Consider the following 144,179-nt stretch of genomic DNA (forward strand, 5'->3'; position numbering starts at 1 on the left):
AAGCTAGACTGGAGAAACAAAAAATTAAACATAGCTGGAGAAAAGTTAAACCATTTAAAATTTGTAGACGACATTGTCCTGGTCCTAGAAACAGCAGAGACATTGCAAGAAATGTTAAATGACCTGAACAGAGGAGGTCTCAAAGTAGGGCTAAAGATGGACCGGAGTAAAACTTAACGAATGGTTAATCCAAAATACTCCAAAGAGCGTCATCCGGATATGTGAAGAAATTCTTGAAGTTTAGGGGTACTATTACTTGGGGCACGTGCAAAAATTAACGAAAGACTATGATAGCGAAATAAAAAGATTCATCACAATTGGATGGAAGGCTTTCGTAAACATAGAGACATCAGGAAAAGTAGCTTGCTATATGTATGAAACGAAAAGTATATAACGAATGTATAATTCTATCTGTGACGCACGGTTATAAAACCAAACTGACAAAATCGATGGAAAATCAACTAATCCGTTCTCAAAGGGCACTCGAAAGGTCTATGTTGGAGATATCTTTAAGAGACCGGAAAAGATCAACTTGGGTGAGAAAGCAAACTAAAGTCAAAGACGTTGGAGAAGAAATAAAAGAACAGAAATGGAGGTGAGCAGGTCATGCAGCAAGAATAAGGGATAACCGATGGAGCAAGAGGCTGACTGACTGGACTCCAAGGGATAGTAAGAGTAACAGAAAAAGGCCAGGCAGAAGGTGGAAAAATGAGATTGAAGTGTTTGCAGGGAAATCATGACAGAGATTGGCTCAGTCAAGGAATTCGTGGACAAGGATGGGGGAGGCCTTTGTTCAGCAGTGGACTTGCAGTGGCTAATGATGATAGTGATGATATAAAAATATTAAGTGAAATTAATTCTTACCAAGAACATCTCCCCTAATGCACTTCCCATCCCTCTCCAACCATCCCATCCTTCTTGTACCCCGCCCTAATATAAAAATATTAACAGAAATCAATTCTCTCACCCATGTCCCTTACCACATAAAAGCAGCCTTCACAAGGTGCAATCGTCCTGCCCTTCTTCATCACCCGCCACCTGTTAACACATCCCACTTACTCCTGTTCAAGCTCATCCATTTCTTCCTCCCTCATCACTGACGTGAACATTGCAGGCCAGCTTACAATACTCGTCTCCACAACATATATTTTTCAAGTCATGTCGCACTGCTTACTCTCAATTCGGACCATCCTGACCTCTCCTCTGCACCCATGCCACCCATTTGTCATAAAAACTAAAGCAGCTGCTACACGCCGACCTGCTTGGCCCAGTTGTCACAGGTTATACATTACCCATTGTAGCCTCCAAACCACCACCATCCCTGCCCAGCACACCACCATCCCTGCCCAGTACACCACCATCACTGCCCAGTATACCACCATCACTGCCCAGTGCACCCAGTCGTCTTCACTCACCTCACATAGGACTGCACCCAGACTCTTGAGATGTTATACTGACCGTATCTCATACACAAAGTCCTCAGTTTTTATTTTTTTTCTGACGCTTTCATGCCCATGAATTACGTCAATCTTGACTGATTAGAGGGGATTCTGATTTACCTTGTGTGATCAGAAAACTGAGAGAGAGAGAGAGAGAGAGAGAGAGAGAGAGAGAGAGAGAGAGAGAGAGAGAGAGAGAGAGAGAGACAGACAGACAGAGAGACAGACAGAGAGAGAGAGAGAGAGAGAGAGAGAGAGAGAGAGAGTAATGCAAGAAAACAGAAACAGAAGGGACTAGTAAGAGGAAACGTTACTGAATGGTATGAATGAACATCTTCACTTAGAGGATGTGTCATGTTTAGTTTGTTCTTGGTACTTCCTAACGTTCATACAAAGGTTAGAAGATGTGCCCTGACCTAAACCGGTAGAGAAAGGTTATATCTAGCTCGTACAATTTGGAAAGTTTGCCAAGAGGTGAAAAAAACTGTTTACAAGACGTCCTCGAGTATTCACAGTGTCCAGTCTCCGATAGGATGTTGGAGTTGCCATCAGGGGCATAGGCAGGTCATATACCCGTAATATCCTGAGCTGTTGGTAGCCTGGACTAAACACTGCATATTTAAGCGGACAACGTGGAACAGGTTGTTACATTTCAGTTTATTTACTTATACTTTACAAAGAAAAATGAAGAGGTAAAAGAACAAGACGATGCCGGTGGGAGAAAGTTGAAACAGCACGATGTATAAGTAACTCTATAATGGATACCTATAAACCTGAGACATATAATACTCCCTCGTAGACATCGAACATGCTACTGCCAGATTTTTTTCTGATTATTATTTTTATACCAGCCACCGCGGAGCAAGAGAAGGTATTGTGTTCTCATCGGTGCATGTGCATGTGTGTGTGTGTGTTCTTACCTTACCTAATTGTTCTTACCTAATTGTATCTTTACAGGAATGAGTCAAGCTCGAACTGTCCCGTGTCTTAAACCATATTTATCGTACATATCCTTAAATTTGTGAATTGTTTTGGCACACACTATTACATTCGGTAATGCATTCCATTGATCAATTGCTCTGTTTGGGAAACTGAATTTCCTTACGTCTTTATCACCTCTCTTCTTATGCAGTTTTTTGCAGTGTCCTCTTGCTGATGCTTCTCCATATGTTAAGTAATCATTTATGTCTATTTTCTCGTTTCCTGATATGCACTTATATAGCATTATCATGTCACCTCTTTTCCTTCTCTCCTGTAGTGTTGGTAGATTCAGTTTATTTAGTCTTTCTTCGTAGCTTAGGTCCCTTAAGCTTGGTATCCATCTTGTAGCGGCCCTTTGAACTTTTTCAATCTTGTCTATATGTTTTTTGAGATGAGGACTCCAGACTACTGATGCATATTCCAGGGTTGGTCTAATGAATGATGTTATAATCCTTCTTAGCATGTCTTCATTTATGTATGTGAATGCTATTCTCATATTTGCAAGCAGTGTATACATGTTCCGTACCTTCTCGCTGATGTGGTCAGCCAGAGATAGTCTGTTATTGATAATCACACCTAGGTCTTTCTCTCTTTCTGATGTGTATAGGGTTTTATTTCCTAACTTATAATCCCAATCAGGTCTTTTTCCACTTTTACCAAACTTGATTACAAGACACTTGTCCACATTGAATTCCATTTGCCATGTACTACTCCATTCATGAAGTTTAATTCTTCTTGTAGCTCCCTACAAGAGTCTGTGCTAGTAATTTTCCTTTGTATTTTTGCATCATCTGCAAACATATTCAGATAGCTCTCATTTCCAGTGTTACTGTTTATATCATTTATATACACTAAAAACATGATTGGTGCCAGCACCGAACCCTGTGGTACTCCACTAGTCACATCTTTCCATGATGAATAGTTTCCTCTTAGTACTGTCCTCATTTCTCTGTTTATGAGAAAGTCTTGCATCCAACATAACAGTTTGCCTCGAATTCCTCCTTGATGGTACAGTTTCCATAAAAGTCTTTGGTGTGGTACTGTGTCAAAAGCTTTCTTGAAATCTAAATAGATACTGTCCACACATCCTTCCCTTTCCTGTATTGTGTTTGTTACTCTGTCATAGTACCTCAAGAGATTAGTAACACATGATTTTCCTTTTTCTGAAACCAAACTGTCTTTCTGTTATCATACTGTGTTCTTCTAGATGATTTACCCAAGCTTTTCATATAAGTTTTTCAAATACCTTGCTTACAACACTGGTCAGTGATACTGGTCGGTAGTTGAGAGGATCTTGTCTATTTCCTTTCTTGAATAAGAGGACTATATTTGCTTTTTTCCAAATATCAGGTAGTTTTCCTTGACTCAAGGATTTCCTGAAAATTAAAAATAATGGTTTACTTAACTCCTTTGCACATTCTCGTAATACCCAACATGAAATTTCATCAGGACCACTTGCTTTTCCTCTGTCTAATCTATTTAACTCCTCCTGTATTACTTTTTCTGCTATTTGTATATCTGGTAGTATGTGTGGACATGTGTGTGTGTGTGTGTGTGTGTGTGTGTGTGTGTGTGTGTGTGTGTGTGTGTGTGTTTGTGTGTGTGTGTGTGTGTGTGTGTGTGTGTGTGTGTGTGTGTGTGTGTGTGAGAGAGAGAGAGAGAGAGAGAGAGGAAAGTAACTCGTACAGTTACTTCCCCCCAAATTTTAACCAAACTTGGTGAAAGGAGTGAGGGCCAGCCACAGAGAGTTCCTGTTGTTTTTAGAATTATAGATCAGAGGTCAAGGTGATAGAGCTAGGTCAAAATTTGTCAATGTAATATGAACTTTATCGATTTTTATCTGATTTAATTAAACTGGGTGGAAAGCTGCAAAATGAGGCAAAAGCAAAATGACTCGATTATGAGAAAAGTCAGCAGGGGTAAATGTAAAATGGTGAAACCAAACTTAGTCCTGTGTTAGTCAGGATTATCTGGTATTCTGGTTGCCTGTCCTACCAGTTGACTGAGATTAACCGATTCTGCAAACAGCTCGCATTACAGACCAGTATCGTTAGCCCTTGCAGACTGCAATAGTCATTCAACATTATGGAAGTAAAAATCACCCAACACAGTAATTTCAGTGGTACAGGTGAGGTTAAGGTTCGTCTATGCTGATATGAAGTCAACTGCATTGGATTCTGCTGAGCCATTGGGGAAGGTATTAATTATAAAGATATATTGATTATATTAAGGTAATTTAGTTCTTACAATGAGTAATCAAAACTGATAGAAGTGAAGGTCATGACAGCGTCAACTACATATTTAGATTTAGCAGAGCACTCAAAAAACTGTGACACCAAGATGCAACCTCTTTTCCAGCTGTTGTACATAAATGACCAGTGTTTGCGCACAGGTTAATAATCGCCTCGCATGTAAAAATGAAAAAAAAAAAGAAAGAAAGCCCTTCAAGAAAGTTGTGAACTCAGACAAGTGTGACTCGTATGGGCCTAATACGGGAAACTGTGGCAATTTTTTAAATTTCCAGTTACAGCCTACTTTTGAGAAAAAAATAGTATAGGTAACAAAAGATTAAAACAACTGATATCTCAAATATGTAAAACAGTAAGCACCAATTACCCTATAAATTCTTCAAGACACTCAAACGGAAAGAATGTGCAAAGGAAAATTACTTGGATTTAACACAATAACATAAATAAAGAATAAGTATTTCTACAAAGGAAAGTACAATAAGAGGACACCGAGAAACAAGTAAAGAAATAAACAAACTTCGTAGAATGTACGACCAGGAAGCCGGAAAGGTAAAAGCAATATGCGTGAAATGCGAGACGGTGGAGAGGGAGACGAGAATATGGAGTCCAGGTAGGGAAGGAAACTTGGATAGCAGTGATAACTCGGGATGGGGGGGGGAGAGAGAGAGAGAGAGAGAGAGAGAGTAAAACTTATAGAATATTGGGACTCGAAGTGTATGGCACAGGCTAACAAATCAATCATTAAAAAAAAAAAAAAACTACGAGACCTTAGGGAGACACTTTCTATTCTGTAATTACCATCAGTTTCATATTAAGTGAACAAAAGTAACTGCCAAATTCTAAAATATTGAAATACATCCAGCATATATGCAGCTAAAGCCCAGTGATGCCCTTCATAATCTGAATAAAATAGTTCCGTACTAGTCATAACAGTACTGTACATACAAAACCTCTCCGGGCTGAATGGGTTCATGTGAAAATATCGTTCGTACACTATATACTGCCTTAGCACAACACAACCTCTCGACTCAACCTCATTACACCACAGTACAACATTCCATTCACTACCCAGCCATACGACTGTCACAAAGGACTTTGTAGTTACTTGTAGAGAAGGTTTGTTGTTTAGTTGTCACTCTCCATTTCTTGTAGTAGGAATTAAAGATGAATACAGTGAGTGGATCTTAATTTATTATCTTCAGAGAAATCTAAGTTGAGCAGGGTATGTCTCACAGAGACAATATAATAAGTAGTCTAGTTGAGCCCCTCTTTCTTGTTCACTCTCTCCACTACCTGTCGGTTCAATCACTAGCCTCCTTCTGAGCTCTCTTTCCTAAAGTCTGGTGAAACAGGGGTCGTGTCACGTGTGTTACACTGTGGTTGGAAAGTTCCAGAAACCTGTGTGTGAGTATGTGTGTATGTCACTAGGCTTTGTTCCCCTGCTATCTCGCTGACACACTACCTACATCATCTCCTGACATTGCTACTTCCTATCTGTTGTCGACATTTCCTCAGTTAACTTGCAAGATCATTTCCCTTTCCCAGGCTCGCATGGAGCTGTCTATCTATCTATTTATCTATCTACCTATTATGATTTGTAATTATAATATGGACTCATAACATTGCTTGGCCACGCCGCTGAAGGTCCTCCGACAGCAATCATCATTGACATATGCTAATTCATTAGTACATAATATTGATTATAATATTGGATACATATAATAGTCACAGTAAATTGCAATGATCCAGTAATATTACATTTTAAACAAGTTGTATACATATTTGAATAAATGCACTAAAAGTAAATTATTTAACTGTAATACAGTATGTACTTGGGTTATTGTAGTGAAATGCATACATGCAAGAAAAAAAAAAATAGTTTAAAATTAAGATTATGGTAACAGTTATTAATATTTCATTTAAAGATAATGATACTGGTATGCCATACCTCTATATCATGGGTCATTCTTCTTTGTATATATATATATATAAATATATATATATATATATTTATATATATGTATGTATATATAAATATATATATATATATATAGATAGATAGATAGATAGATAGATAGATATAGATAGATAGATAGATATAGAGAGATAGATAGATAGATAATTAATACTATATACAAAATATGTACACTTCATTAAGGGGGGTTAACTTGGATGTTAACTCTCCCCCCACTAAATACTGACTCCAAATTATCAATTCTTGCATGCATTCTGTGCATTGCGAACAGCAGTACTGCAAATACAATGCAGAAGATTATAAAGACAGTAGGTGCTGGGCTATACACATAATATGGGTTGAACATACTCAAACTCAAATCTTCCCAGGGCTTCATTGTTTCATTGATCAGCTGCATAGTTTCAAACGTAGGTGAAGTCAACTTAATACTTGTGCTCATGTTTAAGTCCATATCAGGCAGTGGGTGGAAATGTTTGTGTGTATGATTGAGGATGGCGTAGTGATTGATGGTGGATAAAGTAGAAATGGCTAGAGTAAATACCGCACAGTAGTCTGGTGCTATGTATAATCCTGAGGCTGAAGTATGAGATGGTGGTATATCTGGACAGACTATGTAAACTGATGTGTTATGAGTGAAATAAAAAACTGTGAGTGTCCGATGCGTTGATGGTGTACAAGTTTATCTGGAGCAAAAGTGAAGTTGCAGTGATTATGAATATTGTCATTTCTGATGATAGCCATTTCACAAGGGACTGTATCAGTAGGCTGAAACGTGAAAATGTACGCAGGACAAAGATGAACGCATGTAAGGATGTGCGGCACTTTCGTTCAATCGTTGATTCACTTGCGAAAGTGACAGTGTCCCGTCTCTTGGAGACCATGATGAGTTCAGTGTCTGTGTTGATGTTGATGATGACCAAAGTGTTGTTATTTTTATAGGGGAAGGGGTGTATTTGGTATACTGTGAACAGGTCTTCAGTTATGAATGGTACATGAACTACTACTGATGTTGGCGTTAGTGTTGCTTCTAAATATGGATAATATTGCATGAATTCCCTACTGCAGAACAAAGGCTTCAATTTATGTTTATGTATGCCTTGACTAATTATCTGACGTAGCTCATGAACTGGAAGTAAGTCAATTGTGATCTTCCCATCACCAGCATTCGAAATTCCTTGCATAAGTGCCCTGAAATGATCTCTAGTGTTGTCTAATTGTAGTAGAATCGTGTCAACATGTTCTGTGATGATGGAGAAGTGTTGGAAAAGTGTAATGTTTCCTTCCATTTCATTTATTTTATCTACACTTTCGAGAGCTATGTTTTCTGCCTTTTTCAGATTTTTCACAATTGTCTTCATTGCTGAGTTCTGTCCTGTGATGAATTTATCTTGGTATGTTAGTATCTGAGCTATTTTATTAAATTTGTTGTTTATTTCTTTAAGGTCATCCTCTGTAGCCAATCCAAAGATGTTCCCAAGAACTGCGCCACCCAGATCGAACAAACCGCGCTTTTGGCGAGTACGTGTGATGTTCCTGTCGCTCAGTACCTCCGTTCCATAAGATGGGAAATCTTGGATCATGATGAGCATAGTTGACTTTGCCTGTTCCAGTTTCCATTTTGCTAACGTTACCATTTCATTCACTTCCTCTGTGTTATGTGCTAGTGGAACATAGTTTCCTATCATGAAGTCCAGAGTTCGCATAGGCTTCGCAAGATTGTCTAGATAAGTAGGTAATTCATACAAGTAATCTAGACTTATTTCAGTACTCATGACGTCCTTAACGATTGTAGTCGTGGCCGTTGGAGCTATGAGGCATCCTTGTCGTACTATGTGTTGGGGATCTAAATGCGCATATCCTCTTGCTATGTAGAGGAGAATCCATAGCATAATTTCCTTCATCGTAACCTACCGAAAAAAAATCCATTAATTTCCTAATATGGTCATGCTGTGGTCGATGATATTGATGATGTTCGTTACGGTTGATTGTTATTTCATTTATAGAAGGAGTTTAAATCGATATTTAATTCTCGTAAATGATGTACTGTAGATTTTATTGGAACAGTTGCACCTATGTTCGATTCTTTGGTATACGACCTTAATTTCTTTTTATAATCATTGTTGTTTTCTTGCTTGGTTTCTTGAGGTAAGTTCGCCTGTTCGGTTGTATCCGATGCTGTATAATTAATGGATAATTCCATTGAAACTCGTTTTAAATGGTCAATATGAACTTGTTTCTCTTCGCCACTTGACAGTGACTTAATTAAAACTTTGTTTGCTTTTATGTTAATTACTCTGTATGGGCCCTCAAATTTTGGGGATAATTTATTGTCTCTCGTATGAATGATACCATAAACAATGTCTCCTAAGCTGATAGGTGAATCTCTTGCCTTCTTGTTAAATGCCTCCGTCATTTCTTCCTTGGACATCGTTAATTGTCTTTTGACTCTCTTGTGTATGTCCTGGAATTCACGTAAACGGAGTTTAGGGTAATCATCGTAATTGTATATGGGCAGACTGTCACCTTCTAGGAGCTCATATGGTAGTTTTTTATCTGTCCCATATATAATGAAATGTGGTGTGTCACCTATGGATTTATTTATAGATCCGTTAATTGAGGCTTCTACTCTGGGAATCCAATCATCCCAGCTTGCATAATTTTCACTGAGAATGTGTCGTAGCACATCTGATACTTTTTCATTTTGTCTCTCTACCAACCCATTCGATGCTGGGTGATATGCTAAAACGTTAACCTTTTTGATGTATTGTTTACATATTTCTTGTAAGATCTCAGAATTAAATTCTCCTCCATTATTACTTATTAGTACCTTTGGGGTAGTAAAGCGACATATTACATTATCTGTTATTGCCTTTGCTACTGTGTCTGCTGTCTTATCTTTAATTGGAGATAAAATAACATAACGGGAAAAATGATCCGTTGCTACGAATAGGTATAGGTTATTATTGTATGATAATGGCATCTTGAGTAAATCAACAGCGACAACGTCCCAAGGTTGATGTGGTACAGGGTAATTACCCATCGGTGCAGGTGTGATTGGGTATCCTTTGTGTTTCGCACATGATTCGCATCTGTCTATATGATTGTTTATATCTTTTCGTAATGAAGGCCAGTAATATAACAGCTGGGCTTGTTTGAATGTCTTATCCTTTCCAGGATGTCCTGCATGTGGGCTATCGTGTATCGTTCGTAATACTTGGGGTATCATGTCATTAGGTACTACAAACTGGTTAGTATTTCTTTGGCGTTTTGGTTGTTTAGAGTTAATCTTGTATAATGTATTATTGACCATTGTGAATTGTTCGCGTGGGACATGCAGTTTGGGTAATTGTATGTCATCTCCACTTTCTAACTTGTATATAACTTTAGACCATATTGGGTCAAGTCTTTGTGCCTTTGCGATATCATTGTGGTTTGGGATATTTCCTTTGAGATCTAATGCCGCGACCTGAATTGTGTTCGGGTTCCTAGATAATGCGTCAGCTACTATGTTCATTTTACCTTGTATATAATGAATTTGTACATTGTAGTTTTCAACTGTACATTTCCATCTTGCTCTCCTCCCAGAAAGGAGTTTTTCTTTAAACATACCTACTAGTGGTTTATGGTCGGTGAATAAGTGGATTTCGTAACCATATACCGAATCCGAAACTTTTTTAATGCAAAAACCACTGCAAGTGCCTCTAAGTCTGTAGTGCAATAATTTTTCTCTGCACCTCTTGTTTGTCTGCTGGCAAATGCAATTGGTTTATTTTTTCCTCTTTTATCTTCCTGCATCAGTACAGCCCCTAATCCTTTAACTGATGCGTCTGTACAAATAAGAAATGATTTTGTGTAATCTGCATATGCTAAACAAGGTGCATTTGTTAGTTTAATTTGTAGATTGTTAAATGCCCTTTTTTGTTCTTCTTCCCATTGGAATATAGCATCTTTTTTGAGTAGTTGGAATAGAGGAAAGGCTATATGGGAGAACTGTGGTACGAATGACCTATAGTACCCAGCCAGACCTAAATTTTGTTTAACTTCGTCAGTCGTAGTGGGATCAGGAAAATCTCTCACTGCCTGTATTTTGTTATCAATGGTATGAATATCATTAGAACTTAATTTGTGGCCTAAGAAATTTATTTCCTTAAAGCAAAATTTACATTTAGAAAGCTTAATTTTAAAACCAGCATCACTAAGCTTTTGTAAGAGTAAGTCTAATTTCCTGAGATGATCCTTAATGTTCTTCGTTGCGATTATAATATCATCAAGATAAACAAATATTCCTTGTCCTAAAATTCCGGACAATACGTAATTCATAAGACGCTGGAATATGCCTGGGGCTATGCCTGGGGCTGTCCTCAGTCCCATTGGCATTCTTGTATATTGGTAATGGCCACTGTTTGTGGAAAATGCAATGTATTTACGGGACTCCTCCGAAACCGGGATCTGATAATAGCCGTTTAGGAGATCGATGGTTGAGAATATGTTATTCTCAGGACCAATATTCTGTAGAACGTTGCTTAGCAATGGCATGGGAAATCTGTCTGGGATTGTGTGATTATTTAGTTTACAGTAATCTACCACCGCACGCATTTCTCCATTTCGTTTGGGCACGAAGAATAATGGGGCATTCCACGGGGAGACTGAAGGCTGAATAATTCCAAGTTTTAACATTTCATCGACATAATGATTTGCAAGTGTACGTTGGGAGTGTGGTATGCGGTAAGCTGGTAAGAAAATTGGTGGTGTATCTGGGTGCACAATCATGTGATTAATCAAGTTAGTACACCCTAATTGTTCTCCGGGTAATGCTACGGTGTCCCTGTGTGTTTCCAGCAGGGTTAACAAATAATTTTCTTCATCAAATTCACCTGAGTGAATTAAATTCTCTTTTATTCTTTCTCTATCCATAGATTTTATCTCACTTGTCACTAAAGCTATAACTATTTCCTTCACAGGGGCAGGACATTTTTCAATATTAATTATGCAAGTCCCCTTTTTCAACTGAACTTCCCCATTCATGTGATTAATTATGAATATCTGAGTTTGCCCTTCGTCGTTCATCTGACTTAATGCGTTTTCTACTGACAATCCCTTTACTTTACATAATTCTTCTAAGACAAGAACAGTACTATTCCGTAATTTGCTCTTTATGGTAACTTTCATGTAGGAATTAGGTGGTATAACTAAATCATTGGTGAAATGGGAGGGAAAAATTGATAAATCAGTACTGTTATCTGGGTCACTAATTCTGGAGGCTGGGGCTGGTGGTTGGAGTGGATCTATACACTCATCTGTTTGTGTATGTTTGTTTAAGCCTTTAATATTACCAATTCTTTTTTGTTCTCTTTTACTAATCGGTGAGGGCTCTGAAGGTATTTCCTCAATGAATTCATTGTCAAAGTCTATTCCATTAGATTGTGGGAGTATAGTTATGTTCTCTGCTCTCATGGATCTTAAGCCCAGTAACATATGAGCTTTAATTGCTAAGTTTTCAACGATATAGAACAATGCAGAGAATGGTCTTGTAGTCTCTGTGAAACTGATATTTAATCTTATCATACCTTTCACTGTAATTTGTTTTCCATCTACCGTGTATAAATCTAAATCAGCTTCATCCAGAAAAGTTACTTTCTTCTTATTTTTAAGAATTCTATTTATTTCTTCATGCGTTATTAAGTTCACTGGAGAGCCTGTATCTAAAAATAAGGAAACGTTTTGATTCTCACATACAGCTGGTATCAAGATACACTCATTTCCCAACATGCCTCCTATGTGAATTTTAGATTTGCTTTTCTTTACGTTTGTTCGTTTTTTGTCATGACTTGGTCTTCCCCCGATTTGAACATAGACACAATTTTTTCTACTGTTTTGCAGTCACTGGTCCAGTGCCCTTGGTATCTATGATGCCTACAGTAAGGACCAAATCCTCGTGTCTTTTGTCTATCCTCTTTTGCTTTGATAAAGTATTCATACCTTGTGTGTCCTGGTTTTGCACAATAATGACATAGAATGGACCTATCCCTTGACTGTGACCTACGAGGTGACTTCCCATAAGTAATGTTGTTTATGGCGCGAGACCTGCTCGGGCTGCGTGAAAACTTATGAAATTGCCTGTAGCCTGGTGTTTGTGATTGAGCCCTCGTCACGTTTGGTTGTCTGCTCTGCCTGTTTTCGGGTCGCGATCGATTTTGTTCTCTGTTTGGGGTCGGTGTAGATGTTTTCACAGCTGATACTGTCTCAGGTATTCTCATTCTACTAGAATGTGCGGGTGTGTCGACCATACCTGCTTTACTGCACTGCATCTCTACCTCGTTCATTAAGTCTAGTAAGCACATGCCTGGGGTGTACGTGGTCGTCTTGGCAATCTTAAGGGTCCTATCAGGTGATTTACACAAGGCAGCTACATAACCAATGATGTCCACGACGAGGTCTGGGGACATATTTCCATCATCTGTTATCCAATTTGAGTTTTCCAAAGTAACTAACAATGTCCTTTTCATTGTGGAGACATCAGCAGTTATTTCACTGAGCGCATGGTTTGTAGTGTGCTCCCTTACAGTATCTACAATCTTATGTAATTCTGGAATTATACCTGGCAAGAAGTTCATTCCTCCAGAAATTTTCTTCAAAAATTCAGTTTTAAATTCATCATATGTCCTAGCTTTAAGGAGCTTGTCCGATTGCAATAAATTGCTTGCTGGACATCTTTCCTGGCTTATGCAAGATGAAAAAATGGCAATTTTCTCTTGTTCATCTAGTATGTGGCGCTTGATGAACATTTGTTCGTACTGATTGACTAATGAAATTACATCAATGCGATCATTTACTGTGCCAGAGAATTCTGGGGCAGTTTTATCTTCATGGTACACGTACACATGGGGTGGGGTTGTTAGATTCACGGTATTTGTTTGGTGCTTCATTTTCACTGTTTGCTCTGTTAATTTAACTTACACTTGTTTATCGTTGTGTGAGGGAATGGTGGAATATATTCGGCCGGAACAGTGAACCCTGTTAAGTGTATTGGCATACGTGTGCAAGTCAGCGACAAAGTCCTCACTTGCTACGTCAGAGGGGGTTTCCCACTCATCATCTGGAACTGCCGTATTTGATTCTTGGTCTTTAATTTGTATTGAGGTTTGTACAAGGGGTGTGTTGCCTTGGTGCTCTCCTAATTGTGAGTCTGTTGTTGTGGCTAATTGTGTGTCATCTGGTATTAACGTGGGTGGTGGCGAAAATATTCCTGTCATTAAGATATGGTGTTATGAAATACGCCTTTTGTTTATTTATGTCCTAAAAAAATAGATGAGTAAATAAGTTGAAATAAATGATAGATAGTGAGTGTATAAGTATATATATGGAAATAAGTAAAGAAGTTGAATATAGCTAATTTTAGCACTGAGAAGAAATGAGTAAGTATAATTTTACCCACTTGATACAGATCGTAGAGGTGTGTTGATACAAAAGTCGATCTCGGAAGAAAAATGCAGGGTTGATTGAAGATCTCTTGATAATTCTAGTGCTGTGTTGATGGACGATATTACTCAGGAAATTCCATGGCCTGGTGCTTGCGGTGGTTAACAGCTGTCACAGGCAAACCTCAGCATAGAACGTCGAATTTCCAACTCAATACTGTGGAAATAAATGAGTATGAGTAGGAGCTATGTGAATAATGAGTAATGAGTAGTGGGTGAGAAGTGCCTGGTGTCAGTCACACTTTGCTTGGCGTGGCAAACTCGCGTTGTGAAGTCATCTCAGCACATGGTGATGTCGGCTTCCCACACTGGTAGCTGTGGTGAATACTGAGTAGCGATGAGTAAGCTGGGTGAAGAAAGGTGAGTAAGTCGCGTTATAAATGTGGCTCTGGTGTTTTGCTGCGTGTCTTGACCCCTGCGTCAGCGATGGAGGTAGGCGGGAGAGAGTGGTGGGGGTATGTTTGCTTGTTGCTTTGATGTTTCCTCTTCTTTACTTGCTTTGTTTTTTATTCTTCTTGCTGCTGCTTGAATTTACGTGAAGATTATAGAGTTGTTTTGTAGACTTGTCGGCTATTTGTATTGTAGGCTGTATTTTGTAGGAATTCACTGTTGATTCGTAGACGAGGTTCATATCCCACCGCTGCCACCAAATGTCACAAAGGACTTTGTAGTTACTTGTAGAGAAAGTTTGTTGTTTAGTTGTCACTCTCGATTTCTTGTAGTAGGAATTAAAGATGAATACAGTGAGTGGATCTTAATTTATTATCTTCAGAGAAATCTAAGTTGAGCAGGGTATGTCTTACAGAGACAATATAATAAGTAGTCTAGTTGAGCCCCTCTTTCTTGTTCACTCTCTCCACTACCTGTCGGTTCAGTCACTAACCTCCTTCTGAGCTCTCTTTCCTAAATTCTGGTGAAACAGGGGTTCGTGTCACGTGTGTTACACTGTGGTTGGAAAGTTCCAGAAACCTGTGTGTGAGTATGTGTGTATGTCACTAGGCTTTGTTCCCCTGCTATCTCGCTGACACACTACCTACATCATCTCCTGACATTGCTACTTCCTATCTGTTGTCGACATTTCCTCAGTTAACTTACAAGATCATTTCCCTTTCCCATGTTCGCATGGAGCTGTCTATCTATCTATTTATCTATCTACCTATTATGATTTGTAACTATAATATGGACTTATAACACTACCACACATCACACACTACCTCACCACACACTACATCGCAACACACCACCTCGCAACACATTACCTCGCTACACACCACCTTGCTACATAGTATCTCACAGCATTTATTATATGACAGAACTTACATTACTGTCTGGCCTGCGATTAGTGAATGCCCATGTATTTACTCATTTTGACAAGTAAATCACAGTTGACATGATGATGAAATGTGTTCGCTTGTATACCAGTATTTTGTGTGTACGCGCGCGCGCGCGCGCGCGCACGCACACACACACACACATACACACACACACACACACACACACACACACACACACACACACACACACAGTCTATATGTGTGTATATATATATATATATATATATATATATATATATGTGTATATATATATATATATATATATATATGTATATGTATAATATTTCTTCCCTTTCAGTGTTGTCTCTGTGACAAACATTCTTTCACATCTAGTTCTCATTCTTTTTTGGTCCTTTCACTTCAAATTCAGTCATCTTTCATCTTTTAAAATCATTTTCATATCATGTTATTCTACACTTCCCTTTACCCTCCTTTTTCCTTCACAAATTCCCCAGATTGCTACCTGCATTATGCAGCAACATATATCTTACTGCATTTCCTAAGAAAACCATATAAAAAGAAAAGGAAGAACAACACAACCTTAGATTTAATTCTTCTATGTTTATCTGATACCAAATTATGAAAGATTTTATATAGGCCTTTCGAAAGCTCCAGGATCAGACATTTTCCTGTGAACCCGGCCTGCATTGGCCGATATTACATCGAGGTCCTGACTGTACTGATGGGTATACAAAGACATGGGAAGAGGAGCGGAAACCAGTCTGCAATGTAAAGTCTAACCAGCGCGGGAGTGGAGCATGGGCTCTTGCAACTTAGAGTCTAGCGGGCCAGCCAATGAACTGCCATCTCCACCTGTCGTCTATATTCTAGCCACAGATGTACAACAGTACAAGGCTCTAGCTCTCCCCAAGTCTGCATGAACTATATATCTCTTATAATCTTTTGCAGTCTATATCCATTACATCCATCCATCCATCCATCACCCAATCCTACGTTGCCCCATGAGAGGCGTAGGATCCCGGGGCTAGGCAAGTTGGTCCTGACGTTTAAGATGAGTGTGACCAGCCTCACTCATCCCTGAGTGGCATTACGTGAGCAATAAACCCCAACAATCCCTTGGATATAAACCTTCACCGGCTCAATCCGATTGGAGCACCGTAATTACCCACTAAACCACCAGGCGCCAAAATTTGTTTGTATGGTTACCACCCAGCATAGTAAATGGTTTCCTGGTGTACAAGAAACCATTTGGCTTGTCACTCAGTGTAGAGTCACCCACAGGCAGAAGGAAGAGGAAAGAATGAAGGAACGAAAGACAGAAGAGGGAGTGTAGAATCACCCGTAGGCAGATGGACGAGGAAAGAATGCAGGAAAGAAAGACACAAGAGGATGGAAGGGAAGAAGGATGGAGGAGAGGAAAGGGAAGACACCCGAGAGCAGCACTACATCGAATGAGTGGATGGTGAGCACCCCCACCTATCCATTACATGCAGTTATAAAATGGGAGGATATTAAAGTATTAATGCTGTCATTTAATTCATCATCATCATCCAGACCTCCTTTCCCACCCTAGGGCAGGGTGAGAAGTAGCAATGGCCAGACAGCCCAAATTTTCACAATCCAATGGGCCACACTTCCATTCGCTCACCATTCAAGCCCCCGGAATCCTGGCTCTATCTGATACGCCAAAAACATTCACCACATTCCGTAGCTTCACACAAACTTATCCGATAGAGCCAATCCGGACTCTGTTGCGTTTGAAAACGATGTCAAATCCCTGATCATGCACTTCTCCTCACAATATTCATCCAGCCAGCTCGATCTCTTGTCAGTTCCTTAGCCTCACCGACATCCAAACCTCTCCTTCCTCTCACACTCATCCACCATATCCCTCCACCTTCTCCTTGGCCTACCTCACCTCCTCCCTTCTTTAAATTCGCTGATATACCTTCTTCACCACTCTATTGTTATCCATTCTCTCCACATGACCATACCAACTCAGTACACTCTTCGATTCTGGTGTCCACAGATTTTCTCGCTGCACATCTTTCACTAGTCACATTATTTCGTATCCTATCCACTCTCTGTACTCCACATCTATTCCCCAGCAATCACATCTCCACTGCTCTCACTCTTGACTTTTCATTTTCATGCCACACCGTAGTCTCACATTCATTTATTAAAGTTGGCTCTAACACTCCTTCATGTAAGCCTCGTGCAGCTTCAACACTTAAGCCTTTGTTTCTTAACAAGGCCTTCATTGCACCAGCTACTTTCCTTCCACGTGTCACTCTACTTTTCACCTCTTTTGCACATTTTCCTATCTTTTCTATCACTGTACCCAAGTATTTGAACCCTTTCACCAATTCCATTCACTGTAACCTCGCAGTCATTAATGGACACGAAAAAGCAAAAACACAATTTGTAGGTGGAATGATAGTGAATGACGAGGTGGAACGATCAGTTTATCTGGGAATGATACATGTAAATATGGGTACAGTCCATGAAACTGATCAGAGTTAGTGTGGGATCATTTAATTGCCCGAAACATCTGACTGTTAATGTCGAAAGACTGACGGACGGGCAGTAAAATACGAAACGTGAGCAAACGAGGACTGTCAGGTACAGAAACATTTCATTGGTGTCTAGAAGACAAACGTAGGCCTGATGCAATAAATAAGAGTTACAGTTCACATATAATATGATGTATTAGCTAAAGACTGAGAAACTGTTTTGTACTTTGCTCAGGCCTGTAAGCAGAAGAATTCTGAGAAAGCTGAACCCCTTTAAAATTATTAACAGAGACAAGCTGCAGTACATATAGTGATTGTTGCTAGTGAAGAGCAGCCTACTGTCAGGAAGCAGGAGGCAAGTGTATAACAGGGGTAACCAAGATATTAAAGTACTGAAGAGAAAACACACACACACACACACACACACACACACACACACACACACACACACACACCACATCAGTGAGAAATACGTAACAGGTGTACACTATTTGCTAATGTGAGAATAACACTGACATATAGAAATGAAGACATGCTGAGAGAGATAATAACATCATTCATCAGACCAACCTTGGAGTATGCATCAGTTGTTTGGAATCCTCATCTCAAAAACGTATAGATAAGATTGAAAAAGAACAAAGGGTAGCTACAAGGGTGTATCAAGCTTAAGGAATCTAAGTTAGGAAGAAAGACGAGAAAAACTGGATCTACTAACACTACAGGAGAGAAGGAAAAGGGGAGACATGATAATGCTATATAAATGTATCTCAGGGAAGGAGAAAATAGACATAAATGAATGTATGACCTATGGGGAAGCGTCAGCAAGGAGGATACTGCAAAGAACTACATAAAATGAGGGGCGATAAAAACGTAAGGGAATTCAGTTTCCCAAATAGGGCAATTGATCAACGGAATGCATTACCAAATGAAACAGTGTGTGCCAAAACTATTCATAAATTTAAGGATATGTATGACAGAAATGATTTAATACACGGGACAGTACAAGCTTGACTCATTCCTGTAAATATACAATTAAGTAAGAACAATTAGGTAAGAACACACACACACACACACACACACACACACACACACACACACACACAGTGAATGAAAGTATAAAGGAAGGGAATAATGTTGCAAATGACTCTCCTGTGTCAAATGTTTATGTTGAATGGTTTCAGAGTAAGACCAATGTACTAATTATAGTAACTACTGCCAAATTACGGAAAGTAAAGTGGAAAATCTTAGTAAAAAAATATGTGAACGTTGTCTAATGGAAAATTCTGTAAATCTAGAGAAAAATGTCAATCATTTTGACATTTTTGAAGGATACGTTTATGTGAAGCTATACTGTAGAACACGGTGAATGTTTTTGGCGTATCCGATAGAGCCAGGATTTCGGGGGCTTGAATGATGAGTGAATGGAAGCGTGGCCCATTGAACTGGGCAAATTTGGGCTGTCTGGACGTTGCTACTCCTCACCCTGCCCTAGGGTGGATAAGGAGGTCCGGACGATGATTTTTTGTTTTTTTGTTTTTTTTTAACGTGTCCGACTCTGGGCAAAGGCTTCAGGGCCTATCCCCAAGTCCCAGTAGTCCTCCTTGGGGCCCAGTAGTCCTCCTACATCTCCATGTGTCACCACTTCGGTGCTAACACCCACTATCCATACTGCATATATGCTAGGGCTGCCTCCTACAGGACTGGTCCACTGGTATTAGCAGGGGTGTTTTTATGACACGTCGGCAGGTCATCTGGTAGATCAGAAATATCTGCTTTCCATGAAATTCAAATCCTTAAACTGTTCCCTACCCCAACCGGGAATCCAACCTGGGTCCATTAGGACTGCACGCCGCCTCTCTACCGAGGAAGAAAATTAGAGGGCAAAAATACTGCTGAACCAGACAAAAATATCGTGTCCACACAGGAGAAAAATACAGAATCATGAACACCCTCCAAGTCTGTGAAATCCATAAGGCGCTGTGTAGTGAAAATAAATAAAACTTGTGGAGCAGGAAGTAAAACGTTCAGAAGTAATACATAACAGAATGAAGGACAAAAAATAGGAAAACAAGGAGCACGTAAAAAGGAACATCCGCTCCGACCAGCTGTTCTGTGGGCCGACAATTTGACTTTGTCCTGTGACCGTGACCTTCGACAAATTACTCTATAAAAACATTTCGTACTTTTGCTGAGCCTTTAAACCTTCAACCATCTTCGTTTTAAAACAGATCAGAATTATTCATGTTACCTTAACCTTTGACATTATCCTCTGACGTTGACCTTTTACTGCCTGTTCTCACAATCGAATCTTCTTATCCTTGTTTAACCTGAACCAAAGACGATAGGGTGATATTCAGCCACCAAATAAACCCAAATCAGATGAAGATAGTTTTAGTTATTTTCTATGCAGACAGACACACGGGTCAAACTATGACTTTGCCCTGTGACCTTGACCTTTCACTGTTTATTATCAAAAATGAATCTCTTCTTTCTTGACGGATCATTAATGCTTCCACTAAATATTTTTTCCTCTTAGTTCAAAACTATCCGAACTGATCGTGCTCAGTGACGTTGGCCCTTGACATTACTCTCTTACCTAGACTTTTGACAAATTACTTTCAAAGTTGAATCCTTCATTTTTTTTATTATCCACGATGCATCCGCAAAGTTTAGAGTTATTTGGATAAAATCTATAAATTACCTTGCCTTGTGGCCATGAACTTTGACCTGTTGTTTTAAAAGAGCTATATGTTTAATCCTTGACTAACACTCACCACTTTCACGAAATACATTAACACTGTATCAGCTGCCTGGTTTATTTTGTTGACATTCATACACATATTACAAACATTAACCTTTCTCTCCAGTCCTGACGTTTCACTAATTGTGCTCAAAACTGAGTGTGTTATTTTTACCTCACACTCAACCATTCCAACCAGTTTAGTCTAACTCGGAAAAAAAGAAAGAAAGAAAAAAAAACTATTTGCATTAATCTTGGCCTATAGCCTTGGCATTTCATTTATTGTTCAGAAAGACAATATTACTGTTTTTCCTTCCAGTATAGTGGGTTAAAAAAGAAAAAAAAAACATTGTTAACAAGCACTCACACGGGTCGAAATAATACCTTTCCTTGTGACTGAATGTTCGGAAAACTGAATCTCTTCATTCTTACCTTACCCTCAGCTCTTACCCAAAGGTGGGTCTAAACTAAATAACAGTTGTTTAAGTTGGCTTTGCTAAGGCAACATTTGACCTATGCCTGTGACCTTGATCTGGTGTTTAAATATATATATATATATATATATATATATATATATATATATATATATATATATATATATATATATATGTATATTTTATAAATAACAGAACGGAGGAAGGAAAAACAAACGATTAAAAAAAAAACAATCCATACACCAGATTACTGGCGTCCTCCGTTCATAAAATATCTGTAACAGTTAGGCTTGAACAGCTGTGGGTTGCGAATTCCAGAGAGATGCAGTTCGGGGAATGAAAGAATTCTGATAGGCAGAACTTCTGCAATATGGCTGAGTGACATTCCAGTCATGAGCGCTACCAGATGCCCCTGTAGAGCGAGGGAAGGCATGGAGAGGTGGCACCATGGACACAACCTCGTCTGAGCATTTGCCAAAAAAATATCTGTAAAATAATGCAAGGGAGGCAACATTCCTTCTTACATGCAGGGGAGGTAGTTTATATGTAATGGCAGGGTTGTTAATGATTCCAACAGCTTTGTTCTGAATTTTGTCTTGTCTTAATGCAACCTCTCAACAACCATTCCACAAGGGTGAACAATATTCAAGCAGAGAGCACACATGACTCTTATAAATTATAGCTAACTGCTCATCGGCGAAGAAGTTACGGACTCTGTACAATTATCCAAGTTTCTTTGAGGTGGTTTTAGCAAGTGATCTGACATGAGAGATCCAGCTGAGGGCACTGTTAAGTGAGACGGCAAGGATTTCAATACTTTTGGAGATGGGAATATCAGTAGCACTGAAGGCAATGTACGAATCTGGCAATATCTGTCTATTAGTAAACTGTATATATTTAGTTTTACTAGCATGAAAAGAGACAAGGTTCTTTTGTCCACATTCACTGATCGTAGATAGATCTTGATTTATGGAGATGGCTGTACTGAGTTGAGAGGTAGAGATATTAGACTTTGTAAATGGGTGTCTGAGTGTGAATGAACTATGTAGTGTTGAGTCATCTGCAAATGAGTGAATGGGATTGTGGGTGACAGATAAGAGATCATTAATATGAATCAGGAATAGGGTTGGCGCCAGAACTAATCCCTGCGGCACGCCGGCATTAATTGAGTGGAAATTGGAATATACATAATCTACTTTTACTCTTATTTTCTTGTCACTAAGATATGAAGAAATCAAAGGAACAAAAGACGTTAGTCCATAGCAAGGGAGTTTGGACAGCAGGGATTGGTGCCATACTCTGTCGAAAGCTTTAGAGATATCAAGAGCTAGTGCATGAGTTTCTCCAAAAACATCAATTGATTAATGGATGGTATGAGTTAAGAGATTGTTTATGTCAATGGTTGATCTTTCGTGGCGAGAACCATATTGTCTATCACTAATTAAGTTGTTGGATTCAAGATGTTTAACAATGTGCTTATTAATTAAAGTTTCAAATACCTTACCAAGAGAAGATGTGACAGCTATTGGTCTGTAATCAGAGGGGTCAGACGAATTTCCTTTCTTCGGAATTGGGTGGATATTCGCTTCTTTCCATGAATTTGGGAATAAAGAAATACGTTGCATAATCTGAATAATTTAGCTAGGACAGAGGCAAGTTCAGGGGAACACTTTTTCAAAACAATTGGCGGAATTCCATCTGGGCCTGGAGCTTTGTTGGTAGGTAAATTGTCTAGGATGGATTTTACGTATCTTGTCTGTATTTTAAGTGGGGCAATTTCGGGAGAATCAAGTTCCAGTACTGAGACATTCTAGCTGGTATAGTCTATGGTAGAGTTTCTGGCAAACGTAGGCTTGATGCAATAAATAAGAGTTACAGTTCACATATAATATGATGTATTAGCTAAAGACTGAGAAACTGTTTTGTACTTTGCTCAGGTCTGTAAGCAGAAGAATTCTGAGAAAGCTGAACCCCTTTAAAATTATTAACAGAGACAAGCTGCAGTACATATAGTGATTGTTGCTAGTGAAGAGCAGCCTACTGTCAGGAAGCAGGAGGCAAGTGTATAACAGGGGTAACCAAGATATTAAAGTACTGAGGAGAAAACACACACACACACACACACACACACACACACACACACACACACACACCACATCAGTGAGAAATACGTAACAGGTGTACACCATTTGCTAATGTGAGAATAGCACTGACATATAGAAATGAAGACATGCTGAGAAAGATAATAACATCATTCATCAGACCAACCTTGGAGTATGCATCAGTTGTTTGGAATCCTCATCTCAAAAACGTATAGATAAGATTGAAAAAGAACAAAGGGTAGCTACAAGGGTGTATCAAGCTTAAGGGATCTAAGTTAGGAAGAAAGACTAGAAAAACTGGATCTACTAACACTACAGGAGAGAAGGAAAAGGGGAGACATGATTATGCTATATAAATGCATCTCAGGGAAAGAGAAAATAGACATAAATGAATGTATGACCTATGGGGAAGCGTCAGCAAGGAGGACACTGCAAAGAACTACATAAAATGAGGGGCGATAAAAACGTAAGGGAATTCAGTTTCCCAAATAGGGCAATTGATCAACGGAATGCATTACCAAATGAAACAGTGTGTGCCAAAACTATTGATAAATTTAAGGATATGTATGACAGAAATGAATTAATACACGGGACAGTACAAGCTTGACTCATTCCTGTAAATATACAGTTAAGTAAGAACAATTAGGTAAGAACACACACACACACACACACACACACACACACACACACACACAGTGGATGAAAGTATAAAGGAAGGGAATAATGATGCAAGTGACTCTCCTGTGTCAAATGTTTATGATGAATGGTTTCAGAGTAAGACCAATGTACTAATTATAGTAACTACTGCCAAATTACGGAAAGTAATGTGGAAAATCTTAGTAAAAAAATATGTGAACGTTGTCTGATGGAAAATTCTGTAAATCTAGAGAAAAATGTCAATCATTTTGAGATTTTTGACGGATACGTTTATGTGAAGCTATAGAACATGGTGAATGTTTTTGGCGTATCCGATAGAGCCAGGATTCCGGGGGCTTGAATGATGAGTGAATGGAAGCGTGGCCCATTGGACTGGGCAATTTTGGGCTGTCTGGACGTTGCTACTCCTCACCCTGCCCTAGGGTGGATAAGGAGGTCCGGACGATGATTTTTTGTTTTTTTGTTTTTTTTTAACGTGTCCGACTCTGGGCAAAGGCTTCAGGGCCTATCCCCAAGTCCCAGTAGTCCTCCTTGGGGCCCAGTAGTCCTCCTACATCTCCATGTGTCACCACTTCGGTGCTAACACCCACTATCCATACTGCATATATGCTAGGGCTGCCTCATACAGGACTGGTCCACTGGTATTAGCAGGGGTGTTTTTATGACACGTCGGCAGGTCATCTGGTAGATCAGAAATATCTGCTTTCCATGAAATTCAAATCCTTAAACTGTTCCCTACCCCAACCGGGAATCCAACCTGGGTCCATTAGGACTGCACGCCGCCTCTCTACCGAGGAAGAAAATTAGAGGGCAAAAATACTGCTGAACCAGACAAAAATATCGTGTCCACACAGGAGAAAAATACAGAATCATGAACACCCTCCAAGTCTGTGAAATCCATAAGGCGCTGTGTAGTGAAAATAAATAAAACTTGTGGAGCAGGAAGTAAAACGTTCAGAAGTAATACATAACAGAATGAAGGACAAAAAATAGGAAAACAAGGAGCACGTAAAAAGGAACATCCGCTCCGACCAGCTGTTCTGTGGGCCGACAATTTGACTTTGTCCTGTGACCGTGACCTTCGACAAATTACTCTATAAAAACATTTCGTACTTTTGCTGAGCCTTTAAACCTTCAACCATCTTCGTTTTAAAACAGATCAGAATTATTCATGTTACCTTAACCTTTGACATTATCCTCTGACGTTGACCTTTTACTGCCTGTTCTCACAATCGAATCTTCTTTTCCTTCTTTAACCTGAACCAAAGACGATAGGGTGATATTCAGCCACCAAATAAACCCAAATCAGATGATGATAGTTTTAGTTATTTTCTATGCAGACAGACACACGGGTCAAACTATGACTTTGCCCTGTGACCTTGACCTTTCACTGTTTATTATAAAAAATGAATCTCTTCTTTCTTGATGGATCATTAATGCTTCCACTAAATATTTTTTCCTCTTAGTTCAAAACTATCCAAACTGATCGTGCTCAGTGACGTTGGCCCTTGACATTACTGTCTTACCTAGACTTTTGACAAATTACTTTCAAAGTTGAATCCTTCATTTTTTGTATTATCCACGATGCATCCGCAAGGTTTAGAGTTATTTGGATAAAATCTATAAATTATCTTCCCCTGTGGCCATGAACATTGACCTGTTGTTTTAAAAGAGCTATATGTTTACTCCTTGACTAACACTCACCACTTTCACGAATTACATTAACACTGTATCAGCTGCCTGGTTTATTTTGTTGACATTCATACACCTAAAACAAACATTAACCTTTCTCTGCAGTCCTGACGTTTCACTAATTGTGCTCAAAACTGAGTGTGTTATTTTTACCTCACACTCAACCATTCCAACCAGTTTAGTCTAATTCGGAAAAAAAGGAAAAAAAAAAATTGTTTGCATTAATCTTGCCCTATAGCCTTGGCATTTCACGTATTGTTCAGAAAGACAATATTATTGTTTTTCCTTCCAGTAATGTGGGTTAAAAAAGAAAAAAAAAAAACATTGCTAACAAGCACTCTCACGGGTCGATATCTTACCTTTCCTTGTGACTGAATGTTCGGAAAACTGAATCTCTTAATTCTAACCTTACCCTCAGCCCTAACCCAAAGGTGGCTCTAAACTAAATAACAGTTGTTTAAGTTGACTCTGCTAAGGCAACATTTGACCTATGCCTGTGACCTTGATCTGGTGTTTAAATATATATATATATATATATATATATATATATATATATATATATATATATATATATATATATATATATATATATATATATATATATATTTTTTTATAAAGAACAGAATGGAGGAAGGAAAAACAAATGAGTAAATAAAAAACAATCCATACACCAGATTACTGGCGTCCTCCGTTCATAAAATATCTGTAACAGTTAGACTTGAACAGATGTGGGTTGAAATTTGGAGGGAAACATCTCTGGGGAAGCGAATTCCAGAGAGATGCAGTTCGGGGAATGAGAGAATTCTGATAGGCAGAAGTTCTGCAATATGGCTGAGTGACATTCCAGTCACGAGCGCTACCAAATGCCCCTGTAGCACGAGGGAAGGAATGGAGAGGTGGCACCATGGACGCAACCTCGTCTGAGCATTTGCCAAAAAAAATATCTGTAAAATAATGCAAGGGAGACAACATTCCTTCTTACATGCAGGGGAGGTAGTTTATATGTAATGGCAGCATTGTTAATGATTCCAACAGCTTTGTTCTGAATTTTGTCTTGTCTTAATGCAACCTCTCCACAACCATTCCACAAGGGTGAGCAATATTCAAGCAGAGAGCGCACATGACTGATGAATTATAGCTAACTGCTCATCGGCGAAGAAGTTACGGACTCTGTACAATAATCCAAGTTTCTTTGAGGCAGTTTTAGCAAGTGATCTGACATGAGAGATCCAGCTGAGGGCACTGTTAAGTGAGACGGCAAGAAATTCAATACTTTTGGAGATGGGAATATTAGTAGCACTGAAGGCAATGTACGAATCTGGCAATATCTGTCTATTAGTAAACTGCATATATTTAGTTTTACTAGCATGAAAAGAGACAAGGTTGTTTTGTCCCCATTCACTGATCGTAGATAGATCTTGATTTATGGAGATGGTTGTACTGAGTTTAGAGGTAGAGATATCAGACTTTGTAAATGGGTGTCTGCGTGTGAATGAACTATGTAATGTTGAGTCATCTGCATATGAGTGAATGGGATTGTGGGTGACAGATAAGAGATCATTAATATGAACCAGAAATGGGGTTGGCGCCAGAACTAATCCCTGCGGCACGCCGGAGTTAACTGAGTGGAAATTGGAATATACATCATCTACTTTTACTCTTATTTTCCTGTCACTAAGATATGAAGAAATCAAAGGAACAAAAGACGTCAGTCCATAGCAAGGGAGTTTGGACAACAGGGAATGGTGCCATACTCTGTCGAAAGCTTTAGAGATATCAAGAGCTACTGCATGAGTTTCTCCAAAAAGATCAATTGATTGATGGATGGTATGAGTTAAGAGATTGAGTATGTCAATGGTGGATCTTTCGTAGCGAAAACCATATTGTCTATCACTAATTAAGTTGTTGGATTCAAGATGTTTAACAATGTGCTTATTAATTAAAGTTTCAAATACCTTACCAAGAGAAGATGTGACAGCTATTGGTCTGTAATCAGAGGGGTCAGGCGAACTTCCTTTCTTCGGAATTGGGTGGATATTCGCTTCTTTCCATGAATTTGGGAATAAAGAAGTACATATGCATAGTCTGAATAATTTAGCTAGGACAGAGGCAAGTTCAGGGGAACACTTTTTCAAAACAATTGGCGGAATTCCATCTGGGCCTGGAGCTTTGTTGGTAGGTAAATTGTCTAGGATGGATTTTACGTATCTTGTCTGTATATTAAGTGTGGCAGTTTCGGGAGAATCAAGTTCCAGTACTGGGACATTCTGGCTGGTATCGTGTATGGTAGAGTTTCTGGCAAAGGTACTGGCAAAGATATCTGCTTTCCCATGTGGGTCATTTGTAATGCTGCCATCTGAAGATATTAGTGGGGGAATGGAAGATGACTTGTTAAAGTTATTATTGAAAGAATTAAGAGTTGACCAGAATATTCTATTGTCATTAGGGTTGTTAAGTAGTTTTGATGCTTGCTTTTGAGGAGTGTTTGATTTAGATAGATTTAATACAGCTTTTGCATGATTTCTAGCAATTTTAAACTGGAAGAGTGATTCAGATGTTTTTTATTTTAAGTAAGAGTTATATGCTAATGACTTTTGGGCTGTTGCTCTGGCACAGTTGCCATCAAACCATTTTGGAGAGTTCGATCTTTTAGTGAACTGTTGACTTGGTATGAATAAATCCATAGCAGCTAGTATTAAGTCATATATATATATATATATATATATATATATATATATATATATATATATATATATATATATATATATATATATATATATATCAATGGATGTCCCATAACACCTCTACCAAGTTCAGCTAATCGAATAAAACATGAGTCATTTTCTTTAAACACAAGCACGCACACACACACACACGCACACACACACACACACACATACAGACACAAGGAATGTAAGTAGACTCTGTGCTCTTAGGACCACCTGATGTCCACCTACTTTAGTAGAGCAAGTATGGAGAAGAAAGGGGATAAAGGTAGAAAGCTGGATGATGATTTCTACCAAGAACTGGTTGAAATGGAGACGTATAACAAGCTGGTAGGACTGTTAAGCAGATTAGAGATGGCATTTCAGAATGAAATGGATGAAATTAAAAAACAGTTCCATATGCAGTTGGAGGAAGTAGAAAAATTAGGAAAAGACGTCAACAAGAAAGACACAACAATAGATGAGGTGACAGTAAAAGTGGGTTCACTTAGAAGGAAAATTAGTGTAATGGCAAGTACAGTAGTCAACCACGAGAGTATCATGAAAGAGTTCAAAAATGATACAGAGACAATTAGGCAAGTAAACAATTTGATAGATCAGAACAGTGATATTGAGAAGATAACACAAGTGAATGAAGCACTGCAAAGCTACAAAAATGATGTGGAAACCACTTATGTTGAAATGGTGAAAGTAAAGAAAGACTTAGAAACAAGAGTTGAAGAAAAAAGCATTGCAAAGGAGGTGAAAAGAATAATCCAAAACAATCCTAAACTGGTAAGAGATTCAGCAGATATCAATAAATCTATAATAATCACTGGTATAGAGGAGGAAGAAATAAAAAACAAGATCTCGAGAGACAAAATGGAGATGGCAAATGTAATGAGTGTACTGAAGGAAGTATCAGAGGAAATCTGTATTAAAGACATAGAGGAACACAAGAGGCTAGGGAAATATGAGAGAAATAGGTCCAGGTCCCTTAAGGTAACCTTCCAGAGTGTAAACACAGTGGAAGAGATACAAAAAAATGTAAAGAAACTCATGGAAAAAGAGGAATTCACTGATGTATGGATAAGAAGATGCCTAACTCAAGAAGAACTGGAATTACTAAAGTAGAAAAGGAAGGAAGGAAGGAAAAACAAAGAATGAGAGAAGATCAGAGGAGGAGAATACATTTTTTTACAAAGTGATTGGATTGCAAGTTCAAAAGTAGTACATAACCAGGAGGGTTAAAAAGGAGGAAGGTAGTAGATCAAGTCGTGACAAGTATGTAAACAAGACGATTAAGTTGATGTACTCAAATGTAGATGGAATGCTATCTAAATTATTAGAGATGAATGATTACATCAGAGAAAATTAACCACAAATAATATGCCTAACTGAAACAAAATTAACACCAAGGATATCAAACGACATCCTAAACTTAGAGGAATACAATATATGAAGAAGAGATAGGAATTTTAAAAAAGGAGGAGGAATTATAATATTATCAGAGAAAAATCTAAAAGTCAAAGAAATAGAATTAGATACACCCTTACAAGTAGAAATGATTGCAGTAGAGATAAGTACATCTGAAGGGAAAGTAATTGTAGAAAATTTATACATGCCTCCCAGATCAAATACATGGGAAAGAGGCGAATATGAGGATCTGACAGAGAGTACAATTCAGAGTTTAAGAGCATTACTACATGGCACTGAGTAGAAATCGGAAAGAATCATACTAACTGGAGATTTTATTATAAGTATAAATTGGAATACATTAGATATAATAAGCCAAGAAAGCTGTTGGGACCAAATCTCCTGGATCTCGTGCAGGAGTTTTTCTTAATGCAACATGTAAGGGAAAGCACCAGAAAAAGAGAACTTGATGTACCCTCAGTACTAGATCTTATATTCACTAGCAAGAAAACGATATTGACAGTTTAATGTATCACCCTCCATTCAGCAAAAGCCTCCATGCAGTACTAATTTGCAACTTTAGGATTGCATATGACATAGTTAACAGCAATGAAAGTTACAAAAAAGCCTGAATTATAAAAAATGAAACTACTATGACCTAAAGAAGTACTTCTTAGAAATAGATTGGGTAAAGGAGCTTAGAGGACAAGATTTAAATGTTATATATAAAAAATTCTGTGAACTTTAAGAAATAAGAGTCCAGAAGTATATCCCACAGCATAAAGAAACAGAAAAGGAAATAAAGAAATGATTTAATACAAAATGTAAAAAATCAAAAGAAAAGATAGATTTGTTGTGGAACAGATATAGAAGACACAACAGTGAGAGGGCATATAACAACTATAAACAAACAAGAAACGATTATACAAGAATAAGGAGGGAAGCCCAAAGACAGTTTGACAAGGATATCATAAATATAAGTAGTAATCAACCGAAGCTATTTTACAGCTACATCCGAAGCAAAACCAAAGTAAAAGATAAAATACAATTTTGGACGAGGAGATCACCTATACACAAGAGAAAGATATTTGTGAAGCACTAAATAAGAATTTCCAATCAGTTTTTACAGAAGAAAATAATTTTGAGAGGGATGATATGGAACATGCATAACCACACAATTACCAGATATACAAATATCAGAAAAATATTACAGGAGGAGTTAATTAAATTACACAAAGGAAAAGCAAATGGGCCTAATGAAATTTCATGTTGGGTGCTACATGAATGTGCAAAGGAGTTAAGTAAACCATTATCTTTAATATTAACCCCTTAACCGCGGGGCGTCACTTTCGTGATGCTCGGGCGAAATGGATCATACCGCGGGGCGTCACTTTTGTAATTCTGTGTTATTTTGAATTATCCCAGGGTTTCAAGTGGTGGCTTGTATCATCTATCAGTACTGCCAATGTCCAACACTAGTCAGCACTCCAAATCTCATCTGTACTCCCATCCATTGTTGACATTTTAGCCATTTTCCCCCGTTCCTGACTCCCCTCCCTACCTCCCCTCCATTACCCTGTCCTCTCACCTACCCAGCCGCGCTGTGCTAAGCAAATCTCCCCCGGATTATTCCACAGATTTCATCCATTGAAATAAGCCCTATGCCCTATACTTATAGAAAATAATATATACCAAAAAAAAAAATAAGGTAAGTGATAGTGGTATACACCAGGAATTGGCTAATTATCACCTGACAACACCTCACATGCATTCATTTGCTACATTCCCACGGTAATTTCCCCTTTGAATTATGCCTTGTAATCTATTTCTGTAAAAAAATATATATATCAGAAAGGAAGGGAGAAGCCTAAGTGACATTTACATTCACCTGGAACTACCTATTTCTTTATGTATTGCTGAGATTTTCTACCAATAATTTATTAGCATGTAAGTTAGCAGCTGTCAGCCCCATTGTCACTGTCAACCCTTGCCTTCTCAGATAAGCCGCACCATTTAGTTCCTTGTCCTCCTCTGTGGTCAAAGCATGTCACACTCACGCCGCGCCATTTCTGCCGCTTCTGTGCCCATTGCAAAGGGCCCCGTGACCTCTATGCCCAGAAAAACTCCTGGTGGAAGCAGGAAAGGACTAAGTGACTCTGCAGTGGAACGTGAACTAGCCGAATTATCAATGGTGATGATGGATAGTGACTTTGACCCTTCGGGGGATTCGTGTGATGAGCCGAGTGAAGAAATCGTGCCAGAAACTACTAGTACGAGTGCTTCAGTGTCCCAAGTTATCCCTAGCTAAAGGGAAAGGAGCCATTAGTGCAGCAAGAGAAGGAATTTGGGAAGGGAATGAAAAGGCGGCGGGTTAGCCCTGGAGCAATGGCCCCGCGTGACCCAGCCCGCCATGAGTCCCAAGTTGATTCACCTTCCCGTTCCCCAAGCCCCACTTCACTCATTTCTTCCTCTTCTTCTGCTGAATTTTCTCCAGAGTCATCATTGTCGGAGTCACCACCAGCATCAACAGTGAAGGCAGGCCGTAGAGGAAGAGGTAAATCCCTGACCCATAAAAGTAGAGTTGCTAGTAGAGTAAGGGCTGCTAGTGCTGTATGGCAACCCAGGGTCAGTGCGAGTGACCTTGAACCTGATAAATCTGCCTCACAGCTACCCTCCACCCTCACCCACCCTACACCGCCACGACAGGGAATCCTGGACGCCTTCGCGTGGACGGAAGGGTCCGATTTTGTCCCTGAACATCTCCATTTTGACGAGAGTTCCTCAGGAGTACAGCCTGCCTTCACTCTTGACGAGGATGCTGAGTGTGTGGACTTCCTTTTGGCCTTCCTAGATGACGAAGTCATGCAGCACAAATGTGATGAGACCAACAGGTATGAATCACAATGTGCTGCAAGTGGTACAGGTGCAGCCAAGATGCAACAGTAGTCCATGCTGGGAGTGCAGGAGCTGTATGTGTTCTTCGCCGTCATGGTTCTCATGCCACACTCAAAGAAGCATGAGTTGGAAGAATACTGGTCCATGGACCCCTTACTACCCTCACCCACCTTCAATAAGTACATGGCCAGAGATCGCTTCTGGAACATCATGGGAAATCTGCACTTTGCCGACAACGATGTACCTTCCCAAACCAACCCACTCTGGAAGATCCGGGAGATTCTGAGCAGAATGAAGGATAAGTTTATGATGTTCTTCCACCCCTTTCAGAAGGTTGTCATTGACGAATCATTGGTTTTGTTCAGAGGACATCTTAGGTTTGTTCAGTACATTCCAAGCAAATGCCATCGCTTTGGAATCAAGTTCTTTGTACTGTGCTACTGTAAGACGAGGTACATCCTTGACTTCGTCATTTATTCAGCCAGCACTGTTGATCTTGATAAAACACACTCCCTTGGCTTCTCAGGGTGTGTAGTGAAAGTGCTCCTTGAAAGGTATTTTGGTGGGAATCATGTGCTGTATACAGACAACTATTATACAGCACCGAAACTTGCCAAATACCTTTCAGAGCACGGCATCGGCTCCTGGGGCATTGTCAAGAGTAATCGTGCCCACTTCCCTAAATTCCCAGAGGCAGGAACCTCGCAGTGAGGAGACGTGCACCTATGCAAGTCTGAGAAGATGCTGGTAATACGGTGGCATGACAAGAGGGTCGTGCACATGCTCACCACCGTACACAAGGGGGAAATGAGAGACAGTGGGAAGGTCGACTGTAAGACAGGCGAACCTGTGAGGAAACCTGATGCTGTCTTAGACTACAATATCAACATGCGGCTGGTGGACAAGTCCGACATGATGATTAGAGAGATCGACTGCCCCATGAAGAATACTAGGTGGTACAGGAAAGTTTTTCTGCATCTCATAGACATGACGATGCTGAACGCCTTCATCCAGTACAAGATGAAGGTCAAGCCACCCAAGTCCTTCTCCCTGAGGTTGTTTGCCAGGACTTGTGTTCAGCAGCTGCTTGAAAGATATGGTAGGGTGACAGCAGCAGCTCCAAGGCGCCATCCAATAACACTTCCCGACAGACTTGAGCAGAGGGCGTACATGGATCGGCACAAACTGGCGCAAATGCCTGCCACAAACAAGAGGAAGGCTGCGATCCGCAGGTGCCAGGTGTGTGCACATACCACCCGATGCACACCTGAGCACAAATGCACCTCTTGGCAGTGCGCTGAGTGCCAGGTTCTCATCTGTGTTACCTGCTTCTTTGATTACCACAGCCAGAAGCAGTTCTAAAAGTGCAAGTGGGAAAGGATAATAATGTGAAAAAAAATGTAAATAATGTGTAAATAATGTGTAAGCAATGGATGTACAGTACATATGATTGAACAGTGTTATATAGTTTTATGTTACTGAAAGTGACAGTGAATAACATAGTGTAAGGAAAATAGAAGTGTAAATATTGAAAATACAAAAGAAAATGTAAATAGAAATGTAAGTAATTAGGAATATAAGAATATGAGTACAAATGCTTGAGGTTATAACAGTGAAAGTGAATCCGTGGCTCTGTACGTATTTTACTGAATGGAAAATTGAATGACTTCAGTGACAATAAACTAATACTACTGAAGGAAACTTATGGATAAAGACTCTAGATATATATAAGTGTTATATAGTAATAGAAATATAAAGTGTGAGGGGTTTTATGAATAATAAATGACATAACACCAACAGCGAACTAGCGCAAGTGGGAAGATCATACGCACTCTAAAGTTTCACTGCTTTCACAGTGTTTTTTTTTTTTTTTGAGTATGGATCCCAAACTACTTGATAATCATAGAATAGTGTTTATAGTGATAATATCTGGCTGTGGTAATCATAATACGGGTTGTCGGGAAGTGTAAAGTGGAGACTTCGTTACCCAACTTCAGAGGTCTCCACAAGTCCTACGGTAATAGACGAAGGCTCAACAAACATCCCAGGAGAAAGCTGAAGGTATGTGCCATGAGCATATTTAATTTTAATATTCTAGGACTAATAACTGATTTTTGGCAAATATTTTTTGACAGTCTGCCGGAGCTCGAATAACCCCACTGGACACGCAAAATATTGGGAAACAAGCCTGCGGTGTAAGGGTTAAAGGAATCCTTGAGACACGGTAAACTACCTGATATTTGGAAGAAAGCAAACATTGTTCCCTTATTCAAGAATGGGAAACAGACAATATCCACTCAAATACCGACCAGTATCACTAACCAGTGTTGTAAGCAAGATACTAGAAAAACTGATAAGAAAAGTTTGATTAAATCATCTGGAAGAACACAATATAATAACAAAGACAGTTCGATTTCAGAAAGGGAATATCATGTGTTACTAATCCGTTGAGCTACTATGACGGAGCAACAGAAACATGACAGGAAAGAGAAGGATGGGTGGACAGTATCTATTTAGATTTCAAGAAAGCATTTGGCAGAGTACTGGACCAAAGACTTTTATGGAAACTGTACCATCAAGGAGGAATCCGATGCAAACTGTATTGTTGGATGCAAGATTTTCTCAAAAAAAGAGAAATGAGAACAGTACTAAGGGGAAATTACTCATCATGGAGGGAAGTGACTAGTGGAGTTCCACAGGCCTCAGTGCTGGCACCAATTATTTTTTTTAGTGTATATAAAGGATATAGATAGCAACACTGGAAATGAAAGCTAACTAAAAATGTTTGCTGATGATGCAAAAAATACAAAGGAAAATTACTAACACAGATTCTTGTAAAGAGCTACAAGAAGAATTGAGTAAACTTCACGAATGGAGCATTATATGACAAATGGAATTCAATGTGGACAAGTGTCATGTAATCAAGTTTGGTAAACGTGGAAAAAGACCTGATTGGGATTACAAGTTAGGAAGTAAAACCATACACACGTCAGAAAGACAAAAGGTCCTAGGTGTGATTATCAAGAACAGACTATCTCCGGCTGACCACATCAATCAGAAGGTACGGAACATGTATATGTCATAAAAAGTACACCCTCCTCTCTCTGCTACATCCACCCAACCTCCACCGCTGACGCAGGAGTGAAGAGGTCAAGACGGCGAAGCAAATACCAAGTCCATATTCACAACTCTTACTCACTCATCTTCACTCAAGTTACTCATCGCTACTCATTTACTCACCACAGCTACCAGTGTGGGAAGCCGACGTCACCATGTGCTGAGATGACATCACAACGCAAGTCTGCCATGCCAAGCAACGTGTGACTGACACCAGGCACTTCTCACCCACTACTCATTACTCATTATTCACATAGCTCCTACTCATACTCATTTATTTTCACAGTTGAGTTGGAAATTCGACGTTCTATGCTGAGGTTTGCCTGGGACAGCTGTTAACCACCACCAGCACCAGGCCATGGAATTTCCTGAGTAATATCGTCCATCAACACAGCACTAGAATTATCAAGAGATCTTCAATCAAACCTGCATTTTTCTTCCGAGATCGACTTTTGTATCGAAACACCTCTACGATCTGTATCAAGTGGGTAAAATTATACTTATTCATTTCTTCTCAGTGCTAAAATTAGCTATATTCAACTTTTCTTTACTTATTTCCATATATACACTTATACACTCACTATCTATCATTTATTTCAACTTATTTACTCATCTATTTTGTTAGGACATAAATAAACAAGAGGCGTATTTCATAACCACCAGTCTCTTCGGAGGCGTGGGTTCGTATCCCACCGCTGCCAACAAATGTCATAAAAAGACTAAATGTCATAAAAAGACTTTGTAGTTACTTGTAGAGAACTTATATATATTAGACTTGTGGACGAGCGGTTGTTATACTTGAGTAGCTTTGTAAGTGGATGACCTTCTTTCCCATTTGTCATTCAATGACAAGGAGAGGTAAAGAATAGTATGGGACTATTTTTATTTGTCTTGGAAATATTAACAAGTCTCTCACACAGAGCGAAGTATAAAGTAGAGTCCCGTTAGCTATCTCCCTATCTCTCTCCCTCTCTTCCAAGTTGCTAAGCCTTTCTTCTACTCCTTGCCGCTTCTATGGCCTCTCTCCTTCTGAGCTCTCTTTTCTAAATTCTGGTGAAACAGGAGTCGTATCACGTGTGTTCCCTGTGGTTGGAAAGTTCTAGAAGCCTGTGTGTGAGTATGTGTGTATCTGTGTTCACCTGGTGATCGCTGACCAACTAACTGCATCATCTCCTGACTGGCTACTTCCTAGTCTGTCGTCAGCTTTTCCTCAGCGTAACTTGCAAGATCACTTCCCATTCCCAGGCTCGCATAGAGCTGTCTATCTGTCTATTTATCTATCTATCTAGTATGATTTGTAAATATAATATGGACTCATAACATATACACAGCTTGCAAATATGAGAATAGCATTCACATACATAAAGGATGTCATGCTAAGGAAGAAAATAACATCATTCATCAGACCAACCCTGGAGTATTCGTCAGTAGTCTGGAGTCGTCATCTCAAAAAACACATGGATAAGATTGAAAAAGTTCAAAGGGCCGCTACAAGATGGGTACCAAGCTGAAGGGATCTAAGCTTCGACGACAGACTAGAAAAACTGAATCTACCTACACTACAGGAGAGAAGGAAAAGTGGAGATATGATTATGCTATATAAATACATATCAGGGAAGGAGAAATTAGACATAAATGATGACATAACCTATGGGGATGCATCAGCAAGAGGACACTGCAAAAAATTTCATAAAAAGAGAGGTGATAAAGATGTAAGGATATTTAGTTTCCCAAATAGGGCAATTGATCATTGGAATGCACTACCGAATGACACAGTGTGTGCCAAAACAATCCATAAATTTAAGACTATGTACGATAAAAATGGTTTAAGACACGGGACAGTATGAGCTTGACCCATTCCTGTAAAGATGCAATTAGGTAAAAACAGTTAGGTAAGAACACACACACACACACACACACACACACACACAATGCTGTGGCGGCGGCATAATATTGTCCGAGCCAAATGGGGTAGCTGATACATATTTTACATCCGACCTCACACGGAACTATTTGCAAATACCTCTCTCTCTCTCTCTCTCTCCAACGACGCATTTAATGAACACACTATACGTCACTGTGCCTTCCCAGTCCTGTACTTAGTTGCCATTTTCCTCCTAGCAAGGCAGTAATGTTATCATCTGTGTGTGTGTGTGTGTGTGTGTGTGTGTGTGTGTGTGTGTGTGTGTGTGTGTGTGTGTGTGTGTGTGTGTGTGTGTGTGTGTGTGTGTGTGTTACCAAGATATCTTATAATCAAATAGGCAAATTTTATCCAAACTTTTTGGACTTTATCCTGAGATATCTGGCTTGTTGGTTAATAATTTTGACGAAGCTGTGATGATATTCCTCTTATTGCCAGAGGATTCTATATTTTGTTTTATTCCTTATCATCATCCGGACCCCCCTTTCCCACCCTAGGGCAGGATGAGGAGTAGGAACGTCCAGACAACCCAAATTTGCCCAAATCCAATGGGCCACGCTTCTATTCACTGATTATCCAAGCCTGCAGAATCCTGGCTCTGTCTGATATGCCAAAATACTTCGTACATTCACCACGTTCTATAGCTTCACTTAAACTTATCCGACAGAGTCAATACGGACGCTGTCACGTTAAAAAGGGATGCCAAATCCCTGATTATTCGTTCTTCTCAAATATTCATCCAGCCAGCTCGATCTCTTGTCAGTCCCTTAGCCTCAGCGACTTCCAAACCTCTCTTCCTCTCACACTCATCCACCATAAGTCTCCACATTCTCCTTGGCCTACCCTGCCTCCTTCCTCCTTCACATTCCCAGATATACCTTTGTCTTATGATTTTTTTTTTTTTTTAAGACAGGAATGCAAAGAGACACTGGAAGGCAGCAGGCAAAATACTAAGACTTTTTTCGATTTTCTTGTTTTTGTCGTCAGTCACAGAGTGAGGCAGTAATGTAATCATCACCCATCTAGTGAGGCGATAAAGTATATGGCTGCGTCTTTTTTGTGTCTGTGTGTGTGTGTGTGTGTCTGTCTGTTACCAAAATATTTATGTAAAAAATAAGCGGGTAATTTTCGTCCAAACTTTGTGGGCAGTATCCCGGGATATCTGGCTTTCTGGTCAAAAATTTTGGCGAAGCTGGGATGATATGCCCCTGAATGCCAGAGCATTACTGATAAAGTGTTTTTAATGACGGCGGGTGATATGCATCCGCGGCCTAATGCCTTGTGCTTTTATCTGGTTCTGTGCTTTCTCCCCTCATTGTTCCCACCTCAGCATAATTTACTTTTACCACAAGCAGGTACCCACTCGGCCATCTCGCTAACCTGAATACTGAAAGAGAGACTTGGCCGTACAATTTATTAAAAATTTTAATGAGAAAATTGATAATATTTGCGCTTTCACTGTCAGAGTAACTCTGTTGTTCTGCTCCATTCAGTGCAAGAGTCTGTAACCAATTAACCTTTCACTGTTCGGAGAAATCTAGTATTCCATTCTAGCTGACTCCAGACTATTTTATTCTAAGACTAAGTCACGGTAACCTGAGAGTAAAAAAAGAACACCACCTCTTTCTTATCGCTTTCCTTTTCTAGGTTGCTGTGCTCAAGACTCAACTTCTCCTTCAGTTTTTTTTTTTTCTTTATCCTGAAATTTCCTCTCCTTCTCTGCCAGTCGTATTCTTGCTTCAGTAAGGTGATTTTACTTCTCATTTAATTTTTTCTACAATTTTTTCCTCAATTAGTTTAATATAATCAATCTGCATTTTTCTTCCGCCTCGCTTACTTTCAACTAATCCTCCTACACTAGATCTCCCAGCATCTTGTGTTAACACCAAATGACATCTGACCATAGCTATATCGTTTTACTAATGTCGATGTTGTGTTTGCCTCGTTGATACATCTCCATCTTTTTATTCATTCTGTCAACACTGCACCTCTCCTAACAGCTGCCAGCGCAGCGGACACACACACACACACACACACACACACACACACACACACACACACACACACACACATACACACACAAGTGATTTTCTCCCATGTAGAGCATGTTAAGACTTTATTTATCGTCTGCCTGAAGAGAGGATGAGGAGGGAAGAGAAGTGCTTTAATCAGCGAAGTATGAAAGAATAAAATTAAGCACATGGAGGGGAAACGAGAGGACAGACAAAATGAAGTAAGGAAAGAAAATGACGTTGAAACTAGGTTTAGTAGAAATGAAAAAGGATTAACAGATGCAAGTGAAAGTGTCTCAAGACCTCTTAGAAGGAAGAGGTGGGCTGTGGATAAAGGAAAACAAAATTGCTCTTTCTCTCCCTTCACTCACCCCTCTTGTTAGATCTATTTTAGCTGAGTGTCAAGTAATAAGAGGTAAATGAAGACACAGTGTCCCCTGGAGAAGTGTAAGACTTGGCAAGCAGGGAGAAGGAGAGTTCTTCCGAAAAACAGTTAGAACTTAAGTACAAAAAGTGGAAGAGGACAAGGTAAAAGAGCGAGAGAGAGAGAGAGAGAGAGAGAGAGAGAGAAAGGGGGGGCGGGTCAAACGTGGCTGGAGGTATACCGTAGTGTTTGGGACAGGTAAACAAGTAACAGGTTGACATACAAAAGAAATCATCATAGATAACCGTGAAGGTTAGAGCAAATCACATTAAACGTTAGGAGATAATTTTTGCCAAAAGTGTAACAGTCCAAGGTAAACTGAAAATCCTTTGAGTAGTTGCTGTGAAACAGTGCACCTGCTCGTCCTCCAGGAATTCATCGTTAAACAATCATTCATATTGTACTTCACAATTATAAACATTAGCATTCGTTTGTTTGCATAAAAATTTCTCCTACGTATTAAATTATTTCAGTTCTATAAATTTCTTAATACCACCACTTATAAATCTTGACCAAATATTAAGTTCATTAATTTCCTACTTCACTGTTTCTTCCCATGCTGTGATATATCCATTTTCTCTCTGCAGCTCTTACGGGGCGGCCAAATATATTGTGTTCCCCACTGTCACTCATTCATTTACTGAGTCACTGTACTGTTTCAAAGGAAGGGGTTCAGTCATTATACGGGTGTGTTGGGGGTGGTGGGCGTGCATGAATCCATACTTACATATAAGTACACAGAAATGAACAATACAATAATTCTATTGAATTTCGATCTCATCTGAGAAGAGAGAAACCTTAAACTTTTGAAAGGTGGCAGCTGATTGGTTATCCGAGTGCATTCATTAGTAGCGGTGTAATTTACACATTTAATACTACCGGCACCAGTAAAGTGCGATTTGTGAGCGTGTGGCGAGCGAGCGAGCACTATTTTATATTAATTTTCCTCTAATGTATGGAGACAGGATTGTCAAGTTTGTTATTTCTCGAATTCGAGTCAAGAACTGTGGTTACAACGTTTCTTCAGTAACATCGACGAGGTTTGAATATTCAACGGCGCATCGACTTGCTATGAAAGAAACTTACAAGTGTTGTTATCAACTTTCCTTCAGCATAACAGAAGCATTGCATCACAGGAACCAAGCAGAATATTAACAATGGTCGAGTAGTTTCAACGATCTACGGCAAATTGTCCGCCATCAGACACTCGATGATCCTGGATGGTTTCTCCCAGGATAATATTCGGCTAATGATTAAATTTTGACTCGCTCACTGAGTGTTGTGGAGCACATATTATGAAGTGATGAAAACCAGACTTTGTATAGCTCAGGGTTTGAAGAACACAAGTTCCAACTTTACCCGAGAGCTTGTGTAAAGCAAGGCGCCAAAGCATTCATCACGCAAGCAATGCTAAACTGTACAGTCTCTTGCCATTTCAGCATTGAAATGATAAAGATTTGGTGACTGATGGGATGATTAAAGCTAGAAATGGTGTGTTTTCTCATAGTGATTTCACAGTCAAAACAAACCAAAAACGCTATAGGCGTAATCGCCAATATTTAATTCTAAAACTGATTCCAAAAAACGCTGTGTTACGGGGGAAATTTTTTTTTAGTTTGATTTCGTAACTGAGTAGTTCACCGATCAGAACTGAACACTGTCTTGGAAAACCGGGGATTCCAAAGGGTTCTTACGCCTTTATGTGTGAGTTTTTAGTTTATAACAAAACCTACTGAATGAATGTATCACATGCAGAAAGAATTTAACCTCTACTCCACATACGGATAAAGTTATTAGTTTTAGCTTAGCGTGAAGGTCGGGTCAAGCAAGGCCAAGTCAGGCGGGGCAGCTCATTTCCAAACATAACCGAGAGCAAACATTGCTTGCTCGTATTACAGGTTACAATAATAGTTTGACGATACGAGTGCTAAAATTATATGTGTATAGACAGATAGATAGATAGATATCTGCAAAGATTAATTTAAAAACGAGGCCTTACAAAGTTTATCAGATGACGTAGATATGATTGAAATTTTCAGTACTGCCGAATTATCACTTACAGAGTTTTGATTTTATTTTATTTTTTTTATGATTTCCCATGTTCAGGCAGATGAAGGCAAATTATACGTCATTGCTGCGATATTATGTAAAATCTAATCTAGTAAGGCATCGGAATTCCAGTGAAATTTGACAAATTCCCTGAAATTTTATGAATGACATGTAGACAGAGGACAGGGGTTAAGACGCCCGTTGGTACGGCAGCCAGCCAAGCCAGGCGGGAACTTAACTAAGCAGATGACTTTGCGTATTTACCTGAGAACTTTTCCTGCACATCAGTTTACATGATTCCTGCTTTCGCATCAGTTTACATTATGCTTTCTACTTTGCGCCGTTGGTAAGTTTTCTTTCTCCTTAGATCAAATATCTACTGTTACAACAGCTGTGACAAGATATGAAATGCGGGATACTTAAAAGCAACGGGTAACATAGTCTTTTCTTCACCCGTGTCTTCCAGTCAATCATCAGAAAACAAGGAAGAATATTTTGTTTATACAAGGAAGAAGGAAGCAAAAACCAGAAGCCAGCAAGATTGTTCCCTCCAAGAAAATATAGAAACAAAATAACATAAATTCGATTTCTTGTTAGAATATATTTACATAATGTTGCAGTAATGACGTATTATTTTCCATAATTGGCTTGAACATGAGGGGGACAATGTATTAATTTTGCGTGAAAATTTTACGTGTCTCTAGGCATTTGATAGACTTTTAGACGTCGTATGACCTAGTTCTCAAAGTAGCCTACGAGGATAACTCTCTCTCTCTCTCTCTCTCTCTCTCTCTCTCTGTGCATGTGTGTGTGTAAATAAATAAATATATATATATAGATATATATATATATATATATATATATATATATATATATATATATATATAGATAGAGAGATAGATAGATAGATAGATAGAGAGATATAGAGAGATAGATAGATAGATAGATAGATATGTATACATATATAGATAGATAGATATAGATATAGATATATAGATATATAGAAAAGAGAGAAGCAATATAAAAAATGGTACGTTTATGCTTTACCCCATTTTTTATATTGCTTCCCTCTTTTGTTCTTTTTTTCTTTTTTATGCAAGTCTATGTTTTGTACACAGGTTTTTATTTCTCCTGAGATTGATCGATGATTGTTGTCTTTTAAACTTTTAGATCCACTGATGATGGATTGTGTCTCCGAAACGTTTGGATTAATAATAAAGATGCTGTACATCACAACGTTGGTAGTACTTTTCCTGACAAGACTAAGGTTCCCAAGAGGAAGATCTATTGCAGATATATATATATATATATATATATATATATATATATATATATATATAGATAGATAGATATATATATATAGATATATATATATATAGATAGATAGATAGATAGATAGATAGATATAAATATAGATATATATAGATATATGTATATTATATATATATATATATATATATATATATATAGATAGATAGATAGATAGATAGATGGATAGATAGGTAGATATATATATATATATATTCCACTCTGATGGCTCTGTAGCTATTTCTTCTACTGATAAAGCAGAACTCGGCGTTCAGACTATCTCCTTCAATTCCATCTTAGATGATTCCAGTGCCGTTCCTCCATCACTTCCCCCCTCTTACTTCCGCATAGCTGACATTAACACGTCTTAAGTTGATGTATTTTCCGACATGACTCGCCTCAAAACTAACAAGGAATATGGGCCTGAAGAGGTCCCTCCTCTTGTCCTCAAAAACTGTGCATCTGTGCTTACACTCTGCCTTGGTAAACTCTTTCGCCTTTGTCTACCAACATGCACCTTCCCTTCTTGCTGGAAGTTTGCTCTCATTCAGCCTGTCCCAGAGAAGGGTAACCATTCCCATCCCTCTATAGTCCAATTGCTTTTACATCCTATGTTTCAAATGTTTTCGAGTCTGTTCTTTAAAAAAAAACAATAAAGGATCTTTCCTATCACAACCATTTTTCCAATTGTCAGTATGGGTTCCGCCAGGGATGGTCAACTGGCAATCTTCCCACCTACCTTTCAAACTCCTGGTCGTCCTCCTTTCGGGACTTTGGCGAAAGCTTTGCCATGATCGAATTTGGCATAAATCTTCAATTTCCAAATTGTCCTCTTACGGTTTCTATCCTTCTATCTGTGCCTTCATCTATAACTTCCCCTCTGGTCGTTTTATAGTTGATGTTGTAGACGGCCATTGTTCTTCTCCATAGAGCTATCAACAGCGGTGTTCCTCAGGGCTCACTCATAGAGTCAACTCTCTTCCTTATATGCATCAATGACCTTCTAAGGTGGTTATGTTTGAGGTCGGATATAAAATTTTAATCAGCTACCTCAAATATCTAACAGAATATGATGCCGCCGCAGCTACCGCTGTCACAGCTATGTTCTTACTTAATTGTTCTTACCTAATTGTATCTTTACAGGAATGAGTCAAGCTCGTATTGTCCCGTGTCTTAAACCATATTTATCGTACATATCCTTAAATTGGTGAATTGTTTTGGCACACACTATTTCATTCGGTAGTGCATTCCAATAATCAATTGCTCTATTTGGGAAACTAAATTTCCTGACGTCTTTATCATCTTTCTTTTTATGCAATTTTTTCCAGTGTCCTTTTGCTGATGCTTCCCCATACGTTAAGTAATCATTTATGTCTATTTTCTCCTTCCCTGATATGCATTTATATGGCATAATCATGTCACCTCTTTTCCTTCTCTCCTGTAGTGTTGGTAGATTCCGTTTATTTAGTCTTTCTTCATAGCTTAAATCCCTTAAGCTTGGTACCCATCTTGTGGCGGCCCTTTGAACTTTTTCAATCTTGTCTATGTGTTTTTTGAGATGAGGACTCCAGACTACTGATGCTTACCCCAGGGTTGGTCTGATGAATGATGTTATTATCTTTCTTAGCATGTCTTTATTTATGTATGTAAATGCTATTCTCATATTGACAAGCAGTGTATACATGTTCCGTACCTTCTCACTGATGTGGTCAGCCGGAGATAGTCTGTTATTGATAATCACACCTAGGTCCTTCTCTCTTTCTGATGTGTGTAGGGTTTTATTTCCTAACATATAATCCCAATCAGGTCTTTTTCCACTTTTACCAAACTTGATTACATGACACTTGTCCACATTGAATTCCATTTGCCGTGTATTACTCCATTCATGAAGTTTATTGAATTCTTCTTGTAGCTCTTTACAAGAGTCTGTGTTAGTAATTCTCCTTTGTATTTTTGCATCATCTGCAAACATATTTAGATAGCTTTCATTTCCATTGTTACTGTCTATATCATTTATATACACTAAAAACATGATTGGTGCCAGCACTGAACCCTGTGGTACTCCACTAGTCACTTCTTTCCATGATTAGTAATTTCCCCTTAGTACTGTTCTCATTTTTCTTTTCATGAGAAAATCTTGCATCCAACAATACAGTTTGCCTCGAATTCCTGCTTGATGATACAGTTTCCATAAAAGTCTTTGGTGTGGTACTGTGTCAAATGCTTTCTTGAAATCTAAATAGATACTGTCCACCCATCCTTCTCTTTCCTGTAATGTGTCTGTTACTCTGTCATAGTAGCTCAACAGTTTAGTAACACATGATTTTCCTTTTCTGAAACCAAACTGTCTTTCTGGTATCATATTGTTTTCTTCTAGATGATTTACCCAAGCTTTTCTTATAAGCTTTTCTAATACCTTGCTTACAACACTGGTTAGTGATACTGGTCTGTAGTTAAGTGGATTTTGTCTATTCCCTTTCTTGAATAAGGGAACAATGTTTGCTTTCTTCCAAATGTCAGGTAGTGTACCTTGACTCAAGGATTTCTTGAAAATTAAAAATAATGGTTTACTTAACTCCTTTGCACATTCACGTAGCATCCAACATGAAATTTCATCAGAACCATTTGCTTTTCCTTTCTCTAATTTACTTAGCTCCTCCTGTATTTCTTCTTCTGATGTTTGTATATCTGGTAGTATGTGTGGGCACGCATGTTCCACATAATCCCTCTAAAAATTTTTTTCCTCTGTAAAAACTGATTGGAAATTCTTGTTTAGTGCTTAACAAATATACTTCTCTTGTGTATAGGTGATTCCATCGTCCGTAATGGACTGTATTTTATCTTTTACTTTGGTTTTGCTTCTGATGTAGCTGTAAAATAGCTTTAGTTGATCACTACTTTTATTTACGACATCCTCCTCAAACTGTTTTTGGGCTTCCCTCCTTATTCTTGTATAATCGTTTCTTGCCTGTTTGTAATTATTATATGCCCTTTCACTATTGTGTCTTCTGTATCTATTCCACAGCAAATCTATTTTTTCTTTTGATTTTTTACATTCTGTATTGAACCATTTCTTTATTTTCTTTTCTGCTTCTTTGTGTTGTGGGATGTACTTCTGGACTCCTATTTCATAAAGTTCACAGAATTTTTCATATATAGCATTTAAATCTTGTCCTCTAAGCTCCTTTTCCCAAGCAATTTCTAAGAAGTACTTCTTTAGGTCATGATACTTTCGCTTTTTATAGTTTATGCTCTTTTGGTAACTTTCATTGCTGTTATCTATGTCATATTCAATCCTGAAGTTGCAATTTAATACTACATGGTCGCTTTTGCCGAATGGAGGGTGATATATCAAATAATCAATATTGTTTTCTTGCCTAGTAAATTATGAGATCTAGCACTGAGAGTACATCGAGTCCTCTTTTTCTGGTGCTTTCCCTTACATATTGCGTTAGGAAAAACTCTTGCACAAGATCAAGGAGTTTTTAGTCCAAACAGCTTTCTTGGCTTATTATATCTAGAGTATTCCAATTTATATTTGTATTAAAATATCCAGTTAGTATAGTTCTTTTCGTTTTCTCTTTCATTTTATGTAGTAATGCTCTTAAACTCTGAATTATACTCTCCGCCAGATCCTCATATTCGTCTCTTTCCAATGTGTTTGATCTGGGTGGCATGTACAAATTGGCTACAATTACTTTTCCTTCACATGTATTTATCTCTATTGCAATCAGTTCTACTTGTGAGGGTATATCTAATTCTATTTCTTTGACTTTTAGATTTTTCTTAGTTGATATTATAATTCTTCTTCCTTTTTTTAAGTTCCTATCTCTTCTCCACATATTATATTCCTCTAAGTTTAGGATGTCATTCGATATCCTTAGTGTTAATGTTGTTTAAGTTAGGCATATTATATGTGGTTCATTTTCTCTGACATAATGATTCATCTCTAATAATTTAGATACCATTCCATCCACATTTGAGCACATTAACTTAATCATCTTGTTTATATACTTGTCATGATTTGGTTCTACTACCTTCCTCCTTTTTATTCCCTCCTGTTTAGCCTATGTACCACTTTCGTACCTGCAATCCGATTACTTTGTAAAAAAAAATATATATTCTTCTCCTCCTCTGATCTTCCCTCATTTTTTTGTTTTTGCTTCCTCCCTCTTCTCTTTCAGTAATTCCAGTTCCTCTTGTGTTAGGCACCTTTATATCCATACATTTTTGAACTCCTCTTTTTCCATAAGATTCTTTGCATTTTTTAGTATCTCCTCCACAGTGTTTACACTCTGGAAGTTACCTTTAAGGGTCTTGACTTGCTTCTCTCGTATTTCCCTAATCTTTTGTGTTCCTCTATGTCTTTACTACAGATTTCCTCTGATACTTCTTTCAATATGCCCATAACGTTTACCATCTCCTTTTTCTCTCTTGAGATCTTGTTTTTTACTTCTTCCTCTTCTATACCAGTGATTACTATAGATTTGTTAATATCTACTGAATCTCTGACTAACTTAGGATTGTTTTGTGTTGTGTGTGTGTGTGTGTGTGTGTGTGTGTGTGTGTGTGTGTGTGTGTGTGTGTGTGTGTGTGTGTGTGTGTGTGTGTGTGTGTGTGTTTAAAGAAAATGACTCAGGTTTTATTCGATTAGGTGAACTTGGCAGAGGTGTTATGGGACATCCATTGACAATGTTTTTTTTTTTTTTTTTTTTTTTTTTTTTTACATCAGATCAAGGTCACAGGCATAGGTCAAATGTTGCCTTAGCAAAGCCAACTTAAACAACTCTTATTTAGTTTAGACCCACCTTTGGGTTAGGGTTGAGGGTAAGGTAAGAATGAAGAGATTCAGTTTTCCGAACATTCAGTCACAAGGAAAGGTAAGATTTCGACCCTTCAGTGTGCTTGTTAACAATGTTTTTTTTTTTTTTTTTTTGTCTGACTTTAACCCACCTTACTGGACGGAAAAACAATAATATTGTCTTCCTGAACAATAAATGAAATGCCAAGGCTACAGGGCATGATTAATGCAAACATTTTTTTCCTTTTTTTCCGAGTTAGACTAAACTGGTTGGAATGGCTGAGTGTGAGGTAAAAATAACACACTCAGTTTTGAGCACAATTAGTGAAACGTCAGGACTGCAGAGAAAGGTTAATGTTTGTAATATGTGTATGAATGTCAACAAAATAAACCAGGCAGCTGATACAGTGTTAATGTATTTCGTGAAAGTGGTGAGTGTTAGTCAAGGATTAAACATATAGCTCTTTTAAAACAACAGGTCAAAGTTCATGGCCACAAGGCAAGGGAAGTTCAAGTTTTTATCCCATTAAATCCATAGGTTGTGGATGGAGCGTGGACAAAATGAGGGATTCAACTTTGAAAGTAATTTGTCAAATGTCTAGGTAAGAGGGCAATGTCGAGGGCCAATGTCACTGAGGAAGATCAACCCAAACAGTTTTGGTCTGATAGGAATAATATTTCGGGTAAGCATAAAGAGTCAGTCAAGAAAGAAGAGATTCATTTTTGAGAATACACAGTGAAAGGTCAAGGTCACAGGGCAAAGTCACAGTTTGACCCGTGTGTCTGTGTGCAAAGGAAATAACTAAAACTGTCTTCATCTTAACTGGATTTAACTTGGTGGCTCAATATCACTCTATCGACTTCGGTTCGGGTTAAAACAAGGATAAAATTATTCAATTTCGAGAACAGGTAGTAAAAGGTCAACGTCAGAGGGAAATGTCAATGCTTAACGTAACATGAATGTTTTCGATTTGTTTTAAGACGAGGATGGTTGAAGGTTTAAGGGCTCGGCAAAAGTACAGTACGTAATGCATTTTTATAGTAACTGGTAGAAGGCCATGGTCACAGGGCAAAGTCAAATTTTCGGCCCATATAACAGCTGGTTGGCGCGGATGTTCCTTTTTACGCGCACCTTGTTTTCTTTTTTTTTTTTTCTTCGTTTTGTTATGTATTTCTTCTGAACGTTTTACTTCCTACTCCAAAAGTTTTATTTATTTTATTTCCACTACACAGCGCCACATGGATTTCGCAGACTTCAAGGGTGTTCATGTTTTTGCATTTTTACCCTGTGTGGACACGATATTTTGGTCTGGTCTACCTGTATTTTTGTTCTCTGATTCTCTTCCCCCACCAGTGTAACTACATTATTCTCTCTATATATAGAATTGGTTTTCCATCAGACAATGTTCAAATAATTTTTACTCAGTATTTTCCTATTACTTTCCTTAATTTGGCAGTAGTTACTAAATTTAGTGCATTGGTCATACTTTAGAGCCATTCAACATAAACACTAGACACAGGAGTCACTTGCAAACATTATTCCCCTCCCATATACTTTCATCCAACGCATGTGTGTGTGTGTGTGTGTGTGTGTGTGTTCTCCTCAGTACTTTAATATCTCGTTATCCTCTGTTATACGCTCGCCTAATGCTTCCTAACATTTGGCTGCTCTTCACTTGTGTACTGCAGCTCGTCTTTGGGGATCTTTTTAAAGGGTTTCAGTTTTCTCAGAATTTTTTTGCTTGCAGACCTGAGCAAAGTACAGAACAGTTTCGCAGTAAACAGAATTGCTTACTGGTTTTCCATCAGACAACGTTTAAATATATGCTGACGAGTGTCAGACGTTTGTTTAATAACGATAACATTCGGCAATTGTATTTTTCTTTTACACATCTATAGAATAGCTATTATATAGTGCATCGTCGTTAATCTTCTGCTTCTCCTATAATATTGTCATGTTTGTTCTTTATAGCAAGCATGATGTTTTTCCTTTCTCTGTATCATTTTTCTTCGGCGTTTACCTGAAGGCGTGGTGGGCGGCGGAGAGCATTCCTCTTTTCTATCCTGTTTTCGTACACGTTGGTTAGATCTTAATATGATTGTTTTTATTTTTTCAACAAATAACTCTGTCATGGACCAACAGGCCTCCGGTTATCCATATTTCCTGTGTACCCATATGTACTTCACTTCCTTAGTATGCGGTATTCCTGTGTACATTTTCATCATCAAGTCATCACATCTGTTTCAATTTAAATATGTAAGTCGAACAAAAAGTACTAGAATTTTCCATAATTCGCTTCTTTAAATATTCATTTCTCTTAACATTTTCTTAGTTTCATCCCCATCCTCAGGTTTCTCCAAATCCACCCCTCCTCTCCAGTGTCCATTAACTCTCCCTGTCTCCTCCCTTGTTATTCTAGCTTTCCCATTTTACCTTCCTCACTTTCCATTGCATTGCTTGCTTTCCTTCCCTTGCTTTTCTTTTCCTCCTTCCCACCCTCTCCTCTGCTGCCTCTTTCCCTGTTATTATCATCAACGCTACTATTTAGGTTTCGGCCCCACTTTTTTTTCTCTCCAGATCTTGTGCTCCTGTAATTGTTTTTCCCAGCAAGCTCCAAAAATTTTACTTATTATAACTTACGCTTATATATTATGCAGAAAGAAAGAATCTGGGTATGAAGAGGTGTTCGGAAATTGAGTAACAGTTCAAACCAGGGGTAATTAATTTTATTTCTTCACAATAAGATCATCCCTTCAGTCTGTTAAATACAACTTTTTACTTCTTTTTCCATATTCTTTAATACTAATTGCGATACTCTGTTGCTTTCCTCTCTCTCTCTCTCTCTCTCTCTCTTTCTCTCTCTTTCTCTCTCTCTCTCTCTCTCTCACACACACACACACACACACACACACACACACACACACACACATAATAAACTGCTATTTCCTCAAACACCACAACTTCTTGGCATCATCACTCCTCACCGTAGACATAGCCCATGAAGGCTCCCTCCATCAAGCCAAAGACCCATCTGATGCTTCATCTGCATAAGTGGTAATTGATTTAGTAATGAATAGGTCAGTGAATGTGAAAATACTTTGACTCTTGAGTGGAAAGAAGGGTGCTCATGTTGAAGGAGAAAGTGTTAAAATGCAGCTGGGCTATTTGGGTGACAGATGGACAAAACAGCAAAGATCGTTGAACTGGACACTATCTGTAACTATAATATTGACGCTTTTCCCTCTTTTCCCTATATGGACTGGAAAATTAGCTTTGCAGGTCTGAAGCAATGGGTAGGCTACAACTGACATGAACTCTGTAATAAGAGCGTCATCGAGGATGGTTTCAGTATTTCTTAATGGTGATTTTTAATGTCCATGGAGAGAGAAACAGAAGTGTCAGACAGCTGTCAAAGGATATTGGGTGCAGGTGTCCTATTACGCAGCGAGAAGTGGGGTATATCCTGGGGGAAACGATGTGGTTGATGGTATGTTATATTGGTGGTAGATCGTGTTTAGCTTATATTTTCATTTTTTCTCCCAATATTTCCACGAAGCTGTCACTGAAGACGTGTTTATTTTTTACTGAGGTCTCTGTAGATGGAATCTTGTGTATTAGGGTGATGAGGTCGGACCCTTTGTTTTTTGTTCTTACTGCCCTTATAGTAGTGTTGGGCCTATTGATGAGTTAATTTTCGGGTTACTGCTGCTAACAGCATGAGCCGGTCTCCAGTCCCCCCCCCCCTCGGCATTATGTCCCACCCATCTGTTAACCTATAGGCCCTGTTCTGCAGAGACCAATTATACCCACTGATCTATTCTGATCATGATTCTGTTTTCCTCCATGGATGTATTCCTTCCTTTGCCCTATATTTCCCATAGTCCCATTTTGCCTTGGGCATGGTTTAATCCCATTAGGAGACTTAAACTCACCACATCGATCTATTTTCTTCCACGGACCTTTTCCATCTACGGACCTATTTTTACACGGTGAACCTATTTCGCTGACTGTGTCTATCTCGCTTGAGAATGTATTTTCAAAGAACTATTTCGTTAATAAAGACCTTTCCCACCATAATCTATTTCACTCAGATGGAGCCTAACATTTTTGCTATGAACCTAATATTTCCCCTATGAGGTGAAGCTACCTATTTCCCACTTGGCCATATTTTACCTATATGGGAGGATTACCTATTTCACCTTGAACATACTTCCCCTCACGCAGGACTTACATATGCCACCAAGATCTGTTTTTCCCGAAGGTATTATTTACCTCTTCCTTCCATTTACTGACTGTCCATAGAACACAGTAATTCCCTAACATCCAACCTACTCATTTCATTCTTAGCAACAACATGATGACTCGGCAAGTTTACAGAAACAAACAGAGGCACAGCATCTTTTGTGCGTGTGTGGAGGAAGTTGCCTACCTTCATAGACTTTGTGGTTATTCTACTGAGGTTTAGTCATAAAATATTTAATATTTGTGTGTGTGTGTGTGTGTGTGTGTGTGTGTGTGTGTGTGTTTACGCAAGATGAACAAAGGAAGGAAAAAGAAATTAAATCAAACAGTACCATAAACCAGATTGCAGGTGTCCTCCACTCATAGAAAATCAGTAACAGATGAATTTGAACTGCTGTTGGTTGAATTTTGGGGGAAACTAATCAGAGAAAGCTAGTTCCAAAGAGAAGCAGTTCGTGGAATAGATTACTTCTGACAGGTAATTTCTTCAAAATGTCAGTGTGGCAGTCTGGTCATGAGCGCTACCATATGCCCTTGTAGAACGGGTGAAGATGTGGAGAGGTGGCTCAGTGGATGCAATTTCGTCTACGCGTTTTCCATAAAAGTATCTGTAAAATAATGCAAGGAAGGAAACATTCCGTCTTACTTGTAGGGGAGTAGTTTATCGATAATAGCTGGATCATTAATTATTCTTATAACTCTGTATTTTGTACAGTTGTTTTAGTGCAAACTCTTCACCATCCGCTCCACAAGGGTGAGGAATATTACAGCTGAGAGCGCACATGACTTCTAAATTAAAGATAACTGCTTGTCAGTGATGATGTTTCTGATTCTGTACAATAATCCGAGTTTCGTTGGGGCGGTATTTGCAAGTGATCGAACGCGAGAGGTCCAACTGAGGTTATTGTTAGGGAAATCACAGAAAAATTAAATACTTTTAAAGGTAGGAATATTGTTTGCAGTGATGGCTACACAGCAATCAGGTATTATCTGTCTGATGGTAAATTTTATACTGTATACTTGGTTTTCCTTGCACTGAATGAGACAATGGTATTTTGTCCTCACTCAGTGACCTTAGATAAGTCTTGGTTTATAGTTATTCCTCAGCTGACTGTGGGCTAGAAATATCAAACTTTGTGAATGAGTGGTTAACTGTATTGGGACTGTGAAGCATTTAGTTATCTGTATATGAGTGAGTGGGATTATGGGGGACAGGCAACAGATAATTAATATAAATGAGGAACAGGATTAGAACCAGGACTGAACCTTGTGGCACACCGTCATTAATTAAACGGAGATAGAAATGTACATCACCTACCTTTACTCTTATCTATCTGTTGCTAAGTTGTAAGATCAGTGGGACTAAAGATGAGAGACCGTAGCAAGGGAATTTGGATAACAGGGAACGGTGCCACACTCTGTCAAAAGCTTTAGAAATATTAAGAGGTATTGGGTGGGTTTCCCTATGATGATAAGTTCACTTACGTATGATGTAAACAAAAAAATTAAGCATATCAACAGATAATTCTTCGTGTAAAAAACCGTACAGTCTCTCATTAATTAAGTTTTTTTTATTGAAGATGTTTAAGAATGTATTAATGACATTCTCAATTACTTTACCAGATGTGATAGCTATTGGTCTGTAAAGAGAGCAATCAAGCGAACTTCCTTTCTTTGGAATTGGGCGGATGTTGGCCTCTTTCTAAGAATTAGGAAATGAGAAAATAAGTATGCATAGTCTGAATAATATAGGTAGAACAGAAGCAAGTCGTGGAAAACACTGTATCAAAGCTACTGGAGGAATTCGCTCTGGACCTGGAGCTTTATTGTTTGGTAAAATGCCTAACACAGAGTTTACATACCTAATATGTATCTTTATTGAAGAAACATACTGATGTGGTTTGGCCAAGTGGAGAGGATGGAGAGTGAAAAATTAACTAAGGAAACGTATGTGAGTGAGGTGGAAGGGAGAAGAGGAAGGGGAGACCAAAGATTAGATGGAGGGAAGGAGTGGAGAGGCATATGAGAGAGGGGGGTATGGGATGGTGGGAGGGCAGGAAAATGGCAGAAGACAAGGCGACATGGAGGCGATTTGTTTATGGCTACCCCTTACGGGATTAAGGCGTCTGCCTATATATAGACATATCTTTAGTGGAGCAATTTCGAAAGTGTCAAGTTCCAGTATAGGAACGTTCTGATCGACTTACTCTAAGATAGATTTTCTGGCAAACTGAGAGTCATTTAGATTGTTTCCCTCTAAATATATTAGTGGTGGAACCGGTGATGAATTGTTATACAGTAGTTACTATTAAATGAAGTGAGAGTTAACGAAAATATTCTATTGTCAATAGGACTATTTAACAGTCTGGATACTCTGGTTTGAAGAAGGTTTTATTTGGTGAGATTTTTTACTGCTTCCGTGTGGTTTCTAGCAAGTTTAATCTGAGGGGGCATTTGGTAGTTTTTTTTTTTCTCTCTCTTATATTTAGCAAGGGCTATACCAGTGTGCTAAAGACTTCTAAGTCGTTGCTCTGTCACAAATGCAGCCAAACTATAATGCGGAGACCGATATTTTAGTGAGCTGTTAAAAGGGAATGAATAATTCCTTACCAACTCAAGTCATTATTGTGGGACAGGTTTGAATTTTTGTCAATGAAGAAGAAAGACTGCCATGGAATATCAGCTAGATAATTTATAAATCCATCCCACTTCGCCCTATCATAGTGCAATCTGATCACCTTGACTAGTTTACCAATGGGGAGGTGACAGGCAACTGACGAATGATGCTTTGATGAGACTGTGGTCGTGGGATCTAAGTGGTGACAGTACCATTATTACCTGTCACCCGCCCTGGTGTTTTGTTTTTACTTGATTTGTCTGTCTGTCTGTCTGCCTGTCTGTTAACAACTTTACACGAAAACTACAGGTGAGATTTTGACTAAAATTATAGGGATGATGGGCTATAACCTTCTGATCATATGAGTAAATTTTGGGCTAAACGCCAAGGTCCAGGCTGTAGGCCCCAAAATGTAAAAAAATCGTTTTTTTGCCATAACTCCCTTCAAATTCGTCATATCGACATGAAATCAAAACCTAAACGTGTATCTTTCAATGCTGCATCCTATAACATTCCTCATTACGTCACCCGCCAGTTAGCGGCAGGAAGGTCGAGCCTTAATTTTCAAATGGACATAAAATCGTCAGTTTTCATTCAATTTACTCCAGACACTGATATGTGACTTATTTGACTACATACCCTGTTGTGTTTATACGTCAGCACTAAGGTGACTGCCAGGGACGAGTATATTGTGTCATGGCACCGCCTCTTGTTCCGTATGGATCTGGGTTATTTGTAAGGAATTGGTCCAACAGATAGGCACTATAAGTAATTTTCATTTGGTCCAAATTTTTGGGGGAAATGTTTGTCGGTGGAGGACGTGAAAATAAGAATAAACTGCAATAAGTCGTTAGTTGTCACAAAGGAATCGACTTATGCAATCAAGTAGTAAGTAGTTATTACTCTATGTTGGCTTACTACGCCGATTCTCTAAAGACGAGAATTTCATAAACTTTCTCAGCAGTACACAGTGGAGACTAATCACTCACGAATGCTGATTTTTTTTTTTTTATACTGTTGGCCTCTGAGAAAGTGTCCTTACCCCTGACAATCGATAATTAATACTAATAAAGACAAATTCTTGTCAGTGCTAACTCCTAGTTGCCACATGCAGATTTATGAATTTATATGAAAGAACTGGCTTAGCTACTGGTAATGATTGATATAAGAAGTTTGTGCAAACTATGATTAGCAAACTGAAGTAAGCACACCATGGAGAAATGAAGCATGATTCTTACATTTAGTCAAGCCCAAAGAAAAGAACTGTAAATTTATTAATTACGAAGAAAATAAATTTTTATGTTACAAGGTAACTTAAACGAGTAATCACTCACTCACACAATCGGTCATACTACAATAGCTAATAATCTTAAAACTAGGAAACATAGAAAGAAATACTGGTCAGTGGAGAAAATGGAGATTGGGCGGCTCTGCTACTCAAGGCGGTGCAATTCGCAAATCTGATGTCCACTGTTGCCAATCACCAACTCAGTGGGGATATGTGGGGGCCATAGAACTGCTAGAAACTGGGTGATAAGCCATGAGATGGGGAACTTCACTTCTAGCACTGTTCTTGAGATCCTTCTTCTGTGGCAGCACTGCACCGACTGAATAAGTAATGGTCTCATGCCAGCCACAAAGCAAATAAATGATCACCGGAAATAGGTATGGCCTAGCTTAATGGCTAGAGAGACAAGGCGGAGAAATGTTCATTACACAAAAAGTATCACATAGTCAAACATACTGTCTATGCATTAAAACACTCTTGATACAAGACGATTTTTCTGGATATGTTTCAAATCTGGGTGCAAACATAAGTGGTTAACTGCCTGAGATAAGTTCTATGGGGTTTCAATATTGTTCAAAAGTTCCCAAAATAATACACAATGTCACGAATTGCCATAATAACAAGATCTCGTGAATTCATGACAATGTTGAGGATGTGCCTAAAGGTTAACACTCATTTTAACCTGAGACGTCCCGTCGACATATGGGTACATTGCAACATTTTGCATTTGCCAGTCCCGACAATGTACTGGTACGTCGTGCAATTGCAAGGTCCCTAATTTGCCAAATTTTTAATTTTCGTGCGTGATTTTTCGTACATATACACGGGACACCTTCCTCTATTCCTCTACAAGATGCCAAGCAGGGACAATGCCTTACACCGCATAACATCCTCCCTCCCCCCCCCCGCACGCCATTGTCTCAGCAATTCACCTGTAACCAGTGACCTGGCCAATAAAGACATTCAGGGCCAGAGTGATTCCCCAATCGATGACAATGTGGAGGACAAAGTTTACATAGCATTAGAGGAAGAAACAGTCAGAAATGATGATCAGGTAATGTGGCAAAAGAAGGTCAGGTATGGTGATGAGTTAGTGAGTGAAACAATGCTTATAATGCCTATATTACTGTTTGAAAACCAATATACTCTCATACTACATATAAATTCGTACCAAGTAAATAAATAAATATCGTTTATGAGTGGTGTGAAATAGTTACCCTCCAGTAGAACTCGTTTTCTTTAGTGCCAGCCTGTTAGAAAACCCAGTCAGGTAAGGAGGTACTGCTACCTGGATCGAGTATTTTAAACCTCAGGTAAGCGATTTCTCTATAAAATTTCGATATTTCTCACCAAAAGCGGAGGTTTTAGCCACAAAAAAAAAAATCGAAAATACCTACGGATTGGAGGGTGTCGGAGGTGCGAAATAGCTCGGGATGTGATGGGTTAAAGAGCAAATAAAAGGTCAAGATCACATAATGGGGTCAGTTTAAACAATTTTTATCTGATTTATGTCAAAAAAGCATAAGCGCTAAAGTTAAGGAAAGGACGAATTTGAGACGAATCCAACAAAGGTTTAATTCACAAGGAAAGTTATTAAATCCAAGTCATATGGTTACGTCAACACAAACAGTATTGATTTGATTTAGATCAAACTTAGTGTAAGGGCTGTGTCAAGTAAGAATAAAGCAATTCAATTTTGAGAGCAGTCAGTAGAACATCCAGATGCTTGGCTCTTAGGCCCATATTCTCTTCGGTAAGGAGGCTCCCCAGAACCTCATCCATAATGATTTATTTTCCAGTCTACCATTTAATATTCTCTTTTTTGCCTCTTATGCATTATAACCCACCCCGTGCCATTGACATACATGTGCGTCAGCCCTATATGCATGGACAGTGCCATTGATGTACATGTATGCCCACGATTTGAAATATTTCCCCGAATTCGAACATTCAAATTACAGGGTACGCGCCAAACAATCGGCAGGGATACTCTCACACCTCTTTAGGCCTCACCCGCCAGGTATGAGTCATCACCGCACACCTGGGCCCGTGTGGGAGCGCACCACGTTAGTCTGATTTTGACAGAGAGTGAGTGAGGATCATGGTGTGTTGCAGCCTAGCCTAGCACGAGATTGACTCTCTCCTTGAGGTGCCCAATGATGGGGAAAGCAATTCCCCATTAGATGACAATGTGGCTGACAGTGATTACATTCAGCCAGACCCTGAATCAAGCAGTGATGAAGAAGTTCCAACCCCCAGGAAGGCGAAATATATGAAGGTCATGTCGTTGTTCTCCCAGGCAGCCCCACCACCACCACTCCTTCCCACCACCACCCACTGCCCTCAATTGTATGATGATTCCTCTACTGAGGATGAGTATCAGGAGGATCCTGGTGCTCAATACCCATGCCCCATAAAGGGCCGAAGGCCAGAGAGGATTTACAAACTAAAAATACAAGGTGAGCAGTGCATTGTTTTACTCACGTGAGGCACAGTGAAGTGTGCTGCCAATGACCTCACAAATGCCTGAGTTACCTCAGTCCAGCACCTCAGCCACACATGACCTTCCACATGGAAATTCCCCTCCACATTTCAGTGCCTCCTCCTCCCTTATTGGTAGTGTAGGGATGAAAGGAAAGGGGAAGGGGAAGGAGAAAGGAAAAGGGAAATGTAAGGGGAAAAAAAGGTGATAGTCAGAAGGTGAGGGGGAGGGAAATATTCCCCAGGTAACCTCCGGTTTTCCTCCCCATCCTGATGATAGGGTCGGTGGTGGTGATGATGGAGATGGTGAAGCAGAGGAAGTGTCGTGGGAGTGGGAGGATGGGAGCAATTTTATTCCCATTCACCAACCATTTACTCGTGGAGACACGGCATATTGTACTGTCCCCTAGTTGAATCAATCCTCTAGGAGGATTGATTTCTTCTAAAACTTCTTTACAAATGAGTTGATTCTCAGAATCTGCATACTTCCGAACACGTATGCAGCATTCTGCCGTGGCAGAGCCCCACATACACCTTCTGTCGACAAGATGTATCTGTTCCTGGCATTAGTTCTATTGATGGGGCTGGCAAAAAAAGAATCAGTTGCTTTCATAGTGGACTATGGATCCCTTTATGTCAACACCCTTCTTTGGAAGAGTTATGGGGAGAAGCAGATTCTGGTACATTCTCAGCTGGCTCCATTTTTACGATACTGAGGACCCCAGCAAAGTAGGCAACACTGACAGGATGTGCCAAATTCGCCTAGTGTTTGATCACCGGAGGGTTCGATTTTCATCCTCTTTCTATCCCTACAGAGACCTGGTCACAGACGAGAGTCTCGTGTTATGGAGAGGGAACATTGCCTTCAGGCAATATATCTCCAGCAAAAGACACTGCTTTGGGTTCAAACTTTTCATCATGTGTGACTGCAAGACCGGGTATGTGCAGGACATAATCCTGTACACAGGTACACAGATGGAAATTTCAGAGGATAGGACTATCGGTTTGTCTCGTGCAGTTGTGAAAACAATGATGCAGCCATATCTTCAACGTGGGCACATCCTGTACCTGGACAACTGGTACACTAGCCCACTTCTTGCTCTGTATTTGCAGTAGCAGGAGATTGGCATCTGTGGTACAGGGAAGAAAACCAGGCAGCACATGGTACAGGTGGGCAGGAAACTGGAAAGGAAGGAGGTAGTGTTTTACCAAGCTAACAATATCCTTGCCACTACCCGGCACCACAACCGCTAGATAAACCTCCCTTCGATGGTTCATCGCCCCCTGATGCATATCACAAAGGCCATCGATTGCCACAGTGAAAGACGTGTGCACATCTAGAAGCCTGAGGCTGTGACTGATTACAATATTAATATGCGTCAGGTAGACCGGTCGGATGCAATGATATTGAGCGTCGAGTGTGCCAGGTCCACGATGAAATGGAACAAGAAACTGTTCTTTCACCTGTTGGATATAACAGTTTTGAATGCTCACCTCCTCCACACCCACACCACAGGATCCAGTGACACTTTGAAGGACTTCATAAGGGAGCTGTGCAGGAGGCTGATTGGCAGTGATCGTGCCCCAAGAAAACGTCCAGATGGTGGGGAAATTCCCTTCGCCTCACCGAACGTCATTTCCCAGAGTTAGTGACAGTACCAGGTGTGAAGAGGAATCCCCAACGCAGGTGTCACATGTGCCAACACAGCACAGACGGCCCAGAAACCAGTGAAAGGACTCGCGTTACCAGTGTGTGGAGTGTGATGTGGGGTTGTGCCTTACACCTTGCTTCAAAGAATACCACACCCTAATCCAGTTCTGAACAACGATAAAGGCGCAAGTGAAATGTATATGATTATAAATAATATGTAATGATAATTTCTCATAAAAAAGTGTAATATGATAAGAAACTAGTGTTAGTGGTATTATAAAAGTAAGTAAAAACCACAACCATATATAAAGTCACATCACTCTGATCAATCAGGTCTCCCTCAAGAAAGCCATCAATTTATCAGTCATAGCAAGATTTCCATTACCTAAGATGATGGAAAGGGTCCAGGGGAGGTCTGCTGAGCCACAGTAATTTACAAGTAAAGTAAGTTCACGATTGAATCGCCAACAGGGCAGAACTCATTTAATACCCCAAAATAACCCTGCACCACAGACGTCACTGTGCCGTGGAAATCGTCTCTCTGTACATGGCATCATGTGAGTGAGCTGCATGCAGCTGGTACACAAGCGTGCCAGTATTCTCTCCTCCAGGCGGCTGGGACGGTGGGCAGTATCCTAGACACCAAGGAGTGGATTACATATTGGTTTATTCAGTCTGGTCCACTGACTTTGCCACAGAAGATTTATTGCATCTTTTCGAGGAAGAGACTAGACCGTAGATCACGAGGAACGTTCCAAGTCTCCTCCAGCTTTACAGCCGACTCTGCAAGTCAGCCTGCTCATTGCAGTAAATATGACAATGACCAGACACCCAGATCAACGTGAAGGACTTGTTGCACGAATGCAGTTCATGAAGAATGCGATCCTGAATCTCATGAAAATCAGCAATGCAAGAAGTATTTGCCGGAAGGGCTGACATAGAGTCTGAATAAATGAAAATTGAGTCATGACAAGAATTTTGAGCATAGTCTATGGCTCTGGCTATAGCGAAATGTTCAGACACAAACACAGATTTATGAGCCGGCAACTGAAACCTGAGAGCACATTCATTGACCACATACTGGCACCCACACAGTCACTTTACTTGGAGCCATCGGTGTACAATTGGTGGGGACCTAAATGGCGCCTGATGCTGTAACTGAACAAATGGTGGACCAACGCCTCTGGTATCTTGGTCTTCTTTCCTGGGAACCACGAAACATTAACAACAAAGTTCGTTGGCTCTCGGGGGACTATATATTTTTTTACACCAACTTGTCAGTCACTGACGCTCACATTGAGCTCCTGACTCAATAAGTGGAGGCGAACGGGGAGTGGTCGACGAACCCCCACATAAAGATAATCGTGTTAAAGCAGGGGAGGTACAAGCCACGGTCTTGGTATTAGATTTTCTAACGGTCTTCATGCCATTCGATAAAATTAGGTGGTCTCTGTGAATGCAAAGACCACCTTAGAAGCTAAGACACATTTGTAAACACGTCTTATTATAACACATCCAATTACCTCAATGAGGCATTTGATGCCGATCCATCCATCTGTGAACCATAGTCAAACTTAGATCTAATAAGCAACCTATACACCATTAACAAAGAATTTCTGTAAGATAATAATTTATCACAACAAGCAACTAAATTATTAACATGCTAGTTAAAGATCAATCAGTAATCAAAGTCTAAGCCCAGATATTTGAATTTTGAAAAGATATCGGCTGATTATCCAAAGTCAGATGCAAGCTAGGAACTTTACGGGTGATAAAAACTACAGTGGCACACTTAGGGATGGAAAACAATCTCCATTGCAAGGCCACATGGTGGATGGAATCAAAGGCTTGAATCCGCCCAGACAAAAATTGTGCTTTACGAGAAGAGTGCCATACTACACAATCATCAGACCAAAGTGAGTATATAAGATTCCCCGGGATGGGGAGCTGATGGCAGGGTGTCATTGTTCATAATGCTAAACACAGTGGGACTAAGCACACTTCCGCAGGGCACCACCTTTCCCTGGACAGTTACATCTGATGTTACGGTACATTATGTGTCATATTGACAGAGAAATGTCTGACCCTCAAAAAATTTGAAAATGAAAATAGGCAAATTACCTCTTAAACCGCAAGTATTAAGCTTCATTCGTATACCGTGCTGCCATTTAATTTCACTGGCTTACGGGTGTCCAAGAACACCCTTATCATGAAATCTATCTATCTATCTATCTATTGCCAGACGCCTCAATCCCGTTTGGGGTGGCCACAAACAAATCGCCTCCACGTCGCCCTGTTCCCCGCCATTTCACTGCCCTGCTCCCAACTCACACACCCCTCTCTCATATACCTCTACCCCACCCCTCCATCTCATCCTCGGCCTCCCCCTCCCTCTTCCCCCCTCCACCTCACTCACATACATTCTCTTTGTCAGTCTCTCACCCTCCATCCTCTCCACATGGCCGAACTACCTCAGTGTGTTCCTCATAACGCTTCCTATCACATCCACATCCACACCACAACACTCCTTTATATCCTCATTCTTCAGCCTGTCTCTCCATGTGACTCCACAGGCACCTCTTAAATAACTCATTTCCTCTGCTCTCACTCTTGACTTGTGTCCTTCCAACAACGTCCAAGCTTCACTTCCATACGTTAGAGTTGGTATCACAATACTGTCATGTAGTAACTTTTTCACTTCCATGCTCACTTTCCTGTTTCTTATCACTGCTTTCAAAGAACCAGCAACCTTTCTTCCCTGTTGTACCCTTTCAAGCACTTCACCCTCCAAACCTCCATCCTTACTCATCACACTACCCAAGTACTTAAACGTACTCACATTCTCCAATTCCTCACCATCCAACCTCGCTGTACATTCACTGACTTCACCTCTCTCAAAGACCATCACTTTACTCTTCCCTACATTCACCTTTAGATTCCGTTTCTTACACACTCTCCCAAACTCATCCACCAAGCCTTGCAGCTCCCCTTCGTCTTCACTCAACAACACAGTATCATCTGCAAACAACAGTACAGGGAGTTTCCAAACACTCTCCTCTCTCACCAGGGCCACTCCAACATCCACTACCCTACCTTGTACCTCTTTTATTACCCCATCCATATACAGATTGAACAACCATGGAGGCATGACACATTCCTGTTTCAACCCAACCTTCAAAGAGAAAAATTCACTTAGTTCATCATCCACATGCACTGCAGCCTTAGCACCATTATACATACTCTTCACAGCATTCAGGAACTTCCCATCTACTCCATATATTCTTAATACTTTCCACAATCCTTGTCTATCCACCCTGTCATATGCTTTCTCCAAATCCATGAAAGCCGCATACAATTTCTTTCCTTTCTCTTGAAACTTTTCCACTAAAGATCTAAGAATGAATATCTGATCTACACAACCTCTTCCCTTCCTAAAGCCTCCCTGTTCTTCTCCACCTAATTCCTCTGTTCTTTCTCTAACACTGTCAATATGTATCCTACCATACACTTTTCCTACTATACTAAGAAGACAAATGCCCCTATGATTACCAAACACATCTTTTTCCCCTTTTCCTTTGTACAATGGAATAATTATACCTGACTTCCAATCCTCCGGGACTCTACCTTCCTCCCAGGCCAATCTGCACATCTTCCACATCCATTCTACTACTATCTCTCCCCCATGCTTCAGCATTTCACCACACACTCCATCAATTCCTGAGGCTTTCCCCAATTTAACTTTCTTCATTGCTTCCACAACTTCTATCCTACTGATTTCTTCCTGTCTTCTCACCTCCCTCCTTCTCCCAGCCATTCCCCAGCCACTTATACTCGCATTACTTCCATCCTGTATGTTCAACAATTCCTTAAAGTGTTCTCTCCATCTGCTCACTTTTTCTCCCTTCTCCACTAGTAATCTACCATTTTTATCTTTCACTTCCCTGCTAACCTCACTTCCACCCTGTCTTACTTTCTCCACCTCTTTCCAGAACGTTATCATGAAATCATTATTGGCAAATGCCTCCGAATTGGAATGCTCCAAATTCATTAAATGATCTAGTGTACTTCTGTATTTATAGAGGAGAAGGAATGTTTCTGACGATCATTATGACCTAACAGAAAAATGCAATCATTACACATGCTAAAGTACAAACGTTTATGAGCAAATTTTAAATTTTCCAGATACATTACGCGTAGTTCGACTCACTGACATTTGCATTAGAGTTTGGTTGTAGTATTTCCAGCCAGAATTGAGCTCTCCAATTGTGAACAATAACAAAATAAAAATGAATAATAAACTTTGAAAGAGGGGTAGATGATGATGGGAGTGAGGGAGGAGGTAATGTTATATGGGGAAAGGAGGAGGAGGAGGAGGAGGAGGAGGAGGAGGGGGGAAATGAGGAGGAGGAGGAGGAGGAGGAGGAGGAGAGAGAGAGAGAGAGAGAGAGAGAGAGACTGAATGATTGATTTATTAATGTTGCAGCAGTGGAGCTTGATTAGAGTGTCTTCTCTTCGCGTGTTTGTTGAAGTAACTCCTGTGATGGACACTGCAAGAGGCAAATGGAAAGGTGAAGGGTGGAATCATCAGCATATAATTGAATTGGGTAAGATATATATCTCAAAATGAAGAGCGAAATCTGTACTGTAAACAGGAAAAATCAGATGCATCTTAGAAGATTTCTGATGAATAGAAGGAAGAGAGTTGGTGAAGGACAGTACCCTGGGGAATACCACATTGATAGCTCAAACAAAATATCGATGTGCTTCTACTACAGCAGATACAGATCGATGAGACAGGATGCTAGAGATAAAGACAAAAAATTTAAAAACCGTAAGGAAGTCATTAGAAGAATAAAGATTTATGCCAGATTCGAACAAATGTGTTTGGAATGTCATGCATAATGGCAAAGCTATCGCCAAATTTCAGAAAGGAGGACGTCCAAGGGTTTGAAAGGAAGGTGAGAAGATCGCCAGTGATGTGTCCATGGCGGAACCCATTTATGGCAATCAGAAATGTTATAGTAGGAAAAGTGTTTTTTTAAGGCTTAGATTATATAATTTAAGAAATGCAAAATGTTAAAGCAACTAGGAGAGAGATAGAAAGCTGGGAATAGTCACCTTTCTTCAGGACAAACTGAATGAAAGCGAATACCCATCAAGAAAAACACGTACAAGTACAGGGTCAAAAGCAAAAGTGCTTCCTTTGGCAGGTTGAGAGCAGTGAATCCCAGTTCTAGAGAGCAACGGGAGTAACTCCATTAGGCCTTTACACCTTGCTAATACTGAGGTCAGTGAGGACAGGAAGTACATCAACTGAAGAATTTTTGATGCCAGTCATAAGAATGGCAGAACGGAGAAAGGTTGGCAGAATATCATTGGAATCGTCTAATGTGGAAATTGGAGGACAGAGTCTAAGCAAAAAGTTCTGTTTTTTTTTAGGCAGAAGAAACAGAATGAGGATAAAATTGAGTTATTTGAAAGGTTTATGGCACGTTGACAGAAAAAACAGAGGAAAACACTGCTAGAGAATTCAGAACATATAATACGAATGGCTGTATGCTTAACAGAGCACAGGAGCACATGGCATAATTCTGGACAGAAACATTAAAAAAGATGAGATTCAGAGGTGGGTTGACACCAGTACCATTTGTAGGCCTTCTTGTTAGGGCGGCATCAGAACGAGCGTGATTGTACTTTTTTTTTTTCTTGATAAAGGATAAGAGAAAGGAATATATGCTTCCATGTCCAAGAGAATGACCTCTGTAATGTACAAGGTACACACAGATGGCTCTCAGCCATGGAAACAGTAATTATTCTAGGGAAAATCAAAGAAATACTGCTTAAGGGCCTCACAGTCATCAGCTCCAGTGTCACAGCTGCCACTTCCTGGAAAGTTAACAAGCCTTACTGGAGTGACAGGACAGGTTAAGGTGATAAGGTTGTGATCAGTGAATGGGGCAAAAAGATTAACAGAACAGGGAGCATGAGTTGGTTATAAGGAAAAGGTCTGGTATGCTGGAACTCTCTCCAAGGTGGTCAGGGATATGGATAGGGTGCTGTACAAGCTGCTCTTAGGACAGAAAAGATGCAGGTTTGTTCACCACTTGGATCAGTGAATGGCTAGGAGAGCCAGAGTTAGCGGGGATCACTGAAATCACCTAAAATGGATTTTTCAGAGAATGGAAAAATCGATAGAATGTGTTCCATTATATAATTTAAAAAAATATATAATTTGTAGAAAATGCGGGATAAGTACTCAGCACAAATATATTTAGTCTGAGCCTGACAGGATAACCCAAGTCAGATCGTGGAAAATTCGAATGATTCAAGCTCAGGAGCACGAAAACATATGTTGTTGCATACATACACACAGCTACTACCTTTGGCATTGAAGTAAGTATAGATAAAGTAAGAGGATACGGTACAGAGAAAGATTTGTTATCAGTTGCCTGAGACAGTTGAGTCTCAGTGCAGAAAAGGTGAGGTTTAGAGTTGGGAGGTGGTGTTTAACAGAGAGAAAAGTGAAGGAATAGCCGCGGATTTTGCACAAATTATAATAGAGTGAGTCAGACAATAGCGCAAAGCATCTCAATTGCTCGTCAATGGGAGGAGGCGGGTGGTGGGGGCATTTATAGATTTTCCCCCCCCCCTACCTTTCCTCCAGAGGGAAATCGAATGTTGGATGCTGGGACACAATTATTGCAAATTTTGCAACAGAATATGTGTTGCGTCATTTGCAAGTAGTTTGGTGTTGATGGTTAGTGGAAACAAGCTATGGTCCTTTCGCAGCAAGAAGTCCGTTCAGGGTGTGGCAGAAGTTGGGATTTCCCCGAGTGTGACGTTGCCAATCTGACCACCAATTATCGGATTATCACTCTGTCTCCCTACCTACCCCCATCACACCTGTTTCTCGCTCTCTCTCTCTCTCTCTCTCTCTCTCTCTCTCTCTCTATCTCTCTCTATATATATATATATATATATATATATATATATATATATATATATATATATATATTGTATATATTTATTATTTATTTTCATTTTTTTTCCACGCCACTTATGAGGTAAAAGTCTAGGCGCATTTTATTTTTAAGAGGTTTCCCCTGTAGGCCTAATCCTCTCTCTGATCTTTAATCTTAATCTTCTTCGTCTTCAGAACTTTTTGTTATATTGACGAGAGAGAGAGGGAGAGAGAGAGAGAGAGAGAGAGAGAGAGAGAGAGAGAGAGAGAGAGAGAGAGAGAGAGAGAGAAAGGTGGGATGGGGGTAGGTAGGGGCCCAGTGATAATCCGATAATTAGTGGTCAAATTGGCAACTCTACGGAGTGGCAACATGGGAAAAAAGCACTGCCACGTGTCATAGAATTCATTCAAATCGTTGTTATAATTCCAAAAAGTGATACTCAATGTACTATATAGCTTCCTTTACTATATACAGAATATAAAAAACAATTTCAAATAGCACATAGATGGGAAATAAGAGAGAGAGAGGCATGTACTACGGTTGATTTGGCAGCATCGCTAGAGGTGATTCACCAGGTGGGCCCCACCCTGAACGGACTTCTTGCGGTGAAAGGACCATAGTCGTTTTTCTTATGCAAGGAAGATGGAACCAAAGGCCAGGAGACAGCAAACCGTTCCTTCCAAGAAAAAAAAATAAAAGAGCCATATTCAAAATCCGTTCATTTCAAATTACCTGTACACATTGTGTTTGAGAGACTAGAGACCATAAGAAGTAGGAAATACAGACGGAAAGACACAGTTCCAGAGTTGACCTGTTGCATAAATGAAGGACTGGGATTAACGGTTAACTCATGCATCAGAGAGTTGGATTGAAAAGGAATGAGTTTGTTGCTAGATGGGTGCTATGCATCCGACATAGAGGTTGGGGGATGCAAGCAGACAGTTCAGAGGAAGCGTGACTATTGAAGTTGTGACAGAAAAGAGATAAAGATGCAGCAGAGCAGTGAAGAGACAGAAGTTCAAGGGAGCCAGTAAGAGGAGGAGAGTTAATAAGATGGAATGCCCTTGACTCCACCCTACTGAGAGGAGCCGTACATTGGGAGCATCCCTACACATGAGAGTTGTACTCTACACAGGGGCAAATAAAATCTGTGTGTAAAGTCAACAACTGTGCAGGGGTAAAGAAGGTATGGAGTCAGCTTAGCACACCAAATCTCTTAGAAGCAGATTTTACAAGAGATTTAATGTGTTCTTTCCAAGAGAAGTCCCGAGAGAATGAAACCCCAAGTATATTTAAGGATGATGCAGGATTATGCTCAGTATTATTAAACATTAGTGGGTATACCTGTGGAAGATTTTGTCGGACTGATACTGTAGGTGTAATAACTGAGCCTTTGATGCATTAATAACAAGATTATTTTTACACCAGTCAGAGATACGAGCCAAGTCAAACTTTAAGTGTGCCATAGCCTCATCCCTTGGTTGTTGAAGCAACTGCTGAGATGTACGCTGTGAGAACTGAATGGAAAAGTGAAGGGTGGAATCATCGGCGTATGACTGGGTAGGGTTAGATGTACATAGAAGGTCACTGATGAATAAAAGCAAGAGAATTGGTGATAGGAGAGAGACCTAAGGAACACCACCGTTGATAGATCTAGAAGAAGAATGGTGGCCGTCTACAAGAGCAACTATACAACGACCAGATTTAAGCTATAGATGAAGGCACAGATAGAAGGATAGAACATATTAGAGGGCAGTTTGGAAATTAAAGATTTATGCCAGACTCGATCGAAAGCCTTTGAGATGCCAAGTGAAATGGCAAAGCTTTCGCCAAAGTCCCGAAATGATCATGACTAGGAGTTTGAAAGGTAGGTGAGAAGATCGCCAGTGGAGCGCCCCTGATGGAACCCATAGTTACTGTCAGAAAGAAGGTTATGATAAGAAAGATGCTTTACATTTTTTTCTATTAAGAATAGATCCGAAAATTTTTGAGACACAGGATGTTAAAGCAATGGGACAATATGTAGAGGGTTGGGAACTGTCACCCTTCTTTGGGAATGGCTGAATGAGAGCAAACTTCCAGCAAGAAGGAAAGGTACAAGGTGACAGACAAAAGCGAAAGAGTTTACCTATCCCGGGTGTAAGCAGAGAAGCATAGTTCTTGAGGACAACAGGAGGGACTCCATCAGGCCCATATGTCTTGTTATTACTGGGGCCAGTGATGGCAGAAAATACATCAGCTGACGAAATTTTAATGTCAGCCATAAGGAGGTCAGAGGGCGGGAAGTGACAGTGAAACTGCACCGGAATCGTCTAATGTGGAAATGGAGGAGAAAGTCTGAGTGAAGGGATCTGCTTTTATCAGTAGAAGAAATAGCTACAGAGCCATCAGATTAGAAAAGAGGGGGGAAGGATGATGAGGTAAAGTTATTAGAAAGGTTTTGGCAAGGTGGCAGAAGGAGCTGGAGGAATTCGAGTTAGAGAGTTGAGAGCATTTAGTATGGATGAAATTATTTTTAGCAAAGTGAAGAGACTTAGCAAGATTCCGGGTAGAAAGATAAAAAATATGTGGTTCAGGGGTGGCTTGGTTCTGGTACCTTTTGTAGGCCCTCTCCTTGTTGTGGACAGCATTAGAACAAGCGTGATTAAACCAAGGCTTTCTTGCGTCAGTCAAAGGACAGGAGAAAGGAATGTATTCTTCCATGCCCGAGAGAATAACCTTTGTAATGCACAAGGCACACACAGGTGGCATCCGGCAATGGAAGCAATAGCCATTCCAGGGAAAATCAAAGAAGTACTGCCTGAGGGCCTCCCAATCCGCAGCCCAAAAGTGCCACAACCGCCATGTCATTGGAAGGTCCACAAGTCATACCGGAGCGATAGGACAAATTAAGGTAATAAAGTTGTTACTGGAGGAGCTCAATGGAGAGGAAAGATTAACAGTGTAAGCAGAAGGATTAGTTGTAAGGAAGAGGTCGAGTATGCTGGAGCTCTCTCCAAGGTGGTCAGGGATACTGGTAGGGTGCTGTACAAGCTGCACTAGGTCATTAAGGATAGAGAAGAGGTAGGCTTGTTCACCAGGCGGATCAGTGAAGGGAGAGGAGAGCCAGAGTTGGTGGTGGACACTGAAATCTCATGTAATGGAGATTTCAGAGAAAAGAGAAATGGATAGGATGTGTTCTGTCATAGAAGTAGGGTAATCGAAGAATTTTTCAGTCAGGAGAATTAGGGGATAAGCTAACAGCATAGATGCATTTCGTCAGAGAATGACAGGAAAGCCAGAGATTAGAGAATTCAGAAGAATTAATTCAGGAACATGAGAGCAAGATAAGTCGTTGCATACATGTACACAACAGCCACCGTTGGCTTTAAAATGAGTATAGAAAAAGTAGGAGGATACAGAAAAGGATTTGGTATCAGTTGCCTCAGACAGCTGAGTCTCAGTTAAGAAGAGAAGGTGAGGTTTAGAGGAGGAGAGGTGGTTAACAACAGAGAGAAAGTTAGAGGAAAGGCCGCAAATGTTGCAGAAATGAAGAAGTGAGTCACGCAGTGGTTCCAGGCAGCTCGTCAAGTCATCACCGGGAGAGGAGCGGATGGTGGGGCATTTGTGGTCCCCTCCCTGGGGACTCCGGGGCTTGGTTATTAGACACCATTTTTTTTTTTTTAATTTTGAAAAGGAAGTGTAGAGTGTAATGTGCGTGTAGTTTGGTGTTGACAGTTAGAGAAACTTGTATTGGAGAGCATGCTGACCTACTCTCTATGTTACTGAAACACTGAAATAGTTCAGCAAAGGGAGATGGTCAGGAGTTAGTTCTAAGGACTGATGAAATGGGAGCTCCAGCTCTCCCTGTCATCAGGTGACGATGGCCAGCTCTAAGCAGACCAAGCTTTTTTAGTGACCGGAAATGAGTTTTGATACTAAAAGTCATCTCTATATGGAGGTACTCTAGTGCAATATTCCACCCAAGAATCATGGTCCTGGCTTAATAATCTTTGAAACCTTAGAAGTTTTTGTGAGCAAGGTTGTAATTTTAGCACTTTTCATAGTTTCTTCAACTGATAACCATTGACCCCTGGCCACGTGGATATAGGTCATGCATGTACAAAACACTTTCGTAGTACTCATTAACGTTTATAAGCATGCAAAGTTTCATTCAATTCCATCCACCCACTGTGGAGCTAAGAAACTTGAAATCTGCAGAATGGCCCACCAGAGGTACAACTTCTAGATGCCGCTGCCAGTGACTAGAAGTGAGTTTCAACACTAAGGCCGTTTTCACACAAGGCCACCAGTGGCAGCCACCGGTGGCCTCGTGTGAAAGTGGCCTAAATGTCATTTGTATGGAGATACTCCAGAGCATTATTACACCCAAGAATCATGACCCTGGCTTAATAGTCGTCTCAGCCTTATAATTTTGCGCGAGCATAGTCGTGATTTTAGACTTTTTCGCCGTTTTTGCATTCGATGACCATTGACACCTGGCCTGGTCAATGTAGAACATTGGTGTACAAAAGAAAGATGTAGTACTAATCACTGTCTAGAAGCATGGAAACTTACATTCAGTTCCATCAAGATGCCGGGGAACTAGGGGTACATTTTTTGAAAACCAGTACTGGTTGGTAGGGATGCTGAGGCCATTCTTCACAGGGTTGCCACTCAAAAACTAGAAGAGAGGAAAGTGGATGGCACACACCTGATATGAAATGACCTCAAGATTACGCTTAAATAGTTCAAAGCGTTCTACGGCCGTTACTATTGCGTTAACAGCTCAAAATTTGAAAAGTACGAGAAAGCTGTTCTTCTACCGTTGCTAGGCAACGAGTAGTTGCCAAGCAACCAAAACCTTGTGGACACAATCACCTACTAGGCTGGCCATTGTTGCCAAGGTTTGTTGGAATCGATTAATTCTGAAAGACAGAAGTGCCTGCCACAACTAAACATGAAATCAGCAAGAAAACGCAGCTAACAACAAGGGCAGCATGAGCTGGTCAGCTGTATAAAAGCATAAGCTGGCCTTATAATCAACGTGATGCTGGAACACTGAAAATATCTCAGCAGTGGGGAGATGATCAGATGCAATTCCTGAGAGCAGTTAAAACGAGGACTAAAGGTCTCCCAGTCACCAGTTTTCCATCCACATCGGGAATACTGCTTTGTTTGACTGGTGCCAGTCTACTCCATGCAAGACTTTCGATTCAAACAGGATTTTTCTGAAAATCATGTTAAACAAAGATATTCACATAATTCACCTCTCTCCACCGTAGTTGTATCTTCTGGTTTGGCTGTAGTGATTTTCGTGTTACTGTTTTCTTTCTGAAAGAAATCAGATAAACCACGAGTGACTTGCGTCTCACGTCTAAGCTCTAATTCACGTGTTTTGTGTTGGTAACAGCAGTGCCAGACATCACCAAACAAAATCAGTCACACGTAATTTCTTGTAAAATCGTCAATTCTTAACAAATTTTCATTATTCAAATGACAACTGAAGTGTTTTAAAGATGTCTAATCAAATTAGATATACAAAATCGTTATTTCAATAAGTTGAGTGTTAGGATAGTTCTAAAAGTACTTTTGACATTAAATAAATAGGGTGATTTAGTGGGAAGTCTGTGTGAATAATATTGTTTTTTCATGGCTCTGAAAAAGGTATAACATTCATACCATATATATATATATATATATATATATATATATATTTGGCTAATCAGGATTTCACTGAATATATACAAGGACTGTCTTAGTTTAGACTGGTGTGTGTGTGTGTGTGTGTGTGTGTGTGTGTGTGTGTGTGTGTGTGTGTGGGTGGGTGGGTGTGGGTGGGTGGGTGTGGGTGTGGGTGTGGGTGTGGGTGTCTTGCGGAAAATGAAAAAAAAAAAAAAATCTGTTATAGAATAATCAAATCAAGCCAGGGCTCAGACTCGCCCCTTTAACCTAACAGACCTTTCTCGGTCCATCTGACCATTACTTCTCCATGAGTGGGTATATGTGCGTATTTTCAAGGTACTAAGAAAATCCTAGAATATGCATTTGCATTTTTTTTTCACTCTCAGCATAAATCTGCCATCAGCGCTGGTCGTCATTCATCACCTCGTTCGTCCTGATTAATGGTGAGAGGCAGATCCCTTTTTTATTTCATCATCCGCATATTTCTTCATTCCTTCACCCTTCCGTATTTTCCATAAACCTCTTCACTGCGGTGACACATTTTTTCTTCAATGGTTTTGCGTTTTACCACATGTAGACTTATTTAAAATTATGAAGAAATCACTAGCAATGAAGGAGATCCTGAAGGCCATACCAGTCCCGTCGGTTCAATAATTTCTGTCTTAAACTGAATACTTTGGTCGGGAAAGAGTAATATTAAAGCAAATAAATGCCATCGTAGTAAACGGGTTCATCTTTTCAATTTGTTGATGCATTCTTCGTTCAATGTTTGGTACCTTTAGAAAATTATACTTATTTTATTAGAGGCACCTAAATGAACAAGTTTAGCAATAGATGTTATTCTCTCCTCTAATAAAAGTGATCTGCCACAGTTGACTAAAACCGTCCAGAGGTAAAAGCAGCAGACAATGGAAATATCATTTGTACTAAAAGGATATAACTTTCACCCTTACAGCACAATTATAATGACCATAACTAATGTCGCCTTCCAACACTCATTCCCTTTTTGTCAAAAATTGTTGAATTTTCAAGGGCATCTTCCTGAAGAAAAAATATGTAAATATTCACGAGAACAACATAGTTTCATGTTAAAACTTGACCAAAGTTGTGTTGGAATCCTTCCGAATGCCACTGCAGATAAAACAGTAAAGTTATGGTTATACAATTTTTGTCCTTTCTGAGCTAATTCCCAAGAACTTGACGGAAATTAGAGGCTACATTCTGATTTTTTCATTTATATTTATGAACTAGATTCTGAGGGAAACTAGCACGAAAAAATGCACGATTAATCCACTAGCGTTTGAGATGTTTTCGCGCCACCCATTTTTGTTTTGTGTGAGTGTAAAAACAACACTGATCCTAGATTATCGACACGGGGGCTGCTTGACTACCTGCTGTTGAGGTGTGAAGCCGGCTCGGAGGGTGTCACTGTTCATATATTTTTTGGTGATGGAGTTGTAGCTGGTGAATTATGGTTCATGTAAGGCTCTGGCGAACAGGTCTTACAAAGGCAAGAAACTGGTGAAATGATGGTTTGTAAAATGCATTTTAGCTAAGGAACATTATTATGGTATGGGAGACCATGGCTACTTTGTGTGTGTGTGTAACGAAAGCATCAGAAAAAAAAATAAAGAAGGCATAAAGGTTAATGAAAGCTTTATAAAAACTTACTTTCTGGTATTGGAGATCGCGGGCTAGTCAGAGGTTGGCGTTGTATTGAGATTTTTTGTTTGGTTGGTGGAATGGTGAGCAATGAAGAATAGGCAATATGAGACTTACATCAAGACGAATTATGAAGCTTACAGTATTCAACTAAGGGAGAGCCAAAGAAGCTGAGGTTGTTATGGAAATGAATGCAGAAAAGGAAGACACATAGGTCATTTTGTCATTTAGCCATATAAAAGATGTAACACAAATTATTACCAATATCATGGCTGTCTTATTATGCTCTCTTACACCTCCTATTGCTAGTTATTCACGGACCATCATTTTGCACAAGAAAAAATTATACTTGGCATCGCATTACCTACATATTTTGCAGGGACGTCTTTCATTAAATCTGTGTGCAGCAGCAAGGTAGAAATGTTAATACATGGGCTGATAAAGAAGTAGATAAACTGATGGAAATATAAACAGAGAGAGAGAGAGAGAGAGAGAGAGAGAGAGAGAGAGAGAGCGAGAGGTGGTAAACAATGGTGCAAAGTAGAAGTGAGGGAGTCGAGACTGGAAAAATGGACCGAATAATATAGATTTTTGTGCGTGTCAGTGCCTTTCATCTCACAGACTTGCACTACGTCCGCTTACTCTTAATATGCACAGATAGTGTAAAGTAGTATACATTATTATGTAACTGGTTTGCAAGAGTATTAAGTTATTCAATGTGTGATGATGTAATGGTGGTGGAGAGGGACTCCTTAACGCTGTAACACCAGTATAACCGGGCAGCAACCCTACAAGTGTTCCTCAATTCCCTTCCTATTTCGCGAAACGAAAACAGTGAATTGCAGAAGAGTGGTTCATCCTGCCGTCCATCCGGTTCACGTTCAGATGAGCCAGGGGCCAGAAAAATAACAATGACGATGTATTGTGTATTGTCATCTTCGTACTTCGAGATAACTTTATTCGGCTTAGGAAAACTTTTCCAACTGGATTGGGTAAATATTACTTTCATTCTTATGGTCTCCTTAGATGCAGATATAATTATTATCGTTTGTTGGTAATAAGAAAAGAACATAAAAAAACGTCATCCATTGGATTTCATAGTTTACCTGATAGGTAAGTTGTCTGTGATAATAACACACTTATATGTACATAATTATAACCATGAACTGTGGGTATTAATATCATCAGCCACACTCAGCATTTCTTGACATATGGTGGATGGGAGAGTGGGCGCAGCTGTATGATTATTTTATTTCATTCAGGAGCACAGGACTAACTGTTTCACTGCCAAATGATTAGTTTTGTTTTTCTTTCCATATTCAGACCGCTTTGCTGAACTAGTAAACTGGTTTACAAAAACTGTTTACATCCTTCAGTTTGAAAAGTTTTTCTGTTGTAATTTAAAATAACGAAGATATAGGAAGAAAAGAAATATTTAATATATCGCCGGAAATGAATGGAAAGGAGTCCCAAATTCCAGCCTCCCCTTCCCCACACCCTTTCTGGCACGTAAGAGATACAAGACTTTACAAAACAAATGGTGGGCGGTGGGTTCAACAGTGTAAAGAAGGAATGTTTTGATTCACTTACTCCCGTTCCCATGAACTTCAGAATTATTTGGTCAAGGAAAGACTAGAGTATGGGAGAACACCAAACACCTTAATGTAAATAAGTTCGAGGAAGAATATCAAAGGCACGGAATCTGCTCATACACATTTGCACGGATTCTATTAAAAAGAAAAAAAAAAATGTCTTTTAAATACTAAGTTACTGAATGATGGAAAAAATGCATAATGTGTGGACTTTCTAGACTCATATTTTAAAAGCATGTTTCTTTACAGTTTCTTTACAACGGAAAAGTGGCCGTCATAGAAGCTTATCTTTCATGATGATGATGATTATTATTATTATCATCATCATCGCCTGCCTTTAGCAAGGCGATATAGTTTCTGTCGGTGTGTGCCTGTGAATATATATATATATGTGTCTGTGTATGTATCTGTTGCCTAAACATCTCCAAAAGTTGTGGTCAAATTTTCACCAAACCTCCAGGAAATATCTACTGTATTGATATGAAGAAGTTAATTACTTCTGAAGATTTAACCGAATCAAGAAGCCATATATTTTTATCGCCCGCATTTAGCAAGGCCAGATGATATAGTTTTTGTATGTGTGTGTGTGTGTGTGTGTGTGTGTGTGTGTGTGTTTGTGTGTGTGTGTCTGTCTGTCTGTCTATTGCCAAAATATTTTAATATCCGGAAAAGTTGTTGACTAATTTTCACCAGGCTTTTAGGAAATAAGGACTATCTGGATCTCCAGATGCAAATTACCTTCGGTGAGGATTTAATAAAAGACGATCGAATGGCAGCTGCCATATATTTTTAATAAATATGAATTGGCTTTTTGTGAAACTCGGAGACTGAATTCCGTAGGGTTTTGCGATTTTGTATCACCCGCCTTTAGCAAAGCGAGGCAATATATTTTCTTCAATGTGTGTGTGTGTGTGTGTGTGTGTGTGTGTGTGTTACCAAAATATCTCATCTTCAAATCTGGTTTGTATGTAGCATATTTTGGCGGATGATTAAATTTCAGCTTCTCAATGTTTTTGTATCATCATTATTGTTAGAATGATGATGATGATGATGATGATGACGATGATGATGATGATGATGATTATTATTATTATAAACCATAACAGAACCAGCTGCTCAGTACTGTTGCATGTCATTCCTCTCACGCTGAGGCCGTATTTATAAAACATTTTAAACAAGTCCTACGAAAAAAGAGTCTCCATAACTATCTATTGGTACCATATATATATATATATATATATATATATATATATATATATATATATATATATATGTATATATATATATATATATATATAATTCACTATTTTGTCACTTTAATATTTCCTCATTATTTGGTTATGTAGTGTATGTAGGCTGCGTAAGTGAAGACAAATGTATATATATGCAATCATATGGACAACTGCTTAGCAGAATTCATAAATACGTCTCCTGCTCCTCTTCAACCCTTCATTACATTTCCAGCCTTGCTGTTCCGTTCAGATAACTTTGTTCTTCTTTTACATCTTGTCATCTCGCTCATTACTGAAGGTGTTGTTTAAGTCTGTTCTCTTTATACGGCCTATTTAACTAGTCTACCTATGTGTGTATATTTTTACTCTTAGATTTGTTTCTATTTGTAGAATATTTCTCTCTCTCTCTCTCTCTCTCTCTCTCTCTCTCTCTCTCTCTTGTTTAACTTCTATGCATTGTATATATCCGCACCATATTTCTCCTTATCTTCTTATTTTTAAAATCTGTTTTCTTGCTACCAGTAACTAGCATAGCAATCATTGTTATGTATGGATGCTGCATAGCACCTAAATTCACACAAATAAGGGACATAAAAGAGTGAAATAAATGCAAAGGAACCAGAGAATGAGGATTTAGAGGTATCTAAAATATTCAGCAGTCTTCAGTGTACTTAAAAGTCCGTGACCATCGCGATGAATAACCCGCCTCCTCTCAGACTCTGACAGTAATAAGGTGCACCTGAAGCACCTACAGTAATCCAATGTTGCACTGCACTTAGTCATTTACACTCTGAATTCTAATTTCTTAACACTGTGCATTCTTTTCTCACTTGTGCTCTACTGAACTTGATTCTCACCACTGTTGGAGTCTGCACTTAATCATTTGCACTCTGATTTCTAATTTCTTAACACAGCGTATTCGTTTCTCACTTGTGCTCTACTGTACTTTACTTTAGAAAGTGTTGCACTCTGCACTTAAGTCTTTGCACTCTGAATTCTAATTTCTTAACATTGAGCATTATGTTCTTTACACTGCACAACCCTGTAAATTCCCGTGTGGTCTAGTGGGGAGCTTTTGCTGTTTATTCACTCTCAGAGTCCGAGAGTAGGTGTTGCAGGTGGCCGAGGGGAGCGTCGCTGGGATGTGGTGATGGACTACCCCCGCAGGTGACTCTGAAGACAGGCGGAAACTCACGTCCAGTGGCGATTCCACCGTGGCTGATGTGCTGAGCTGTGGTTCAGAGATGGAAGGCCTGTCTTGGGGAGGCAGCAGTGTGGAGCCAGGGCTGGGCATGGCGGGGGTCACGAGCCTGAAGAAACTGTCAATGGCTGATTGACATAAGGAACGGCGATTCTAGTGATTGATGATGCGCTGCCTGAAAGTGCGCACTTCTTCCACAAGTCCCAAGGGCCCCACCTCCCTGCCGCAGTCTGGGTGTTCTAGGTAGTTGAGAACAAACTCGACGTGCTCCCGGAGTGCACTCAGCTTAGGGATGGTTGGAGTAGTGACATGCTGAGAGGAGTCCGCTTCATCGTCACTGTCCTAGTCGGAATCTTAAACTGGGTACTTGTACCGGCAACCAAAGATGCGATCTCGATATCAGACATGATCTGATACCCAACTACTCACGCACTTCATCTTCATCAACATAGTCACCAGCCGCACAAAGACGTGCATGGAGGTCATCCACGACAAAACCTAGAAAATCATGCACCACATTGGCTCCGAGAAGCAGCTGAGACCAACCATTTTCCAGAGTCTTGACAGATACTTCCCTCCATGCACTGGCCCAGTTGTAGATGGCAGACTTGATGTTGTTGCTGCAAAGGTCTTCCAAAGTCTGCTGGCCTCGTGTGTCCTGTCCTTCCCTGCACTCGTCCTCGTCCTCAAGAACAACCATTACCTCGTCCAGGAACTTCTGATGGTACAGCCTCTTCATTGCCACGATCACTCCTTGGTCCATTGGTTGGATGAGAACAGTCGTATTAGGTGGCAAAGACATGTACCTAATGCGGCCACTCTCAGACACCAACTCCTTGTCGGAATGATGCACAGGTGCATTGTCCAGAAGAAAGAGGGCCTTTACCTAGTCATGCAGGATTCCCAGTGTGTTCTCTGGTAATGGATGACCTACTTGATGAAGTGGCGGTGAAACCAGTCTTTGAAGATGGCTGTGAACAAAGTCTTCACAGAATTTTACCAAATGACAGGAAGGTCATCCATCACCCCACAAAGACACCGAGGCTGCTTTACACGGCCAATAATAATGGGCTTGAGCCAGTGGATGCCGTTAGCATTGGCACAACACACAGCAGATGTCTGTTGCTTGCAAAGCTTGCTGCCAAGGTACACTCTTCTTCTCCCCCCCGGCTAGAGTGTTAGTTGGCGTTGAGTGACAGAATAGACCAGTTTCATCAGCACTGTAGACTTGACCGAGAGTGAGGCCCTCCCCGTCGATCAAGCCCTTCACCTTCTGCCGAAACTCCTCTACTCCCTCTTCGTTGGCGTCCAGAGCTTCGCCATGGGCTTTAAGGTTGGTAAGGCCGTGCCGTAACTTGAAAGCAAAGAGCCAGCCCTCGAATGCTTTGAAGTCTGGGGTGTCGTGTAACCTTGCAAACTTTTCAGTAGCAGTCTTCAGTTCCGTACCACACACCAGCACACCAACAGCATGTTGTTGACAGTACCAAATCGGCGTAAAGTGGTCGATTACTGCAATCCGGGGAGTGAACATAGTCTTCCTCCCAACGTTGTGTTTGGTCTTCGATGCGAAGTCAGCCATGTACTGGGTAAGCTTGTCCTGGGATCTCTTGATATCAAACAATGTAGAGTGGGCCAGGTTGAATTCACAGAGGATGCGTGACATCGACCATCTTGCATCCACCTTGTTCAGTATGTCCCTCTTCTTCTTCAGAATCAGAGCCAGTCGTTTTCTCTTCTCGACGAAGAGGCAGGAGAGGAACAACAGGGCGTGCAGCAGGTAGGGCACCACCACAAAAGTGAGCACGTGGGTGACCATGGTGGTGATGAGCGTGCACTGACGACGATGGATGGGCGGGAAATGAAGAGGACGCAGCGTCACCTGGCCAGACATTGTGGAACTATGAGGCAAAACAAAGCTGGTCCGTGCTGCGTGCCAAGTTCAAATTACAGGTGAAAAAAAAAATGGATTTTTTAAATCTATCTATAGCCCGACGCCCTAATCCCGCAAAGGGTGGCCTCAGACAAAATGCCTCCAAGTCGCTCTGTCACCCACCATTTGACTATCCTCCCCCCAACTCACCCCCCCTCCCTCATAGACCTCTCAACTCCATCCCTCCACCTCATCCTCGGTCTGCCCCTCCCTCTCCCTCCCCCCACCTCACCTACATACACGCTCTTAGTCAATCTTTCACTCTCCATTCTCTTCACATGTCCAAACCACTTCAGTGTATTTCTCCTAATCTTCTCAACCACATCCACATCCACCCCACAACGTTCCTTCAGTTCTTCATTCGTCAACCTGTCCCTCCATGTCACTCTGCATGCTCCTCTCAAGTAGCTCATTTCCACTGCTCTCACTCTTGACTTGTTCCCTTCTTGCAAGGTCCACGCCTCGCTTCCATACGTCAGGGTAGGGATCACAATACAATTATGCAGTGACTTCTTAACTTCCATACTCACCTTCCTATTTCTCATCACTGCTTTCAGTAAACAAACAACCTTCCTTCCCTGTTGTACCCTTTCACGCACTTCATCCCCCAAAGTTCCATCCTTACTCATCACACTATCCAAGTACTTGAATGCACTCACATTCTCCATATCCTCACCATCCAACCTAACTATACACTCTGTGACTTCATTCCTCTCAAACACCATAACTCAACTTTTGTTTACATTAACTTTCAGCTTTCTCCTCCTACACACTGTCCCAAATTCATTCACCAAACCTTGCAACTCACAGTCATCTTCACTCAACAATACTGTATCATCAGCAAACAGCAGCATCAGAATCATCCAAATCTCACCCTGATTCATTAGAGCCACCCCCACATCCACTGCCCTACCTTGCACCTCCTTTACAACCCCATCCATGTATATATTAAACAGCCATGGATACATCACACAACCCTGTTTCAGTCCCACATTGAGATCAAAGAACTCACTCAACTCACCATCCACTCGCACCATAGCCCTAGCTCCCTCGTACATACTCTTCACAGCACTCAACAATTTCCCCTCTGCTCCATATATTCTTAATACCTTCCACATACCTTGCCTATCTATTCTGTCATAAGCTTTCTCCAAGTCCATGAAGGCAGTATACACTTTCCTTCCCTTCTCTAGATACTTCTCCACTAAACATCTTAGAACAAATATCTGATCTACACACCCTTTTCCCTTCCTAAATCCCCCTTATTCTTCTCCAACTAGCTCCTCTGTCATATGCCTAACCCTATCAATGAGTATTCTACCATACATTTTACCAGTCACACTAAGAAGGCAAATACCCCTATGGTTACCGCATACTTCTCTCTCCCCTTTTCCTTTGTTTAAAGGAACAATTATACCTGATTTCCAGGCCTCTGGAACCCTTCCCTCTTCCCAAGCCAATCTACCCAACTTCTATATCCACTCCACAACAATCTCACCCCCATACCTAAGCATTTCACCACATACTCCATCAATTCCTGGGGCCTTTCCCAGCTTAATCTTCTTCATCGCTTCCACTACTTCCGCCCTACTGATCTCTTCCTCCCTCCTCTCATCTCTTCTTCCCCTAGCCATTCCCCAACCACTTATACTCGCACTGCTCTCACTCTCCACATTCAACAAATCCTCAAAGTTCTCCTTCCATCTCCTTAATTTCTCTCTCTTCTCCACCAACAATCTATTATTTCTATCTTTCACTCCCCTACTGTTTCCCCTTTCACACTCCCTTACTTTCTTTTCCTCCTTCCAAAACCATTTTTTTACTCTCTCTCCATTTCACACTCGGATTCCTCCCAAACTCTTCATCCACTTTCTTCTTACTCTCCTTCACCAGTCTCTTAACCTCCCTTCTCCTGCTCACATATACCTCTCTCTTCTCTCTCTCATCTTCTCCCCTTCCTCTACTCGCTAACCATTCACTATATGCCTTCATCTTTTGTTCCACAGCTCATTGCTCCTCATCATTCCACCATGCTGTCCCTTGCACACCCTTGCATCTCCTCCTCACTCCACAAACTGCCTCACACGCTGTGCCTATCTCTTCCGTGAATATCTTACATACGTCTTCCACCCCTTCCATCTGCTCTAGCTCATTCCTTCCCAATCTTTCTTCCACTATGCTCTTATACTCTGTCATTTTCTCACTATCTTGCAATTTCTCCACACTTCTCACAGGAGATGTTTCCTCCTGTCTTCCCCTTTGTCTTCTCAACCATTTTCTTTGCAGCTTTACCTTGGCCATCACTAAGTGATGGTCCGAGTCTCCATTCCCCCACCCTCTCCACACTCTTGCATCCAATACTTGTCTTCTCATTCGTTCATCCACAAACACGTAGTCTATCATTGCCTTTCGTTCAACAAGTTCATCATCCATCCTCCTCATTACTTTCCATGTATACCGGTGGATTATCTTATGACGAAAGTAGGTGTTGGCTATTGCCAACCCCTTACAAGCACAGATGTCCACCAAAGCACTACCATTCCCTTCTACTGATCCATGCTTCTTATTCTTTTTTCTTCTCTTTGTCTTTTATTGATAACTCTACTTAATTCCGCTCGTTCTGTTTGATCATTCTTTGTTCTTTCTTTCATTTCCTTTCTTTTTTTCATAAGCTTGAGTGTCTTTTGTGAATACTTCTTGGCTTTGGTTGTATAAGGTTTTCCTACTACCTGCACTGATACTTTAAGCACTTTTGTTGGTCTCTCATTCAGCTCATCAGTGTCACATTCAGCAGTACTTAGAGCCTGAAATCTGTTCCATATTTCCAATTGAAGTGCTTTGTTTTCATTTACTTTTATTGGGCATATCTTTTTTAACTTTAATCTTCTTTTTTTTTTTCACTTTTGAAACTGAATCTGGCTGTGCAACCCACCATTCTGTGGTCACTTCCTATATTTACTTTGTTGCTAACTGTGACATTTGTGATCGTGTTATTCTTATCTGCTATAATGAAGTCGATTTCATTCTTTGTTTCTCCATTTGGGCTTCTCCAGGTCCACTTTCTCCCTGTTCTTTTGTGAAAGAATGTGTTCGTTATTCTCATGTTGTACATTTCAGCAAAGTTTTCCAGCATTTCTCCTCTTTCGTTCCTTTCCCCCACTTCAAATTTTGCCATACATGCTTCTCCATTTTTTTTTTTATTTCCATCTTTTGCATTGAACTCTCCCATGAGTATAGTACATGTTGTCTTTTCTTCTTCCATAATCTGGGAGATGTCATCATAGGATGTTTCTATTTCTTCCTTTGGGCTTTGAGAAGTTGGTGCAAATACTTGTATTACTTTCAGGGCATATTTTTTGCACAGTCTAATGACAACAAATGCTGATCTGTCAGATACACTGCTGAATTTAACAATGTTGTCTGCAAGATTTCTGTTAATTAGAAATCCTGCACGACTAACACTTTCATTTTGCCTTCCTCTGCAGTAAAATACATGGCCGCTGTCATCAAGTTGAAATACTTTTCATTTCTGTGGTTCTCACTCTAACATACAATATCCCAACTAATGTTTTCCAGTTCAGTCATTAAGTTATCAAGTATGTGATCTTCTGCAAGGCTTCTTACTCTGTATGTATAGATCATTCATGGATTTCAGAGTGTTAAATATCCCTGTCTCTAACTTGTCAACAACTCAGCACCTACTCACTTTTGGTGGCACACTGCCCGTAAGCACAGGAGGCAGTGTGGTTGGACCTTTAGTAGACGATGATCCAACAGGAGCACCCGTCAAATCACTTGCAATAGAACTCATGTTTGGTTGGTGGGATTGTGGCAAATAATCCCACCTCCTTGCCACATAGTTTCTGATGAGAAGTAATTTTTGTGCCACCTTATTTGTTATATTAGGTGAAGCCCTATATATCTATAGGGAGTCCTATGGTCCACGCCATCCAAGACGGTACCTAGTATGTCTACACGGCCTTCCCCTATCCGCCACCTGGGGACACGCCAGGTAGCCGTGGGATCCTGCCCCTGGATATATATATATATATATATATATATATATATATATATTTTAATTATGATAATTTATACAGATGGAACCCTTGAAAACATGTGTAACACATAAACGAGAGCATTTAGGATGGGATGAGATTCATTGTTCTTTCCTATCACTGTGCTCAGAAAACGTTAGTAGCTGGTGCAATGTAGCAATGGATATACAATTCTTAAGCTACTCCTATCCCAAATGAGCTCATGTTTCTGTGCTTTTTCATCTCTTGTTTCTGTATTTTCTTGCTTTTTGGTATGTCTTAGCAATCGTTTAGAAAAAATGTCTGCTTTCAAGTATCTTCTATGTATTGACTGTAAATAACTTAGTAGTGTTACGGTCTGGATACAGACAAATCTGTCCCTCCCAAAATCCCCATTAACAGTTTGTACATGCAGAGGAAGTGAGAATGAAAGTGATTCAAACTTCCTTTCTCCAATTTACAATAATTTATAACAGATAATTACGACCCATGTACCGGGCCAAGACAGAAGTACGTTTTAAAGGAGGGATACAAGTTACAGGGCGTACACTGTACAATACTACAGGAATAGCTTGGGTCAAGAGAGTCACCAGATTCAACTGGTCATCCACAAGCTTCAACTGGTCGTCTACCTGCTGTCTGCACTCCATCACGTTATTGCTCACCTTACATTTCTGCTGCTATAGCTTAACATATATTTCCGTCTTCAGCTATTGCTGTTCTTCCATCATTTCCCCCATGAAAGCGTCTAGCTGTCCCTGCATCATCAGTTGCAACTGCTTCTGTTGCTCCTGTAAAGTCTCTTGAAGAAATTCATATCACTCCTTCTGTACTTCACTTTGTGTTTGAAGTTGGTCACTAAGTTCCTTCTGCCCTCACTTTATGCTCGTCATTGTTCACTGATTTCTTTCTTGAGCCCTTTCTGTCCCTTACCTTGTGCCTGTTGTTGTTCTGTTCGGCTTGTAGTTGTTCGCTTTGCGCTTGCAGAAGCTTCATGATTGCAGTCAGAGATGCCTCCTCCTGCCTAGTTTGACTTCTTAACTGTACACCTTCCAGCTCCATATCGAAGATATGACTGACTGTAGCATTTTTCTATCCCAGCTCCAGACACCACTTGGCACATCATGGTCCCTCACTGCCAAAGGCTCCAGCAACAGGAGTCCAGTACAAGAAGGACGTCGCCTAGTGAATCATTCTTCACAGCATCAGCCTTTTACTGTACACAAGATAGTCAGGCACCGTAACAACACAGGCTTCTCGCGTCTGTTGACTTTTTTTTCCAAGTAATTTCACTGTATGCTTGCCAATTAAACTTTGCTGATTTCACAAGTACTGGAGCTATACCAGCTTCAAAAGGCCATAAGTAAAACTAAACTGGAACTCTTCTATTCTCTTCCCATCTAATTATAAACTTCCTTGCTATAATGCAACAGGTGCTCCTAGCGACGATACTTCCAAGTTGGAGACATCCACAATATTCCAGAGATTTCTTACATTATGTTGCATTCAAAATGCTTTATCATAGAAGCTGAAATTAAATTATATGACCTACCAAACAATTATCCAAATAAGACATTACAGAGAGAAAAAGAATAAAAATTAATACATAACTTTACAAAATTCCTCCGCTCACAAGAGTGGGCTATTTTCCAAGTATGGCTAGCAACTACAAATGCGAGAATCATCGGGAATTTTTCAGTACCATCTTACTCTACTCCTGCTTCCTAACAATGTATATGTATTTTTTTTATATATATATATATATATATATATATATATATATATATATATATATATATATATATATATATATATATATATATATATATACCGTATATCTATTTATCTATATATATTATATAGAAAGACAGATATAAATATAGATATAGTTATATAGATATAGCCTACATACAGTATAGATATGCACAAGGTGATACCCAAAAGTTTCAGTAATTTGAACAGAGGGAGCCAACTGTTTGCAGTTTTGCCTTTTGCCGCTAGGAGGATTCAGCAGCACCCATTGTGCCTCAGTGTTGCCCAGGCCGTGTCTGTGAGCAGATGTGTTGTTGAGCTACGTTTATTATTGTAACGTGGTATGTAGGTGGTTTGGTGGTTTTGCAATGGCGGACCAGTGGGGCAGTAGTGTCAAGTCGGTGTTGATCGTTTTCTTCGAAATTCAAGGGATTGTTCACAAGGAATTCGTCTCAACTAGTCAGTCTGTCAGTGGAAAGTTTTACTATGGAGTTTTGCAGTGTCTGAGGGAGAACATCCACCACAAACGTCCAGAACAGTGGAAGAACAAGGGCTGGGTCCTGCATCATGACAACGCCCCCGCCCAAGCATCAGTTGCTGTCCGGCAGTTCCTGGTTTCCACTAACACGGTAGACATTCCCCACCCACCCTATTCGTCTGACCTTGCCCCCTGCAATTTTTTTTTGTTTCCCAAGCTGAAATTACGACTTAAAGCGTGTCGATTTCACTCGACTGAGGAGATTTAGACAGAATCGCAGGAGGTGCTAAAGACCAGCACGCCTGAAGCCTTCCAGGGATGCATCGACACGTGGAAAAAACGTTGGACAACTGTATACATGCCCAAGGGGACTACTTCCAAGGCGACGGTGAGAATTAAGAGGTACGGTAACTTATTTTCCTACAATATTCAAATTACTGAAACTTTTGGATAGCACCTCTTATATAGCTCTACTTCTGCTTCCTAACAATATAACTATAACTATAACTATAACTATATATAACTATATATATATATATATATATATATATATATATATATATATATATATAAATATAGATAGATATAAATATATATAGATATAAATATTGATATAGATCAATATATATTTTTATATATATATATATATATATATATATATATATATATGTATATGTACATATTTATATATATATATATATATATATATATATATATATATATATAATGTATATATATATAATATATATCTATCTATCTATCTATATACCTAGGCTGCTTCCCCCAAGGAAAGGGAGGTAGCCGAGACAGGACGACTCACTCTCCATTTACTCATCTATTCAAACACATTCATTCGCATCTTAGCCCCAAAGGGGAGAACGGACAGATCCTCACCGCACCACACCGCACAAGGGTCAACTGGGCAATGCAATCAGTGACATCCGCAGCAGGGCCCGACAGCAGAACTGGTTTACCCCTGCCACATCATAACAGACCCATCCCCTTACCCGCACCTGACCTGACTAGCTGATCAGACCAAATGCAGGAGAATATCCTCTCAGGGCTGCGTCATCACTTATTCATTCACAATTTCTCTCCATTTATTTCTGTCACGCACAGCCACTCTTCCTTGCTCAACAGACATCCCTCTCGCATCCAGCGCTCTCTTCACACTGTCCATCCATCCTATTCGTGGTCTTCCTCTCAGCCTTACACCTCTCACATCAGATCTAGTTATCTTTTTCACCAATCGCTCATTATCCATTCTCTCCATATGTCCAAACCATTGCAACACCCTCTGCTCAACTCTACCAGCCATCTCCCGAACAACTCCAGTTCTCCTTCGCACTTCATCATTTCGCACCTGATCCATACGCGTCACTCCACACATACTCCTCAGACATCTCATCTCCATTACATTCAAACTTTTCCTCTCTGCTACACCCATATTCCATGTTTCAGCCCCATATAATGCAGTCGGTACCACAACACCCTCATACAGCCTTCTCTTTACATCCATTCTAAGCGAACGACATTTAAACACTTTTTTCATTCCTCCCAGCACCTTTCCTACTTCATTTATTCTAAACTTCACTTCTGCATCTATTCTTCCATCCACAGCAACATGTGACCCTAGATATTTAAAACAATCTACCTCCTCAAGCAACTCACCATTCAAAACTATATTCATCCCCCTACCATCTATCAACCTCGTACACTTCATCACTTTACTCTTATTCTCATTTACTTTCAATTTCCTCCTTTCACACACCCTTCCAAACTCCTCTACCAACTGTCTCAATCTCTCCTCTGAATCAGTCACCAGTGCAGTATCATCTGCAAACAGCAGCTGCTTCAGATTCCACTCTCCTCCATCAACATTTACCAGACTCAGACCACCTAAAACTCTTGCATTCACCTCCCTTACAACACCATCCATGTAAATATTAAACAACCAAGGCGACATCACACATCCCTGTCGCAGCCCCACTCTCACGGGAAACCAATCACTCACAGCATTTCCCACTCTTACACACGCTCTACTATTTACATAAAAACTTTTCACCCCTTTTAGTAACCTATATATATATATATATATATATATATATATATATATATATATATATATATATATATATATATATATATATATATATATATATATATATATATATATGTATATATATATATATATATATATATATATATATATATATATATGTACATATATATATATATAAATATATATATATATATATATATATATATATATATATATATATATATATATATATATATAAATATATAAATATATATATATCAAAATATATATATATATATATATATATATATATATATATATATATATATATATATATATATATATATATATCGCGGCAGACAGAAAAAAAAATACACAAAAAAAACACACAGACAGTCGATAAGGAAAAGTAAAAGAAGGGGGATGATGGAATGCCACAATTCCCAATCACAAAAATTACTAGGTTACGGGGTCAAGTCTCAAAACTGGCACAATTGCTCTTCCTCTGCCCTCCGTGGAGACAATGTGGTAGCATAGGCCGGAGCATACAGTGGAAGACCAACCTGACTGCCAGAGTAAGCTGACCCCAAAAAAAAAAAAAAATATATATATATATATATATATATATATATATATATATATATATATATATATGTATATGTATATATATATTATATATATATATACACAGTACTGCCTTGACCAGAATGAGATTTAGAAATCCATTTTCAGACGCCACAAGAGATAATTACTTTGATGGGAGAAGAAAATGGAACCCTCAAGACCAGGTTGTATAATTCTAGAACCTCTAACTTAGACAGGTAATACAATAAATTCATCTCAGGCACCTACAAGGGTTGCAAACCGTTAACGATGATTCACCGCAACCCACCAAATATTTAACTGTGATAAAACAAAAAAATGTGCCTCCTTGGTGAAGGCTTATAGACCAAAAGTAATTCACAGCCCAACAACTCTGGTACACAATGGCAAAAATAGCGTTTGTACAGAATAGAAAGTTACCTCGTAATGTTCATAAAGATGCAAAATAATTCACACCCAACCTACTTAGGTACACAAGGCAAAGTGTTCATAAAGCATACATTGAGTTACCTCCTAACATACCAGTCACTACCACCCCTTAACACAGACACTTATAAAATGCAAAATTAATTCACAACCCCAACCTACTTAGGCACTCAATGGGGAAAATAATGGTCATACAGTAGAGCTAGAAGGTCTGCTTTAACAGATCAGTCCATCACCACTACCTTCTACGGTGAGTGACATGCTTCTACTGGGTTACTCTTCTTGGGGCTCCATGACACCAGGGAGGAACACAGTAAGACCTCCCACACTCTGGTCCATGAATGCTAATACTGGGGAACACCACACCACCGCGACTCTCCTGGGCCCCACGTAAGCCTCACTGTGAACAAATATAATAATGTAGCCTACTTTGATTACAATAATCTGGTTCCTCCCAATGTTATAATGAACTCTCACCTCAATACTGTATCATCAATTGAGTAGGCAATACTAATACCGTACTAACAGTTATAACAGCAACAATAATAATAATAATAATGATAATAATAATAATAATAATAATAATAATAATAATAATAACAGTAATAATAATAATAATAATAATAATAATAATAATGATGACAGTAATAATAATAAGAATAAGAATAACAATAATAATAATGAAAATAATCATATAAGAGTACAGGAAATCAAGATTCAATCCTAGTTAGCATCATTACATTAATAATGATAAAATATTATTCATCCCAAAATAACTCTGGTTAGGCCATACACTGCGAACATTAGGAAAAATAAAATATTGAACTGTGGAAATTCATCCTAGACTGGGCTATAGAACTTAAAACTGAGAAAAAGAAAAATATATGAGACTCACAAGGTTATGTACATCAAGTGTAGAAATTTCACTAGTGAGACGAAATAATAATCAGGATAAATATTTATGCAAGGCTAGGCAACCAGCTTTGTGAATGGCAGTAAGTTATACATTAATTATTATCCATGATCACAAATTGACAGAAAGAAATAGAACACATGAGGGAAAAATTAAACCCTGCATAAGGAAAACTGGCAAAAACACAGGTAACATATGTTACACAAAATAGCACTACTTTTTTACACATAACCCTCAAATTAACACGATCTTCAAGACTGTGACTCACCTCTAACGGAGTGAGGAAAGAATAAGAAAGAATAATCCCAAGGAGGGTCGTAGTGAAAGAACCACTATACCACCTTAGCCCTTCCCCCACACCTCTCCCACCCAACCTAAATGAAATGTGTGCTGCCATACTATGGCCACCTCAGGTAACTCTAAAAAAATGTACTAAGAAGCGACCTAGGAGGATAAAACTACACGAAAATGTTAAAATAAGGGACAAGTCTTGTACCTGTGTCCAGCCCCGCGCTCTTTGCGCGGGAACACAAATACACGAAATCCACATTTTCATTTTCTTTTACTGGCTAAACTGACTTAATATTGTCACCAACGAATACAGAATATTACAAACAACTCTGCCATACCATACTGTATAGCAGTGCCCACTTCTTAGCTAAACCAAGCTATACTAAATTTTCCTTCACTCCAACACCACCTAAACAAACGTCCGATTCCTAAAAAAAAAAAAAAAAAAAAAAAAAAATATGCCTACAAAAAGGAATACAATACCCGTTCTTTACAAGGAAGTGTAACTATTACCTTAATGTTACAAGATAGGAGAATCACCCCCAACGGTCCAACACCGCCAGTTTCAATACCAAACCGAATTTTTGGTCCATAAAGAAACACAGCTGCGGGCCATTGGAAAGCACCGGCGCTTCATATCTATCTATCTATCTATCTATTGCCAGACGCCTCAATCCCGTTTGGGGTGGCCACAAACAAATTGCCTCCAAGTCGCCCTGTCCCCCGCCATTTAACTGCCCTTCTCCCAACTCACACCCCCCTCTCTCATATACCTCTCCACCCTATACCTCCATCTCATCCTCGGCCTCCCCCTCCCTCTTCCACCCTCCACCTCACTCACATACACTCTCTTCGTCAGTCTTTCACCCTCCATCCTCTCCACATGGCCAAACCACCTCAGTGTATTCCTCATAACGCTTCCTATCAAATCCACATCCACACCACAACGCTCCGTTATATCCTCATTCGTCAGCCTGTCTCTCCATGTGACTCCACAGGTTCCTCTTAAATAACTTATTTCCACTGCTCTCACTCTTGACTTATGTCCTTCCAACAACGTCCAAGCTTCACTTCCGTACGTTAGAGTTAGTATCACAATACTATCATGTAGTAATTTTTTCACTTCCATGCTCACTTCCCTGTTTCTTATCACTGCTTTCAAAGAACCAGCAACCTTTCTTCGCTCCTGTACCCTTTCAAGCACTTCACCCTCCAAACCTCCATCCTTACTCATCACACTACCCAAGTACTTAAACGTACTCACATTTTCCAATTCCTCACCATCCAACCTCGCTGTACATTCACTGACTTCACCTCTCTCAAAGACCATCACTTTACTCTTCCCTACATTCACCTTTAGATTCCGTTTCTTAGACACTCTCCCAAACTCATCCACCAAGCCTTGCAGCTCCCCTTCGTCTTCATTCAACAACACAGTATCATCTGCAAACAACAGTACAGGAAGTTTCCAAACACTATCCTCTCTCACCAGGGCCACTCCAACATCAACTACCCTACCTTGTACCTCTTTTATTACCCCATCCATGTACAGATTGAACAACCATGGAGACATGACACATCCCTGTTTCAATCCAACTTTCAAAGAGAAAAATTCACTTAGTTCACCATCCACACGCACTGCAGCCTTCGCACCATCGTACATACTCTTCACAGCATTCAACAACTTCTCATGTACTCCATTTATCCTTAACACTTTCCACAATCCTTGTCTATCCACCCTGTCATATGCTTTCTCCAAATCCATGAAAGCCGCATACAACTTTTCCCTTCTCTAGAAACTTTTCCACTAAAGATCTAAGAATGAATATCTGATCTACACAACCTCTTCCCTTCCTAAAGCCTCCCTGTTCTTCTCCAACTAATTTCTCTGTTCTTTCTCTAACTCTGTCAATAAGTATCCTACCATACACTTTTCCTATTATACTAAGATGACAAATGCCCCTATGATTACCACACACTTCTTTTTCCCCTTTTCCTTTGTACAATGGAATAATTGTACCTGACTTCCAATCCTCCGGGACTCTACCTTCCTCCCAGGCCAATCTGCACATCTTCCACATCCATTCTACTACTATCTCTCCCCCATGCTTCAACATTTCACCACACACTCCATCAATTCCTGGGGCTTTCCCCGATTTAACTTTCTTCATTGCTTCCACAACTTCTATCCTACTGATTTCTTCCTGTCTTCTCACCTCCTTTCTTCTCCCAACCATTCCCTAGCCACTTATACCCGCATTACTCCCATCCCTATGTTCAACAATTCCTTAAAGTGTTCTCTCCATCTGCTCTTTTTCTCCCTTTATCTAGTAATCTACCATTTTTATCTTTCACTCCCCTGCTAACTTCACTTCCACCCTGTCTTATGCTTTTCACCTCTTTCCAGAACATTTTCTTACAGTCCCTCCATTTTACACTCAAATTCCTTCCAAATTTCTCATCCACTCTCTTCTTACTCTCTCTTACTAATCTTTTCACCTCTCTCTTTCTTTCTACATATAACTCTCTCTTCCGCCTCTCAACTTCTTCCACGCCCCTATTTCTCATCCATTCATTGTATGCTTTCTTCTTTTGTGCCACAGCCCGTCTCACCTCTTCAGTCCACCACACTGTTCCTTGCACCCCCCTCCTTCTTCTCTTCCTTCCACACATCACATCACATGCTGTACATATTTCTTCTGTAAATATCCTACACACCCCTTCCACGTCTCCCATCTGCTACAGTTCATATTTGCCCAATCGTTCCTCCACTTCTCTCTTATACTCTGCCTTTTTCTCATCCTCTTGTAACATTTCCACTTTCCTTGCAACTACTCCTTCCTCTCGTCTTTCCCTTCTTCTATTCCTCCATCTTGCTTGAATTCTAATTCTGGCCACCACCAAGTAGTGGTTAGAAAGTCCACTCCCCCAACCTAAATAAGCTCTTGCATCCATTACACATCTTCGCATCCTTTCATCCAGACACACATAATCAATCATTGCCTTCCTTTCATTCAGTTCACCACCCACCCTTCTCATCACTCGCCATGTATACCTGTGGATCATTTTATGCCTGAAGAGGGTATTGGCTATCACGAACCCCCTCCCAGCACAAATGTCCACTAACGCACTCCCATTCTCATCTATCTTAGTAGGCACACCCCACTCACCAACTATTCCATCCACCTTCACATTCCCAACTTTACCATTCATATCACCGATCAAAAACACTCTCTCATTCCTTCCAAACTTTTCCATGCACACTTCTACATTTGTCCAGAACTCTTCTCTCACTCTTCTAGCACGATCTTGCGTTGGCGCATACACACACACAATCGCCCACATTTGTATTCCAATTTTCAACTTTACCCACAGAATCCTTGACCCAACTGATCCATACTGTCTTATGCTCTTCTTCCATGTTTTACTCACAACTATACATACTCCTTCATTCTCACCTACTCCTGCACATATACCCCATCCATACTCCCATTCTCTCACACTTTCTCCTCTCCGTTTTGTTTCAGTTATTCTACATACATCCACTTTCGCACCCTCAAGCACCTGGACAATCTCTCTCTCTTTCACCTCATCATTCGCTCCTCTTACATTCCATGTACCCATTACCAAGTCCTTTGTCCGGTCCTGGGTCGTCGTCGTTTGGTCAGTCCTTGTCCGAGGCTTCTTGTTTGTGTTTTTAGTTAGTTGTTTTCCGGGGAGGGGCACTAACCCTCCGCCAACCCTTTTAGTCGCCTTTTACGACAAGCAGAGATACTGGGGGAGTATTCTTGAAAAACCACCCTACCCCCAGGGGGATATATATATATATATATATATATATATATATATATATATATATATATATATATATATATATATATATAAATACATACATATATATATATATATATATATATATATATATATATATATAGATAGATAGATTGATAGATAGAGAGAGATATAGATATGGAGTGCAGGTTCTGGGTGTGAACTCACAAGTACTTCAAAAGGCCTCACGACTTCATATGGTACTTCCTGGGCATTAATACTCACAGTCCTTACTGAATACATATAAAGGCTGTCTTGACCTGGACTGGTGTGTGTGTGTGTGTGTGTGTGTGTGTGTGTGTGTGTGTGTGTGTGTAAATGAGTAAAGTCTGTTTTTGAAAAATTCAAATAATCAAACAAGGACACAATCACGCCTCCTTTCGAATAACTGACCAATTCTCGACCCATCTGACCACCACTTCCCCATGAGCGGATATTCGTACATATTTTTTATGTATTAAAAAGTCAGAAGATATACATTTGCAAAAAATTTTTAACCTCATCATAAATCTGCCATCAGTGCTAGTCGTTCATCTCCTCGTTCCGCCTGATTAATGGTAAAATATACAGACACCATTTTTATTTCCCTCTCCACCCTCACCCCTCAGTATTTCCTTTATGCCTTTTAACTGTTTAGAAATGTCTCTCCTATGTGAATAATGTCGTTAGGAAAGAGCAATGATTAAACATAGAAAGTGTCATCGCAGTGATCGGTCTAATCTTCCTGTCTGATGATGTATTTCTTGTTTAAACTGTGCTTTTCTTACGCAAGGAAGAAGGAACCAGAGGCCAGGAGCCTGCAAGTTGTTCCCTCCAAGGAAAATAAAATAGATAACAGAGACCCAAATTCAAGATCCGTTCGAGATGCCTGGACACACCGCGTCTGAAAGACTGGAGGTCATAGGCAGTAGTAAAAACAGAGAGAAGGTGACAGTTCCAGAGTTCACCTGTTGCTCACATGAAGGATGGGAGTAACGGTTAATACTTACATGAGAGAGTTGGACACAAAATTGATGAGAGTTTGTTGCTAGACGGGCGCTACGTGCCCGCTGTAATGGTGGAGAGATGCAAGCAGACAGTTCAGAGGAATACTGACCATTGAAGCAGTGATAGAAAAGAGTTAAAGGTGCAACAGTGCGGTGAAGGGAGCCAGTAAGAGGAGGGAGGTTAATGAGATGAAAAGCCTTTGACCCCACCCTGTTGAGAAGAGCTGTATGTGGTGAGCCTCCCTGTACATGAGAGTTGTACTCCACACAGTGGCGAATAAAACCCGTGTAAAAAATCAACAACTGTGCATGGGTAAAGAAAGTACGGAGTCGGCTTAGCACACCTGGTCTCTTGGAGGCAGATATTACAAGAATGGTAATACGTTCTTCCTAAGATAAAACCCGAGAGCATGAAACTCCAAGTACGGTTAGAGATGATGCAGAACTGACTTGGATACTGTTAAAATTTAAAGAGTACACCTGTGGAAGATTTTGTCGGGTTGACAGATGTAAAAACTGTTTCTGATGCATGAATAATAATAAGATAATTGTTAACCCAATCAGGGATATGAGGAAGGTCAGACATTAGGTATGCCATAGCTTCATTCCTTGTTTGTTGAAGTAACTGCTGAGATGCATGCTGCAGGCGAATGGAAAGGTGAAGGGTGGAGTGATCAGCGTACGAGTGGATAGGGTTAGATGCACGGCTTAGGTCATTGATGAACAAAAGGAAGAGAGTTGGTGATAGGTCTGTGACATGAGGAACACCACTATTGATAGCTCTAGGAGAATGGTGGCCATCTACAACAGCAGCTATAGGAGGACCACAAACGAAGCTAGAGATGAAGGTCAAGATAGAAGGATAGAAAGCGTAAAAGGGTATTTCGGAAATTTAAGATTTATGCCACTCTCGATCGAAAGCCTTTGAGATGTCAAGTGCAACAGCAAAGCTTTCGCCAAAGTCCCGAAATGAGGATGACCAGGAGTCTGAAAGGTAGGTGAGAAGATCACCACAGAAACGCCCTAGCGGAACCCATACTGACGATCAGAGAGAAGGTTGTGATAGGAAAGATGCTTTAAAAATTTCTTGTTGAAAAGAGACGCGAAAACTTTTGAAATGCAGGATGTTAAAGCAACTGGGCGATAGCTAGAGGGTTGGGAATGGTCACCCATCTTTAGGACAAGCTGAATGAGAGCAAGCTTCCACCAAGATAGAAAGGTGCAAGTTGACAGACAAAGACGGAAGAGTTTACTTAGACAAGGTCTTAGCACAAAAACACAGTTCTTGAGGACAACAGGAGGGACCTCATTGGGCCCATGTCTTGTTAGTACTGAGGTCAGTGATGGCAGAAAATCCATAAGTTAAATAAATTTTATCAGCCATGAGGAAGTCTAACGGGGAAGTGATATTGGGACAGCACCGAAATTGATCATGGTTGAACTGGAGGGGAAGATCTGAGCGAAGAGTTCTGTTTTATCAGTAGAAGAAATAACTACAGAGCCATCAGTTGAAAAGAGGAGTATTTTGAAAATTATACTTACTGAGACACCTAAATGAATGAGATGAAATATAGATGGTGTTATTCTCCCAAATATAGGCGATTTCTCACAGCTGAATGAAAGAGACTAGAGATAACAGTAGGAAGCTATGAAAAGAGTGTCACTGTGTTAAAGGGACTGAATCTCCACCCACACAGCATATAATGATACCCATACTGAAATTCTCGTTCCAACACTCATTCTCCCTCTTTAACAAAATGGTTAGAATTTTCAAGTGTTTCTGGAAGAATATTGTGATAACTTTCACGAGAACAGCAATATATCTTTTTAAATCTATATTATATTCTGATTAAAATCTTTTCAAATGCCACTGCAGCTCATTCTGTGATGACCAGATAATGAAAGTTTCGTACTGACTAAATTACGAAGAACATGAAGCAAATTACAGCCTACTACTTTCATATTTTCAGTTCGGTTTCTTGAATTAATATTGAAGGGAAGCAGCAGAAAAAAAATGCATCATTAATTCGCTGGGGTTTGAGATGTGTCCATGCTACTTTTATTATTATTATTATTATTATTATATAACGTGGATGAAAAAACAGCACTGACGCTAGATTATCAGCACGGGGACTGCATGACTTCCTACTGTTGGGGTGTGAGGGCGGCTCGGAGGGTGTCACAGTTCATAGTTTTTGGTGAAATAATTAATGTGAGGCTCAAGAGAACAGGTGTTGTCAAGACAAGAAGATGGTTTCTTAAGTGCAAGTGAGATGAGAAACGTTTCAATTATTACGGTATAAGGCCATAGTTAGTTTCTTGGATGGAGGGATGGTGTGTGTGTGTGTGTGTGTGTGTGTGTGTGTGTGTGTGTGTGTGTGTGTGTGTGTGTGGTAAGTACATAAAGAGAGTCTCAGAAAAAAAGAAAGGTATATAGATTTGATAAATCTTTATAATGACTTCCTGGTGTCGGAGATCGCGGACGGGTCAGAGGGTGGTGGTGTCTTGAGATTTTGCTGTTTTGTGTGGTGGGATGGTGTGGAATGGAGTGGAATTGGAAAAAGGCAATGCGAGGCTCAGACCAAGAGGAATGATAAAGCTTACATTGTAAAAATAAGGGAGCTTGAACGTGTTATGGTAATACCTGCAGGAGTAAAAGACACATATATATTACATGATTATTTACCAATACAAAAGTGATATACAGTACGTCATGTCATTATCATTATCATAGCTTTCTTATTAATTCTCTTACACCTCCTATTACTCGTTATCCACGGGCCATCCTTTTGCACACAAATATATTTGCCATTAGCATTATCTACATATTTTGCTGGGACGTTGTTCATTATATCAATATGTAGCAGCAACACAGAACTGTTAGTACATGAGCGGATACAGAAGTAGATAAATGATGGAAAGATAAAAATGGAGAGAGAGAGAGAGAGAGAGAGGGAGGGGGAGAGACAGACAGACAGACAGACAGACAAACAGAGGAAGGGGGGAGGTAAACATTGCTAAAGAATATGAGAAGGGAAGGGAGTGCAGGTGGGGAAAAGGATTTTTTTTTTTTTTTTTTGTCATTGTCAGTGATCACACAGACTTACACTCAGCCTACTTACTCGCAATATGCATAGGTACTGCAACTTGCTATACTCTATAAGCAAATGGTGTGAAGGAATATTTATTCCTTCAACCTGATGATGCAATTGAGGTGAAGCTGGACGCCTTCACGCGGTAATGCTGGTATAAAGGTCAGCAAATCAACAAGAGCTCCTCAACTCCTTATCTCACGAAGGGATCATAATGAACTTAGTGAGATGGGTAGCCTTATCCTACAGTCCGCTGGGATCACGTTCAGATGAGACCGGGGTCAGAATCTTAACAAGAACGATACTTTAATTTCTGATCTTGTTATCTCCAGATGACTTTATTCAGCTTAGCAAAGCTTTTGCAGTTGGAGTGGCTAGATATTGCCATCCCTCCTATGGTCTGTCCTTAGGCTTATGTGTACATAATCATACCGTTGAACTCGGTGTATTAATATATACCCACACAGTAATCTTTTACAAGTAGTTGATGTCAACGGCCACTGTATGATTATTTCATCTCGTTCAGGAAGACCAGATTAACACCTTCTCTGCCCAATAATTAGTTTTGTTTCTTCTTTTTCCAGGCAATTGTAAGAAGCTCAAGAAAATCCTGCACAGTACAATAGTTAATAAAGGCAGTTATACGATAGTTCTCGTTAAAATGTTTTTTTTTCCTGTTCCAAGTAAACTTTCTCCCTCCTTTTCTTCTTGAGTTTCTTCATGGTGTTAAATCTTATTTGGGACGTACGGAGAGTAACCTTTTACTAAATATCATCAAAAGTACACTACAGAAGGTAAATCATGTTGAAAGTAGTGTGTGTGTGTGTGTGTGTGTGTGTGTGTGTGTGTGTGTGTGTGTGTGTGTGTGTGTGTGTGTGTGTGTGTGTGTGTGTGTGTGTGTGTGTGTGCAGAGACTCAACATTCATCTAAAGGATAGTATTTGGAAGTACATATAACTGAAATAATCTTTCTCATAATACTTCCCCCCCCCCACACACACAGAGCATCACCATTGAGAAGGGAATGACATGCAAAAAAATGCAAGAAAAAAAAATAGGAGAGAGAGAGAGAGAGAGAAGGGGGGGAGACCGATTGAGAATGACGCAGGTCACGCCGTATGAGAGAGAGAGAGAGAGAGAGAGAGAGAGAGAGAGAGAGAGAGAGAGAGAGAGAGAACGAGTGGGGGAGGGATAGACCGATTGAGAATGACGCAGGTCACGCCGCATGAGAGAGAGAGGAGAGAGAGAGAGGGGGGGGGGAAGATCGATTGAGAATGACACAGGTCACACCGTATGAGAGAAAGAACATATGAAGCACGGTAATGTTATATTGGTTGCGGTTGGCTTGGAAAATTTGCTAACATATCCCTGAAAATTTTTTTAAGCTTGTTTCACTTAAGTATCGTCATCAATATTACTGGTCGAGACTCTTCACAAATTACTGAGATAGAAACAAAACGTAGAACTCTATGCGTGTGCAATATGCACAATAAATTGTAAAGAATAAATGATACAAAGTTTCCTATGACAAAAAGAAGCAGGTCACCTGTGACGCACGTGTCACAAAGGGGAAGGGGGAGTGTGGTGAGCCAGGATATTAAAGCTGACAGAATGATAGAATAAAATTTTGCTCAAGGAATTATTATCCATATTATTCTAACTGTTACAAATCGATTATATTCTGCTGAAGAAAAAACACGCACCGCCAGTGAACCGAAAACCAAATCAAGTAATTGTACTGTATGATAGTTTTTCTGCTTTATTCTCTAATGTCAACAGCTTAAGATTGTCATGGAATGTATGGATAAGTAAAGTCTTGCTGACAAGTTTATGGGAGGATTTCATTATAATAGAAAATTCTGAATGACGTGCTTTTGGCTCCTGATTTCGTAAACTAATTCTCTATAATGGAAATAATTACTTAGATAATATTTCTCAAAAGTTACCCCCATAATGAAAAGTAAAATAAAGTTGCATATTTATGATACGTAATACAAGGGGGAAAAAAGCAGGCGGACTTTCTGAATATAGATGTAATGTTAAAGTGAACTCAGAATACAGGTTGATCATAACTTGTCAATACACATGTAGTATAAATACATATAGAGCACATGATCATCATTATTTCAGAAATCTTATTATCACAAAACCTTTACAAATTTTGAAAGAGATTTGCATAAGAGGCATGTCTGGAAGAAATAAAGCCAAGAGAGAGAGAGAGAGAGAGAGAGAGAGAGAGAGTCTACCACCTTTTCCGTTAAATACAAGATACTCTTCTCAATCTTTGAAGTCGCTATTTGCACAGAGAGGTCACTCACCTGATGTAGTCCTGCCTACTTCTTCCTTCACCTTTGTCATTCTGTGTCTGTGTTTGCCCTCCTCTCTTCCTATTTCTCCCATCTTTCCTGTCATTTTTAATTACTTTTCTATCTTTTCCAGTTGGCTTTACATTGAGTGCGAAAACTAATGACTTCTGGTGGGTCAGAAAGCATTTACAACACTGAGGGGTAACTATATAATCGCCATTTTCTCTATTAGCCACCCTACCAAATTTTTTCCACACTTCAGATTTAGCAGCACTTACAGATAGTAACTTTGGTACATCTGAACGGAGTTTTTGAGTAATAACTGAATTGTCCACTGCAAAGGTCTCCTAAGTGTAAACACGTGTACATCACTGACACAGATGATGATCTGTAATTAATCCTCAACAGCATCACAATATATATATATATATATATATATATATATATATATATATATATATATATATGGAGCCTCTGTGGTACAGTGGTAGAATGTGCGTTTCGGACACGGGTGAACCAGGGTTCGCGACCCGCCAGGATAATAAACTTTGGGAGTGTTCACCCGGCCACGTACTGCATTGGCGGACACAAGGGGTGCTGTGGTTGAACCACTGTCGCATACTATAAAGTATGCTTGCACCCAATCGGCTTGCTTGGGCCGATTACACTTGGTTCACAGACTACACACATATCCAAAGCCACTCCAACACTACAGTTACACTTGCAAGCACTTCTCACCCCACATACAATCTCTACCAGACAGCCTAAGCCACTTGATAAAGATTCATTGGCTGTATCGTCCTGACTTCGGTCGGGATAGGCCGGTCCAGCAGTGGATACTCAAACGGATGATGATGATGATGAAGATATATATATATATAAATATATATATATATATATATATATATATATATATATATATATATATATATATATATATATAGCGACAGTGAAGTCACAACGCCATTCCATTATTCTCTGGTAATCAGATGATAGCTACATTTAAGAAGACGCCATGTCTTGTTTCCATAACCATAATGACTCAAAAAAATTATGCCAATGGAAATGTATAAAAGGTTAGGCAATTACTTGCCAACGATCCAAAATGTAAACAGTTGCAATTAGCCTATTTCGATTTCACCAGACCAATAAGAAGATACATCACCAAAAATATTTAGTTAGTTATTGATACAGTGATTAAGACTTGTGTGTAAAGTTAATTGCTTTTTTTTTTTTTTTTTTTTATGCAAGGAAGAAGGAACCAAAGGCATGAGCCCGCAGTAACAGTTCCCTCCAAGAGAAAAACAAAATACAATAGAGAGCCAAATTCAAGATCCGATCATTTTGAGATGCCTGGACACACTACGTTTGAAAGACTGGAGATCATAGGCAGAAGGAAATACAGACAGAGGGAGACAGTTCCAGAGCTGACCTGTTGCATAAATGAAAGACTGTGAGTAACGGTTAACTCTTGCATTAGAGAGTTGGACAGAAAAGGGATGAGAGTTTGCTGCCAGACGGGTGCTACGCGCCCGTCGTAGAGCTGGAGGAATGCAAGCAGACAGTTCAGAGGAGCAGTGACCATTAAAGTAGCGTTAGAAAAGAGATAAAGATGCAACAGTGCGGCGAAGAGACAGAGGTTGAAGGGAATCAGTAAGAGGAGGAGAGTTAATGAGACGAAAAGCCTTTGACTCCACCCTATTGAGAAGAGCTGTATGTGGGGAGCCTACCCACACATGAGAGTTGTACTCCACACAGGGGCGGATAAAACCCCTGTATAGAGTCAACAATTGTGCAGGGGTAAAGAAAGAGCGGAGTCGGCTTAGCACACCCAATCTCTTGGAAGCAGATTTTACAAGAGATGTAATATGATCTTTCCAAGATAAGTCCCGTGTAAATGAAACCCCAAGCATGTTCAAGGATGATGCAGGATTAATCTGAATATTATTAAACATTAGTGGGTATACCTGTGGAAGATTTTGTCGGGTTGATAGGTGTAAGAACTGAGTCTTAGATGCATTAAAGACAACCATATTATTTTTACCCCAGTCAGAGGTATGAGCCAAGTCAGACATTAGGTGTGCCATAGCCTCATCCCTTGTTTCTTGAAGTAACTGTTGAGATGGGCGTTGCGGGAACCGAATGGAAAGGTGAAGGGTGGAGTCATCAGCGTATGAGTGGATAGGGTTAGATGTACAGCTTAGAAGATCATTGATGAATAAAAGGAAGAGAGTTGGTGATAGGACAAAGCCCTGAGGAACACCACTGTTAATAGATCTAGGAGAAGAACGATGGCCGTCTACGACAGCAGCTATAGAACGACCAGAAAGGAAGCTAGCGATGAAGGCACAGATAGAAGGATAGAAACCGTAGGAGGGCAGTTTGGAAATTAAAGATTTATGCCAGACTCGATCGAAAGCCTTTGAGATGTCAAGTGCAATGGCAAAGCTTTCGCCAAAGTCCCGAAAGGAGGATGACCAGAAGTCTGAAAGGTAGGTGAGAAGATCGCCAGTGGAGCGTCCCTGACGGAACCCATACTGACTATCGGAAAGAAGGTTGTGATAGGAAAGATGCCTTAAAATTTTTCTATTAAGAATTGACTCGAAAACTTTTGAAGTACAGGACGTTAAAGCAATTGGACGATAGTTGGAGGGTTGGGAGTGGTCACCCTTCTTTGGGACTGGCTGAATGAGAGCAAACTTCCAGCAAGAAGGAAAGGTACAAGTTGACAGACAAAGGCGAAATAGTTTGCCTAGGCAGGGTGTAAGCACAGAAGCACAGTTTTTGAGAACAACAGGAGGGACCCCATCAGGCCCATATGCCTTGTTAGTACTGAGGCCAGTAATGGCAGAAAATACATCAACTGAAGAAATTTTAATGTCAGCCATGAGGAAGTCAGAGGGGGGAAGTGATGGAGGAACAGCACCGGAATCGTCTAAGGTGGAATTGGAGGAGAAAGTCTGTGCAAAGAGATCTGCTTTATCAGTAGAAGAAATAGCTACAGAACCATCAGAGTAGAAAAGAGGAGAGAAGGATGATGAGGTAAAGTTGTTAGAAAGATTTTTGGCAAGGCGCCAGAAGGAGCGGGAAGAATTCGAGTTGGAGATTTGAGAGCATTTAGTATGGATGAAATTATTTTTAGTAGAGCGAAGAACAGACTTAGCACGATTCCGGGCAGAAACGTAAAGATTATGTTATTTAGGGGTGGGTTGGCTTCGGTACCTTTTGTAGGCCTTCTCCTTGTTGCGGACAGCATTAGAACAAGCGTGATTAAACCAAGGCTTTCTTGCGTTAGTCAAAGGATATGAGAAAGGAATGTATGCTTCCATGCCCGAGAGAATAACCTCCGTAATGCGCAAGGCACACTCAGATGGCTCGGCCATGGAAGCAATAATCATTCCAGGGAAAATCAAAGAAGTACTGCCTGAGGGCCTCCCAGTCCGCGGCTCCAAAATGCCAGAGACGACGTTTCCCTGGAGGGTCCGCAGGCCGTACTGGAGCGATAGGACAGGTTAAGGTAATAAGGTTGTGATCGGAGGAGCCCAACGGAGAGAAAAGATTAACAGAGTAAGCAGAAGGATTAGTTGTGAGGAAGAGGTCAAGTATGTTGGACCTCTTTCCAAGGCAGTCAGGGATACGGGTAGGGTGCTGTACAAGCTGCTCTAGGTCATTAAGGATAGAAAAGATGTAGGCTTGTTCACCAGGTGGATCCGTGAAAGGAGAGGAGAGCCAAAGGTGGTGGTGAACATTGAAATCTCCAAGAATGGAGATTTCTGAGAAAGGAGAAATGGACAGAATGTGTTCCATCGTAGAAGTAAGATAGTCGAAGAATTTTTGATAGTCAGTAGAATTAGGGGATAAGTAAACAGTACAGATATATTTAGTCAGAGAATGACAGGAAAGCCGAAGCCAGAGAGTGGAGAATTCAGAAGAATCAAGTTCAGGAACACGAGAGCAAGATAAGTCGTTGCGTATGTATACACAACAGCCACCTTTGGCTTTGAAATGAGTATAGAGAAAGTAGGAGGATACAGAAAAGGGTTTGCTGTCAGTTGCCTCAGACAGCTGAGTCTCCGTTAGAAAAAGAAGGTGAGGTTTAGAGGAGGAGAGGTGGTGCTCAACAGAGCGAAAGTTAGATGAAAGGCCGCGAATGTTGCAGAAATGAAGAAGAAGAGAGTCAGACAGTGGTTCCAGGCACCTCGAGTCGTCACCGGGAGAGCGGCAGATGGCGGGGGCATTTATGGTCCCCCCCCCTGGGGACTCCGAGGCTGGGTGAATTGATGCCATTTTGGTGAATTTTGAATAGGAAGTGTAGTGTGTACTGTGCATGTAGTTTGGTGAAGATAGATAGAGAAATTTGTACTGGAGAGCATGCTGGCCTACTCTCTGTGTAACTGAGACACTGAAAAAGTTCAGCAAAGGGGGATGGTCAGGAACTAGTCCTGAGGGCTGATGAAACGGGAGCTCCAGCACTCCCTGTCATCAGCTTTCCATCCACCTCGGGAGTACTGCCCCTGCTCGACTGGTGCTACAGATGTTAAACATGGTGTTTTTAGAAGATAGCGACATCTCAAAATTGCTAGACGTACAAAGTTGACTTATGTGCTGATTTTTAACCTCTGGTAACTTTTGTGTTTCAGTATATAATAAATTATAAAAATAATATCCTTTTAAGACTGACTTTTATAATATAGCATAAAAAGCTTTTACTTGTACTGCATTTTATATATATATATATATATATATATATATATATATATATATATATATATATATATATATATATATATATATATATATAATATTGCTATAATAATAAAAATATCATTAGAACAATATTATAAATAAATATAATGCAATATAGATAAAAACTTTTTATATTACATAGTGACAGTAATGGAATAAGGTATTATAGTAATGCAGTGAAAATACACAGATTTATGTAAAATCTAGTTGAAAAAAAAAAAAACTTGCAGTGCTACAGCAGTCCGTGGCTTGTACTGCTACTGCACTCCAGCTGCACCGTGACTGCGTGTCAAACACTGCAAGTTCACTGCATTGCATACAGTTCACCAGCACTGCAATACTGCCCAGTGCCACTACACTGTGTAATGCTCTGATACACACACACATACACGCACACACACACACACACACACACACACACACACACACACACACACACACACACACACACACACACACACACACACACACACACACACACACACACACACACACTCTCATTATGAAAAGTGGCAAGTAAAGGAAAAAGTATTGGAATCTTGTCAATGTATATAAATACTGGAATAAAAAGAGATGATAAAAAGTATAAACAAGCACTGTTAGGCACACCTTAGGGTTTAGGGCATATAAAAATGAATATAGTAAACCACCAGATTACGGAATTTTGGGGGCGAACCTGTCAAGGATTTACTGAATTCCTCAATACTAGGTACAAAAAAAAAAAAAAATAATAATAATAAGTTAATCAGACTGATTACCAATCTTCGGCGACTATTCCAAGTTCCTTCAAAATTGCCCAGGTAAAAAGTTTCAACGCAAGTTGGCAATATCTTTCAACTATTTTTTAGTGCCATTCATTGGAGGACATCAGTATTACCAGTTTCAGCCCATATGTGAGCCAGGGTAGTCTACTACCCGGAAGGTAGAGAAGTTCCAAATGTTTGTATGAAATTTGTGGCTACAGTGGTCTGCAACACACCACAAAAATTATTGCACCACAGTTGAGGGAAGTGTGTGCAAGATATTGACAGAAGAAATCTGTGCAGCATGTGGGTTGGTATGTGGGGCGAAAAGAAGACAAAAGGGCATGCAAGAAACAGTATGGTCAAATGAAAAAGTGAGACAAGCTGTGACGCAAAAGAAGAAAGCATAGGCTATAATGAGTGGATGGGAGGCAGAGGCTTGGAGGAAGTTGACGGAATAGACAGTTATATGTAAAGAAGAGGAGAGAGGTGAAAAGATTAGTAAGAGAGAGTGAGAAGAGAGTGGATGAAGAGTTAGGAAGGAATTTGAGTGTAAAGAGAATGTGAGAAAATGTTTTAGAAAGAGGTAATGATAGTGAAACGGAGTGACAATGAAGCTAGTAAGTGGCTGAAAGATAAAAATGGCTGATTACTAATGGAGAAGGAAGAAAAGGTGAACAGATGGAGATAACACTTTCAGGAATTGTCAAGCACGTAGAGTGAATGTACCACGAATATAGGTGGCTGGAGTATGACTGGGAGGAGGGAGATGAGAAAGGAGGAAGGGATCAACAGAATGGACGTATTGGATGCAATGGAGAAGGTCATAATGGGGAAAGTCCCAGGAATTGGATTGTGTTGCAAAATGCTGAAGGTTGGGGGAGTAGACTGTAGCACCAGTCGAACAGGGCAGTACTCCCGAGGTGGATGGCAAGCTGGTGATAGGGAGAGCTGGAGCTCCCGTTTCAAAAGCCCTCAGGACTTGATCCTGACCATCCCCCTTTGCTGAACATTTTCAGTGCTTTCATTTACACAGAGAGTAGGCCAGCATACTCTCTTAATACCTCTACCTTCAACTGTCTACACTACACTACATGCACATAAGACATCACTCCTCTATTCCACTCTCTTAGCAATGGCCGCTGCAATTTTCCTTTCAGTAGAGGTAGTGCCTCGGATTGCCACCACCGGCAGGGTAGGGCTGGCGGCACAGGGTCCTCCCGGTCGCCATCGAGCAACTGTACCAGCAGCGACTAGTGCGATTTCAGGCCATGCTCGTCAGCGGAGAAGTGAAAATGCAGCCCTATTCTTCACCAACAGTCGTGGGCTTAATACCAACTTAAATTCAGTCCATTTTTTCCTACAGTCCATATCCCCTCTGGCCGTATTCCTCACAGAGCCACAAATCTCACCGTCTACTGAAATATCCCCATATTGTTTTCCTGGTTACAATCTCCTCACAAACTTCCGTAATAAGGGCGGCACCTGTTGTTATATCAAATCCCAATATGCAGTTGACACCATTTTAAACTTCACTTCACGCAGTTTTGATTACTCACTGTATAAACTAAACTATCAAAATATCACCAAATATATCTGTGTAGTTTATTGCTCCCCCAATGCTTCTTCTGAACCCAGTGTTTTTGATTCCATTACCACACAGTTGAGTAACCTTAATCTTGCCCTTAACACAGAAATTACCATCTTGGGTGGTTTTAACATACATAATGTTGAATGGTTATTGCACTCTGCCAGGACTGACGAGCTGTTTGCAGAATCGTTTAATCTCACGCAACTGGTAAAGCAACCAACCAGAATACCAGATAATCCTGATCATAAGGCCCATCTTTTGGATCTGTTCCTGACAAATAATCCAGATCAGTACAGGATAGAGGTATTGTCTCCACTTGGATCCTCTGACCACAATCTCATCAAAGTCTCATTACTTAGCCCCCCCAAACCTCCCCATTCTGAACCTGTCAGGGTGACCCGATGGCACTTTGATAGGGCAAACTGGGATGAATTTAGAAATTATCTTGCTGACATTCCATGGCAGTCTTTCTTCTCTAGCGATGTCAATTCTACCCAGTCCCACATTTGCAATTTAATACTAGCTGGTATGGATTTATTCATACCAAGTCAACAATTCACTAAAAGATCGAACTCTCTAAAATGGTTTGATAGCAACTGTGCCAGAGCAACAGCCCAAAAGTCTTCAGCATATAACTATTACATGAAATCAAAAACATCTGAATCACTCTCTCAATTTAAAATTGCTAGAAACCATGCAAAAGCTGTAATAAATCTTGCTAAATTAAACTTCCTTCAAAACCAAGCATCAAAACTACTTAACAATCCTAATGACAATAGAATATTCTGGTCAACTCTCAATTCTTTCAATAATAACTTTAACAAGTCATCATCCATTCCCCCACTAAAATCTCCAGATGACAACATTACTAATGACCCGTGTGGGAAAGCAGATATCTTTGCCAGTACATTTGCCAGAAATTCTACCTTAGAGGAAGCCAGCCAGAATGTTCCAGCACTAGAACTTGCCTCTCCCGACATTGTTACACTTAAGATACAGACAAGGTATGTGAAATCCATCCTAGACAATTTACTTACCAACAAAGCTCCAGGCCCAGATGGAATTCCACCAATTGTTTTGAAAAAGTGTTCCCCAGAACTTGCCTCTGTTCTTGCAAAATTATTCATACTATGCATACGTACTTCTTCATTCCCTAATTCGTGGAAAGAAGCCAATATCCACCCAATTCCAAAGAAAGGAAGTTCCTCTGACTCCTCTGATTACAGACCTATAGCTGTCACATCTTCTCTTGGTAAGGTTTTTGAAACTGTAATTAATAAGCACATAGTTAAACATCTTGAATCCAACAACTTAATTAGTGATAGACAATATGGTTTTCGCCAAGAAAGATCCTCCATTGACACACTCAATCTCCTAACTCATACCATCCATGAATCAGTTGATCTACATGGTGAAACTCATGCAGTAGCCCTGGATATTTCTAAAGCTGTTGATAGAGTGTGGCACCGTTCCCAGTTGTCCAAACTCCCTTGCTATGGACTAAACTCTTTTGTTCCTTTGATTTCCTCATATCTCAGCAATAGAAAAATAAGAGTAAAAGTAGATGATGTATATTCCACTTTCCACTCAGTTAATGCCGGCGTGCCACTGGGATCAGTTCTGGCACCAACCCTGTTCCTCGTTCATATTAATGATCTCTTATCTGTCACCCACAATCCCATCCATTCATATGCAGATGACTCAACACTTCATAGTTCATTCACACTCAGACATTCATTTGCAAAGTCCGATATCTCTAACTCTCACCTCAGTACAGCCATCTCTTTAAATCAAGACTTATCCACGATCAGTGAATGGGGACAAAACAACCTTGTCTCATTTAATGCTAGTAAAACTAAATACATACAATTTACTAATAGGCAGGTATTGCCAGAATCGTATGTTACATTCAATGCTACTAATATTCCCATTTCCAAAAGCATTGAAATTCTCGGCGTCTCGCTTAACAATGCCCTCAGCTGGACCTCTCATGTCAGATCACTTGCTAAAACCACCTCAAAGAAACTTGGATTATTGTACAGAGTCCGTAACTTCTTCACTGACGAGCAGTTAGTTATCATTTATAAGAGTCATGTGTGCTCTCAGCTTGAGTACTGCTCACCCTTGTGGAGCGGATGTGGAGAGGTTGCATTAAAACAAGTGGACAAAATTCAGAACAAGGCTGTTAAATTATTAATAACCCTGCTATTACTAAGAAACTACCTCCCCTACAAGTAAGAATGAATGGTGCCTCCCTTGCGTTATTTTACAGATATTTTTTTGGCTAATACTCAGTCGAAGTTGCGGCCATGGTGCCACCTCTCCATGCCTTCCCTCGTGCTACACGGGCAGCTGGCAGCGCTCATGACTGGAATGTCACTCAGCCATACTGCAGAACTTCTGCCTATCAGAATTCTTTCATTCCCTGAACTGCATCTCTCTGGAACTCGCTTCCCCAGAGTTGTTTCCCTCCAGACTTCAACCTACTGCTGTTCAAGTCTAACTGTTACAGATATTTTATGAACAGCGGACACCTGTAATCTGGTGCATGGATTTGTTTTGTTTTTTTATTCATTTGTTTTTCCTTCCTCTGTTCTGTGAAAAAAAAAAAAACTAATTGTTATCTAATTATATCTTTACAGGAATGAGTCAAGCTCGTACTGTCTCGCATATTAAACCATTTTTATCAAACGTATCCTTAAATTTACGAATTGTTTTGAAACATACTATTTCATTCGATAGTGCATTCCAGTGATCGATTGCCCTATTTGTGAAACTAAATTTTTTTGCATCTTTATTACCTCTCTTTTTATTCAGTTTTGTTGCAGTGTCCTCTTGCTGATGTTTCCCCATAAGTTATATACTCATTTATGTCTATTTTCTCCTTCCCTGATATGCATGTAGCATAATCATGTCTCTTCTTTTCCTTCTCTCCTGTAGTGTTGGCAGATTCAGTTTTTCAAGTCTTTCTTCGTAGCTTAGATCCCTTAAGCTTGGTACCCATCTTGTAGCAGCCCCGTTAACTTTTTTAATCTTATCTATGTGTTTCTTGAGATGAGGGTTCCAGACTATTGATGCATACTCCAGGATTGGTATGATGCATGATATTATCTTTCTCAGCATGTTTTACATTTATGAATGTGAATGCAATTTTCATATTTGCAAGCAGTGTATACATGTTCCATACCTTCTCATTGATGTGGTCCGCTGGAGAGAGTCTGTTATTTATAATCACACCAAGGTCCTTCACTCTTTTTGATATGTGTAGGGTTTTACTTCCTAACCTATAATCCCAATCTGGTCTTTTCCACTTTTACCAAACGTAATTACATGACACCCACACTAAATTCCATTTGCCATTAATTACTCGATTCATGAAATTTATTTAATTCTTCTTGTAGTTCTCTACAAGAGTCAGTTAGTAATTCTCCTATGTATTTTTGCATCATCAGCAAACATACTTAGATAGCTTTCATTTCCATTGTTACCATCTATCTCATTTATATACACTAAAAACATATTTAGAGCCAGCACTGAGCCCTGTGCAACTCTGCCATAGTTCGACCATTCTATGAAGGCAGGTTGGGTGTGGCCTTCTCAAGAATGCCCTGTGCCACATCTTGAAAATAATTATGTATATCTTCATGTGACACTTGTAAAAGGTAACAGAAAAGAAGAATACACACATACAATACAAATTAAGCATAAATATTAAAAATTCTGAAAAGAACAGTAAACGAAAGTAATAAGATATTTAGACAGCAAGCACGAAACATGGCAGATTTATTTAGAGGCGTTGCCGTATGTTGCTGTCACTATCACTGGCATTCACCATAGGTCAAGGCTGGGTAAATAGTGTAAAAATAATATGTAGAATATAATATAAAAGAATATAACTAAAAAAAAAAAAAAATCTGTTATAAAAATGTTAAATTGTTCTCCAAAAGGCAACACACACCTGGTGTCTGGGTTAATATGTGACGTCACAATTCCCAATGGACCCACCCTGACATCCCATGGGTGGAAAAGTGGAAACACTGTACACAGGAGAAGACCCTGCCCAAACTGCCTTCTTAGAGTGGTCCGACTATAGTCACATCCCTCCATGATGAGTAACTTCCCCTTAGTACTGTTCTCATTTCCCTATTTCTGAAAAAAATCTTGCATCCAACAGTATAGTCTGCCTCGGATTCCTCCTTGATGGTACAGTTTCCAAAAAAGTCTTTTATGCGGTCCTCTGTTGAATGCTTTCTTGAAATCTAGATAGATACTGTCCACTCACCCTTCTCTTTTCTGTAATGTCTCTGCAACTCTGTCATTATAACTTAATAGATTAGTAACACATGATTTTCCCTTGCTGAAACCAAACTGTCTTTCTGTTATCATATCGTGTTCTTCTAGATGGTTTACCTAAACCCTTCTTATCAGCTTTCCCATTATCTTACAACATTGGTTAGTGACATTGTTCGGTAGCTGAGTGGTATTTGTCTATTCCCTTTCTTAAACAGGGGAACAACATTTGCTTTCTACCATATATCCGATAGTTTACCTTGACCCAAAGATTCCTTGAGTATTGAAGACATTGGTCTTCTTAACTCCTTTGCACATTCATGTAGCACCCAACATGAAAATTCGTCAGGACAACTTGCTTTTCCTTTGTCTAATTTACTTAACTCCTCCTGTATTTCTTTTTCTGATATTTGTATATCTGATAATACAGTATGTGTAGGCATGCATGTTCCATATTATCCCTCTCAAAATTAGTTTCTTCTGTAAAAACTGATTAGAAATTTTTATTTACTGCTTCACAAATATCTTTCTCTTGTGTATAGATGATCCCCTCGTCCATAATTGATTGTATTTCATCTTTTACTTTGGTTTTGCTTCGGATGTAGCTGTAAAATATCTTCGTCACTACTTTTATTTATAATATCTTCCTCAAACTGTTTATGGGCTTCTCTCCTTATTCTCGTATAATCACTTCTTGCCTGTTTATAGTTATTATAAGCCCTCGCACTATTGTGTCTACTATATAAATTCTACAACGTCTCTTTTTTCTTTTGGTTTTTTACATTCTTTATTAAACCATTTCTTTATTTCCATTTTTGCTTGTGCTGTGGGATGTAATTTTGGGCTCCTTTTTCATAAAGTTCACACCATTTTCTATATATAACATTTTAATCTTGTCCTCTCTTCTTTTTTTCCCAATTTGTTTCTATGAAGTACTTCTTTAGGTCATGGTAGTTGCCCGTTTTGTAATTTAAACACTTTTTGTAACTTCCACTAGTGTTAAGTATGTCATATGCAATCCTGAAGTTGCAATTTAATACTACATGGTCGCTTTTGTAGAATGGAGGGTGATACATGCTATTGTCATTATCATTTTCTTGTCTAGTAAATATATGGTCTAATACTGATAGTACATCAAGCCCTCTTTTTCTTGTGTTTTCCTCTACATGTTGTGTTAGGAAAAGCTCCTGCACAAGATCCAGGAGCTTTTGATCCCAACAGCTTTCCTGGCTTTTTATATCTAGAGTATTCCAATATATATTTGTATTGAAATTTCCAGTTAATATAATTCTTTCATATTTCTTCCCCATTCTATGTAGAAACGCACTTAAACTCTGAATTGTACTCTCTGTCAGGTCTTCATATTCGCCTCTTTCCCAAGTGTTTGATCTGGGTGGCACGTATAAATTTGCCACAATTTCCTTTTCCTTCAGATATATTAATCTCTATTGCAATCAGTTCTACTTGTGAGCGTATATCTACAGCAGTTTTCTTTCTTTGGCTTGTTGATTTTTCTTTTTTAATATTATAATTAATTTTTTTTTTTTAAGTTCCTATCTCTTTTCCATATATTGTTAAAATAAGTGTGAAATCACTTATGCAACTGAATTTTCAATAATAATTATTTAGAAGATTGAGAAATGCAAGTATATAATTACCAAAGAAAGGAGAGTAGCAAGGCAAATGACTCCTTCTCCTACTATTGTGTAGTGTGGACTGATCTTTGTCAGCTCATGAGTTGTGCAGTGCTCTCAAACCTCTCAGTGTTGATGCATGTTTTGCTGTGTAGCAGGCAGCCCAAGGATAACAGCCAAACAGGTCAAAACATGATTGTGTTCATTTCCCTCATTCAAATAACTGTGTGAAAAATAAGATTTTATTGGGCTATTCATAATTATGTATAGCGGAAACATTATTTTATTTAAATTTAGGGTAAACTTTGAAAAAAAAAAAGCTTTTGCCCTGGTTGTTTGGGTATTTTGTAAAAAAAAAAAAAACGAAAAGCCCAGGTGGGTTGGGCTTAAAAAAAAAAAAAATGTTTTTTTTTTTTTTGCCAACCCTGCACGTGGACAGGATGGAAAGTCAGACATTAACGAGGAGAGTGTATGTGAGTGAGGAGGAGATGGGGACAGTATGGGGAAGACAGGATGAAATGGATGGATGGAGTGGAGAGGTATATGAAAGAGGGGGGTGGGGTGTTTTGGAAAGAGAACAGCAGAATGACAGGGGACAGGGCAACATGGAGGCGATCTGTTTGTGGCCAGCACTTACGGGCTTAAGTTGTCTGGCTGTAGATAAATAGATAAATAAAACAACACCTCTCGTGGTGGTGGAGATACACACACACACACGTGCGGTAACGCACACAAACACATGCTCATATACACAAACAGACATGCGTGTGAGGAGGCTATGTGATTGGTTAGGTTGCCTTGTCAGTATATTTGTCTTCCTGCCTGTCTGTCTGTTTGGTGGTAAGGTTATGGAAAATGTTACAGAGGTAATGAAACTGAGTTACAGGTAATTAAACTGGCTACTAAAAAGGGTTCTTTGTCAGAAGTCAAGGAGAAGGCAACACTAAAAGGCCTGATTGACTTTAAGGCAAACTTGGCGGAGGGTTGAAGGTCAGGAAGTATTTCATTGATTCTGTTTCGAGAACAACCAGTTAAAGTTAATGGTCGGGGCAATGTTGAATATTCATCGCTTTTTTCTTAAGTAGCTTTGATTCGATTTGGAAGAAGGTTTAACGTCAGTGAGGGATGAAGTGGCTCTATTTTGAGAATTACAGGTCATTAGCCAAGATGACAGCGAAAGGTCAATTCAAAACGTTTATTTCCGATTTGGACCAAACTTGGTGGAAGGGCTAAATGCCAGACAAAGGTGAGTCAGTCTGATTAAGAGAACAGTCGGTGGAAGGTCATGGTCTTAGGGCAGGATCATAGCTTCTAGACTAGATGGACTGTTGGGCATGGGTGTTGAACTATCTGATTACTTGTTCTTGTTTTTAGTGTAGTAAACAGAATCAGTATATATTACCAGGGAGCTGGTGCTGGAAGACAACTGATAGCGAACAGTAGTTAGCAGTGGAAAAGTTAAAACTATTCCTATAAATCCTTTTATATTCAAGTATTACAGAGATTGTAAAAGCCATGATTAGTCATACTTGCACTAATACTGTAAAAACCAAGATTTAGTTATACTTTCACTAATGCTGTAAAGGCCGTGATTTTGCCATACTTGCACTAATGCTGTAAAGGCTGTGATTTTGCCATACTTGCACTACTGCTGTAAAATCGTTATTTTGCCATTCTTGAACTAAAGCTGTAGAAGTCTTGATTTAGCCATACTTGCACTAATGCTGTTAAAGCTTTGATTCTGCCATAGATGCACTAATGTAAAAGCCATGATTTTGCCATACCTGAACTAATGCTGTAAAAGCCTTCATTAAGCTGTACTTGCACTAAAGCTGTAAAAGCCTTGGTTTTGACATACTTGCACTAATGATGTAAACACCTTGATTTAGCCATACCTGCACTGATGCCGTAAAAGCCTAGATTTAGCCACACTTGCATTTCCCTGTCCCCTACAATTAAAGAATTCTTTAAAAGGTACCGTCGCCACTCCACACTGAATCATGTGCATTTCATGTCCCTGTCTTGAATGGTTCTGAGTAAGTTCTTGCTCTTGAAAATAAAACTTCATTCGTTCTTTGTGAAATAAACTGCCAGTTCAAGCCTTTCATTCCATCTGATACAGTACATTGCCTAAATACTTCTCTGCACTCATCTGCTCGGTTGACTCTCTCTCTCTCTCTCTCTCTCTCTCTCTCTCTCTCTCTCTCTCTCATGTCATCGTCTAGAACTGGGTTTGCGAGTTTTAGTTCATTCTTTTGTTTGAATATTTTTTTTTCTTTACCGTGAGCGTTCCAAATTTCAATTACCAGCATTAGCCAAGGAAATTATTGCCTAAAATTCAGTCGTTACCCACACTCAAGCCATCATAATCCCTGGTTTTATTTAGAAATGAAGTGGATCTGTAATCGGTCCCAGTAGTATATTTTACGACCGAAAAATTGTTGCTCCCAGATCCGTCCACCATCAATCACCTTAGTAGCAGCCCAGGTGATAAATTACACCTTATGTGCTCCATTAGCTTATTGACACAACGCAGAACAGGAACTACGGAGGGTACCGGAGGGTAATAGGGGGTAGGGGTAAGGGTACAGAACATGAGGGTAGAAAGGAGGAAGCTATCATCTGGAAATTTATTGTCCAGCAAATATTAGTTGACGTGTGTGTGTGTGTGTGTGTGTGTGTGTGTGTGTGTGTGTGTGCGTGTGTGCGCGCGCGCGCGCGCGCACCTGTTGCAATATAACAGTGCTTTCATACTCGAAATAAAATCATTTATCGGTTACATATAATCAACAAACAACAAAATATGCGGTGCCATTCCACAGTGGGAGGCTCAAACACCAGCCACAAATAAAACCTAAGTTAATTTAAAAGCGATTTCCGTAACTTTACCACAGCTAGCCCTAAACCATGTTCTGTAATGATCTTAGTCAAAACTACCTCCTCCCTCCCGTCCCTGGAAAAATTCTCGCTTTATTCATTCCCACTGGCAGTTGTTTGGGAAAACAAAATATATCTTCCTACTGGAACGATAAATGAAGTGTCAGTTGAACCTGTTCATTAAGAGAGATTTCTGGTTAAAAAAAAAAAAAAAAAAAAAAACAATCCTCCAGGAAAGGAAGAATAAATAGAGCAAACCCCAAAGTCCTCCTCGTTGTAACATAGTCAATAAAATGTGTGTTTTAGTAACAATGTTTACGGGTGTCATTACATTACTGACTAATATCTACAGCCTCTTGGCGATTTGAAAGTATTCCCTCAAAGCAAATGACCGTCTCTGTCATTAATGCTTAACCCATTCACTACGTAGATTTATTATGGTGGCCTACTTCCATACGATATTCTTCAGTGTAGGAAAGACCTCTAGTTCTGAAAGGATTAAATATGATTCCCTACCATTTGAAAAGTGTCTCTCAAAGTAAGTTATATCGTCTGGGGACAGCTGAAACAAATTATAAAATGCATCGTTGGCTTTGGCTGTTAATTAGGCAACAAAAAATTGCAAAACACGCCACAGTTGTAAACCACTTAAACACTAACCTCTTAGCTGTTTTCATCACACGTCACGGTGTCGCCTGTTGTTACATTCAACCCTTAGGCTGCCTTGATCATACTCATAGGCTTCATCAGGCAAATTCCTGGCGATTTGATTAGTCTGAGAAAACTGCTAGTAATGGCAGTGTTATATAGGCTACCTAAGCTCACAGTTACCAAACCCACAGCATACATCAAATTTGTAAGTACAGTGATATATTTATGTACAGTATATGTAAATAGACCTAACCAAGTAATATACACACGCCCAAGTTCGTTATTCTCTCTCTCTCTCTCTCTCTCTCTCTCTGACATGACTCAAGTGATACACACCCTAACAGTGTAAGGGATCCCTGTACCTAAAAAGAAACAAAAATGAAAGACCATCGTCCGTGGATTTCAGTGGCTTTTAATCAATAATCATAATGTTCAATCGCAGATGACTGTCATAAGTTGGCCCATCAGCCTACAGAACACTCTGTATCCTTCCGTGAAATATTCATTCCAGTACTTGATATTACAATTGTCTATATTTGCACTTACATTATAATATGGTCCATACATCACTGTATTCTTTGAAACATCATATATTAAAAACAACAACAGGCTCGTTATTATTCTTTTTAGTGGTGTACAGTTGACAACAAGAGTTTCTTTTCTTCTACCACTGTGCAATATTTAGTTTCCTTTCGTGACAAGACTGATCATTTAAGAAACTTTTTTTTTTTTCCCTCACACACGACCGATAGAATATAAGTATCAATATCCATTCGTAGACTATTCATGAAGAACTCATTACTGATGTTGCAAAGGAGCTTATGCCTCCAACTGCACACAGAATCTAGCTTACTCATTAATCATGGCCTTTATGTTCCGTACAACTCTAACATCCACTGGCCTCGTCCATTTGCGTGTCAGTATGTGTATTAAAGGACAAGGCCCAGTTGTTCTCTTACCAAGCTGGATTGTTCACGCATACAAGAGTGACGACTGGTGTAAAATATGACCAGAGTAACTTACTGACCCATATACAACGACATCAATGGACAAAAACTTCAGTATTCTCTGCCAGAGTGTAAGTGTGGCACCAATGACTAGAGAAATACTGGTTGGCAATGTCTTACACATGTTTATGGTCATATGATCTTTGGTTATCTGTCTGTCTGCTTTTCTAATAACCTTCAGGGGAACAGACCTGACCTAACCCCACTGTGAACCCAAGGGGACTTCCCAAACTCACACTTTGTCAAATTAAGAACTAGGTTGGCAGAGGTCAGTCTCTGCAATACAGCTTCAAGGCTTTCAAAGTGTCTTTCCCAGGGGTCACTAAAGATCACGACATCATCAATATAAAAAACACATCCCTCAAGATCCCTGGTAACATTGTTCATCAACCTCTGGAAAGTGGAGTTTGTATTTTTCATACCATAAGGCATGACTTTGCACTTGTAGGTATTGCCACCAACGACAAAGCAAGAAATTTCCTGACTCCTCTCTGTTATGGGAGCCTGCCAGTACCTATTTAGCAGGTGAAGCTTAGGGATGATCTGGGCACTGCCTATACTATCTACACAGTCGTCCACCCTAGGAAGAGGATAGGAGTCTGACTTGGTGAGTGGGTTCACGTTCCTATAGTCATTATAGAACTGGTAGGACCCATCGGGTTTTGGGACCAATGTGACGGGGGAGCACCACTCACTTTGGCATGGCACCATTAACCCCTGTCATAGCTTATAAAGGATGGGCTGCTTGTGGGGGTTGGCACGGTCAGGGCACTGTGTCACTGGCTGGGTGGCTCCCACATCCCTGTCGTGTTTGGCAGCCTCAGTCCATCCTGGGGTGTTTCTGAAAACTTCCCAAGAACGGTGATGAGCAAAGCTTGCCTTTCTTTCTGTCAACTGGGAGAGTTTATTAGTATGTACCCCCCATGCATTAGGGTAGTCCCTCCAGCCAGTAACATCCAGCGGGCCACCCTCGTCTCCTTAGTCTCCACCGTAGATATGACACATGCTGCTCTCAGAGAGTCTGTGCCTTCTCGTCTGTGGTATTCTTTCATCATAATCACATGGCACAGTCTGCATCCCTTACGCCGGCCCGGAGTCCTAACCACATAACTGACTTCCCCTACTCTCTTCTCTATAGCATACCAGCTTGAAAATCTAGCCTGCAGAGGATGACCATGGGTCGGAACTAGTACCTCATCTCCTGGGGGAAACTCCCAGATTGCTGCTTCATGGGAATGGTCATACCTCCTTTTTATCTTCCCTTGGTTGACTCCAAATGGGTCCTGGCTACCTCCAAGCTACTGGTCAGGCACTCATTGAACTGTGTAACTTATTCTGATAAATTAACTTGGTCATCAACATAGACCCACTGATCCTTAAGAAGCTTGAAAAGTCCTCTCAATTCATGTCAGAATATCAACTAGAAGGGAGAGTAGCCTATGGATGCACATGGGGCCTCCCGAGAGACAAACAACAGCAGAGGCAGGCCCTGGTCCAATCCTTCTCCTGACTGATACAAAACTTCTTTGTCATAGGTTTCAAAGTTTGATGGTATCTCTCCAAGGTTCACTGACGCTGAGGATGGTATGCATAGGACATGATCTAAGACATTCCTAGCTCCTTTAGGGTCTGATGGAACAGTCGTGATGCAAAATTAACCCTCTGGTCCAACTGGACTTCCTTTGGAAGACCAAATCAAGCAAAGAAATTTATCATCTTAACCACTGCTTTGGCTGAACTACTCCTTAAAGGGATCACTCCGGGGTATCTAGTGGACATGTCCATCATAGTGAGAATATATTGGTGTCCTGAAGAGGTCTCAGGCAGAGGCCTGACAATATAAGAAAGGATTCTAGTGAATGCGGCCTCAAACACAAGGAGAGGAATCAAGGGGACTACAGGAATGGAACTACCACCCTTACCCACCTGCTGACGGGTCTGACAGGACTGGGAATACTGGGAGACTTCTAAGTGGATTCCCGGCCAGTAAAAATGTTGCCAGATGAGGGACAGTGCCTTTCTCACTCCTAAGTGCCCTGCTAAGACAAAATTTCTTGCCTATACTCTTTGGGGACAACTACTTGGTGGACGAACTCCCACACATGATCGTGCAGTAAATTAGGGGGTCTCCAGCAATGCATTAATATGAAATTCGCTGAGAGGTAATAACACTCGAACGCCCGACATCGCATTCTCTCTCACTCATGGCCAACTCAGTTAGAGCAAAAATATCTGGATCTGACCTCTCTAAAGTAATCAATCCTCCATCAACATCAGTAGGGGTGTTATCTGCCTTAGAATCAGCCTAGTAAAGAATGTATCTCCAAGGGAAACATCATCCTGGATTACAGTATTGGGTACAACACTAGGGCAACAAACACTGTTACTCTTAAACTCAACCTCATGGTCAGACTTTGCTGCCATGGACCTCGTCACAGCAAAGGCAGGGAAAAATTTTGAACACCCTACCTCCTGACTTTGGGGATTCTGCAGCACACAGGGAATGGCTCTCACTTGTCCTCCCACCAAGTCGTTACCTAAAGGAAAAGTGACACCTTCCACAGGTAGCCTGTCTACAACACCCACAAACACTTCCTGTAACTAAGTCTGACTGGCGCTTCACTTCAACTAGGGGAGCAGAAACAGTAGCATTACCCAGCAAAAGTACATGCTCAAGGGGATCAACTTTGCATCCGGCATATATTTCCACCGACCCTTCTCCCAGCCGGGCATTTAAGAGAAAATCACCTTTTTTTAAACTTTATTATCTCAGCTAACACTTAACCAAAAATTAAAATAACTATCATAATACTCACCAATCCTTCAAATTCAAGCTGACTGCCTCAGATTGTCCGTGAAGTGCGTGTAGTCAGAGAGAGTGAGTGGGGAAAGGGGGCAAATTTGTTGTTTTTTTGCCTTTGTCAGTATGCTTGGCTGAGGTGCAGTGGCACAAGGTTTATACTATAGTCGCAGCGCGCGACTCTGAGGTTGTTATTATCGTGCCCCAGCAACCTATCACTGAAAAGTGTGTCTGATTTCGTGTATATTTGAGACATGTGATTCGTGTATATGTCCGTGTATAATAATAATTGTGTATAATATATTCGTGCATAATAATATGATTCGTATATAATATGATACAAAATCGGATGCAACATTTGAATGGTAGGTTGCCAGAATACGATTATGACAACCTCAGAGTCTTGCGCCGCGACTATAGTCATCTACAATAATAACACTTCCAGAAGACTGCAGTTCACCAAACAAACACAATTTCCGTGTAGGTTTTTCGAAAATGAGGTGTGAGGTAGGTTGTGAGTGTGGTTCCAATCGCAACGACCTTGAGGCAGGCTGGCTCAGCCCACTACAGCCCCATGCGTTTTCTTGCCTCACCACTGCTTCACCATGCCTCCACCAATGTGTGTGTGTGTGTGTGTGTGTGTCTCACACACACACACACAGATGTATGTTTGGTTTGCATTGTCGCTCGATTCTAGCACCGCTGCACCACTAAAAGTCTGGGTATTAATACAACTACTGCAAATACTACTACTACTGCCACTACTACTACCACTACTCCTACAACTACATAAAACCTAAATAGTAATATTGTGAACAAAAAAGTTACCCACTTACCATCCATAATCCACTGTATTTTCCTCTATATCATTTTTTTCCCCTGTGATTCATAATTTTTCATCATAACAAATTTCATCATGAAACAAACCTTCTGCTTCCATTATTCACATAAATATGCAGCATGTTGGTGAGAGGCTTGCCCTACCACGCTTCCTCCTCCCTCCCTCCTCCACCTCCTCCCTTTCTTCATTCCTTATCTCCTCTTCCATCTCCTCATCCATATCAATTTCCTCCCCTCCAGGATCGTCGATACCCTCTGAACCATTCCCAACATATGAAATAACAGCTGAACGTACAGGTGGAAACAATGGGAGCACAGTGGAGGACTCATGTGATCCACCCTCCTCATCTGATGCATAAATATCGACACTCATCATGGCGGTCACTTTCCTCAGAGGAAGTTTCGCTTTCTCCTCACAAAATTGGCAATAATGTCACCTCGAGTTCTCTCCCTATCACACTATCACTAAGGCCTTCTCTTTTCTGACCTTTGGACTTCACTGGTGTTGAAGTCGGCACCTGCAGGTGCTCAGCCAAGGATCCGGACACAGGGAAAACCTTTTGTGTAGGTTTATCCATTACGAAGGTAAGCAAGGAACTAGAGCTTGACTCGGATGTGTGCAGGAAGGTTGCCAGTGGCTGAGTGTTTTGTTTCATTTCATTTCATTTTTAAAGGCTCCAACATGCTTGCATGCATCGGCTTTGGTCACCTAATGGCGGCTTTCCATGCTGCACAATCCATTGCAGCCTCTCTGTTCAGTCCCTTAACCCTGAGGTCACACTTAATGACCTCGTCCCATGTCTTTCTTGGTCTACCCCTCATAATCCCACCCCCAATATTAACACTTCTCACCTTCCTCACCCAATTATCATCCCCCATCCTCTCCACATGTCCAAACCATCTCAATCTACCTCTCCTCATCACAACACCAATACACTTCAGTCCCATCCTACCTCTCAACTCTTCCATCGTAAACCCAGCCCCCCCCGGCCCTTGCACGCAGGGATGCACTACACATCCACCTGATCATTGTCATTTCTGCATGTCTGAGCCGGCGAATATCCTCCTCCTTTACACTCCTAACACAAGCTGCATACAAAGACCCCTTAGCATGTAAGGAGAGCCCTCTCAATGTCAGAAGAGGCAAGAGCTCCTGGAACTTCTTCCAACCACTTCTCACCCTAGCCACAGAGCTAGCTCCAGCCCCACCTCCAGCATACAACATGTCTCCCATATAACAAAACTCTTCCACACACTCAAGAGATTCACCAGCAAGTTCAATCCTTTCATGCCTGACAATCTCCACCTGCTCTCCCCGACACACCATACACATAAAATCAGCATTATCTTGCAGTCTACCTCTGATACCACTACATCTCTTGTGCACCCATTTATCACATACACCACACAAGATAGAATTACTTCCCACGCCCTTGTGGCAAACTGCACATGGCCACTCTCCCTCGTCTTTGACAGTACCACCACCAACCCTAGAAATCATCAATTTTGTTTTATCTGCATTTACCCTTAAGCCCTTGTGCCCCATACCATCTCTCCACTTCCTAAACCTTTCCTCTGCCTTCCTTTCATTCTCTACAATCAACACCAAATCATCAGCATACAACATCTCCCACTGGAGTCCGTTTCTAATGTCACATGAGAGTGCTTCAAGTACCATTATAAACAACATGGGACTCAAAAATAATGGGCGAAATATTCAAACAATGCTGCAAAACACTAGATCATGTATATGTGCCACCCGGACATCCCCACATCGTCACGTATACATGTCACTCGGACATGATGTGTTAAACATCCATTCACTAACAATTCAGTACAGCAATATCCATATGTCAAGACTTATATAAGGTCACTGAAAGGTGACAAAAGAATCATGTATCATTAACCCCTTAACCACGGGGCGTCACTTTCGTGACGCTTGGGAGCAAGGAATCATACCGCGGGGTGTCGCTTTTGTGATTCTGTGTTATTTTGAATTCACCCGGGCTTCCAAGTGGGGGCTTGTATCGTCTATCAGTACTGCCAATGTCCAACACTAGTCAGCACTCCTAATCTCATCTGTACTCCCATCCATTGTTGACAATTTAGCCATTTCTCCCCGTTCTTGACTCCCCTCCATTACCCTATCCTCTCGCCTGCCCGGCCGTGCTACGCTAAGTAAATCTTCCCTGGAATTTTTCACTGATTTCATCCATTGAAATAAGCCCTATGCCCTATTCTTATACCAAATAATATATACAAGAAAGAAATAAGGTAAGTGAGAGTGCCATACACCTGGAATTGGCTAATTATCACCTTACAACACCTCACGTGCACTTGTTCGCTAATTTTCGCTGTTTTTTTCCCTTGAAATATGCCATATAATCTATTTTCGTAATAAATATACATATAAGGAGGGAAGGGAGAAACCTAAGTGATATTTACATTCACCTGGAACTACCTAATTTATAATGTATTGTCTAGATTTCCTGCCAATCATTTCAGTGAAATACATAGCTGTTTCAAGAGCTACGTTGGTAGTACTGAATATCCCCTAAGTAGGCCTCTACCCGGGCCGGCCCTCCCTTATCAGTTCTCTCTCATCTTCTGAAGAGGAGGTACGCGTCTGTTCCTCTTGCTGACTTCAGGGCCTTTTTCACCCCCATGCAAAGGGCCCTGTGACCTTTACCCCCTACTAAACCTCGTGTGGAAAGAGGTAAAGGGCTGACAATTGATAAAAGAGTGACTACGGTCTTTCTATTGAGTAAAACAGTGCAAGTGGAATTGTAAATAATGTGTAAATAATGTGTAAACAGCAAGTGAAAGTAATGAATGTAAATATACGTGAACAATGGAAAATAGTTTTATAAGTTACTTCAAGTGACAGCGCATAACACAGTGTAAATAAAATAGAAATGTAAATAACGTAAATATAATAGAGAACGTAAATAGAAATGTAAATGAGTAGTATTATAAGAATACGAGTATATACCCTAGGAGTAATGAAAGTGAAAGTTTCACTCTAGTATGTCTGAATACTATGAGTTATGAGAGTGAAGATGAAAGTGACATTCACTCTCAATGCTAGTATAGAGGACGAGAAAGTGAATGCTACGTATTTTACTGAAAGAAATTGAATCCCTACAGTGACAATAAACTAAAACTACTGAAGGAAACTTATGGATAAAGACTGTAGATATATATAAGTGTTATATAGTAATAGAAATATAAAGTGTGAGGGGTTTTATGAATAATAAATGACAGAGTACCAAGAGCGAACTAGCGCAAGTGCGGCGGTCAGACGCGCTCATAATTTTCATTGCTTTCACAGTGTTTTTTTTTTTGGAGTATGGATCCCAAACTACTTGAAAATCATAGAGTAGTATTTATAGTGTTAATATCTGGCTGTGGTAATCATATTACGGGTTGTCGGGAAGTGTAAAGTGGAGACTTCGTTACCCAACTTCAGTGGTCTCCAGAAGTCCTACGGTAACTGACGAAGGCTCAACAAACATTCCAGGAGAAAGCTGAAGGTACGTGCCATAAGCATAAATAATTTTAATATTCTAGGGCTAATAACTGATTTTTGGCAAATATTTTTTGAGAGTCTGTCGGAGCCCGAATAACCCCGCGGCACACGCAAAACATCGGTAAACATGCCCGCGGTGTAGGGGTTAAATGCAAGGAAAACCAAATATATACAATTTACTAACAGACAGATATTGCCTGATTCCTATATTACCCTCAGTGCTACTAATACTTATATCCCTAAAAGTATTGAAATTCTTGGTGTTTAACAAGGCCATCAGCTGGACCTCTCATGTTAGATACCTTGCTAAAACTGCTTCAGAGAATCTTGGATTATTGTACACGGTCCGAAACTTCTTCACTAACTGTTAGCTATAATTTACTAGAATCATGTGCACTTTCAGCTGGAATATTGCTAACCCTTGTCGAATGGGTGTGAAGAGGCTGCACTAACACATCTGGACAAAATTCAGAACAAAGCTATTTGAATTATTAATAACCCTACTTTTACAAATGAACTACCTCCAGCACAAGTAAGAAGGAATGTTGCCTCCCTTGCATTATTTTACAGGTATTTTTATGGCAAATGCTCAGACGAAGTTATATCCATCATGCCACCTCTCCAAGCCTTCCCCTGTGTTACACGAGCATCAGGTAGTGCTCGACTGGTCTGTCACATTGCCATATAGCAGTTCTGTGTATAAGAATTTGTTTATTCCCCAAACGGCATCTCTTTGGAACTCCTTCCCCGGAGTCATTTTCCCCCTGCAGCTGTTCAAGTCCAACTGTTACATTTTTTTTTTTTTTTTGAATGGAGGACACCTGTAATCTTGTGTATGGATTATTTTTTTATTACTTTGTTTTTCTTTCCTCTGTTCATCCTTTATAAAAAAGAAAAAAAAGGAGATTTCTGGGGATGTCTATTTCCTTTGACGAATTCTGTAACAAATCTGTAGAATTATTATGAAACCACACAAAAGCAGGATGAGCACCTACAGGCTCTTCCAATATATGAGACAAGATAAGTTCATTCATCATCCCAAACAAAATGTACTGTTAGAGGTCGCTGTGGTATCAGATGCGACAGAAACGAACCTTCTTGAGACATTGCAAAAGAGTTCGTTGGCAGAAACTGATGATATATAAAAAATAAGAACACACTTTCACACTAAATATGGAACATAGTTATTTTGTTATATCAGGTTCTTAAGCCGTTTTAGCAAGAATGAATAAAGACATTTAGTTAAAGATTTAGTTTTCTCCTAGTATTGGCATAACCATGTGTGTTGTACAGATAGAAGAGAAACTTGGTATCATACCTACTCACACAGTTCATACAGTTCTACCAGTTACTAGCCCAACGCCACCTCAGTCTCAGGGCCAAGGACACGTTTCACGTTCACTCAACTGACAAAAAGTAACACCACATTAACCCGCCAAGTCAGGTGAAAGACCAGCCTCACAAAGCAGATTCTCACCATTGTTGTAAAACCAGGACTAAGACAGTTTGCTGGTAATGTAAATGCTCGGACCATTGAGTAGCTCACTGTTACAAAAGACTAGATGAACGAGGACACAGACGTGATAGAACATCCCCTTCATGGTCAATCACTAAAAAATGTATTTATTACAACAGTTGTCACCACGTCCTAACCAACAGAATCCACAATAACGACACCAAATTCTGACCTACCCATATGCCAGATTGGTCTTGTGACCTATTTAGGTGTACTTACCTTAGGTAATTGAGAATGAGTCCTTACACCATTTTTATAATTATGGGCTGTGGATTTGTGGTGAAAATAAAATATCAATATTTCATAGAAAGTATTGTAAGTAAGATCAAACGGGGTTGGAACTTGAGCTGGCTGACGTTCGCCTCTTTGGTGTTGACGGCTCAGAGTTTATGTGAACGGAAAGATAACTTTTAATACAACTCGCTGAATTAATAAAACCTTTCACAGCTGAATTTTATGTCACAAATAAAAACTCCAGTACCCTGCAAAAGTTTTGATTGGTACTGACAGCATGCCTCACCTACTATTGAACTGATACCTGTTTGTGACAGCATTACAATAATGATTTTATGTAGCAGGCATGAATTGCCAACAGCCAGTCCTTTCACAGGTAAATTCGGTGACAGTCTGCAATAATCTCTACTCCACAGCCACCAGTAAGGAATAATGAAGATAATTTAGTACCAGTATCTTATGACACTACCTCTAACAGTGACACAACGGCTGACTCATCAATATCATATTTAACTACCTCAAAGAGTCTGAATGACATTCTGGAACATGTAGAGGTGAAGCGAGCAGTGACAAAATGGTGCACAGTTTTGTTGCCACATGAAATGATCAAAATCTCTGTCCATGTTGTAAGTACAAAAGAACAAGTGAATGCATTAAGACGTGTTGTGTGAATGTTTTAACATATGAGTCAACATATTATTCTGTGTTTGAGGATAATTTGTGTTATCTTTACCTATTAAATGGCACTATTTCATCACTAAAGCTTAAAAGTGGTACAGAGATGGGCGATTTCTTCATGTACCATCGGCACTGAAGGTATGCAGGGGTATACCATTCTCTGTATATACAAAGGATGATGATGATATGATGATTTAAATCGTGTATATACCACTGAAAACCTTACGGATTCTGGTACGAGTCATTCATCTGACATTATCCTTCAAGTAAAGAAGGGAGATTCTCCTGAGCATAAGGTGCAATTAATTAATCTTTTGCAGACGTACAGAAATGTTGTGGCATTACCTGGTGAACCTACGGGAAAGACAAATTTTAAAAAGCACACCACTGAATTAATTCCCAGTACTTAGCCACTTTACGCTCCGGCATATAGATTATTCAATAGCTCACAAAATGAAGCTGACGAGATAGTGCAGGATATGCTTAAGCAGAACATCATTGTACACTCAGTCACTCTGTGCAATAGTCCGCAGTTATTAGTCCCCATGAAAGGAGGCGAGTTTGGACCCATAGCTGACTTCTGTAAAATAAACTTTGTCACTGTACTCGATCATTTCCCATTACCAATCTTAATAGATTTACTGGAACCACCTGGCAAGAATACTGTTGTATTCGCTTCCCTTAACTTACTTAGTGGCTATTGGCAAGTGGAAAGGAAAAAGATGTCTCGCCCTATAACTGCATTCAGTACCCCTTTTGGCCACTGTCATTTTAAAAAGCTTATCGTTGGACTTAGAAAACCACCATCAGTACTCATGACGCTTATCCTTTCTGTATTCCGTGGTATGATTGGCCATTCTCTTTTCTCTTATTTAGATGGCATCCTTGTAGTCGGTAAATCAATCCCTGAGCATTTTTCCCAAACTACACCAAGTTTTTGATCACCTCCAAATGGCAGGCGTAAAAGTTAATATCAGAAAATGGAAATTTCGGGCATAGGAAAATTAAATTCTTTGGAAATATGGTTAACAGTTGATAAGAAAGTTAAAGCAGTTACTAGCTAACCAACACAAACCATTACTGACGATGTAAGGAGTTTCCTTGGATTGAGTGGCTACTATCAGCGATTTATTCAAGGTTGTGCATAGATTTCCTCCCATCACATTAAACTACTTAAGAGAAATGAACCTTTCATTTGGGCTAATGACCAGTCCCATGTCGCTGAAACACTGAAGACAACACTCAGATATGCCCAATTAGCATTCCATGATTGTAAGAAGCATTTTCCTTTTACACACGCATCTGTTGTAGGCATTGATGCAGTATTGATGCAACTTGATCATGCAAAGAGGAAACGTCCTATAGCGTATGCTAGTGGTGCCCTGAATGCCGCTGAACATAACTACTGTGCTACTAATTGGGATGCTTTACCAGTTGTTTGGTCCCTTAAACATTTCAGAGACATAATCTACGGACATCCAGTTCATATCCAAATAGATTATCTCTCACTTTGTGACTTATTCAAAGGAAGAAATATCACCAGACTACTAGCACGATGGTCAGTTACTGTACTCCAAGGCTTCAGTCCAACACTTGGGTACGTGCCTGGTAAATCTAATGTAGTTGCAGTTGCTTTTTCACGTCATGAAACAGCTGCAGTCTCACCACATCAACTAAATGAAGTTCTTTACACCACTCGACATCAGATGTTGTCTTTAGTTGTCACTGCAGAGACTCTATGTGGTCTATTTACTTCCTAAAGTACAATTTAATCTACTCGACCAGTCCCATTACATGAGCTTGTCTCAGACAATGATATCTAGAATAGCAAGACAGCCCTTACCAGCAGAGACAGACCCAATAGAAGGGTATGTCAACTCGTTGCTCCTACTGGTTAAATCCCCGCAGTGCTCCACGTCATCCAAAACACACCACATGTATCCCATCATGTAAACAATTGATGTTTGAGACAAGGACATCTTTAATTTTATTGGCTTTCCAAGTAGAATGAAGACTATAGCACCAGTCGAACAGGGCCAGACTCCCGAGGTGGATGGCAAGCTGGTGACAGGGAGGGCTGGAGCTTCCGTTTCACCAACCCTCAGGACCTGTTCCCGAACATCTCCCTTTGCTGAACATTTTCTGTGGTCTCATTAACACAGAGAGGAGGACAGGATACTCTCATAATACCTCAGCCTTACACTGTCTACACCACACTATATGCAAATTAGACATCACACCTATTTCCATCCCCCTTTAGCAATGGCCGCTGAATTAATATCAGCAGATTCGGTGGTAGGTGGGGGCGCCCATCACCCGCCCACTTAGTGTAGTGGTACCCTGTTTTTTAGGGTAGCTCTACATCGAGTGGCAACCCAAATGATTTCCTGTAAAACAGGAAATAATTTACAATGACTGGTGGTAACCTTATAACCAACCGACATGTGTTCCCAAAGTGACAGCAAGTGGGTTGGCGGAGGGTTAGTGCCTCTCCCCGGAAAACAACTAACTAAAAATATGAACAAGAAGCCTCGGACCAGGACTGACCAAAAGGTGACAACTAAGGACCGAACAATTGACATGGTACAGATAGCTACATGGAATGTATGGGGTGCAAATGATGAGGTGAAAGAGTGATTGTCAAGGTGCTTAAGGGTGCGAAAATGGATGTATGTGGATTAACTGAAACTAAATGGGGAGGTGAGAGTGTGAGAGAATGGGAGTATGGATGGGGTGAATATATATATATATATATATATATATATATATATATATATATTTTTTTAATGCGAGGAAGAAGGAACCAAAGACCATGACCCCGCAGATAACAGTTCCCTCCAAGAGAAAAACAAAATACAATAGAGAGCCAAATTCAAGATCCGATCATTCCGAGATGCCCGGACACACTGCGTTTGAAAGACTGGAGATCATAGGCAGCAGGAAATACAGACAGAGGGAGACAGTTCCAGAGCTGACCTGTTGCATAAATGAAAGACTGGGAGTAACGGTTAACTGTTGCATTAGAGAGTTGGACAGAAAAGGGATGAGAGGTTGCTGCCAGATGGGTGCTACGCGCCCGTCGTAGAGGTGGAGGAATTCAAGCAGACAGTTCAGAGGAGCAGTAACCATGAAAGTAGTGATAGAAAAGAGATAAAGATGCAACAGTGCAGCGAAGAGACAGAGGTTGAAGGGAGTTAGTAAGAGGAGGAGAGTTAATGAGACGAAAAGCCTTTGACTCCACCCTATTGAGAAGAGCTGTATGTGGGTAGCCTCCCCACACATGAGAGTTGTACTCCACACAGGGGCGGATAAAACCCCTGTATAGAGTCAACAATTGTGCAGGGGTAAAGAAAGAGCGGAGTCGGCTTAGCACACCTAATCTCTTGGAAGCAGATTTTACAAGAGATGTAATATGATCTTTCCAAGATAAGTCCCGAGTAAATGAAACCCCAAGCATGTTCGAGGATGATGCAGGATTAAGCAGAATATTATTAAACATTAGTGGGTACACCTGTGGAAAATTTTGTCGGGTTGATAGGTGTAAGAATTGAGTCTTAGATGCATTAAAAACAACCATATTATTTTTACCCCAGTCAGAGATAAGAGCCAAGTCAGACATTAGGTGTGCCATAGCCTCATCCCTTGTTTGTTGAAGTAACTGTTGAGATGGGCGTTGCGGGAACCGAATGGAAAGGTGAATGGTGGAGTCATCAGTGTATGAGTGGATAGGGTTAGATGTACAGCTTAGAAGATCATTGATGAATAAAAGGAAGAGAGTTGGTGATAGGACAGAGCCCTGAGGAACACCACTGTTGATAGATCTAGGAGAAGAACGATGGCCGTCTACAACAGTGGCTATAGAACGACTAGAAAGGAAGCTAGCGATGAAGGCACAGATAGAAGGATAGAAACCGTAGGAGGGCAGTTTGGAAATGAAAAATTTATACCAGACTCGATCGAAAGCCTTTGAGATGTCAAGTGCAATGGCAAAGCTTTCGCCAAAGTCCCGAAAGGAGGATGACCAGGAGTCTGAAAGGTAGGTGAGAAGATCGCCAGTGGAACGTCCCTGACGGAACTCATACTGACGATCGGAAAGAAGGTTGTGATAGGAAAGATGCCTTAAAATTTTTATATTGACAATTGACGGGAAAACTTTTGAAATACAGGACGTTAAAGCAATTGGACGATAGTTGGAGAGTTGGGAGTGGTCACCCTTCTTTGGGACTGGCTGAATGAGTAGAAACTTCCAGCAAGAAGGAAAGGTACAAGTTGACAGACAAAGGCCAAAGAATTTGCCTAGGCAGGGTGTAAGCACAGAAGCACAGTTCTTGAGTACAACAGGAGGGACCCCATCAGGCCCATATGCCTTGTTAGTACTGAGGCCAGTGATGGAAGAAAATACATCAACTGAAGAAATTTTAATGTCAGCCATGAGGAAGTCAGAGGGGGAAGTGATGGAGGAACAGCAGTGGAATCGTCTAAGGTGGAATTGGAGGAGAAAGTCTGTGCAAAGAGATCTGCTTTATCAGTAGAAGAAATAGCTACAGAATCATCAGAGTAGAAAAGAGGAGGGAAGGATGATGAAGTAAAGTTGTTAGAAAGATTTTTGGCAAGGTGTCAGAAGGAGCGGGAAGAATTCGAGTTGGAGAGTTGAGAGCATTTAGTATGGATGAAATTATTTTAGTAGAGCGAAGAACAGACTTAGCACGATTCCGGGCAGAAACGTAAGGATGATGTGATTCAGGGGTGGGTTGGCTCCGGTACCTTTTGTAGGCCCTCTCCTTGTTGCGGAGAGCATTAAAACAAGCGTGATTAAACCAAGGCTTTCTTGCGTTAGTCAAAGGATATGAGAAAAGAATGTATGCTTCCATGCACGAGAGAATAACCTCCGTAATGCGCAAGGCACAGTCAGATGGCTCACAGCCATGGAAGCAATAATCATTCCAGGGAAAATCAAAGAAGTACTGCCTGAAAGCCTCCCAGTCCGCGGCTCCAAAATGCCACAGACGACGTTTCCCTGGAGGGTCCACAGGCCGTACCGGAGTGATAGGACAGGTTAAGGTAATAAGGTTGTGATCGGAGGAGCCCAACGGAGAGAAAAGAACAGAGCAAGCAGAAGGATTAGTTGTGAGGAAGAGGTCAGGTATGTTGGAGCTCTCTCCAAGGCGGTCAGGGATACGGGTAGGGTGCTGTACAAGCTGCTCTAGGTCAATAAGGATAGAAAAGATGTAGGCTTGTTCACCAGGTGGATCCGTGAAAGGAGAGGAGAGCCAAAGGTGGTGGTGAACATTGAAATCTCCTAGAATGGAGATTTCAGAGAAAGGAGAAATGGATAGAATGTGTTCCATTGTAGAAGGAAGACAGTCGAAGAATTTTTGATAGTCAGTAGAATTAGGGGATAAGTAAACAGCACAGATATATTTAGTCAGAGAATGACAGGAAAGCCGAAGCCAGAGTGTAGAGAATTCAGAAGAATCGAGTTCAGGAACACGAGAGCAAGATAAGTCGTTGCGTATATATACACAAAAGCCACCTTTGGCTTTTAAATGAGTATAGAGAAAGTAGGAGGATACAGAAAAGGGTTTGCTGTAAGTTGCCTCAGACAGCTGAGTCTCTGTTAGAAAAAGAAGGTGAGGTTTAGAGAAGGAGATGTGGTGCTCAACAGAGCAGAAGTAGATGAGAATGAGAGGGCAAAAGGAGTGTGTGTTGTTGTAACAGATGGAAGGAGAATATATGAGAGTATGGATCAGTTGCCTCAAGGATTATGTGGGTAAGACTGAAAGTTGGACTACAAATGTGGGCGATTGTGTGTGTGTATGTGCCAATGAAAGATCGTGCAAGCAAAGTGAGAGAAGAGTTCTGGACAAATGTGGAAGTGTGCATGGAAAAATTTGAAAGGAATAAGAGAGTGTTTTTGATTGGTGATATGAATGGTAAAGTAGGGCATGTGAAGGTGGATGGAGTAGTTGGTGAGTGGGGTGTGCCTGCTGAAACAGTTGAGAATGGCAATGCGTTAGTGGACATTTGTGCCAGGAGGGGGTTGGTGATAGCCAATACCCTCTTCAGGCACAAAATGATCCACAGGTATACATGGTGAGTGATGAGAAGGGTGGATGGTGAACTGAATGACAGGAAGGCAATGACTGATTATGTGTGTGTAGATGAAAGGATGCGAAGATGTGTAATGGATGAAAGAGCATATAGAGGTTGGGGGAGTGGACTTTCTGACCACCACCAAGTGGTGGTCAGAATCAAAGTCCAAGTAAAATAAAGAAATAGTAGAAGGAAAGGACGGGAGGAAGAAGTAGATGCAAGGAGAGTTGAAAGGTTACAAGACGATGAGGAAAAGGCAGAATATAAGAGAGAAGTGGAAGAACGAGTGGGTAAGTGTGAATTGGAGCAGATGGGGGACGTGGAAGATGTGTGCAAGATCTTCACAGAAGAAATATGTGCAGCATGTGAGGTGGTGGGTGGGGTGAAGAGAAGACGAAGGGGTTGCAAGGAAGAGCATGGTGGAATGAAGAGGAGAGACAGGCTGTGGCATAAAAGAAAAAAAGTATATAATGAATGGATGAGAAATTGGGGCGTGGAAGAAGCTGAAAGACGGAAGAAAGAGTTATATGTAAAAAGGGAGAGAATGGTGAAAAAATTAGTAACAGAGAGTAAGAAGAGAGTGGATGAGGAATTTGGAAGGAATCTGAGTGTCAAGTGGAGGGACTGTAAGAAAATGTTCTGGAATGAGGTAAAGAGAGTCAGACAGGGTTGGTAGATTACTAGTTGAGAAGGGAGAAAAAGTAAGTAGACAGAGAAAACACTTTAACCCTTACACCGGGGGGATTGTTTTGCTTTGACTTGCGGCTCCCGCGGGCATATTCGCGCTCCGACAGACTCTCTAAAAATATTTGCCAAAAATCAGTTATTAGTCTTAGAAATTAAAATCATGTATACTTATGGCACATACCTTCAGCTTTTTCCTTGGGTGTTTGTTGAGCCTTCGTCGAGTACCGTAGGCCTTGTGGAGACCTATGAAGTTAGGTAACGAAGTCTCCACCTTACACTTCCTGACAACTCGTAATATGATTACCACAGCCTGTTATTATCACTGGAAACACTAATCTATGATTCTCAAATAGTTTGGAATCCATACTCCAAAAAAAAAAAAACACCGTGTAAGCAATGAAAATTACGAGGGCGTGTGACCTTCCCACTTGCGCTAGTTCGCTGCTAGTGTTGTCTATTATTCATAAAAACACTCACAGTTTATATTTCTGTTACTATATAACACTTATATATATCTACAGTCTTTATCCATAAGTTTCCTTCAGTAATAGTAGTTTACTGTCACTGTAGGGATTCAATTTCTTTCAGGAAAATAAGTAGCATTCACTTTCTCGTCCTGTATGCTAGCATTGAGAGTGAATGTCACTTTCACCTTTACTCTCATAACTCATAGTATTCATACATGCTAGAGTGAAACTTTCACTTTCATTACCACTAGGGTATATACTCGTATTCTTATAATACTACTCATTTACATTTCTATTTACGTTCTCTATTTTATTTACGTTATTTACATTTCTATTTTATTTACACTGTGTTATGCACTGTCACTTGAAGTAACTTATAAAACTATTTTCCACTGTTCACTTATATTTACATTCATTACTTTCACTTGCTGTTTACACATTATTTACACATTATTTACAATTCCACTTGCACTGTTTTACTCAATAGAAAGATCGTAGTCACTCTTTTATCAATTGTCAGCCCTTTATCTCTTTCCACACAAGGTTTAGTAGGGGGTAAAGGTCACAGGGCCCTTTGCATGGGGGTGAAAAGTGGCTGAAGTTAGCAGGAGCAAACAGACGTACCTTCACATTGGAAGATGACAGTGAACTGATAGGGGTGGGCCGGGGTGGCCTACCTAGGGAAATGTATGACTGCCAACATCAGCCTCTTGACAGCTGCTAATATATAGCAGTGAAATGATTGGCAGGAAATCTAGACAATACATTATAAATTAGGTAGTTCCAGGTGAATGTAAATATCACTTAGGCTTCTCCCTTCCCTCCTTATATGTATATTTATTACGAAAATAGATTATACGGCATATTTCAAGGGGAAATAAGCAGTAAAAATTAGCGAACGAGTGCACGTAAGGTGTTGTCAGGTGATAATTAGCCAATTCCAGGTGTATGGCACTATCACTTACCTTATTTCTTTTTTGTATATATTATTTGGTATAAGAATAGGGCATAGGGCTTATTTCAATTGATGAAATCAGTGGAAAATTACAGGGAAGATTTACTTAGCGTAGAATACAGTGTGGTGGCCTGCAATAATTAGGTAGTTCCAGGTGAATGTAAATATCACTTAGGCTTCTCCCTTCCTTTCTTATATACATTTTTATTACGAAAATAGATTATACAGCATATTTCAAGGGGAAATAAACAGCGAAAATTTGTGAACGAGTGCACGTGAGGTGTTGTCAGGTGATAATTGGCCAGTTCTAGGTGTATGGGACTCTCATTTACCATATTTCTTTCTTGTATATATTATTTGGTATAAGAATAGGGCATAGGGCTTATTTCAATGGATGAAATCAGTGAAAAATTCCAGGGAAGATTTACTTAGCGTAGCACGGCCGGGCAGGCGAGAGGATAGGGTAATGGAGGGGGGGTAGGGAGGGGAGTCAAGAACGGGGAGAAATGGCTAAATTGTCAACAATGGATGGGAGTACAGATGAGATTAGGAGTGCTGACTAGTGTTGGATATTGGCAGTACTGATAGATGATACAAGCCACCACTTGAAAGCCCAGGTGAATTCAAAATAACACAGAATCACAAAAGTGACACCCCACGGTATGATCCCTTGCTCCCAAGCATCACGAAAGTGACACCCCGTGGTTAAGGGGTTAAAGAACTGTTGAACATAGAGAATGAAAGAAATGTGAGTATAAGTGGCTGGGGAATGGCTGGGTGAAGAAGGGAGCTGAGAGGACAGGAAGAACTCAGTAGGATGGAAGTTGTGGAAGCAATGAAGAAAGTCAAAATGGTGAAAGCCCCAGGAATTGATGGAGTGTGTGGTGAAATGCTGAAGCATGGGGGAGAGATAGTAGCAGAATGGATGTGGAAGAGGTGCAGACTGTCCTGAGAGGAAGGTAGAGTCCTCGAGGATTGGAAGTCAGGTATAATTATTCCCTTGTACAAAGGGAATGGGAAAAAAGAAGTGTGTGGTAATCATAGGGGCATTTGTCTTCTTAGTGTACTAGGAAAAGTACACAGTAGGATACTTATTGACAGAGTTAGGGAAATAAGAGAGGAATTAGTTGGAGAAGACCAAGGAGGCTTTAGGAAGGGAAGAGGCTGTGTAGATCAGATATTCATTCTCAGATTTCTTGAGAAGGGGATTTGGAGAAAGCATATGACAGGGTGGATGGACAAGGATTGTGGAATGTATTAAGAATATATGGAATAGATGAGACGTTGTTGAAGGCTGTGAAGAGTATGTATGAGGGTGCTAATGCTGCAGTGTGTGTGGATAGTGAACTGAGTGAGTTTTTCTATTTGAAGGTTGGGTTGAAACAGGGATGTGTCATGTCTCCATGGTTGTTCAATATGTATATGGATGGCGTTATAGAAGAGATAAAAAGTAGGGCAGTGGATGTTGGAGTGGTCCTAATGAGAGAGGGCAATGTTTGGAAATTCCCTATACTGTTGTTTGCAGATGATACTGTGTTGTTAAGTGAAGACGAAGGGGAATTGCAAGACTTGATGGATGAGTTTGAGAGAGTGTGTAAGAAGCGGAATCTAAAGGTGAATGTAGGGATGAGTAAAGTTATGGTCTTCGAGAGAGGTGAAGTCAGTGATTGTACAGTGAGGCTGGATGATGAGGAAATGGAAACTGTGAATACGTTTAAGTACCTGGGTAGTGTGATGAGTAAGGATGGAAGGTTGGAGGCTAAAGTGTTGAAAGGGTACAGCAAGGAAGAAAGTTTGCTGGTTCCTTGAAGGCAGTGATAAAAAACAGGGAAGTGAGCATGGAAGTGAAAAAGTTATTACATGATAGTATTGTGATACCAACTCTAACGTATTGAAGTGAAGCTTGAACGTTGTTGGAGGGACACAAGTCAAGAGTGAGAGCAGTGGAAAAGAATTATTAGAGAGGAGCCTGTGGAATCACATGGAGAGACAGACTGACAAATGAGATGTGAAGGAGCATTGTGGTGTGGATGTGGATGTGATAGGAAGCGTTAGGAGAAATACACTGAGATGGTTTGGCCATGTGGAGAGAATGGAGAGTGAGAGACTGACGAGGAGAGTGTATGTGAGTGAGGTGGAGGGGAAGAGAGGGAGGGGAAGGCCAAGGATGAGATGGAGGGATGGAGTGGAGACGTATATGAGAGAGGGGTGTGTGAACTGGGAGCAGGGCAGTGAAATGGCGGGGGACAGGGTGACGTGGAGGTGATTTGTTTGTGGTCACCCCATAGAAGGGATTAAGGCGTTTGGCTAACAAGAACAAAAAAGAGATTCGATGGTATCTCGGACTGCCACCGCTGGCAGGATAGGAGAGGGGGTTCAGGGTCCTATGGTTCCAATCTAGCTACTGTGCCGACAGAGGTTGTTGCAAAAGCTCGTCGGTGTAGAAGTGCAGGAACAGCCTTATTATTCATTAACATCCAAGGTCTTAGTTCCAATTTGAATTGTATTCAGTTTATCCTCCAATCAATATCCCCTCTAGCCCTGCTCCTCACAAAACCCTAAATCTCTCCCTGTACTGATAAGTCCCTACTTTGTCTTCCTGGTTACCATTTCTTCACACACTTCCTTAAAAAGGATTGCACGTGTTGCTATATCAAATCAGAATTTGTGGCTGACACTGTTTTGAATTAACTTCAGGTAATTTTTCTCATTTTTCTTTAATGCGAGTAAGAAGGAACCGAAGGCCGAGAGCCCGCAATTGTTGTTCCTTCCAAAAGAAAAACAAAATACAAGAGAGACCCAAATTCAAGATTAGATCTATTCGAGATGCCTGGACACACTGTGTTTGAAAGACTGGCGATCACAGGAAGCAGGAAATACAGGCAGGAGACAGTTCCAGAGTTGACCTGTTGCATAAATGAAGGACTGGGAGTAACGGTTAACTCTTGCATTTGAGAGTTGGACAGAAAAGGGATGAAAGTCTGCTGCTAGACAGGTGCTACGCACCCGTCGTAGAGCTGGAGGAATGCATGCAGACAGTTCAGAGGAGCAGTGATCGTTGAAGTAGCGATAGAAAAGTGATACAGATGCAACAGTGCGACGAAGAGACAGAGGTTGAAGGGAGTCAGTAAGAGGAGGAGAGTTAATGAGACGAAAAGCCTTTGACTCCACCCTACTGAGAAGAACTCTATGTGGGGAGCTTCCCCACACATGAGAATTGTACTCCACACAGGGGCGGATAAAGCCCCTGTATAGAGTCAACAACTGTGCAGGGGTAAAGAAGGAACGGAGTCGGCTTAGCACACCTAATCTCTTGGAAGCAGATTTTACAAGAGATGTAATATGATCTTTCCAAGATAAGTTCTGAGTGAATGAAACCCCAAGCATGTTCAAGGATGATGCAGGATTAAGCTGAATATTATTAAACATTAGTGGTTATACCTGTGGAAGATATTGTCGGGTTGACAGGTGTAAAAACTCAGTCTTTATTGCATAAAAAACAACCAGATAATTTTTACCCCAGTCAGAGATACAAGCCAAGCCAGACATTAAGTGTGCCATAGCCTCATCCCTTGTTTGTTGAAGTAACTGCTGAGATGGACGGTGCGGGAACCAAATGGAAAGATGAAGAGTGGAGTCATCAGCATAAGAGTGGATAGGGTTAGATGTACAGTTTAGAGGTCATTGATGAATAAAAGGAAGAGAGTTGGTGACAGGACAGAGCCCTGAGGAACACCACTGTTGATAGATCTACGAGAAGAACGATGGCCATCTAAAACAGTGGCTATAGAATGACCAGAAAGGAAGCTAGAGATGAAGGCACAGATAGAAGGATAGAAACCGTAAGAGTACAGTTTGGAAATTAAAGATTTATGCCAGACTCAATTGCAAGCCTTAGAGATATCATATGCAATGGCAAAGCTTTCGCCAAAGTCCCAAAAGGAGGATGACCAGGAGTCTGAAAGGTAGGTGAGAAGTTCGCCAGTGGACGCATCCATGACAACCCATACTGACAATCAGAAAGAAGGTTGTGACAGGAAAGATGCTTTCAAATTTCTCTATTAAGAATTGACTCGAAAACTTTTGAGATACAGGATGTAAGATCACTGAATGGGAACATAATAACAGTCTCATTTAATGCTAGGAAAACGAAATACTGTACATTCAGTTTACTAAGAGACAGATAACGCCTGATATACATATATATATATATATATATATATATATATATATATATATATATATATATATATATATATATATATATATATATATATATATATATATATATATATATATATATATATATATATATATATATATATATATATATATATATATATATATATATATATATATATATATATATATATATATATTACCTTCAATGCTACAAATATACCTATCTCTGCAAGTACTGAAATTCTCGGCATTTCACTTAACAATGTCCTCAGCTGGACCTCTGATGTTAGATCACTTGCTAAAATTGATTCAATGAAGCCTAGATTATTGTACATAGTCCACAAATTCTTCACTAACGAGTTGTTATCTATAATTTACAAGTCATATGTGCTCTCAGGAGGAATATCGCTCACCCTTGTGCAATGGATGTGGATCGGTTGCTCTATAACAACTAGAATTTTTCAAACCAAAGCTATTAGAATTGTTAATATCCCTACTATAAAAGTGATCTACCTCCTGTACAAGTAAGAAGGAATGTTGCCTCCCTTGCATTATTTTACAGATGCTTTTATAGCAAATGCTTAGACGAAGTTGCATCCATTGTGCCACCTCTCCGTGTCTTCCCCTGCTCTACACAGGCATCTCGTAGCGCTCATGACTTGACTGTCACACAGCCATTTTGCAGAACTTCTGCTTATCAAAATTCTTTTCATCTCCGAACTGCATCTATTTGGAACTCATTTCCCCAGTTTGTTTTCCCCACAAACTACATCCTACGCCTGTTCAAGTCCAACTGTTTTTTTTTTTTTTTAATGAAGGACACCCGTAATCTGGTGTACTGATTATTTTTTTATTCATTTGTTTTTCCTCCTGTTTTCTTATTTTAAAAAATATGAACATCAATGTTCACTGTGATTTCTGTGTTCCCTATAATTATCAATATCCATTTCCATCACGTCCATGGAAAACTGTTTCTATTGATCTCCATTAATTGCCGCTTATGAAGTGGTGGAGAGTATTTGTTTGTAGCACTTGATAATTTCTCATGTCACTGTGTTTTTTAGCTCTTCACGACAAAACTGCAAAGAGTGTTGCACATGCCTTCACTGATCATGTTATTTGTTCGTTCACTAAGCCATCAACCATCACTAATGATAATGGTTCGAAGCTCAACAGTAGTCTTCTTGTTCAGATTTGTAAACAGCATAATATCAAGAAATGCAATGTTCTACTCTACCATCCGGCTTACAGCGGCCCTGTCAAAAGACAAAATTGTTAAATGTTGGAGTGCTTCGGGGACTTAGATTCTCAGAGCACCTGTTGGGACGAGTAGAAACCCGATGTTGCTCCTTCTACCAAGAGCTTCATTAATAAATACCTTGGTGAAACTCCTTTCTTTGTCACATACTGTATGTATTCGATAAACCTTTGTCCCATTCCATACTGCTTTAAAAACCTAGCCCACTTTGTAACTTAAAAAATTATGTGAAAGGGAAACTGATTGGCTTCCAAAAAATACAGTACACAGGTATACAAAGGCTAATCTGGACTTGTTTATAGAAGATATGTTACACTGCCCGTATTAACGCTGGGGATATAGTAATTGTTCGTTCACATAATAGTAACTCTAAAGTGGATGACAAATTCATGCACCCACATTGCACGGTATCTCGTAACGGTAACAAATTTGAGAATAATGACTTGTCATCTGAGAGTAAATGCGTTCACGAAGATGTTGTTAAGGGAACTCTCACATGCCTTGAGTGAGAGAAAAGTCAGGAAAATAATGTATCTTGTTCTTCTTCTTCAACTACTCCCTTGCTACCACTTCATCATCTACAATCAATCAATCAGTCAAGAAGAGGCAAACGCCGTGGGGTGCACAGCCTCACTCACCCTCCTACTCCACCCACGCGGGTCCCTGTGTGCAATCCTCCAGGCAGTGACTCTTCCCCCTCTAAGTAGGATATCTCCTGACAGAGGTGATCGACCTGCTTGAGCCATGACATGGCCATCCCTTCAGCCTCCTTCATCCTGAGTTAACTTGTTCAGAGATCATCCTATGAGCAGGATCAGCCTCAGGAAAGCAGACCATGGGCCCATATAGCTGAAGTTGGCATTGACGTATTATGTGGGCAATAGGCCCCGATTCAGTCTCATGGAGTAGTCGCATGTTATGCACCTGATTGTACCAGTGATATCCCATGATCCTGCGAAGACACGTCGCATCAAATGAGTCAATTAGGCGCTTCAAGCAAGTATTTAGTGTCCATGTCTCACAGCCATAAATTAAGACAGGGAACACCAGCACCTTGAGGATGTTTTCTTCGTCTTTCTATACAAATAATGACAGTGCCAAATATCCAAACTGAGTGAATCTGTAACCCTGTAGGCCAGACCAACGCAAAGAGAGATTTAGTTTTCTGATCTACCATTGTTTTTGGCGACACTATCAAGATAAGTGAATCTCGCCAAGAATTCTGTATCCTCACCACATTCTTGGACAGACTGAACTGCTTCCGAACTAAGTGAATCCATAACCGTGTAGGCCAGACCAACGCGATGAGAGAGATCTTTTTCTGATCTACCATTGTTTTTGGCAACACAACCAAGATAAGTGAATCTCTCCAAGACTTTTAAATCCTCACCACATTCTTGGACAGATTGAACTGCTCCATCTGACTAGCCACCAAATGCCTGGACCTTGGGCTTGGCCCAAAAGACCTTTACTCCCAGTGGCCTCACATTTTTGTGAAATTCCTCGAGGGTATTCAGTAGTGTCTCCAACGACTCCACAAGGATAGCTGGATCATCGGCAAAGTCAAGGTTGGTAATCCTGAAATTGCCAAATGATACCCCACAGTGACTCTGACTCACAGCCCAGTCCAGTACCCAATCCATACATGTGTTGACAAGTGTGGGGGCAAGGACACATCCCAGTCTTACATTATAACATCTATCTATTTATCTATTGCCAGACGCCTCAATCCCGTTCGGGGTGACCACAAACAAATCGCCTCCACGTCGCCCTGTCCCCCGTCATTTCACTGCCCCGCTCCTAACTCACACCCCCCTCTCTCATATACCTCTCCACCCCATCCCTCCATCTCATCCTCGGCCTCCCCCTCCCTCTTCCCCCCTCCACCTCACTCACATACACTCTCTTCGTCAGTCTTTCATC

The sequence above is a fragment of the Coenobita brevimanus genome, chromosome 88 (genome assembly GCF_032717465.1).
Source record: "Coenobita brevimanus isolate Jiangsu-jjx chromosome 88, ASM3271746v2, whole genome shotgun sequence".
Classification (NCBI taxonomy): domain Eukaryota; kingdom Metazoa; phylum Arthropoda; class Malacostraca; order Decapoda; family Coenobitidae; genus Coenobita; species Coenobita brevimanus.